Source organism: Nannobrachium achirus (genome assembly GCF_963921795.1).
Source record: "Nannobrachium achirus genome assembly, chromosome: 1".
Lineage (NCBI taxonomy): Eukaryota > Metazoa > Chordata > Actinopteri > Myctophiformes > Myctophidae > Nannobrachium > Nannobrachium achirus.
Genome location: NC_137810.1, coordinates 40,661,424 through 40,788,833, shown reverse-complemented (window position 1 = coordinate 40,788,833; position 127,410 = coordinate 40,661,424). Strand labels below are relative to the sequence as shown.

At 41.0% G+C, this 127,410-nt stretch overlaps 7 protein-coding genes across 7 annotated transcripts; all 7 read left to right on the top strand.

Moving 5' to 3' along the window:
• Nucleotides 1-7,942: 7,942 nt before the first annotated feature.
• Nucleotides 7,943-11,873, top strand: LOC308287893 (receptor-transporting protein 3-like; the record flags this gene model as incomplete). The annotated part of the gene is made up of 3 exons (XM_080729221.1): nucleotides 7,943-8,094; nucleotides 9,614-9,955; nucleotides 11,861-11,873. The coding sequence occupies 3 exons, from the start codon at nucleotides 7,943-7,945 to the stop codon at nucleotides 11,871-11,873; spliced, it is 507 nt and encodes a 168-aa protein (XP_080585347.1).
• Nucleotides 11,874-31,122: 19,249 nt separating this feature from the next.
• On the top strand, nucleotides 31,123-38,451 carry LOC308287884 (5-hydroxytryptamine receptor 3E-like; the record flags this gene model as incomplete). The annotated part of the gene is made up of 7 exons (XM_080729211.1): nucleotides 31,123-31,269; nucleotides 32,752-32,858; nucleotides 33,832-34,001; nucleotides 36,054-36,061; nucleotides 37,021-37,231; nucleotides 37,590-37,778; nucleotides 38,147-38,451. The coding sequence occupies 7 exons, from the start codon at nucleotides 31,123-31,125 to the stop codon at nucleotides 38,449-38,451; spliced, it is 1,137 nt and encodes a 378-aa protein (XP_080585337.1).
• Nucleotides 38,452-42,207: 3,756 nt separating this feature from the next.
• LOC308287875 (5-hydroxytryptamine receptor 3E-like) lies at nucleotides 42,208-48,531 on the top strand (the record flags this gene model as incomplete). Its single annotated transcript, XM_080729198.1, has 7 exons — nucleotides 42,208-42,264; nucleotides 43,288-43,394; nucleotides 44,296-44,465; nucleotides 44,838-44,968; nucleotides 45,810-46,020; nucleotides 46,922-47,110; nucleotides 48,242-48,531. 7 exons carry the CDS (start codon nucleotides 42,208-42,210, stop codon nucleotides 48,529-48,531), a joined length of 1,155 nt encoding a protein of 384 aa, XP_080585324.1.
• Nucleotides 48,532-53,385: 4,854 nt separating this feature from the next.
• On the top strand, nucleotides 53,386-61,066 carry LOC308287868 (5-hydroxytryptamine receptor 3E-like; the record flags this gene model as incomplete). The annotated part of the gene is made up of 7 exons (XM_080729187.1): nucleotides 53,386-53,532; nucleotides 56,643-56,749; nucleotides 58,146-58,315; nucleotides 58,703-58,710; nucleotides 59,579-59,789; nucleotides 60,215-60,403; nucleotides 60,804-61,066. 7 exons carry the CDS (start codon nucleotides 53,386-53,388, stop codon nucleotides 61,064-61,066), a joined length of 1,095 nt encoding a protein of 364 aa, XP_080585313.1.
• Nucleotides 61,067-65,220: 4,154 nt separating this feature from the next.
• On the top strand, nucleotides 65,221-74,690 carry LOC308287860 (5-hydroxytryptamine receptor 3C-like; the record flags this gene model as incomplete). The annotated part of the gene is made up of 9 exons (XM_080729173.1): nucleotides 65,221-65,367; nucleotides 66,684-66,790; nucleotides 67,735-67,961; nucleotides 68,778-68,938; nucleotides 69,431-69,641; nucleotides 69,762-69,950; nucleotides 70,184-70,446; nucleotides 72,386-72,449; nucleotides 74,518-74,690. The coding sequence occupies 9 exons, from the start codon at nucleotides 65,221-65,223 to the stop codon at nucleotides 74,688-74,690; spliced, it is 1,542 nt and encodes a 513-aa protein (XP_080585299.1).
• Nucleotides 74,691-82,876: 8,186 nt separating this feature from the next.
• LOC308287853 (5-hydroxytryptamine receptor 3A-like) lies at nucleotides 82,877-106,734 on the top strand (the record flags this gene model as incomplete). Its single annotated transcript, XM_080729159.1, has 13 exons — nucleotides 82,877-82,972; nucleotides 83,817-84,027; nucleotides 84,373-84,588; nucleotides 85,150-85,421; nucleotides 95,334-95,400; nucleotides 96,810-96,814; nucleotides 97,947-98,053; nucleotides 99,454-99,522; nucleotides 101,860-102,029; nucleotides 103,274-103,434; nucleotides 104,306-104,516; nucleotides 105,502-105,711; nucleotides 106,196-106,734. The coding sequence occupies 13 exons, from the start codon at nucleotides 82,877-82,879 to the stop codon at nucleotides 106,699-106,701; spliced, it is 2,301 nt and encodes a 766-aa protein (XP_080585285.1). The 3' UTR covers nucleotides 106,702-106,734.
• A 5,017-nt stretch (nucleotides 106,735-111,751) lies between these two features.
• Nucleotides 111,752-119,299, top strand: LOC308287842 (5-hydroxytryptamine receptor 3A-like; the record flags this gene model as incomplete). Its single annotated transcript, XM_080729150.1, has 9 exons — nucleotides 111,752-111,809; nucleotides 112,551-112,618; nucleotides 112,988-113,032; nucleotides 113,478-113,584; nucleotides 113,738-113,907; nucleotides 114,926-115,086; nucleotides 117,178-117,388; nucleotides 118,344-118,553; nucleotides 118,959-119,299. The coding sequence occupies 9 exons, from the start codon at nucleotides 111,752-111,754 to the stop codon at nucleotides 119,297-119,299; spliced, it is 1,371 nt and encodes a 456-aa protein (XP_080585276.1).
• Between the last annotated feature and the right edge of the window lie 8,111 nt (nucleotides 119,300-127,410).

Sequence of the window (127,410 nt, the reverse complement as noted above, 5' to 3'; positions counted from 1 at the left end):
CACTCACGCTCTGCCCAGTGTTGCCAGGTATGCTTATTATAGGTTATTGCTTATTTCTTGTAAATAAATATTGGTAGTTGTGGGTTGGGGTCTTGTTTCTAAAGTACAGTGGCTTTTTTGATAGCAAATCTACAAGCTCACAAGAGCTTGTAGATCAGCTATTTTCAATAGCCAACGTATAGGTTTAAAGTGCTCATGTGGCCTAATAGTTGCTCTTTTTTTTGGGCTCGTTTTCATAGAGGTTGCTTATTTCTCTCCCTAAATCTGGCAACAGTGACCCTGCCCTGAGGAGGTCCTGATGATTTGGTTATAATGAGATGCAGCAACTGCACAGTCAGTGCAATGGAAATAAGCTCTCTTTTTATGTTGTATCCTTTTGGCCAATATGTAGGCCTACAGTACAAACACATGGTTGTATAGTATATTGTCAATAAAGTTACAAGTAAAAGTGTAGTGAAACATTTGCTGTTCAAGGAGTAAAAAGAGAATTATAGAATGAAAAAACAAAAAACAAAAAAAAACAGTATCATGTCATTTAAAGAGGTCTCACTCATATAGAAGACCATTGAATAATGTGCATGTCAGTATAGCTTAGAAGTCCTAAAGGAAGACCTGAAACCTAATACAGTATGTGCATTCAATATAGTATGCAAATCAGTTCAGCACAGGCAACAGACCTAGGTTTTGTTTAGCAGTCTGACACTTTGCTTAAAAGAACAACAACAATGATCCATCATGCCTTCTCTCTCTTAAAAGGTTCAGCTGTTCAAAGTGCAGGAGAAGCTGGACTTCAGGCCAGGCCATAGTGGTGTTCCGCATGCGCCTGGCAGGCCACCAGGGCACCGCCAAGATGAGGTCTTTACGCCAAAGCTGCAAGCAGTGCAGCGAAGCCCCGATGGAGGAGGCCCGCTTCTCCTCCGTCGACATCAACATCATCCTGGATCACCTGATGGAGAAGATTGGGGTCAAGTTCTACGTTGAAATGCCGGCAAAGAAGGAGTACAACAAGAACTTTAAAAAACAGCTTGTCGGCGCCCACGAAGAGTCCCGCTGCGAGGCTTGTAAGCAGGGCGTGTGTACTTGGCGAAAGCGATTCTGAAGGTCATTATAAGACAAGATGCCATGGCTCTAAAGCTGGGTCCCAAACCTGTTCCACTGTGGGACCCACATGTGTGGCACTTCATCTGCTAAATGTTGGGCTAAATCTGAATTAGGACTTTTGCACTAGCACTTGATTTATTACTTTATACTGTACTTACTTTAACTATACATTAGTTTATTCTTATTCAGATCCCTATAGCTTCTGGTGGTCCACCAGTCTTCCTCCTGGACTCAAAAAAACACATTATAAAACAACATACAACATACAGTATACATATACTCTAGGAAAAACAACTGACACTCGTCAGTTGAAACGTTAAAGGTTACACTGTAAAAATCCCAGTCACGTTTGATCAAGAATATAGGAACAGAGGCAATCCGATTAGCCTAATGCAATTTTACCATAGTTGAGAGAAATCTTCAATGAGAAATGTAGAGCTTGATGTCAGGTACGACACCTACTGGTGGCCAACTGCTGCTGCTTGCAGCTCATACTGTAGAGAAGAATGTCTAATTGGAACTGAGGTAAAAATTCTGTCATAGCTTTACATCATTATGTGTGTTACATACAGTATCTTTTCAATGTGTCATTTACTTATGTTCTACGCACTGCACTTTTAGCTTGCACTTTATAAACCTGCTTACTATTTAAAAATGTCCTTACTATATATATATATATATATATATATATATATATATATACACCTGTATATATATTTTTTAAATATAAGAAAACTGGAGTATTTGTTTGTGACTTCTTTAGTGCTGTACAATTACTAGGAAGTTGATAGATATTATGTGCATGACTGACTTGCTGTTGTTCTTTTTCACATTCACTGTCTTACGTGCATAGTGTGATAAAACATAAATCCTTATTCAGCAGATCAACAGGTGGTGCATGCTTTTTCTTTTGCATTTAAACAGTGTAATTTATCCAGTATAAAGACTCCCTAATCGGGAGATAAGTGACCGTCAGGTCACATGTATAGTTGTATACCCACATAGACATATTGTGTGAGTCTCATGTGGTCTATAACATAAGACATCTATGATGTCAGACATCAGCCATATTTGGTAAAATATTTTGTTCAACTTAAACAACGAACCACAACTCGAATCACACTTGCAAATGAGTTCCGTCCTGCGCAACCTGTGTGTGTGTGTGTGTGTGTGTGTGTGTGTGTGTGTGTGTGTGTGTGTGTGTGTGTGTGTGTGTGTGTGTGTGTGTGTGTGTGTGTGTGTGTGTGTGTGTGTGTGTGTGTTACAGCCTCATCATTTCACAATCTCTCAACTAATGAGTCATGTTGCTTGTTTTGTCAGCTGGTCATGAACTGTAACTGAAACTTAAGTTTGAGGGTTTCTAAACAGCGTAAATTAACACCCTGCTTATTACAAGCGACTTCCTGTAATATCTCTTGTAAATATTGATAGTTGTGGGGGGTATATCATCTATTTTAAATAGCTGATGTATACTGTATTATTGTTCAAGTGTTTTAACTGATTTTGACACTATTTTAAAACCCATTAAAAGCTGGAAAGCATCTGTCATTTAAGATTTTAGCGTTGGCTATTAGAAAATAGCAGATATACAGTACAAGCTTGAAAGTGTGAGAACTACTGATTTAGAAGGCATTCGTATAATCAACCACAGGTCTTAATGGGTTAAGCATTTTTTCTTTTCTTCTTTTTTTGTTGTTGTTGCTGTCCTCCCCCCCTCCTCCTGTGTGTATGATCATACAGCCTGCATTTATTTGTTTCTATGCAAAATGTGGAACACTGCTTCTAGAGATAACCGACTCCACCAGATGAAGACAGCAGTGCATAGGGCGGTACGCACTGCTGGAGTCAGGTTATTCTAGAGAATGTTATCTTCTATCTTAAGTTTCATTTACTCCAAAACAGAAGCTGGTTGATATAAAAGGCTTCAGTGCAAACACTTGTACTCTGCATTCATCGGTTGAAGGGATTCATCTGTCTCACTGTCAGACATCAACGATGGCACTGGAGGAGTGGACCAGCATTTTTAATGCAAAGATCGAGGAATTGAATCGACCTGATGATTCTTGGAATTTGGAGTTTAGTAATACTATTGTGAAAGATAGTCTGAGCAATGGCTGGAAACAGTACATCAGACATGCAATGGCAAGGTTAGTCTTTGTTTTTGTTTATCAAAAGAATGTTACTGTGGAAATGTTCTTTGGGTACACATACTGTAGTGTGTGTGTGTGTGTGTGTGTGTGTGTGTGTGTGTGTGTGTGTGTGTGTGTGTGTGTGTGTGTGTGTGTGTGTGTGTGTGTGTGTGTGTGTGTGTGTGTGTCCATGCGTATTATGCTATTTATTTTATTTCCGTTTTAGGGTGAATTTGACACAGTTACTGTGTTTAATAATAATAATATTAATAGTAATATCTGCCTCATAGCACAATATTTTAAGTCATATTTTTTAGGTTTTCAGGAACAAAAAGACTATCTGCCTAAGTCTAAGTTAGACAATCATGAAAAGATAAATACAAATAAATAAATCCCTAAGTCATATTTATCTGCCTTTATTTATTTCTGCCTCTACTCTAACACTGCTGATTCACTCTGCCTTATTGCCTATGTCCGCATTCCCCATCAGAATGCTTTTTACATTCAAAAATAATTTCTGCCTGAGTCAAAACGTTTACTTAAAATGACATGAGTAATGTCAATTTGACAAAAACAATGAACTTTATGCAATTATGCTATGAGGCTAACAAATGTTCTATGTTATTCAGGTTCACGTGTTCCAAGTGCAGGAGAGGCTGGCCTTCCAACCGGGTGATGGTGCTCTTCCACATGCGCCTGGCGGCGGGGAAGGGAACCGTTAATGTCAGACGTTTTCGCCAGAAATGCAAGCGGTGCACGGCTGCTCCCCTGGAGGCCCCCAGGTTCCCCACAGAGAACATCGAGGTCCTCCTGGAGAAGCTGATGGAGAAGATCAGGGAGAAGTGCTACGGCGAATATGTGGGCGAAAGGAACAGGGCCTTTCATAACGCAGAAGTTGAAGGACCCCACGAGCCTGCCCACTGTGAAGCCTGCATGCAGGGCATCTGTAGTCTCGCGTAGCCAGACAACTATTCCACAATCTCTGAATGCTATATAGAGTCTGGAACAGCAGCTCCCTAACGGCGAGTAATGGAAACGGGCATTACCGTTCAAGAAAATATATTTTAAAATGTCATTTCTGCTAAGCAGCAAGCTAAACATGCTTATATGATTTTTATTTATATAATGATAAATGTGTGCGATGTGAGACTGAAACGGAAGTGACGAGGGGGCTTCACTTCCGCTTCATCTCGCACTCATCGTTTCTATTTCCCTTTACCAGACTGTATGCCGGGAGCATTTGACCAAATCGCGGAGGCAACAGTCTGGCCACGCGAGACTAGGGCATCTGTAACGTCACCAACGACTTGACCGCTATGTTTTCAGACTTTTCGATTTTCGAATGAATCTATTTTCAAGAAGCCATCTCAGTTTTGAGTCATTTAGAAATCTAAACCTATTTATAAATCCACTCTTGTGCTTGCCTTCTCAGAGTCATTTGTCATCCTGTATGCATACAGTAATTAATAGGCCTAGCTAGAGCTGTGCCTCAACATGTCCCTACTGTATGTTTGCACTTTGCAGCATGGCCTGCAATACCGCTGTTTGACCTACCCGGGACCACCAGGTCACCTAAGGCAATGGTTCTCAATTGTTTACAGAATGATCATGTACTGTACAAATGAACACTGAACACTGTATTCCAATCAGCGTTTAGCTGCAATCCATGTAGCATTAGCCAAGTGCAATTTTAACATAGTTGAGAGTGGTCTCCCTACTCTTCAATGAGACATGTAGAGCTTGGTGTCAGACCTAAGGGGAAGCGCTCACTATCCCGACTATCCGCTGTTCCGACATGGTCGGCAGGTTAGTTACTTAGCGTCGGCAGGTTAGTTACTTAGCGTAAGGCAGGTTAGTTACTTAGCGTAAGGCAGGTTAGTTACTTAGCGTCGGCAGGTTAGTTACTGAGGTAAGGTTTACTGAGGTTAGGTTTAGGGTTGGGGGTAGAGTTAGGGTTATAGTTTTAGTGTCGGAATACCGGACCGTCGGAACTCTGATGCGGACCCGGAGGGTTGAACCGGCCCAGCCCGGCAACGGACCAATTGGACCCTTTACTGGTCCAATTGGTTTCAATTGTACGCGGTCAGAGAGTTACTAATCTCTGTTTTACTCAATTATTTTTTATGTTAGATCCCCAGATTGGAGAGTTAAACATGTATATCCTAGTAACAGCTAACATGATCGTCTCTATGGATTACAAAGGGACCACAATGTAAACAAGCCACTGTGCTTTCTTGGGTTTATCAGTAGACCTTGTATCTGAACTGTACTGTTCTGTGCTTTTCCTGTGCAAACTGCTAATAATAAAGTATTCAATCAATCCATGGACCATAGCATACTGCATGCTGCATTGTTATTGTTGGAGGTGGTGTTCTTTATGCTATAAAGTTGTTCCAGCAGGTGGCAGTATTTCAATGCAACAAGTGGAACTGTGTCTGTGTTAAGGTTTCTTTTTCCCTGGGAGTCAAAACACTCAAGAGCGATTTTTTTTTCTCAGCAAGAAAGGGCATTAAAACACAAATCTTAATCTTTGTCATATAACCAATATAGCCTAATAGGTGTACAATAAATGTGTGGTCATGCAACACAGTCACAGAAACAATTGACATTTTACTTGATTATTTCTAATCAATGACAATATTATTGACGTTATCAGCAATATAATGTATGATGCAGACAGCAGAAAAAACGTAATGCTAACATGAAGCGAAACAGAAACACAGGCTTTTGCACACAGTTTGATGATGATATTAATTATACTGATGATGGTTTTGTGCCGAACAAACTGAGTTTTGGCAGGAAACAATGTCAACACACACACACACACACACACACACACACACACACACACACACACACACACACACACACACACACACACACACACACACACACACACGGTATATATGCCTATTAAATAAACACCAAATAGAAGACAATAATTGACTAGGCGTGCATAATTGAGGCACCATAGGTAGTTGTGAAGTTGTGTGTTGTGACAATAACTGATTGTCTTGGCCTTGACCTTTTACCACCAAATTGCATCAAACCTGTATGTCAGTTAGGCCTGTAGAGTTATAGATCTCAATCAAATATGAACTTTATTGGCCTTGTGATGTGACTTGCTGACACTACACTTAAGTGGTGGAAACAAACTCCACTACATCTCAAAGGCAAATATTGTACATTTACTACATGCCTAGTATTTGAAAATGTTGGTTGTAGTAGATTTTGATTATTATTATTACAATATAATGTACATGCATTACCCACTTTAGCCTTATATACTTTGGCTATTTGAAAATAGCCAATCAACGATATATTGTGAGCTTGTAGATCTGCTATTTGTATAAAATCTTTGTATACAGTACATACAGTATTGAACTTGTAACATAATGAGCACTTTCACTTTTTGTACTTTATGTACATTTTGATGCCAAATGATACTGTTGTACTTTTAAGTATAGCCTATATATATATATATATATATATATATATATATATATATAGGCCTACCATACTTTTAACAGCAGGGACTATTTCTACATTGTGGTATTTATACTTTTACTTAAGTAAACAATCTGAGTACTTTTCCCATCACTGCTAATGAGTCATGCTGCTTGTTTTGTCAGCTGAGCTGTGAGCTGTAAATCTGGCAGTAACACAAGTGCACCCATCCCATACACTCACTGAACGGAAACTGAAACTTAAATGGGCTTCTAGACAGTGTTGCCAAGTCTGCTTATTGTAAGCGGTAAATATTGGTAGTAGTGTGTGTGTGTGTGTGTGTGTGTGTGTGTGTGTGTGTGTGTGTGTGTGTGTGTGTGTGTGTGTGTGTGTGTGTGTGTGTGTGTGTGTGTGTGTGTGTGTTTTTAAATTATTACTGTATTTGTCATCTTAAAATATGTTGTGCCAGGTGAGCTTTAAGACTGTCTATTTTAAATAGCGTATGTATTTATGGTTAAAGTGGTTCTGATGCTGGGGACCACCCTGTGTGTCATGCAGCCTTCTTTTGGGATTGTTTTCATAGACCTCTTTGCTTGTTTCTCTAGCAAAATCTGTCAAACCACCCCCCCCCCTTTCCCCCCATCACTCACCTCCCCCTCTCTGCTGTACTGTGAAGTTGTTTAGGTGACATCTACTGACAATCTGACATAATGCTGTCCGTGTATATAATATAACAAGATCTTATGTACATATGCTGATCCTTTTTTGCTCTTTTTTGCCCTCTCTCTTTATTTTATTTTAAATCTTTTCATGGTTTTATTATTATTTAATACCTATATGCTGCTGCATTGTCTGAAGGAAGCCAAACTAAAATAAATGTTAATAGCCATTCCCAAAGCTGGGCATGATAACTATAAAGATAACTATCTATAGGCTATCTTTCACCATTGTACTTTTTTCACTGCCATCCACTTGACTTAGAAAAACTATTTGAAAACGATAATTTCTTAGAGTTATAGTTATAGTGCTCAGTGTGAATGGCCCTTATCTCTTATGTACCTGTTAATGTAACAATAAAGTACAACATTGAACCTTGTTCCTCTCGCAAGATGTGGCAACACTGCTTCTACAGAAGGTTCTATCTTAAGTTTCATTTCCTCCAATGCAGAAGCAGGTTGATATAAAAGGCTTCAGTGCAAACAAGTCACAGGAATACTCTGCATTCATCAGTTGAAGGGATTCATCTGTCTCTCTGTCAGACAACGATGGCACTGGAGGAGTGGACCAGTATTTTTATTGCAAAGATCGAGGAATTGAATCGACCTGATGATTCTTGGAATTTGAGGTTCAGCAAGTCTATTGAGAAAGATAGTCTGAGCAATGGCTGGAAACAGTACATCAAAAGTGCAAGGGCAAGGTTAGTCTGTTTTGATGTTGTTTATAAAAGGAATGTTGCATGTGGAAATGTTTCACAATGTTTCTTTGGGTACACATAGGGTGCATGTGTGTGCCCATGCATGGGCACATGTGTTTGTTCTGGCTTTAAGTTCTAATTTGCTTTTATTTTTGTTAAAAGAAAAACTTCACAAACAGCCACAGATTTCCATCCTTGATTTTCAGCATTAAGCAGGCTTAGTAATCTAAATGAGTTGAGTGTCTGTGTATGGCATGTAAATATGTTGAGACTGGATTATACAGAATAGTGTATAAAAGGGGATTTTTGCACTTAGACCTTTTGTCTTCTATGCTATTTTATTTATTTATTTTCATTGCCGCTTAGCTTGTTCCAGTGGATGGGAAATTTACATTTAAAAACCTCACTCATTGATTCACTCATATGCCCAAATTGCTTCTCAGGTCAAATATTTATATGCGATTAAAATGTTCATCTGCCTTTAAAGGGTGCGGTCTCACCAAACTTTATTTCTGCCTATGTGTGCAAATGCAATATGCTCCTTTCCCATTGAAAAGCATTGGCAGAATCCACCCCACATGGGTATGTGTGACTGGTCGGTGTGACTACACCCTACTGTAACTCTACTCTCCTCTCCCGACACTGTTGACTCACCCTGCCTTATTGCCTTACAGCATACATGGGCAACTGGCGGCCCGGGGGCCACATGCGGCCCCCACCTTCACTTCATGCGGCCCGCAGGTTAATACCGGAATACTGACATATTATTGATTTCAGCTGTTACAATTCCAAACATGACCTACTTTAATTCCGTCAGTCTATATTAGTAGCTTAATGACTAGTATACGGTAGTAGTATTAAAATGTATTTTTTTATGTCCAATGTATTTGTATTTAGGTTCATAAAGTTAACATGAGTTTATCACTAAATGCTACAATGTTCCAATTCAAAAATACCAAAAAATAATTCAGGATTCCAATTCAAAAGAAGCAAAAATAGCCGATCTACAAGCTCAAAACGCAGCGCGCTGCGATGCGTTTTGAGCTTGTAGATCTGCTATTTTTGCTTCTTTTGTATTAGATACTATAATGACAAAGTAGGACGTAGCGATATGCATTGTGGCCCTCTGGAGTGAAGGTGGAAATATAGTGGCCCTCGCCATCTTCAAAGTTGCCCACCCTAACCCTGCCTTACAGTATGTCCTCAGCCTGCTGCTTATAAAAACATATTTCTGCCTAGGTCAACAAGTTGACTTAAAATGACATATGCTGCATTCACACTGAGAGAAGCCAAGCTAATGATTGGCTTGGTAATTCAATGTAATCTCTATGCAAACCATCTTTTAAAATTTCCATGCTCGAAAAAAAGCTTGGAAATGTTAAAAGCTGGTTTGCATATAGAGATTACATTGAATTATCAAGCCAACCATTAGTTTGGCTTCTCTCAGTGTGAATGCAGCATTAGGTAGAAATTGACAGTGGCAGTTATGCTATGAGGCTAACGGATTGTCTATGTTATTCAGGTTCACGTGTTCCAAGTGCAAGAAAGGCTGGCCTTCCAACCGGGTGGCGGTGCTCTTCCACATGCGCCTGGCGGAGGGGAAGGGAACCGTTAAGGTCAGACCGTGTCGTCAGCAATGCAGGCGGTGCACTGAAGCCCCAATGGAGGCCCCCACGTTCACCTCAGAGAACATCGACATCCTCCTGGAGAAGCTGATGGAGAAGATCAGGCAGAAATGCTATGGCGAAGATGTGGGCGAAAGGCCCAGGTTCTTTCATAACTTTGAAGTTAAAGGACCCCACGAGGCTGCCCACTGTGAAGGCTGCAAGCTGGGCATGTGTGACAAGGACTTGGTCGGCATGATGTCAGGCTTGAATTTATGAATCTTTTTTCAAGAAGTCATCTCTCTTGTGTCATTCAGAAAATCTGACCCTATTTATAAATCCACTCGTGTGCTTGACTCCTCATTTGTCATACTGTATGCATATTTTTAGACCTAGATATACCATGTATATAAATATATAAAAATAAACTTGTATGAATATGATTAATATAGTTCTGTCTCTGCCTTGTAGTGGTGTAACTACATGTAGGTACATTTACTCAAGTTCTGCACTTACAGTAAACTACAATTTTGAGTGTTTTTTTTTTCTTTTTACTTTACTGGAGTATTTCAAGATGTTCTTTCTAGGAAAATATTTTACTTTTACTCCACTACAATTTCTGTATTTGAAAAATTCTGTTACTAGTTACTTTCTAGATTATGATTATTATAACAAAACGTTACGTTAACCCCTTCGGCCCTGTAAATACTTAAGCTATTTATAAAAAGTTTTCATAGGCTATTATATAAAATGTATAAAAATACTTTGAATAGTGGCCAGTGGCTATTTTCAAAGGACATACTTATGTAAACTTGTGACATTCTGCGTGACGAGTACTTTTGCTTTGGGTACTTCAATATTATACTTTGATATCAATACTTTGGTACTTTTACTCAAGTACATTTTGAATACTACACTTTTACTTGTTAGGGTGCCCTCACACCAAAATACCTATGAGAGTGGAATCCACGTTCCGCCAATGCATTTCAATGAGAAGGGAGCGTTTTTTGCAGATGTCCTCTGCTGGCATGAAACCGCTTCACTCTCATTGAAATGCATTGGCGGAACGCGGATTCCACTCTCGTAGGCATTTTGGTCTGAGGGCACCCTAACTGACTATTTCTACATATAGTTGATACTTTTACTCAAGTAAAACAATTGAGTACTACTACCACCACTGCCTCCTTGTCACGCCTTGCTTCGTGACATGAAGTCTTTTCTTTTGATAGAGCGGTGAGACCACAGTGGCAACACAGTGGATACAGATGTGCCATTTCAAACCTTCACACATCCTGCCATCCTGGCAAGATATATTTTCAGGGGATTTGCGGAACATTGAGCTTGTAGATCAGTTATTTTTGCTATTTGTATGACCTTCTCTGACTTCAAAGTTTAAATCTACGTATGGTGGATTCTGCTTTTCAATGGGAATAGAATGGTTTCTTGACAACTTTGTGCAAAAATACGCTCCATTCTCCATAAAAAAATTGAAAGGCAAAACAGAGAAAGAAACATACAAAAAAATACATTTGCAGGAAATGTTCAGGAAAAGAGCAGTACGTACTGAAGAGTTGAAACGGCACATCTGTATGTTGCATGAAATGAAAATTAGTCAAATGGGACCACAAGAGAAAGCAATTTGCATTTGCTGCAAAGTCGCAGTGTGTATTTCTAGCACACAAACATCAGCAACATGTTTCACACTCACTGCTGGTTGAACTATTTTGGTCCGAACTGTTTTCCATGAAGCAAAACAACACAATCAAATCAATCTAATCAAAGACGGGTCGAATTGCCAAGCATTATGAAGCTTGTAGATCTGCTATTTTTGTTGATTTTGAAATGTCCAAAATAAGGACACAGTGGGGTTAAAGTGTACAAACAAAAGTAACATGAAAACAAGAATAGCACAGTGAAAATAGTGAATAAATTATTCAAAACTAAAAACTAAAGTGATAAAATGTGTAATTCATATAAATGGTTTGCCGATTTCTCTAGCCTATGCTTTTCCAAATCCGAACAGCCTTGTGTGGAAAAACGCAATGAATTTCAGTTGGATTTTGGACTTCACAACATGGATGTTTGTCAGATGCCTTTGTTTAAAGGGAAACTAGGCAAGTATGTGTATACAAACACTCTCCCCCTCTCCCTCCCCTCTCTGACAGGCATCAAACATAGCTGTTTAGGATTTGATGGATTTGATTAATTGATTAGAGAGATCACTAACGAGTACAGAACGACTTTGACACTTGTATGGCCCAATCAATCAGTACACAACCCCTTTGATGTTCAAAGGGAGCAATTAAGAGCTCCCCCCCTCCTCTCACAGACTTTTGTCCCTGCAAGGGATGAATGTCAACATAAACAGTGGAACAAAACCAAAATACAGCCAGAGGGATGTATCTTTCTGTTCAGTTTGATATAAAAAGACCGGCGCAAACAAGTCACTGTTGTTGTATTTTGTTTGTTTGTTTGTATGTTTATTTTATTGAGGGGGGGAGGGGGGGTACATAGCGTGATAAAAATCATATATATATATTTAAAAAATGTAGCTTTTTATTATTATTATTATTTTCCAAGAAAAAGGGAAACAACGTTTTTGTTCCGGTGACATCATCGTGTCAGGTGACCTTCTGGTTCCCCCAGAAATAATTGGTTACACATATAGTGAACAGCGCCATCCAGCATCAAAATAAGGAACTTGTGAAACTCATCACATGGCGGCCTGGACCTTTGAAAATAACTTGTCAAACTCATCCGACGACATTAATGAGTTAAACTGTGTAGTCTTTGGAGAAATGACATTTCCAAGCACAGTTGTTGACAAGGGGTTGCAGGCCTGAAGGCTGAGTGGTGTGTGTGTGTGTGTGTGTGTGTGTGTGTGTGTGTGTGTGTGTGTGTGTGTGTGTGTGTGTGTGTGTGTGTGTGTGTGTGTGTGTGTGTGTGTGTGTACGCGCGCATGCGCACATAACATACACACGCGGTCAGTTTTGGAGCGTCTGGCACCGCTCGAAAAACAAGGAATTGAAAATTCGAGCTGATCATTCTTGGCATTTGGAGTTTAGTCATTCCATTCGGCTGATAGTCCAAGCCCTGGCTGGAAACAGTACATCAGACATGCAATGGCATATTAGTCTGCTTTTATTTTATTTGATCAAATTTCAAGTTTAGTCTGTTTGTTGTTGTCTATGTTCTTTAGGTACACATTGCGCAAGAGTTTGTGTTTGTTCTTGCTTTGAGCGGATTTGCGTTAAGCAAATGTCTTCACATTTGCGTGCTTGTTTGTTCCTACTTTGAGCATTAATTTGCGTTTATCCTTGTGATAAGCAAATGTCTTCACAAACAGCATTAGCGTCCTTGATTTTCAGACATAGTTTGAGGACTAGCATTAAGCATTAAGGCTGGTTTTAGAATTACAGTAAGGTTAAACTAATGTCAAAGATGGGTGCCACGATTCTCCCCCCAAAACATGATGATCAGGTATTATGATTATACTGGGAGGAAGATTTTGCCAAAAAAGTGTACAGCAAGAGTTAAAATTATGTTTTTATGTGGCCACACCCACCAGTTCATTAAGTATGTCTGGTTGTCAGGTTGGTGGTGACCAAGCAGAAGTTAGCCACACCCACAGTGTTGGGTGTATGGTAAAGGGGGAGAGGATAAGTTTATGACGTCATTAAATCAGTGTTTTTCGATCTGGCCTTTTGACTCGGAGGCTTTCAGCTTTTAGGAAGAAACAAAAAAATACTCAGGGAAGGCAAATTTGCACATTATAACCCCTTACCCCACCCGGTGGTCTATTCGAGTAATGTTAACTCCATAGATACAAAACAAAAGAAGTACAAAACTATGGCTTAAAACGGGAGCTGCACGTCGGGAGTCAGAACTTTCCGACTAAAAGTTTGGTGGTCGGAGAGAGTATCTTTCTCCGACCACCGAACTTTTCGTCTGAAAGGTCCGGTTCAACTACAAAATGACATCACTCGCAACTTCTGAAAAGCATTACCCCGGATTAGAGTTCGGAAAGCTGCACGTCGGAAAGTCAGAGCTCTCTGACGAAAAGTTTGGTGGTTAGAGACAGTATGGACAGGCCTTACATAATATTGTTTTGATAGTGAGGTGAGACAACAGAGGCAACACTTCACGATATGTTGCATCAAATGGAAATTAGCTCAGGCAAATGGGACCATAAGAGGAAAGCAATTAGCATTTTCTGCAAATCACAGGGTGTATTTCTAGCACACAAACGTCAGCATCACAGGTTGAACTATTGGTCCAAAAGGTTTTACACAATAAAATGTCAAACAAGATTAACCACTCCAACAGGTCCAATCGCCACGCATTGTGAGCTTGTAGATCTGCTATTGTAGTTGTTTTTATAACTCGGTTAAAGTGTACATTTCTATTATCTTGCTTATTATCCTTGCTTATTATAGTGATGTATTATCGCTTTGGATTAAAATCGTCTGCTAAATGCCTAAACTGTAAACTGTAAACTGTACATTGAAGAAAAACAGTTGAAAGCAAGTGAGTAGTGAAAACGGGCACGTACAGGACTAGTTTCACAAGTTTGCTAATGTATAAAATGTAAAAGAAAAACTATTGAAAATAGCAGATCTACAACTTAAAGGGATATTTCACTTTCAAAAAAACTTTTGGGAATTTTATCATCTAATCAGGCTTTTATGAACATCCTGAACAGTTTTTAATTTGCTTGATTCAATATTTAGATATTTGATGTAAATGTTATCCGGCCCTCCAGGCCCAGGGCCTCTCCCCACACACACCCATTGTAACTTCAAACTTCATTTTTAACATCAGAGATTCATTAAAAACACACATTATTTTTTTCTGGTGACTCATATTACCCTCCTAATACGTGAGCAGGCCGTGTTTTTTCGATAACTTTTTTTTAGGCAGGAACATTCACGTCAAGAATATAACAATTAATAACATAATGAACAGATAGACTCGGCAAGATATTGGCAAGGATATTTAACCATTTATTGCATAAATGGAATACAGTTAAACTTGGCGTTTGAAGGGCTCCGCGATCGGAGATGCTCCCTGAATTTTGTGCAGGCATTTCTGAGCATGCTAAGCAAAATCAGGGAACGCAGCAATACCCCCCATAGGGATAGAATAGCAAATAGCAATAACCGTGACATGTAACATAGTCAAATCACAGTATTGAGCTTAACAACATTGACATGAACTTAGACAAAATCACAGTATGAGCTTAACAACATGACATGAACTTAGACAAGATCACAGTACTTGCTTAACCACATTGACATGTAACTTAATCAGACAATCACAAGTATTTGAGCTTAGCCAGAGTGATCATGCAAAGGTGGAGGCTGGGGTGGAGGAGGAAGCAAGCAGCAAATGATTCCGAAGCTTCGGAACCAAGCATTGGTAGGGAAAGCAAGCTCTATTTAAAGGAGCCTTCCCTACTGATTGAGAGCTCTGATTGGAGTATGGCAGTCATGTGACATAATGACCAGCAGATATGTTAATGAGGTATGAGAACAGAGCTGACTGACAACTGACACTCAGACTGGCGGCGACTTGACTCCCATGCCCTGCATAAACTTACGCTATGCTTTATTTTAGGCAGGAACATTCACGTCAAGAATATAACAATTAATAACATAATGAACAGATAGACTCGGCAAGATATTGGCAAGGATATTTAACCATTTATTGCATAAAGTTTACAGTTAAACTTGGCGTTTGAAGGGCTCCGCGATCGGAGATGCTCCCTGAATTTTGTGCAGGCATTTCTGAGCATGCTAAGCAAAATCAGGGAACGCAGCAATACCCCCCAAAACTAATGAGCTTGCTCTCTGTCTTGGCAGGGCTCGGCCAACCAGAGAGCGCTTTAAAACCCCCCAAAACACGGAACCCGACGCCACATAAAACCTGTGTCAGTCAGACTCTGGTTATGTGTAGCAGCAGAGCGCCACTGCAGACTTCTACATGATTAAAAGTAAAAGACTGCAGAGTCTTGAACCATGAGAAGCCATCCTAAGCTTAGCAGTAACTATGTGTAGCAGCAGCTAGCTGCGATCTCTGCGTTGACAAATTTATTTATGCTAAAAGATACATGCTGCATCTTAAAAGAGAGACCATTCTATGATTAGTGAAATGAAATAGCTAAGAGAGGCAGCGAAGCGACGCCGCCGACCTTTGAAATAATTATTCCGTTAAGAAGCAGTTCTTAAATTAAGAAAAGGCCATCCTACCATTAGTGTATAAAGTGGGTCAGCTACGCTTGCTGTGCTGTGTGTGCGAGCGGTTCTAACGCAGAACCAAATTGTATTAAGCAGTTGGTCTTAAGCCATCCTACACTGCGAAGAAGAGTGAATCAGCTACGCTTGCCGAGTTGTGCCCCATCCCTTAAAGGGGGAGCGAGCTGTTTGAGGTTACCCACCATGCTACTGTAGGTAGACGTGACCCTGCAATTGGAAGTTGATATTAACAGCTGTGATAACCGTGCCAACCACCTTTGAGCAATTAACTAGCCGACCGTCTCCTCACTTAATGCCGCTCATGCTTTTGAGCAACAAGAATGACCTCCTTCCTGGCGAGTAACATTCATAGCTGCTGAGGATCAGCGTCCATAACTTCCGAGTTGGAGCCAGCCCGGTTGTATGCATAGAGAGATGTACAGGTGTGGAGCCATCCCCGATGCTGCAGGAAGCATCTCTGGTAGCCATCCTTCCAAGGTCCGATACAGCTTGCCTCGCCAGAGGACGCCAGGCAGATACCATGACATAGAGGATAGAAAGAAGTATTAGTTTGAGAACGTAGTCTGGATTGCCTTGATGCACCACCCGGCTGAATATTAATGAACTCATACAAGCATAAGGTGCTGCTGAAATATACTTAGAATCATCTTGAGACTTGTTGCAACGATCATCATTATTATAAGTATTATTATCATCCACAACCACGCAATCTATATAATACATCTGACTTATCAGCCATATAATTATGCCTTTAGATGAAGATGCAGTTTGATTAACGAATGACCTGCCTTTCATGGCTTCGGGAGGAGGTCCAGGTGAGTATCCTCGATCCAGAATCCTCGATCATCGCGACACATCGATGTCGCTCATGAAACAGGCAGGCAGCCACTCCCCTGTCTGCTGAATCTGTAGCGTGCAAGCAGGCGGGCCAGCAGGCGGGCAGGCGTGCAGCAGGTAGGCAGGCAGGCGTGCAGGCAGGCAGGAGTACAGGCAGGCAGGAGTACAGGCAGGCAGGCTCATGGTTGCAGCAGAAGTAGCGTTAGCTGAAGCTGTAGTAGCAATGCCCTCTGCAGTGCCAACCGACTCCTGACTGGCCTCATGGCATTATACAGTAGTGGACGAAACTATAAAGATAAACATGTTAGCAGAAAACACACAGAAGCTGCAGCACAACACTGCAATGACATGCTGTAGCAGCAGCCATGCAGCAGCTCCAGCACGAAGCTGAAAAGATAAACATGATGTTCGCAGCAGACATGTAGCAGCCTCAGCAAGAAGCTATATAGAAAAACACGATTTTGCGGAACATGAAGCAGCTTTAGCATGAAGCTGCAATGATAAAACCTGATGCCGTAGCAGTGGGCATGCCACAGCTCCGGCATGGAGCTGTAATGATAAACATGATGTTAGCATTAACTAGCAGTAGCATTAGCTGTAGTTATTAGCAGTTATGCTAGCAGGCAGCAGCAGGTTGAGTGGAGCTAGCAATAGCTGAAATTATAGGACACATGATAGTATCTGACTGAAGCAGCAGCAACAAGAGCCATTAGCACAATTATGTGAGCATTGTAGCATAGCAGCACAACTGATAAAGAAAGAAGCCTGGAAATGAAACATGATGTTAGCAACAGACATGTAGCAGCTTTAGCATGAGCATAAGTTGAGCATACAGCAAAATGGCAGAAGCCTGGAAATGAAACATGATGTTAGCAACAGACATGTAGCAGCTTTAGCATGAGCATAAGTTGAGCATACAGCAAAATGGCAGAAGCCTGGAAATGAAACATGATGTTAGCAACAGACATGTAGCAGCTTTAGCATGAGCATAAGTTGAGCATACAGCAAAATGGCAGAAGCCTGGAAATGAAACATGATGTTAGCAACAAACATGTAGCAGCTTTAGCATGAGCATAAGTTGAGCATACAGCAAAATGGCAGAAGCCTGGAAATGAAACATGATGTTAGCAACAGACATGTAGCAGCTTTAGCATGAGCATAAGTTGCATACAGCAAAATGGCAGAATCGAAGCAGCAGCCAGCCTATGCAGTAAATATATATATATATATATATATATATATATATATATATATATATATATATATATATATATATATATATATATATATATATATATATATATATATATATATATATATATTTTTTTTTTTTTTTTTTTTTTTTTTTTTTTTTCACCGTGTGCAAAATTACAGAACAAGTGTTTAACGCTGTTCCGAACAACGTTCAGCATGTACTGGCTGTGCATAGATACAATAATCAACTCAGTTTATCCATTTCACATGGCCACTTCAGTGTTACCATGCTAGCGTTTGTAGCATAAGACAATGGCACCCCTGAGTGTTACTAGCATTAGCCGCTAACATAAGCATTTAGCAGTGAACAAGCTTTTCACATGGCCATTCCAGTGTTCCCATGATAGCATTGTAGCATGAGCCCATGACAACCCCCGAGTTACTAACATTAGCCTCTAACATTAGCATTTAGCAGTGAACAAGCCTCTCCCCATGCTGGAATGTATCCTCTTACTCCATACAACTCAAAGGTTCCAAATGCGCTAACATTAGCATTTAGCAGTGAACAAGCCTCTCACCATGCTGGAATATTCCTCTTACTCAAGACAAATCAAGGGTTCCTGAGTAAATAGGGAGAGCTTCCTAGGATCTCCTTTTAGTAGAACTGTACCATCATGCAACTGTACTTTTCCCATGCAACCTTCTAACAAGTCTTCAACTCTCCCCACACTACACACACAGTAGCTGCTTGACCTCATGTGGCTCAAAAAGGGAATTAACCCACTCTGCACACAGACTAGGCTGATTCTAACAGGAAGCATGTTGGAAGGATGTTGAAAGCAAGCCAAATAAGCAACTTTACTTCAGAACAAGCCCGAACAAAACAACCCACAACTAGAAGTTATGGGGAAACAAGACCGAGTTGCTTATAATGGGCAGACCTGGCAACACTGCTAGACTGAGAACAGTGTGAATGTGTATGGTAGCAGTACATAGACTACACTACCCATGATGCATTGCCCATTTAACAACCTCCCTTATCAACTTTCCACCATTCCACCACATAGACATTAACTATGGTGTTTATAAGCCAAATAATCACCTGTGCAAGAACCTTCATTTCCATACTTAAGCAGGTGTGAGAGTGAGCGTGTTTGATCCTCGCTTGAATGCCGCAATCTCACCTACTTTACTCCAAGTAGTGGCAGTTAGTTGAATATGGACTAATTCAACTGTAGCACATGACAATCTCTCTCATGGTAACAAGTTCTTACACCCATGAAAGGCATATGTTAACCATTAAACATTTAAACCCCCTCCATAAAACTTCTAACATCTTGAAATGCTGTACCACTGAATTATCTAAGCATCAATATTTGATTCAAGACTCTTACCGAATATTAGCTGAACCACTCCTCAAGGACAGGTCCCCAACAAACACTCGGACTCAGGCTTCTGCATGGCCAAACAGGCCCAGACGCAGCCACCTCCCCTTATGCTCTGCCCTTAAAGGGGTAGTGCTACTCCTGTAAACACTTGACATGATTCCTGAATGAGCAAAGCATTAATCTTAATACACAAATATACTCAGTAGTTCCAACCTGCCTGCAGAGTAAAAGTAGAATTAGTATATGATTAGCAGCAATGTTGGGAAAAGAGGCATATATTAGAAGTGAGCAATAGCATCAGAATATCATCCATGCATGATATCAATAATAGCATAGGCTACACCTGTTTAAAGCAGGATGGGAATCCCTGCATGGAGCCATGCATCTGAAGGGAGTATGGCCACACCGGCCAACATGTTGGATTAGCTGCCGAACTAGCTGGTGTTTGCAGAGTGTAGCCCTGCGATTAAAGATTTAAGAAACCCAGTGTGGCATCTGCTGGAGACAAACAGCACTGGAAGCTGGGCAGGAACAACAGTTCACATACTGTTCTAGGCAGCACAAATCACAGCCAATGCCATCATGGTTCGGGGTGCACTGTAGAGCAAAGCATGCTGTTAGCTTATGTTGCTACAAACAATTTGAAGCTTCCACTACTACCACTGTTAGCATATGCTATACACTGTTGAAATGTTTTCTCTTCTGAGAAGCAAGCATGCTAGTAATACATTTTAGATGAGACCTTGTTCAAGTTATGAGTAGTAGTAAACACGTAAATGAGAACTAATGAAGTAGTGCATCATGATAGCTGTAGTTAACATTAGGCATAATACTGTTAGCAGTAGCATAGTGATAGCAACAGATATAAAAGCAGGCTAGCATTGCTATTGAAGCAGCACGGCAGTAAGCAGTATCTAAAGCAGAACCATATGGTATCACCAAGCTTTCGAGCAGAACCAGAGAGTAGAGCAGCCGCAGCAGCAAATGATTCCGAAGCTTCGGAACCAAGCATTGGTAGGGAAAGCAAGCTCTATTTAAAGGAGCCTTCCCTACTGATTGAGAGCTCTGATTGGAGTATGGCAGTCATGTGACATAATGACCAGCAGATATGTTAATGAGGTATGAGAACAGAGCTGACTGACAACTGACACTCAGACTGGCGGCGACTTGACTCCCATGCCCTGCATAAACTTACGCTATGCTTTATTTATTTCTTTTTAATAATTATTTTTTGTATTACATTTTTTCCATTTTCTCAAATAATTATAAGAAAATAATGAAAAAAGTTATCGACAAAACACGGCATAAGGTGTTTCCCTGTTGAAAGTGGAATATCCCTTTAAGCTCACAATGCGTTGCGATGGCTATTTTCAAATGCTCAAAATGTATAGGGCTGAAGTAGTTACTGTAGGCTATGTTTTGTAATAATAATACATATAAATACAATACAAAGTAGTGGAGTAAAAGTGTAATATTTGCATCTGAGATGTAGTGGAGTAGATAGAAGTAATAGTAGTGGGTATTGAAAATACTCAAAAGTTTACTTACAGTATTTGAGTAAATGTACTTTACATCAGTGGTTCCCAAACATTTTAGCCTGTGACCCAAAGTAGCAATTTGCCCAGGACCCAAAATCTACATGCTCACAACTTCTTAATTATTATTATTATATTTTATTTATGGAATTCTTAGAAGTGTTTGCTTGAAAATTGATCAAATTCTTTGCATTTCGAAAAACAAAATTATATATTTCAAAAGGTTTTCCTTCTTTTGAAATTTATCTTATTTTTTGTAGGAAAAGAAGATTTATCGAGTTGTGACCCATCAAAATTGGTCTGTAACCCACAAATGGGTCGCAACCATAGAGTATATATAAAATAGAGAGCGGACGAGCCCCGCCCCCACTATCATTTCAATGCAAGTGCTCAGTGGCGTTTTGAAGCAACGGCTACGTGCTAGCATGTAGCTAATCCAGGTGCATTCTGGGGGAAATTGGAACCAGCGTGGTTCCAAAATGACGTCACGCTGCTCTCCTCTCCTGTCTGGAGTGGAGGGGGCGGGGCCAAAATGCACGTTTAGGCTGCAGTTCCAACTTTGGCCACCATCGGGGTTGCTTCAAATCTAGCCCTGGGTTCTGGGGGCTTGGTCGCAACCCACTGTTGTGGTGAAATCCTGTGTCACACACCACTGTGGTTAGTTTTCACCACCTGCAGACATCGATAAATAATGTCATTATGTTGTATGCTCAGTGTTCTTCGGGCACTATACAGCTTTGTCTAAAAAAATTGGAAGATTGTGGAAAAGTAATTGTTTTCCGTAATTACAAAAAAATAAAATAAACGTCCACATATATACATTGCACATGCTGCAGTTTAAATATTCAAAACCTTTTTTGTTTTATTTTAGCTTTTTATGGCATACAGCTCATGAAAATCAAAAATCCATTGCTCAAAATATTACATGAGACACAAAACAATTATAGAGAAATGTCAAACTTCTGAAGTCAGAGTTGCTTTTAGTCCAGTGTGAAATCTCCGCAGTCATTGATGATTTGGGATGCTATGGCACCTGTTGCTTCCAATGCCTTTTTTTTTACAGAATTAATTAATTAAGTAATATGTATGTTAATATATTGAACATTAGAACTTCCAATGCCTTTTTACACGATATTCACATTTTTTCGAGAGAAAGCTGTATAGGCCAATCGATAAAAAAAATGTATGTGCATGTTTATTTATTCCACTTAAAAAAAAGGAGTAAACAAATCCTATTATGTACTCTACTGAACAGGCTTTGCCCACCTCGGGGGTGAGAGTTAGAGGGGCAGGTAGCAAGCATTGACATCTATTTGCTTATCTTTATCTTTCCCAGTGGGAATGACCCTAGTAGTTCACCCCAAAATGACTTTTTTCTATTGATTAGTCATGCCATGGAGACAAAAACGTAAATGTACCCCCATTGATTCTGGATAGGGAAATGCATTCGGGTCCCCATCCAGGGCCTTGTATTTGGGTCCCCATCCAGGCCCATGCATTTGTGTCCCCAGTCTTGCAACGAAAAATATTATTGAACTCAAGTCTCCATGGCGTGAGTAATCAAATAGAAAAAAAGTCATTTTGGGGGTGAACTACTCTTTTAAGAACAGGATGTTCCAGACCAGTGGTTCCAAAATGTTTAAGTATGTGAGAGATTAAACTTGAATTATGATTGTTTTTATGTATAATATTTGCCTAATATCTATCTATAAATGCGACAAATCTCTGTCTGTCTGCGTGCGTGTCTGTCTGTATGTAATCCGCGTATCTCGAGAACCGTTCGTCCCACCGGCTTCAGATTCGGCACGTACGTTCCCCGCCGCGGCGCGCAGTGCAGTGCTGGGCCTCGACCCGACCCGACGCACGTTTTTTCCGACGCGGCGCAAAACGTTCGGAATCTCCTTATGCAGAGCTGATTGTTGACATCAGGCTGTTCCGGAGGAACATTGTGACTCATTGTGACATCACTTCATAAAAGGCTCTGACATCACGTACACCACATGACCCCACACTCCTATGACAACACGGGCATATTTACATTGTTCCCGAGTTGGCCAGGGCGCTGACTAGACGCTCGGCCGCCCATCTCCATATATGGGCATAAATGGACGTATCGGCGCAAGCGCTGACTCATTGTGACATACAATGGACGCAATCTCCGTATTTGGGGTTCGCATTAAAGGGTGTGGCATTCATGGGGTCTGCTCCAAAAAATAAAAATAAAATAAAAAGAGACAAAGACAAACATAAGACAAGCAACAAAGCGTGGGACTGGGAGGATGACTTGAATGATGCAGATTTAAGCAGGCTGCGTATTCTGCTTAAAGAAGAAACAAACAAAGAGCGACAGATATCTCATATATGGGCATAAAATGGACGCAGATAAACATATATCTCCATATATGGCATATATGGGCATAAAATGGATGCAGAATCACAAAGATCTCCATATACGAGCATAAAGGGACACAGACAGACAGATATAGAGATCTCCATATATGGGCATAAAATGGACGCAAATAGACAGATATCTCCATATATGGGCATATATGGGCATAAAATGGACCCAGAACTATATCTGCAGTGATCTCCATATGGACATAAAATGGACGCCGACAGACAGACAGATATCCAGAGAAGCTAGTTATCTAAATGTAGGAAAAGAAAATGGGATTTTTACTCGTCGTGATCCTTAAAATTTGGTCTGTGGCCCACAAATGGGTCCTGACCCACTGTTTGGGAACGAGTGTTCCAGAACATATCGAGAGATGGTTGACCACATTGTGCCGTGGCAGGCGGTCAGAGAAAACATTCACCAACGTTACAGTTTGCGTGGCTCTGTATCTTTTTAAATAGTCAGTCACTCATATTTGATACTGTCTGTTTCTGGCGAAAATGCAGTTCATTCAGCGGCAGTGACATTAGCGATTTCTCACATCCAGTTGATTCTTCATATATCCACATGAGTCAAACCGCTGGGATCATTTGTTTATTTTTGGAACACAGTCCGATATTTAAAAAAAAAAAAGTCTATGGGAATTCAGAAACGGGGGGAAAAAACACAACCCATGTAGGATGTGTAAATTACATCAGACTCTATGATTAATACAAAAAAGAAATCCCACCTGCAGTGCGAAGTGAGCGGTGCTATCTCCATACATGGAGATCGGTGCTCATACACACAAAGCCAGACGGCAGACGCACGGATCAGATCCGTGCTGATACACGTAGGAGCGGTTAGCACCGCTCAATACTGTAATATAAATAAACTAGACCGGTGCCCGTTGGGCAGAATAGTCACCAGTGCGGGCCACAACCGTGAGCCACGGAGGGAGTAGAGAAGGGGGGAGACCTTTTGGCTGGTTGAAGACCAGTCGTGCCGCTGCATTTTGGATCAGTTGGAGAGGCTTAAGTGCACATGCCGGGAGGCCAGTGAGAAGAGAGTTACAATAGTCAAGTTCTGATATGACAGATGTCTGGACGAGGAGCTGGGCTGACTCCATTACCTTGCTTATTGTATTACAATACAATACAATAAGCGCAATACGTGACTATTGTAAATCACTCTGGATTAAGTGCGTCTGCTAAATGCCTAAATTGTAAATTGTCTTTTGTTGTTATAGCGAGGTGAGACTACAGAGGCAACACTTCACAATTTGTTGCATCAAATGGAAATGAGCCCAGACAACAAAAGGAAAGCAATTTGCATTTTCGGCAAATCACAGGGTGTATTTCTATCACGCAAACATCAGCATCACAGGTTGAACTATTGATCTGAAATGTTTTGCACTATCAAATGTCAAATGACAAGATTAACCACTACAACAGGTCAAATCGCCACGCATTGTCAGCTTGTAGATCTGCTATATAAATATTTTTGAAAAATAAGAGGGTTAAGTGTACTCGGAAGTAAACCAGTTGAAAGCAACACAGTAGTGAAAACAATATGCAGTATAAACTAAAGTGAAAATTTGGATTAGGAATCGGGAATTGCAGGCATTGCAGAGGACAACGTCCCCGCCACGGCAAACCCATGTTAATTGATTAATCTAAAAGTCTGGAATAAAAACATTACTTCAGTAGGCTAAAAGTACAAAACTATTTATGTCAAAATGTACTTAAAAGAGTACCCATAATGCGCAATGTCCCATTTCACAAGTCTGCAAATGTATAAAATGTAAAAGGAAAAGTATTGAAAATAGCAGATCTACAAGCTCACAATGCGTTGCGATGGCTATTTTCAAATGGTCAAAATGTATATAGGGCTGAAGTGGTTAATAAGGTGTAATATTTGCGTCTGAGATTATTGGAGTAGAAGTAATAGAAGTGAATATTGAAATCCTCCATGAAAGTACAAAATACCTCAAAAGTACAGTATTTGAGTAAATGTACTTGGTTACTTTACACCACTCGGTGGAGGTGAAATCCTCTGGTGTGTGAGTCACACACCACTGTGGTTAGTTTTCACCACCTGCAGACACACAGACTGACCACAGCCATCCACCACAACTGAACAGTGTTGGGCAAGTAAGTTACTTTCATTTTTCAACAGATTACATACTTATTACATTCCTTCTAAAGTAATACATCTTGTTACATATTACTGTCTGATCAAGAGCAATGAATTAGATATTATTATTATTATTATTATTATTTACTTTGACCAAAATGCTTAGAACAACTACATCCTAGATTGATTTATTTATGTATTTGTTTTAAAACAAACATCGATAATATCATTATGTATGCTCACAGTTGTTCTTCATGGGCACTATACTACTTTGTCTAATATATATATATATATATATATATATATAAATATATATATATATATATATATATATATATATATACAGTATATATATATATATATATATATATATATATATATATATATATATATACAGTATATATATATATACAATGAAAAATCTCAAAATATTACATGAGACGACTCAAAACAATTAGAGAAATGTCAACTTTCTGAAGTCAGAGTTGCTTAAAGGGCACAATGCGGTATCTGCTAGTATGCATCTTGAAAAAAAGAAGAAAAAAATCAGAGCACATCCAGTGACTTTGATTGGGGCAGGGCTGAGCATGGATCAGATTATAAATACCATCATTTATCTATTTCACTGCAGATTAGGTTATCATCCCTAACCTTTATGTTCAACAAATTCTTTCAATGGACTAAAATCTTGTTTTATTTGATGGCCTAATAATAATAAAAATAAAATAAACTGTCCCGGCCATATAGTCAGGGAGATGGCTCTGTATCGTTTTCGATAGTCAGTCAATCATATTTGATAATGTCTGTTTCTGGTGAAAATGCAATTCATTCAGTAACATTAGCGATTTCTCACCGTCATTTGATTCTTCATATCCATATGATTCAAACCGCTGGGATCATTTGTTTATTTTTGGAACATAGTTCTTATTTGACACGATATATAAAATCACACCCGTGTGAAGTGGAGCTGTGTGTGTGTGTGTGTGTGTGTGTGTGTGTGTGTGTGTGTGTGTGTGTGTGTGTGTGGATCATGTGTACCGATTTTTGTGACATTTGAAGAAAATATGTAGGAAAAGGAGCAAAAAGTGTGTTTTGGAGAAAATTCAAGATGGCGGAAAATCTATCCTGGCGCAAATGGGCGTGGTCTATATGGGGTTGGAGGAATCCAGGGAAAAAAGAATTTTAATTTTCCGATCCACGGTTCAAGAGTTACGGGGCAAAACGTAAAGTGGGCCGTTATAGCGCCACCATGAGGCCGAGTGATGTAATTATTTTTCGATTCATTCTTAAAATCATTATGAATCTCCTCTCCGAGGTTTGAAACTGTAGCTCCTATGGTTTACGAGAGAAAAATACTTGAAAGTGATTTCTTGCATTGTCCCATTATAAGTCAATGGGGACAATTAAGCGTCGTTTTTTGCCGATTACGTCGGCATGGTAAGGCGGATCGGAACGAAAGGTAATAGAACACCATTCCCGGCCGAGCCGCACATTTTGATGTATATATTGCGCGAGTGGCGTAAATGGTGCGGCACTAGTTACGCGCCGAAGTCAGGCTACATACACACACACACACACACAGACACACAGACACACACACAGACCCACACAGCCACGTATAGGGAGCCTGTGTTCCACACAGCTCCAAAAAAAAGTCTATGGGACTTCAGAAAGGGGGGGCTTAATCGGGTTGATTTTAAAAACTGCACAGTGCGAAGTGAGCGGTGCTATCTCCATACTTGGAGATCCGCATGCTCATGCAAGTAGGAGCAGTTAGCACCGTTCAATACTGTAATATATACATTTCAACTTTTACAGGATTGGATTGATATGAGTCTGTCTCCTTCTTGTCACACCCTGCTTCACAACACAATTACCGTATTTCTTTTGATAGAGTGGTGAGACCACAGAGAAAACCTCATATACTGTATGTCCAAAACGGTTATTTTTCATGATTTTAATTCAACAGTAGCAAAAGTAGCAGATCTACAAGCTCAATTTCCCCCGACAGCCACAATATGTTGTATGAAATGGAAATGAGCCCAGACAAGTGTGACCACAAGAGAAAGCAATTTGCATTAGCTGCAAATCACAGTCACATGGACACCAGGCAGTGACACATTTCACAGGTTGAACTACTTTGGTCTGAAAATTTATGTTGAGGTCATGAAAGGTCAGGAAGGACATGAAACAAAATAACAATACAATCAAATGCAAAAGGATATTAACCACTCAAGCCTACATTGTCATAGGGTGAAAATAGCCTCACAACATGTCACTACGCATCATTGTAGATCAGCAATTTTGAAGAGTAGGTAGGACCATGAAAATTAAATGTGAATAAAATACACAGTGGAAAGAAAAGTAGGAATAAAATCATGTACATACTGTAGTTCATACTGTACTGCATTTACTGATTTTCTATGAGCTTTTCAAAATCAGGACAGCTCTGACTGGAAAAGCCCAGTCAATGTTGGATTTTGGACATTGCAACAGTAGAAATGCTGGTAGGCCTATGCAGGCAAATTGAAAGAGTTGGAATATAACTAACTCTACCCTAACTATAACCAATAACACTTTAAAGTCACCAGTAAAATCCTACAAAACAACAGACAACCAAAGTAGGGAGGTTAAAATGGGTAGGTATTATTTGATCTCATCTTGGATTTTTGCCAGAAGCCTTTGCAAACTCTCTCCTAAAAATATTTACTATTCTGCACATTTGGCACTGAGTCAGCTCAAGCGACCTTCGCAACGCTCGGCCCGGCGACTCGCCCACTTTAGCTTGCTCGGCGGGGCCTCCCGTGGCTCAAGGTCACTTGAGACGGCGCGCCTCCATCATGGTTTTGTTAAAACAGCGAGAGAAGCACTTCCGCATTGGACTTGGCCTCTGCTCAGCTCCGGTAGGAAAAACGTCCTCCCCATCAGTGCCTATAGTTGGGCTTGGCGAAAGGGCCATTCTGTGTGGAGTTTGCATGTTCTCCCTGTGTCCCCTAGGGTAGGTACCCTCACAAAAACATGCAGTAACCCTGGTCTTTAAACTGCTTCCCCCTGGTCAGCCGGGGTTCCTGATGGGGGGAGGGGAAGGAACTGGTGGGAATGACATATTCCTTCCATGTGCCTGGGAAACTCCCCCTGTCAGGTGAAAAAAGCGGCTTGGTCTCCTCATGCATTGAAGGAAGCATGAACGCAGTTCGTTGCTCTCCTCAGGTTGGTAGTAGACACCTTTTAAAATGGAAACAAATCTGAAATTGAATCGTTGATTAAAATGAAAATTTCTGGGGAAATGTTAGCTTTAATTTACTTTACTTTATTTTTTTATTTGGACAGGACTACATTAATAAACATTCAGTATACATGAACGTGAATTCAATCAAATGAAAATGATCTCATGTTAACATGCCGGATTTAGCAAGAAACTCTTTTCCATCCGCAGTCCCCACCGCACATCAATAAAGATTGATTGTTTAATATGTAAAACACCTTTGCATTGGTTATAAATGAATCTGTGGTCTCTATTTAGAAACTGAAGAAACCACAAAACTGGAAGGTGATGGCTGAAGACAATAATTCTAAACTGAAGGTAAAGTATGTTTTCGTGGTGCATAGTTACCATACATGTCTCATGTGTGGTAAGAAAGAAAAAAAAAAGATTGAGCTCTTGATTGTGATATTCAACTGTTAATTATATAACCTTGTTAATGTCAATTTTAGCTTCTCCAGCCATCAGTCCAGCCCTTTGTGATTTTGAGCATCATTATCATCAGTGTCATGAAAGGTAAGGATGGTTGTCTTTTAATATTTGTATGGCTTTTTTTATCTTGCTCCAACCACCACACCAGCATCCACTTGTTGTCTCTAATGCTGTATGAACATTTTTAACATGTTCAATAGAATAGCATATCTACAAGAATCAAGACTCAAGGTGGATTTATTTGTCACTAACTTAGATCAGTGGTTCTTTACCTCTGGGTCAGGACCCAGTGGTGTCACCACATGATTTTATATATATATATTTTTTGTCACACCATCAGTAACGTCGGGTATATCAAAATAGTACAAAATAGTACAAAACAACAACAAAACGTTGCAATTTCAGGTACTTTTTTCTTTTTAGTATGTCTATGATGTCACTGAGCATCCTGAAAGTACCCAAGGACCCACCCACTTCAGACATCAGCAACATTATTAAAATCACATGAATATGGGAGGCACTCTCCATTCCGACATGTCGCCACTCCGACAGTGACTTCTTATTGTCGGAGTGGCAACACTTCCATAGAGGTTAAGGTTAGGGTTAGGGTAAGAGATAGGGTTAGTGTCGGAATGGAGACATGTCGGAAAGGAGACTCCCCAGTCAGAGTTCAGAGTTTGAATGAATGTAAAATTACGCACAGGATGTAATTCGAGTACAGATGCCCCCATACTTTATTTAATTGTCTCGACTCTCCACCAGCCGAAGGCATGGGGGAGAGTATGTTTTCCTCTCCGTCCGTCCGTGTGTGTGTGTGTGTGTGTGTGTGTATAACAGGCCGATTTGTGGTCTTACCTATAAAGCCGGCATCATAGTCGCCTGGGCAGTGGAAGGCTTTACACCGCGGTGTAGTCTTTTCGAGTCTTTTTGAGTCATGAAACTACAACGTTACATCATTCCTCGCGGTGGAGAGCTTTCCACCGTGAGTCCCAACACATCTCTCTGTTTTTACTATCAGACAGACAGGCTCTACACCCCGTTCACTGATTGGTCAATCTAGACTAGTCAGTCACGGTGAATAGGACTCCACCGTGGCGTACTATGATGGCCTGCACTTATTTTCTGTCTTGAGGTGGAAAGCTTTCCACCTCAAATTTGCGGTGGATAGCTCTCCACCGTACACTCTGATACAGGCTTAACTCCACCAATCAGTTTCAAACTTTGTAAGCGCACTCCCTAGAGGCTAAGGATAAACCTTTGCCCTGCATTTTTTCACATCAGCCTTTTATAGCGCCACCAGGAGGACAACTTATGTAAAACACATTATTTGCTATTACTCCATCAGATTTTCTCCAACAATCATGCAAATCGGTACACAGTATCTCTATAGTCATGTGATCAAGTCCGATCCGTCTGATATTTCATATTCCATCCTAATTGGCTAATATTGGCTTCCAAAGTTTGCAGGATTGCTCCGTTCTTGAACAAAATGCCTCAAATCATCAACGCAGCTTGCAAATACTGTGAAATTTGCCACACATATTCCCACTACGTTAAGGAACAAATGCTACCCTTTTCACATTGGCCTGTTATAGCGCCACCAGTAGGTAGACTTTAGTAAAACACATTTTTGGAACACAATGTCTCAAATCATGCATGCAGCTTCCGACTGCCTTAAAGGTCTAAGATTGGCGAAGAACAAATGCCACCCTTTTTATATTGGCCTATTATAGCACCACCAGGACGCCTGGCCTGGTGGAGACCTATGCTCGGAAGAGCACAGCTTCTAGTTAACTACTTTTTTTTCCTACTGGGCGGCCTTGGAATAAAACATTTTCGAAAAAGTTTGAGCACCACTGACATAGCAACATATGTTTTTCAGAAAACTGTTAGGATTAGAAGACATTTGTAGAATCGGCCTCAGGTGTTAATGGGTTTAAAGACTGTAAGGGAACAAATAAGCACAGCATGATCCTGACCCGAGTCTTGCCACAGTTCCTTGTGATGGAGCCATTATGTTGAACTGTACGAGTCCGGACCCCCCTGCTCTCCTGGAGGCACTGGGACCGGTCTTCAACCTGAGCGCCATACGACCTGTAATGAACATGTCGACACCCACCAATGTCCGCATAAGCTTCACCCTGTACAGCATTCTCAACGTGGTAGGTAACGTCCTCTTGTTAACATTCTGTTCTCCCCACATCATGACTATTACATTGTGGAGCCAGAGATCAGCAACGTGTTTTGACATGCAATGCCATGTTTATTTTTGTATTATATTGTATTTATTATTATTTTTAATTTTTGATAGTCAGTGTGCCAAATTGTTACGAGCCACCGGGTAGGGCTGTAGGGACGCAACAAAGGCAAGATGTTTCAAGCCAAACCTTTTGTTATAGTGAAATGAATTAAACATACAGCAACAGAATTAATGGTAAATGAGGTGCTATGTGCAAAAGGTGAACAGGGCCGAGCAGGAATCAACTCAGAGCAGGGGTAGACGTTAAGGGAAATGTACTACAGTGGATTTTGATGATCACTGGCTCTGACACGTACACGCGTACGTCCTCTGAGCATTTTCCTTTTTAATTTTTTTTACAAAAGGACCCCAATGCAAACAAGCCTTTCTGTGGTTTAAATCCTTTTAGTAGACCTTGTATCAGTGAACTGAACTGTCCTGTCCTGTACTTTTTCCTATGCAAAATTCCCATGATTACCACAATGGCCCCCACCATTGTAACCACTTGCCCAGGACAGTTTGTAATGTATCGATCCCCATAATAATGAAAAATAACTTTTTGATTTGCTAGCCTGTGCATTAAATGCATTCAACAGAGGTATCATCTCCTAAGTAGCCCATTGCATATAGTGACCGACCTCCCATGCACCGACCCACAGACCATTGGGGTTTATCAGCCTCGGATCAAGACTATCATAGTTTTATTTTATCGATTTTTATATATAAAAATGTGAAAACGCAGATCTACAAGATCAGTGTCACAAATACAATGTGTTGTGTGCTTGCAGATCTGCGTTTTCAAGCGAGACCATTGTATGACAGCGTAATTTTCACTGTAGTACCACAACAATGCGTTATCATACACTTCTGTTCATAATATTAACCTTTCTCGAAATTACTTCTCTGCAAATGCGAGTGGCACGCGTTCTGTGGGAGCGAGCGAGCTCTGCTGTGTGTGAACTGCAGCTGCTGTCCTGCAGGTCCTATGGGCGTGCAGAAGGCAAATTGGCTCCGTCTTTCATCACGTGACGCTATGTTTTAGAGACTATTTCACAGAAACCATTACAAAACAGGTCCTTATATATTTATAATAATTATGTATTTCTTAATTATCGTTATTTTTATTTTTATGAAAACACAAAAACAGGAAGAAAAAGCTCAGCTTCTGACTACATACTTCTCGTTCTATTTTGTGAGTATATCATCTTAAACGATGCAACAATTACTTGTGGCTGACCATTATTTGACATTACTTAATTTCTTTCCACTGTGACAACAGTGCAACAGTCCAAAACTCAACAATTATTCTGCATTGTCTATGACTTGCATTTTTAATCCAGCATCCATATAACCTACTGCAGGCCTGCTTTGTGTACAGCACAATAACACTGGTTTGTTGTTCTAGGAGTGGAAGAATGAGTTCTTCAGTTGGGATCCGGTCCAGTGTGGCACTGACAAGATAACTCTACCCAGAAGCAAGTTCTGGTTACCAGATATAGTGATCAACGAATTGTGGGTACTGTTACTGTAAATGTACTACATGCTAGTCTCTTAAAAAGTAAAGTTGTTCTGATACCGATATATCAGTAACGGAAAAGCCGGCCGATAATGCCCAAAAATGCTGGTATCAGTATCATCGAGTATGCCAGTCTATGCCAATCCGATACCATGTAATTGTGGGCTCGCTGAAAGGCGAGACCAGTATGTTATACCAAATCTATATAGGTCAAGTTTATTCTCCGCAAAAAAAAAATACAATAAAAAGAAAAATACCGATAGTACAAAGGCAAAGCCCTTGGACAATGAGGAGCAGCATTCTAGGTGACATCATTATGTTATTTCTCTGCAAAAAAATTACCGACAGTACAAAGGCAGGGCCTTTGGCCAATGAGGAGCAGCGTTCCTGCTCAGGTGATATCATCACCAACAAGTGCGACCTGATATAAATAACAACAACACGTTGGCTTGAGACCAGTATGTTATATCAATATGTTATCCTATACTTTACGCCCCCTCTGTTATACCAAATCTTTATAGGTCAAGTTTATTCTCCTCAAAGAAATGACCGACAGTACAAAGGCAGGCCTTTAGCCAATGAGGGAGCAGCTTTCTTGATCACCACCACTACGCTGAAAGCGTATGTTTTCCCAGGCCAGCATGTCCTCCCGAATATTATATACTCAGGTTATTCTCCTCAAAAAACTGTCCAACAGTACAAAGGCAGGGCCTTTAGCCGATGAGGAGCAGCGAGCCCACACTGTTTCGTAGGAACAGTATTTCTAGTTTATAGTATGATATTTCATTTGCAATGAACAATTATTTCCAGGTGATGTTGCAATGCTGTTTGATACTCTTACTGTACTATTTGCATTATTATTTTAGCTTTATTTTGTATTATTACAAATTATTATTATTTATTACGTATTACATCAGTCTTTTCACACCAGTGATTAATCTGCTATTCTGTTGTGTTTCCGCCCTGCAGTATTGAAGAAAACAAATCCCCGTCGGTCCCCTACGTGACCGCCTATCACGATGGCTCCATAGAAGATTGGATGCCCATGAGGGTAGTCAGCTCCTGCCACCTTGACATCTACACCTTCCCCTTTGACGTCCAGAACTGCACCCTCACCTTCAACTCCTTCATGTACCCTGGTGAGGTGCACTGCTCTTCTCCTTAGCACCCAAATGTTTTGATTGATTGAAGAATGTATTTGAAGTTTGCAATAGGAAAAAGTACTGTTTCATAACAGCACAAATCACTGGCTTAGTCTATTTACAAATCTCGAGTAGCAGCCGTCTGAAGGTGACTTCAGACCAATTTTGAAGGAGGCTAGGGATTTGCACTCCTTTAAGGCCTGCAGAAGCGCGTTCCACATGTTGGTGGTATAGCTGGAGAACGAATTAGAGCCTTTTTTAGTGTTAAATCTAGGTTGAACATGATTAGTGGAGCTGCCTGGTGTTGTGATAGTGGACATCCTTGACATTTAGGAAGTAGTTTGTCAGGTACATCTATTGAGGTATCTTTGAGGTGTAGTGTATCTTGTACACCAGGCTAATTGCAAGATGCTGTACTCTGTCAGCTACTTTGAGCCACCCCACGCTTACGGTATGTGGTGATAAACGGTAAGGTGGGCCCGAGGAGGAAGACCAAGCACAACCCTAATCAGTTTGTTCTGGGCTGTTTGAAGCTTTAACTTTAAGGCAATTGGGGTGTCGCGATACCATACGAGGATTCCGTAATCAATGAGGGGCCCAATAAGAGCATCAGTCTTTCGTGTTTTAATATTGATCAGCGGGGCAACCCTCTGCATTTTGTCACAAATCTGGCTTTGTACGTATGTATGCCCCACACTTGGCTCATTGGCCAAGCTTCATATGACACTTAATTAAACTAGATTAAACAAGATAATACTTTTCCTGAAGAAACAATGTGGGCTGCTTAAAGCATATTATATATATATATATATATATATATTAGTGCTGTCCGAGTTAACTAAATTAATCGCAATTAACTCACCGTTATGTTAATCGCGATTAATTATTTTAATCGCAATTAATCGAATATTTACAAACATTGGCTACAATATCGGCTATATTGGCTACAAGGTCCATCCCTGTTGATTTAACAAAAAATACAATGTATAATTAAAGCATAAAGGTGAACACAACAGTAATCATTTAGCAGATCCTTATACCCATCAGCTGCAGTCTGTTTAATGCAATACCATTATGATTTTTTCAGGTTTTTAATTGATTTTGAATGAAAGATTAACATACTTTAGCATAAATCCAGCAAATATTTCCACTCCCAAGTTAATAGGGCCACGAAAGACTTGAAAGATATCCCTCTAAGTTACATTGTGACCTGATAAAAGCTGATGACTTATTTGCGATTAATCGCACGATTAACTACATAAATCATGCGATTAATCGCGATTAAAATATTTAATCGTTGGACACCACTAATATATATATATATATATATATATATATATATATATATATGCCCATACATATACCTGTATATGTACATGGAGATCCCTGTCTGAACCAGGCACACAGATATGGGCTGTCTTCCTCCATATATTGGCATTCCCATATGAAGTCCTGTTAGATATGTGCTTGATTCTGTTAGAGTGGTTCCCATGACATCACAACATACAATCCCTTTTATGCCCATGGAGATCCCTATCTGAACCAGCCACACAGATATGGGACATCAGCATGACATGATCACACCTCACGCCTCATGTCATGGTGACATGTGACGCCTCATTAACTTTTAATGAGGCGTCACGCCTCGTCGCCTCAGCGTGACATGAGGCGCCACGCCTTGGCATGACTGACGCATGCACGCAAGCACAGGAGACGGGTTTTCATAGTAAATGCGACCTACTAATAATGGGGTCCCCACATGATGACAAGGAAAAAAATAAGTGGAATGGAAAGCATTGGTCAAATTGTCATGTGATACAAGAAAGAGGCAAACATTTTGAAAATATCTGATCAGGGTGGATAATTCAGGATGGTCCCCAATTCAAATGATTATTTTGGGGGGTCGCGGCCTGAGACGGTTGAGAATCAATGCTTTAAGGAGTTTGTTGATCTTTAATAATATATAGGATAAAAATGGTTCATTAGAATTTACCTCTCTCTTCTTGTTTCCTCGCCTAATATCTCCTTTGGTCCCTCTTCTCCTCTCAGAGAGTGAGGTGAGATTGGAACTTTGGATATCACTGGAGAAAATTATCCAGGGTTCCAGGGACGTCATGACAACCATGGGAGCGTGGGAGCTGATGGACATCACACACACTAAATATCTCCTGGTTTATTCTGGAGTTAACTTCGATCATCTTGCGTTCCATGTATGTTTAAATCCCTCTTTCGTTTTAGTATTATTTTTTTAGCCTTCCTTTTCTCTCCAATTTAGTCGTTATGCCAATTGATTCCTCCCTTTCGGGAACAGTTCGAATTCCTCCGTTCTACCCTGCCCGCCCAACACTCTGCTAATTGCAGTGACACATATCACCCTCCCAGCCCAGCTTCACCCCCTGAACACGAGCCAATTGTATTCTTATAGACGCGACAAAGCCGGATGAAGGACAATGGATTTAAAACACAATCTCTGCGGTGGTGGGCAAGGACTTTACTACTGCACCACGAGCACATTAAATCTTAAATCTGATGGCAGTTATTATGATTTGTAATAATAACACCCTGAACCCGGAAGCAGTGAACCCAGGAATGGTTTGTTCTTTGCTTTGTTCTTGCTAATCATGATTGACTTTCAGCCCCAGCCTCCTGGGATCGAATATCCGTGTCGCCACTACTATTCCGAAAACCACAGACACTGGTGAATGCTAACCTGGTGAATGCTTACCCTAACCATAACCCTAACCCTAAACTTACTGGGATTAATGGGACCTCGGACTCTCGAGATTTTTCGGAACGAGTTGCCGCACGGAACATTTGCGAGGGCAGCTTCAGCCAAGTTAGCGCTGTTGGAGTCATGTCCCGACAGGGACATAATCACAAACACAAACCTTGTTTTGGGTGAGCGTTTCGGCTCGACTGCTAATTAAAGCGACTACTGGCCTGTCACAGCTCGTCTTTTCCGGGGACTTGTCAGAATCTTGTTGTATAAAAATATAACACTTCTTGTCCCCTGCAGCTCAGGCTGAGGCGCAGGCCTACTCTCTTCGTGGTGAACCTCATCCTCCCCAGCTGTTTCCTCATCACAGTGGACCTCTTCAGCTTCCTGCTTCCTCCCCAGAGTGTGGACCGCTCCTCCTTCAAGATGACCCTCATCCTGGGCTACACCGTCTTCCTGCTCATCATGAACAACCTGCTGCCAACCACTGGAAGCACCATACCTCTCATAAGTTAGTAATACGAGCTGTCCAGACAAACTGTAAAGGCCTGAGGATTAGCTATGGCCTTCAGTGCGGCTTGTTTGTGAAGAACCATGGATTGTGTGCATGCGTGTGCGTGTGACTGTTTATTACCGCTATAGATGGCACAAGGTCTTCATGTAATCTCCACACACATGTGATTAGAGAAGGACATGGTTCCTAACATCGCTTTGTTAACAATGCTGTCTAGTCTGTGTTCTTTTTCTGTGAGTGTGTGTTCAGATTACAGTATAGCCCTTCAAATGTGGTGCATGAGAACAATGCTACAGTAGGTTGACTTCCAGATGCATTAAAGCGCATCACTCATCTTATATCTCTCTCTTCCCAGATGTGTTCTTCTGTCTCTGCCTGGCTCTGATGGTTGCCAGCCTGCTAGAGACCATCCTCATCACCAACCTCCTGTGTGACTCCAGCTGGAACTCCACTCCGGTCCCCCGGTGGGTCCAAGTGTTGGTCCTACGTATCCTGGGCCCTCTAGTAGGCCTTCCTCCAAAGCCCCAAGGAAAAACTAACTCAGGTATGGGAATAATATGGTATGAGTTATATATAATAATAAAATATAAGTTCTAGCACCCTAACCAATCAAGTCCACGTTTCTATATGCATGTGATTTTTTACGTTGCATTCTAATGGAATGGCCATGTTAACAAACTCTTCTCATAAATACACACAATGCATTTAGCATCCAATAAAAGGACAAATCAGGAATAGGAACTACATTTCACTGAGCATACATGAATTAGGAGTAGGCCTAATGTGCCAGAAGGGCCAGATAGTGTCGGTTCAGACATGTTTATACTCCCAGTTCAAAGCCAGTGATCTAATTCACCTCCCATGCCTGGCAGCTATTTTAATGCTAATGTCATGTTCATACCTGTTTATTAGAAGTGAAAGCCTGCCATCTGGTGGCAGTGGAGGACAAGGTTGATGAGAGAGCTCCAGAGGAGAGAGGTCCAGAGGTGGAGGATAAGACCCTGGAGGAGCTGAGGAGGCTGGGTAAAGACCTCCAGGCCATCCGCCTCCAGGTGGACCAGCAGCAGACAGGGAACCAGAGCTCTGAGGAGTGGCTCCAGGTGGGTTTCATCATGGACCGCCTGCTCTTCATCTTCTACATCATCTTCATAGCAGTCAGCTTCATCACCATCATTGGCATCTGGGCCAGCACATATGCAGCTGAAATTAGCATTTGATTTGATTTTAGGGGCTGATTTTAAAGTGTCACTAAAGCGGTGTATTTCGATTGGGTCTTTTGGCTTTCAGCTTTCAGGAAGAAACCAAAAATACACAGGGAAGACATATTTGCATATTATAAACACACCCGGGGGTCAGTAATGTTAACTCCATAAACACATACAAAACTGAAAAAGTAAAAACTATAGCACCACATCTTTAACCAGATTATTGTCTTTCAGTTTCAGTGTGTTTGTGTGTTAGTTAATGTTCGAGTTACTGTTTGTTCACTTCCCTCGTTTTGAGGAAAAACCTCTGAAAGGTGTACTTGTGAGAGTTCAGGTTTTGTCAATAAAGATTTTGAGTTTTCGCAAAGAACCTTTTGTGTTCTCTTCTCTGCATTTCTGGGTCCTTTAACCCATTCTTTGTTAGGGCATGGCCGTCTTAATGCAAGGGCTTTAGGTGCTTCAGCACGGGGCATCAAGCCTGGGGGGAGTGAAAGAATGCTCAACTTTCGCAGTGAAAGCGTCGAAATTTAGAAACAACGGCTGCTGAAGGTCCAGCTGGAGTGGTTACTGATTTCAATTAACTTTTCAACATCCGGAAAAGCAGAGTCAAAGTTGGATTTTGTACTTTGCAGCAGTAGAATTTCTGGTATGCAGGATAATTGAAAGAGTTGTAAAGTAACTAACTCAATACCCTCTCCCAACCATAACACTTAACTGTTTAAGATACCAAGAATGCACCAGTGACGTCACTGTGATATGATGATTATAGACAATGTTACATTGCGATGTGTCAGAGACCACCCCCCCCCCCCCCCCCCCCCCCAATGCTTTGGTTGTGTATAGTTGTTCTGTTATTATTACAACAACCAGGGCCAGATTTACCCATCAGGGTGCCCGGTGCTTGGACCGAGTTTGGTGCACTTGGTGCAACTTTGGTGTGAACGTGCCCTAACAGGCTGTTCCTACAATAGGGTATTGATACTTTTACTTAAAGGCCGGATGACACACAAAGAATTTTAACATTATGATACAGTACAGTAGGTCACGTGGTCTTTCTTCAAACGGTCTGAAAAGGAGGTGGGCCCGTATCAGTTAGTAGTGAATGTATACTTCGTCTGCCGTGCGGTGCCGCGCACACCGTGATGCGTTGTTGTTAGCTTGTAGCCCGGCTAGCGCCGCACCACACGGCTATTTTCGAGAGCTATTGTGTGTGTACACACACACACACACACACACACACACACACACACACACACACACACACACACACACACACACACACACACAGGCTACACACACAGAGTGTATGAGCCACGGACCTCAGTCCTCCGATGTGCTCCGGTGAGACAGCAGGACATAGCCTATGGCTGCTAAAACCCGGTGTATCACGTGTGTCCAGTGCTTGCTCCGGTCGGTCTGGTGCTCCGGTCAGGTTTAGGGGAAGAGACAGCAGGGTATGGCCGACAAAACCTTCTCACGGACGGGGAGAAGCGTGTTGACCCTCGTAACTAATCTCTGACACCTTTTTTGAAGAAGACTTGTACTTTTTTACCGGTATAACCATTGATTTTATAGCGAAGGCTATATAATTTTTACCCCTAGAACTGATAGTTTTAAAGTTGGTTTAGAAAGTCGGAAAGACACCTCGGACAGCTTTTGTTGGGGCAGTTTCAAAAGATAATGATATGGATGCTCGACTCCGCCCCTCCCCCCCATATTAGCCCAATCAAATTAATGTATTGCCGTTACTGTACAGAAAGTACTACTTTCAGTACAGTAACTACAATAAATTAATTTGATTGGGTAATTTAACATGGGGGTACATGACATCATTAAAAAAATTGGCTAATTTGATAGCCTTAATTAGCTGTTTTGGCCATGTCACCCGACCTTTAAGTAAAACATGTGAGTACTTCTTCCATCAGTGGTGAAATCCTCCCAGAGTGAGAATCACACACCACTGTGGTTATAGTTGTCTCCACCTGCAGACACACAGTCAGACTTACCAAAGCCATCCACCACAACTGACGCTCTCTTGTCCAAACACGTACAGGCAAAATAGCACAGAAATTGTAAAAACCACCTGATTTGCTGAAGGTTGGACTGCTTGGTTTATCTTGTCTGTCTGTGTCACTGCATGGTTTATTTGGGATTAAGCCTGATGATACAAGGTTAATTTGGGATTAGCGAGAGTTTTGTAAGTATTGGATTAGATTCTTCTTCTGCACGGTTTTATACACGTTTTAAAATTAAAAAAAATTATGAATATTAAGAAATTCAATCGTGAAAGTTTGTTTTACTTTGTTTATTTGGAAAGGGCAATGTAGAATAATGAACATTCAGTATATGAATGTGAATTCAATGAGATGAAAATTATCTCATGTTTGACATTCCGGATTTAGCTAAGCTCATTTCAATCCGCAGTGCCCACTGCACATCAATCAAGATTGATTGTTCATGTTAAATACCTTTGCGTTGGTTATAAATTAATCTGTGATCTCCAGCCATTTGGAAACTGAAGAAACCATACTCTCTGACAGCGGTGTTGAAAACACGAAGCTGGAAATCCCAGCGTGATGGCTGACAATAATTCTAAACTGAAGGTAAATTATGTTTCCAGGTAGGTTGCATACCATACATGTCTCACGAGAGGATTCATTGTAAAACAAATAATAATAATAATAATATTGAGCTTTGATTGTGATAAACACTTGGATTGATATTCAACATAGCTTTGCTAATGTCAATTTTAGCTGCTTCAGCCATCAGTCCAGACCTTTGTGATTTTGTGCATCATTACCATCAGTGTCATGAAAGGTACGAATGGTGGATGGTGGTGGTCTTTTAATATTTCTTTTAAAAAGCTCACACACTTGTAGATCTGCTATTTTCACAAATGTTATCTGTGGAACTGATGTCAAACTAAAGCAAATGCTTATCAAGGTGGGGGGTCCCCAGTTCAAATATGATTCGTTTGGGGGAACCACTGACAAGTACAAGTAGTAAAATGTTGTTGAACATGGACGTGTTTTTATTTTCTTCATATTCAGTGAGTCATATCAACATTAAGAAAAAAAAAAGAAAACAGATTTAGATGGTCCATATACTGTACATAGCATGCTTTATTTTCTTTGCTTGAAATATTTTCAGGATTAGACTAACACCCACCATATCTCCCAGTCACCCCCCTGAGTTGAATTAATGTCAAATTATGTCTGTAATTCGATCATGCCAGGGTGCCAGTGATCACCCTGCCCTGTGCATGTTGGCACCTGTGCCTAAGGTTGCCTATACCCATAACATAATATATTAGAGCAAGCTAATTAACCATGTTGTGAGCTTGTATATTGGATATATTCAATGTACATTACAACAAGCTAAACAGGGTTTAAGTGGTTAATCAGTTCATTTAACCAATTAAAAACAGGCGAGCATCTTTGTCATTTAAAGTTTTTTGCGTTGGCTTTTAAAAAATAGTAGCTAACTTTTTTTTAACTAAAATCTTTGGGTCCTCGACATGAACCAGTTTGAGCACCACTGACATAGCAACAAACATACATTTTTCAGAAAACTGTTAGGATTAGAAGACATTAGAAATAGGTGTTAATGGGTTTATAAAGATTGTAAGAGAACAAATAACCACAGAGTCTTCCCACAGTTCCAAGTGATGGAGCCGTTATATTGAACTGTACGAGTCCGGACCCCCCTGCTCTCCTAGAGGCTCTGAGAACGGTCTTTAACCTGAGCGCCATACGACCCGTCTTAAAGATGTCGACGCCCACCAATGTCAGCGTATTCTTGACCCTGTACGCCATCCTTGGCGTGGTACGTACCGTCCTCTTTTAGGATGAGTACCTTCTTTTTCAATTTTTTTTCAAGCATTTCAAGGTACATTACATTATCACTATGCATGGACAAACAGTTCACACAAAATCCCACAATAGCTTACAGAAGTGTTTCTTTGCAGGACATAGATTGTCCATTTGTGGTCATAAATGTACTCATGTACTCTAGTTTGCCTGCAGTATCTTCCTATGATCTGGCGGTCCTTTGGTTGCAAAACAACAAAAAAAGAAAAACGATCCGGGCCGCTTTTTAACCCCCTCACCAGACCTACGGGTTCACACAGACACTGTATGGGCATTCCCAGATATGGGCTTACTATTGATGACATCAGGGATCTCCATATATGGTCATAAAGGGACAAGAGCTGACTGACTGACTGACTGACTGACTGACTGACTGACTGACTGACTGACTGACATAAGGCGGAGGTTTTGATACTAACTGCTCACAAACAACATTTTAAAACAAAAATAATGAAATGAAGACCAAAACTAATTTATGTTGTTGGATACCCTCTAAACCTGAATCTGTGAACATTCTGTTCAAGTTAAGTTTATGCAGTCTGGACTTTCTAGTTTATTTCATCAGTCAATTGTCTGTGCTAGTTTGTCTTTCATTGTATTGTGATACATATTAAGCTGTCTATTAGTGACACACTGTGTCACCTTATATAAATAATTATATATTTCTTAATTATTATCTATGTTCTCAGGATGAAAAAGCTCAACTTCTGACTACATACCTCTGGCTCGAGTTTGTGAGTATATCATCTTAAACAATGCAAACAATTACCTGTGGCCGACCACTATTTGACATTAGGCCTACTTCATTTCTTTCACTGCAGTGTTCTACATTCTGACAACAGTGCAACAGTCCAAAACTCAGTAATGACAATACAAATATTCTGCATTGTCTATGACCTGCTTTATTAATCCAGCATCCATATAACCTACTACAGGCCTGCTTTGTGTACAGCACAATAACACTGGTTTGTTGTTCTAGCATTGGAAGAATGAGTTCTTCAGCTGGGATCCGGTCCAGTGTGGCACCGACAAGATATCTCTACCCAGAAACAAGTTCTGGTTACCAGATGTAGTGATCAATGAATTGTGAGTTATGTTACATGGACTATACCAGGGATCTTCAACAGGGGGTGGACCACATCTTTGAGTGATAGGAGGATATACTATATCCTGAGCTACTGAGAGCTCCAAGAAGCTCCATATGTATAGGCAATCATATGTATAGATTTATGTGTAGGGCATCTGAGTCAGTAAATTACATCATTGCTGATGTCATAGCTAACCCTATACGTAGTTCTTTCAGATTCTCCCCTAGTCTGTGGAACCGTTGGCGCACCTGTCTGAATGTTCAAAACTGAACATGGTGGAATTCTTTTTTATTGTATTTCCTTTTCAGTTTTTTTTATTTTTATTTTTTATGGTTTTGGGCTTTTATTAATATCATCATCACCTTTATTTATACTCGAAGTACAGTTGAGGGCAAGCCCTCATTTTCAATGTAGCCGAGATTTACAATACAGAACAATAAAAACACAATATTAAAACATTATAAATTAAACAGAGTAATTTAGAAAAGAACAGCAACTAATAAATCAAGTGAAACATGCACAATCATGATTAAAGGTAGTAAGGATCAATCCTTTGAACCTGCCAAGTGATAGCAGGGAGGGACAGTTTTAAGGATTGTTGAAGTAATATGGATCTCCCTTGGGTCTATAAAGAAAATGTGAAATAAAGATTGAACTGACTAAATATACTGTATACATTTTTAGTAGCTTTTTTGGTGAACCTTAGTAGCCTATGTCTATTCTGAGGAGAACTTTAGTCAAAGATAGCAGTTCTACAAGCTTACAACAGGGCATTGATAGCCTGGCATTGGCCAGTGAACCCGAGGAATGACTTTTAAAAGACTTAGTAATTCTAGAGCTGTATCAGTCCTTTCACACCAGTGATGAAGTTGCTGTTGTGTTTTGTTCCTGTCTTGCAGCATGGATGAGAACAACGTCCCCTCCGTCCCCTACTTGACGACTGATCACAATGGCTTCATAGAAGAGGCGCTGCCCATGAGGGTAGTCAGCTCCTGCAACCTTGACATCTACACCTTCCCCTTTGACGTCCAGAACTGCACCCTCACCTTCAACTCCTACATGTACCTTGGTGAGGTGCTCCGCTCTGCTCAAGGAGGGCTCCTCCTCAGTACCCAAATGTCACATTTATTTGACTTTCAGATACAAATTTGTTATGATGGTTCCCTCATGTATATTTTGAATACTGATAATAATTAATAATGGACGAAAACTTTGACTTTTCAGGATTCAAGTTCAAAAGCATCAAAAGTAGCAGATCTACAAGCTCAAAATGCTTGCGTGATGCTGTAGCACAATAAAGTAGGGCGTTACTTTGAGGGGAAAAAAAAACACAGAAAGATCAAATATGGTTATAGGAGGTTTCTGGCCGGCAAGAACAAATGTACCCTTTTCTTCTTATTTCCTCGCCTAATCTTTCCTTTGGTCCCTCTTCTCCTCTCAGAGAGTGAGGTGAGATTGGAACTTGGGAGATCACTGGAGAAAATTATCGAGCGTTCCAGGGACGTCATGACAACCGTGGGAGAGTGGGAGCTGATGGACATCGAATGCACTAAATATGTCCTGGTTTTTACCGTTGGTGGCATCAGTCAGCTTGCATTCCATGTATGTTTAATCTTAAATCTTTTTATTAATGCCCCCCCCTTCTCCTCTCCAATTTTGTCGTTATGCCAATTAATTCCTCCCCACGTGTGTTTCCTTTGTCCGGGATCATGAGGGAACATCAGGCTGAGGGAACTTGAGCACGCTTCGTCCTACTCCTCCCACCCAACCCCAGCCTGTAGGAATATGTGCATTGACAATTATAACACTCCCCGCCCGCCCAGCTTCCCTCCCCCAAACACTGGCCAATTGTGCTCGTATAGATGCTCGACAAAGATGGATGCACTGCAGTGGATACGAACGCACAATCTCTGCGGTGGTTGGCAGGCACTTTACCACTGCACCACCCGAGCACATTAAATCTTAAATCTTAAACATAATCTATGGAATAAACTCATTGCCGATATTATGATTTGTAGTAACCCTGAACTTGGAAGCAGGAATGGTTTGTTCTTCTTGCTAATCATTAAACTTTCAACCAGAACCTCCTGGGATCGAATATCCCTGATGCCACTACTTTTCTGAAAACCGTAGACACTTATTTTTCCGTCGATGAACTTTCCTTTTTGCCTGCGGCGGAGGCACACCGTCTGAAGCGGACTTGAACCACGAGAGGCACCGCGCGAGGGAGTCGCTGTGCCGAACGTTTGCGAAGGTTTGCGACAGCTCAGTACTGTTAGAGTTATGTACCGACAGGGACAGAATCGCAAATCATGTTTTGGGGAGAGCATTTCGGCACTGGCCAGACACTGGGGGTCTTTTCAGGGACTTGTCAGAATCTAGTTGTATAATATAACACTTCTTGTCCCTCTAGTTCAGGCTGAGGCGCAGGGCTACTCTCTACGTGGTGAACCTCATCCTCCCCAGCTGTTTCCTCATCACAGTGGACCTCTTCAGCTTCCTGCTTCCTCCCCAGAGCGTGGACCGCTCCGTCTTCAAGATGACCCTCATCCTGGGCTACACCGTCTTCCTGCTCATCATGAACGAACTGCTGCCAACCACCGGAAACACCATACCTCTCTTAAGTTAGTAATACGAGTTGTGCAAGCGTAAAGGCCGGAGAACTAGCTTCTAGCTACTACCTAAAATCACTTTGTTAACAACTAGAAGTTCCGGCGCAACTAGAAGTTCCGGCTCACACACACGCTCTCTCACACAGTTGCTCCAAGCCATTGTGTGTGTGTGTGTGTGTGTGTGTGTGTGTGTGTGTGTGTGTGTGTGTGTGTGTGTGTGTGTGTGTGTGTGTGTGTGTGTGTGTGTGTGTGTGTGGAGCTAAGAAACCTTTGTCCCCCTCTAGTGGCCATAATGCATGCAACAAGCAAACAAACATCCACCGGCCCTGTTTTGTTACTATGAAAAGCTCCACCGGCTGTCACGTCACGTCACGTCACGTCACACCACACATTTGCCCTACTCATATCTCTGGCACCGTTGCCCGGATCCATGCCAAACTTTGCACACACACTCCTTGGCTGCCTAACCACAACCTCCACCCCATTTCTCTCATGGCCCTCTACTAGCGCCACCATGCGCCCGATTCTTGCAAAACACATTTTTGGACACTGCTCCTACAGATTTTGCCCTAAAATCACGCAAAGTGGTAGACAGTACCTCTAAAGTCAGGTCATTAACATGGATCTGTCCCATTTCCCATATTCCTACTATTCCATCCATATTGGCTACCATTGCCTTCTAAAGTTTGTATATGCGACCTGACGGTCACTTATCTCCCGATTAGGGTGTCTTACTGGTAAGATAAGATATTGTCTAGTCTGTTATCACATAGATAAATCTTCTTCTGTGAGTGTGTGTTCGGAATATAACCCTTCAAATGTGGTGCATGAGAACAATGCTACAGTAGGTTGACTTCCAGATGCATTAAAGGCTTTAAAGCGCATCACTCATCTTATCTGTCTCTCTTCCCAGATGTGTTCTTCTGTCTCTGCCTGGCTCTGATGGTTGCCAGCCTGCTAGAGACCATCCTCATCACAAACCTCCTGTGTGACTCCAGTTGGAACTCCACTCCGGTCCCCCGGTGGGTCCAAGTGTTGGTCTTACGTATCCTGGGCACTCTAGTAGGCCTTCCTCCAAAGCCCAAAGGAAAAAGTAACTCAGGTATGGGAATAATGTAGGCTATACGGTATGTGCGTTGGCTCTCGCCAACGTGCCTGGCACTTTGGCTGACTGGTCAGCGCACATACCTGGCAAATCAGGGTCCCGGGTTCGCCTCCGCGGCCGTGACGCTACATTGGTGGCAGCGCTACATGTAGGAGTAATTAATCCTCGGCGTTGTAGACCTGGCCGGCTGGTAGTCGACGACTGTCCCCCCCTGAGTTGCGTTTGAACCCCCCGGTTTCAAAGTCGATCTTAGATCCTGGCCGGCGCGTGTGGTCGCGCTTCCAGGTAGAGGGGACGACTGTAGGCTATATGGTATGTGCGTTGGCTCTCGACAACGTGCCTGGCACTTTGGCTGACTGGTCAGCGCACATACCTGGCAAATCGGGGTCCCGGGTTCGCCTCCTGGCCGTGACGCTACAATAATATGGTATGAGTTAGTATATAATAATAACAACTCATATAATAGTTTTATTCCATACACATCTGAATATGTTGCATTCTCAATGGAATGGCGACGTTAGCAAACAAAAACACACAATGCATAGCATCCAATTAAAGGACATATCAGGAATAGCAAGTACATTTCACTGAGCATACATGAATTAGGAGTAGACCTAATGCAGTGGTTCTCATCATGTGGGTCAGGGGGGCCCCCAAATTATTTGGGGGGTCCCCAGATTATTAATTTAATGTGCAACACTGTTTTCTCACTCAACAGTAAATAGACCAGCATAAGGTTTAAGTGTATAGAGGGTATCTGCACATATCTAAAGTGACTTTTTAATACCTCTAAAATGACGCATTGGCCAAATTGTGAAATATTAGAGGCAAAATTTTTGAAAATAGCCGATCTACATGCTCACAACGTTGTGAGCATTTAGAACAAATGTGAGTATGTAGAACAAAATGTTATGCCTCAACTCGTGCTCGTAGGGTGGGGGGTCACCAGTTATTTTGGGGGTCACGGCCTGAGAATGTTGAGAACCACTGACTGACCTAATGTACCAGAAGGGCCAGATGGTGTCAGTTCAGACGTTTGTATACACCCACTTCACTCAAAGCCAGTGATCTATTTACCGCATATGCCCAGCTATTTTAGCACTAATGTCATGTTCTTATGATTCCTAGAAGGGAAGGCCGGCCCTCTGGTGGCAGCAGAGGGAGCTCCAGAGGAGAGGGGGTCAGAGGTGGAGGATAAGACCCTGGAGGAGCTGAGGAGGCTGGGTAAAGACCTCCAGGCCATCCGCCTCCAGGTGGACCAGCAGCTGACAGGGAACCAGAGCTCTGAGGAGTGGCTCCAGGTGGGTTTCATCATTGACCGCCTGCTCTTCATATTCTACATCATCTTCATATCAGTCAGCTTCATCACCATCACCGGCATCTGGGCTAGCGCATATACAGCTGATATGTCAAGATAATCGCTATTTGTTGCAAGGGCCCATTAGTGTAGACCAGGGGTCTTCAACGTTTTTCAGGCCAAGGCGATATAGGAGGGACCCCCATTAAAAAATGGATCCATGTTAAATGTGTGTTTTTAGACATGTAACAATTTAAACACTCAATACTTTGGAAACTTGACTATGGCTCGCTACTTGATCTGCACTTATTTCCCTCTATACCAGTACCACACACACACACACACACACACACACACACACACACACACACACACACACACACACACACACACACACCATAAAATACAATGACCTCACAGTTAGAGCAACATCATCCACTATGTGGTGACTGTTACAACGCAGTCAGTGGCCACCCAGGATGTTAGGCCCATATACAGGGGCATCAAGCCCATTCTTTGTGAGGGTGACGCTGACGCAACACCCTCCCTCACTCTCACAGATACGTGATTTCATACCCGCCACTATTGTTTTGCCTGTTTTTTTCTCACATATTCACCAACAACTCATTTTACCCATATATGAAAGCCCATTTAGATTGATTGAACGGCCATACAGCCAATCACAGCTATTCGGCCAACACACCAGTCCAAGCCATAGGTTGCATGTATTATTATAACTCTATGGCATATGCCATAGGAACAGCCACGACATGTGACTCTTCAGGACATTACATTTGTTCTCTTTTGAATTCACAGCAGACATTGGAAACAGCCTATTTACAGATTTACTTAGAAAAGGTGTTACTTAATGTCAAGAATGGATTACAAAGTCTGTCAAATTAGTGTCAACTGTGCATTGTGGCTTGTATGATTAATTCCAATAATAAATTACAACTTGTATTATGAGTCTGTCTCCTTCTTGTCACGCGTTGCTTCACAACATGAAGACTTTTCTTTTGATTGAGTAGTGAGACCACAGTGGCAACATTTCGTCTTTGTCGGGTGGAAACCTCATAAAACGGTTACTTTTCAGGATAATTCAAAAGTAAAAAAGTAGCAGATCTACAAGCTCAAAGCGTGTCACTTTTGTGTGACACTGTTATGTAGGCTAATTATGATCAATAGGGTGTTAATTTACGGGGAAAAAACACATTTAGAATATGGAGATATGTTTTTTGCCCCGACAGCGACGACATGTTAGCCTGCATGGCCCCGGTCCCTGAGCCAAGGCCATTAAAAAGAATAATAATTATGTTCAGGTGATTCAGGTCTGTGACACTTGCTAGACGCGGTTGAAAATCTGTGCGGCAGCGTTGTTTCAGCTCCATGAACAATTACAGTGCCGGACCAGATATTCCCAAACATAAACAGACATGGCAGCGCCCGCTGCGGTAACTTGCGATCGTATCGATCTCGCTATGTAACATCCGTAGCAGAGATATTTTGCCGAGTTTGATTTCTAGTTAGTAGCACTCCTATAATTGTTTGAAAACTTAAGATACAGGTACTATAGTTACTTTGTAGATTTTGATTATTATGTACAATACTGTACCATTTCAGACCTATAGGCCAATTTGAAAATTGCCGATCTACAAGCTCACAATGCAAGCGGCAAACTGTGAGCTTATATCTGCTATTTTCCAAAGGATTTGTATACATTTTAAAACTTGAGACAGTACTTTTACTTTTGGTACATTAAATACATTTTCTTGTCAATACTTTTACTTGAGTTGAATACCGACTTGTACTGGTAACAGGCTATTCCTACAATAAGGTATACCGGTATATACCGGTACTTTAAAAGGAGAGAGCCAAACCAAAACACATATAGGGTTAAATCTGCCTTTTATCAGATGTTGTTGTTTTTATATACATGCCCCTGTTCCGCATTCTCCCCACCCCTACACAGCTAAAACGGGGGAATTTGACTACTCAGTAATTTGTCTATTTCTGTCGCTCCAAACTTTCCATTTTTTAAATGGATTGTGTATTTATCATCTCATGAGACACAGGTGCAATGTTTGTCCCTCCCTAGCAGCCTGATGAGTAGTCTCTGCCCTATAGGGGGCAACAACACAGAGACTACGGGATCTGATAGTGTATAGGTGTTTTGATCTGGCTCTATCCTTTAAGTAAAACGTGAGTACTTCTTTCATCACTGGTGAAATCCTGCGAGTCACACACACTGTGGATATACTGTAGTTGTCTCCACCTGCAGACACACAGACTTACCACAGCCTTTCACCACAAACAAAGCAACGTTGTCCAAACACGTACAGGCAAAATAGAACAGAAATGTTAAATGCCACCTGATTTGCTGAAGGTTTTACCCGAGACACGCTTGGCTTATCGTATGCTCTCTGTGCCACTACATGGCTTATTTGGGATTAAGCCTGATGACACAAGATTAATTTGGGATTACTTTTGTAAGTATTGGGTTAGATTCTTCTTCTGCACAGTTGTATACACGTTTTTAAATGATGCAATCGTTTCTCTCTGAAGAATTTATGAATATGAAGAAATTGAATCGTTAAAAACATGCGATCTAGTTATTTTCTGGGGAAAGTTTGCTTTACTTTACTTTATTTGTTTATTTTGACAGGGCTGTAGACTACATTAATGAACATTCAGTGCATGAATGTGAATTCAATCAGATGAAAATGATCTCATGTTTGACATGCCGGATTTAGCTAGAACAGGGGTGGGCAACTTAAATGATGGAGAGGGCCTCTATATTTTCACACTTACTCCAGAGGGCCACAGTGCATATACAGTAAAAAATTGCAAAAATAGCAGATCTACAAGCTCAAAGCGCGTCCTACTTTAGCTATTTTTTAATTGGAATCCTGAAATTGTAACATTTTTATTTCATTTCAAATGCATGTATATGTTCTTATGTTAACTTTATGAACTTAAATACAAATACATTGGACATAAAAATAGTACTAAGCTACTAATATAGACGTTAAAGTGGGTCAAATTGCATGTTTGGAATTGTACCAGCTGAAATCAATAGGGTTATATCAGTATTCTGATATTAACCTGCAGGCCGCATTAAGTGAAGGAGGGGGCCGCATGTGACCCCCAGGCCACCAGTTGCCCATGTATGAAGCTCATTTCCATGCGCAGTCAGCAGGTATTTTACATAAACAATCAAGATTGATTGTTTATGTAAAATACCTTTACATTGGTTATAAGTGATCTCCAGCCATTTGGAAACTGAAGAAACCATTACACGACGTTGAAAACACAAAACTGGAAATCACAGTGTGATGGCTGAAGACAAGAATTCTAAACTAAAGGTAAATTATGTTTTCATGGTACATACCTGTACTGTAGTTACTGTATGTCTCAAGTTTGGGTTAATTGTAAGATGAAAAAACTAGGGCTGGGACTTTAACTGATTAATTGCGATTAATTAATTACAGAAAATTAACACGATTAAAAAATTAACGCATTTTAATCGCACTTAGTTTTTGCACCACAGAACCTTCAGTTTCGGGCATACGGATCATAGCGATGCACCAACCAAGAAGAGACAACAAACGCAAAGGGAGAAGTAGCCAATCAGAGCGCTTTGCTTGGCCCAGTGGATGCGAAATTTAGATTTAAAAAACTCACTCATTGATTCCCTCGTACAACAAAATATGTTTTACTTGAAAAAGAAATGCTTCTCAGGTCAAATATCGATGTGTGATTAAAATGTGATTAATTGCGATTAATTAATCACAGAGCCTGTAATAAATATAAAAATGTGTAATCTCATCCCAGCCCTAGAAAAAACAGATTGAGCTCTGATTGTGATAAACACTGATTGTGATATTGAACTGTTACAGTAATTATATTATTTAACCTTGCTAATGTACATTTTAGCTGCTCCAGCCATCTGTTCAGCCCTCTGTGATTTTGTGCATCATTACCATCGGTGTCATGAAAGGTAAGGACTGGTCTTTTAATAGCCTATTTATGCTTCATTGGTGTTGTTTATCTTGCTCCAACCCCCACCTCAGCACCCACCTGTGGGCTCTAATTCTTTTTTTTTTTTACTTTCAACATGTTCAGACATTATTTGTCACTAAGACAAGACAAGTACAAGCAGTGAAATGTTGATGGGACTCCTTGACAGTTAGTGTGTCATAATCAATCATGTCAAAGAAAAATATTTCTGATTTAGAAATATTTTCAGGATAAGACTACAGTATAACCCCCACCATATCTCCCAGATTCCCTCCCCAGTCAGAGTTCAGAGTCTGAATGAATGCAAAATGATGCGCAGGATGTAATTTGTGTACAGATTTGATTGATTGATTGATTTGACAGACTTGATTTAATTGACTGTTATTTTTAAATGTTATTTTATGTTTTTTTCTCTCACTTATACCCTGCCCTGCATGCCAATGTTGTATCACCCGTGCCTAAGGTTGCCCACCCGGCCACCCCATAACATAATATATTAAACCATGCTCACAATGTGTTCCAATTCACATGTTGTGAGCTTGTATATTAGCTATATTCAACATGCATTGTACAACAAAGCTATACAGGGTTTAAGTGGTTAATTAGTTCACTTGACCCATTAAAACTGGGAAAGCATCTGTGTCATTTAAACATTTTGTGTTGACTCTTTAAAGAATGGCAGATAATACAAGCTCCTAGAGCTTGTAGATCTTCTTTATTTTTATTTTTTTTAATCGTGAACATTTTTGCAAATATTTGAATCTTTCAAATGAATAACATTTGAAACATTTGAATATAACATTTTTCATCTAGAATCTTTGCTATTTGCCCCCCCGCCCCTAGAAAACGGTTAGTATTAGCCTCAGATCTTGGTTTAAAAGACTGTAAGAAAACAAATGACCATGCTGTAGCATGATCAATAACCAGTCTTCCCACAGTTCCATGTGATGGAGCCATTATGTTGAACTGTACGAGTCCGGACCACCCTGCTCTCCTGGAGGCTCTGAGACCGGTCTTCAACCTGAGCGCCGTACGACCTGTCATGAACATGTCGACGCCAACCAATATCAGCGTATCCTTCACACTGTACGGTATCCTCGGCGTGGTACGTACCGTCCTCTTGTAGGATCAGTGAACATTCTGTTCTCCACAACATAATTATTACAGTGTGGAGCCAGAGATTGTTTGCCATAATTATCAACTTTAACACCACATCAAATTTGATTTCCAACAGATTTTGATTGTCCATGTTCCCCTTTTTTATTATTATTTTCTTTCACATCAGGACATTTTGTCATCAAACCCCAACCTATGTATGACTGGGGACTCCCCTCCCCAGTCATACAAATGTGAGGGGGCCTAATTTAATTGACTACATTTAAATATATTATATTATATTTTATTTTATTTTAAACCAGAATTTCTTCTTTTATAAAAACTAAAAACAGGATGAAAAGGCTCAGCTTCTGACTACATACATCTGGCTCAATTTTGTGAGTATTTTATTTTAAACAATGCAAACAATTACTTGTGGCCGACCACTATTTGACATTACTTAATTTCTTTCCGTGACAACAGTCTAATAGTCCATAACTCAGTAATGACAATACAACCAGTAAGACTCCCTAATCGGGAGATAAGCGACCGTTGGTCGCTTATCTCCACAAATAGGCCAAAAGTTTGTTTTACCAATTATCAAGACATACGGGCAGTTGACAGTTTGCCATGGTTACTCATTGAAGTTGAATCTCCATATATGGAGATAACCTACGCATCACACTAAGTCTGACCTCACCAGCCCATATTTGGGCATGAGCAACTTATGTCTCCATATATGGAGATATGATGACATCACACAGTCCTCAGCCGATGATGTGGCGTGATGTCATACAATACACAAACAAGCCCTACAGTATAAAGGGGCAATTCTTGCCAGGAAAGAAGCATTTCTTCGACTCAGACCTTATCGCCAGGGTTGGCTTATAGCAGCTGTCGGTAGGACCATATATGGATTCTGTTAGTGTGGATCTCCTAACAGGGCATCATCTGGGATACAATCCCTTTTATGCCCATATATGGAGATCCCTAACAGAATCCCTTTCATGCCCATATATGGAGATCCCTAACAGAATCCCTTTTATGCCCATATATGGAGATCCCTAACAGCATCCCTTTTATGCCCATATATGGAGATCACTAACAGCTAACAGAATCCCTTTTATGCCCATATATGGAGATCCCTAACAGAATCCCTTTTATGCCCATATATGGAGATCCCTAACAGAATCCCTTTTATGCCCATATATGGAGATCCCTAACATAATCCCTTATATGCCCATATATGGAGATCCCTAACAGAATCCCTTTTATGCCCATATATGGAGATCCCTAACAGAATCCCTTTTATGCCCATATATTATGGAGAAATCCCTGCTCTGAGTATCTGACATCAGTGTGATGTCACCTGTTTATGCCCATATATGGAGATCCCTGCTCTGCGTATCTGGTTGCTATGGTAAACAGTTGGTTGCTAGGGTAAAAAAACATGGTTGCTATGGTAAACAGTTGGTTGATACGGTAAACAGTTGGTTGCTAGGGTAAAACCATGGTTGCTAAGGTGGTTGCTAACGTACACTAACAAACCAGCAACAACAGACTGTTGCCACAGCAACGTACACAAAGGTTTGTGTACACATGTGGTGTGATGTCATACTGATGCGGAGATATGAGCAGGGCAAAGGTGTGACGTGTGACGTGTGACGGACGGACGGACGGCCGGACGGACGGCCGGTGGAGGTTTTCATAGTAAACTGCTCCCTGACGGTCGCAATTATTCTGCATTGTCTATGACTTCATTACCGGTAAGACTCCCTAATCGGGAGATAAGCGACCGTTGGTCGCTTATCTCCACAAATAGGCCAAAAGTTTGTTTTACCAATTATCAAGACATACGGGCAGTTGACAGTTTGCCATGGTTACTCATTGAAGTTGAATCTCCATATATGGAGATAACCTACGCATCACACTAAGTCTGACCTCACCAGCCCATATTTGGGCATGAGCAACTTATGTCTCCATATATGGAGATATGATGACATCACACAGTCCTCAGCCGATGATGTGGCGTGATGTCATACAATACACAAACGAGCCCTACAGTATAAAGGGGCAATTCTTGCCAGGAAAGAAGCATTTCTTCGACTCAGACCTTATCGCCAGGGTTGGCTTATAGCAGCTGTCGGTAGGACCATATATGGATTCTGTTAGTGTGGATCTCCTAACAGGGCATCATCTGGGATACAATCCCTTTTATGCCCATATATGGAGATCCCTAACAGAATCCCTTTCATGCCCATATATGGAGATCCCTAACAGAATCCCTTTTATGCCCATATATGGAGATCCCTAACAGCATCCCTTTTATGCCCATATATGGAGATCACTAACAGCTAACAGAATCCCTTTTATGCCCATATATGGAGATCCCTAACAGAATCCCTTTTATGCCCATATATGGAGATCCCTAACAGAATCCCTTTTATGCCCATATATGGAGATCCCTAACAGAATCCCTTTTATGCCCATATATGGAGATCCCTAACAGAATCCCTTTTATGCCCATATATGGAGATCCCTAACAGAATCCCTTGTATGCCCATATATGGAGATCCCTAACAGAATCCCTTTTATGCCCATATATGGAGATCCCTAACAGAATCCCTTTTATGCCCATATATTATGGAGAAATCCCTGCTCTGAGTATCTGACATCAGTGTGATGTCACCTGTTTATGCCCATATATGGAGATCCCTGCTCTGCGTATCTGGTTGCTATGGTTAACAGTTGGTTGCTAGGGTAAAAAACATGGTTGCTATGGTAAACAGTTGGTTGCTAGGGTAAACAGTTGGTTGCTAGGGTAAAACCATGGTTGCTAAGGTGGTTGCTAACGTACACTAACAGACCAGCAACAACAGACTGTTGCCACAGCAACGTACACAAAGGTTTGTGTACACATGTGGTGTGATGTCATACTGATGCGGAGATATGAGCAGGGCAAAGGTGTGACGTGTGACGTGTGACGGACGGACGGACGGACGGCCGGTGGAGGTTTTCATAGTAAACTGCTCCCTGACGGTCGCAATTAACCCAGCATCCATACAACCTACTGCAGGCCTGCTTTGTGTACAGCACAATAACACTGGTTTGTTGTTCTAGGAGTGGAAGAATGAGTTCTTCAGCTGGGACCAGGTCCAGTGTGGCACCGACAGGATTACTCTACCCAGAAACAAGTTCTGGTTACCAGATGTAGTGATCAACCAATTGTGAGTTCTGTTACTGAACATGTACTACATGATTGTCTCTTAAAAAGTAGAGTTGTTCTGATACCGATACGTCAGTATCGGAAAAGCTGCCAATCATGCCCAAAAAATGCTGGTATCCGTATCAGCGAGTATGCCAGTCTATGCCAATCCGATACCATGTCATTTATAGTATTATATTTCATTTGCAATTAAAAGTTATTTTCAGTTTATTTTCTATTTGCATTATTATTTTACTTTGTATTATTATCATTTATTAGGTATGACATCATAGTTCAGTCAAAAATGGCAGTTCCGGTCGGATCACGGACATTTGGCCGTGGTGTATTTTTTAAAATGGTCGGGAAAATGTTTGACAGCTAGGGTAATTTTCAGTCTCATTCACTTACGATGACTCCGAAAAAATGACTCCCAAAAAAATCTGCTTTAATACTCGGGTGACTGGAAAAAAATCACTTCCACTCTGACTGCATTTATCAGTCAAATTGACAGGTAAATTCTCTCCCTTTTGGCCCAAGAGAGCAACACCTCCTCCCTGCTGCCAGCGGGGGTTCTATTGTCTTCCAAATGTGAATTAGCATCTCAATTGGGGAGCACAAAAGGTGTGAAATTCTCTCCTTGCTTCTGGGAGAGGGAGGAATGGGTGAGACCTGTCTTTATGACCAATAACTAACAGTCAGAGTGGTATAATGGTATATTATTTCATACTTAGGAAACGTTTCAGAAGGGGGAAAAAAAACAAGAACATATGTCTTGAATATTTACGAAAAGTCATGGAAGGGGACATTTCTGAGACCTTCACAGGGAGAGTTATTGCACTTTGCGATCTCAAAATCAGTCAAAATGACCTATTAGTCACGCGTGTGTTAAGTGGGATGTGAGGGGTCAAACTAGGGTTTTTTAATTATTCTGAATCCATTGCAAGCATTTGTTTTGCATGAAAAACATTCCTTGCGCTAAAAACGACGGTTTAGTGGTTTGAAAAAGGGATGAAAAGTGATGAGTCATCACTTTTCACACATTTGAGGGGGCCGTTTTAGCCCAAGGAATGTTTTTTGTGGAAAACAGATGCTTGCAATGGTTTCAGAATAATTAAAAAACCCTAATTTGACCCCTCACATCCCACTTAAAGCAGATTTTTTGGGAGTCATTTTTTCCTTTATAGTGTAGTGTATAGTAAGTGAATGAGACTGAAAATTACCCTAGCTGTCAAACATTTTCCCGACCATTTAAAAAAATACACCCCGGCCAAATTTGTTTAGTAACCCTTCTAGATGACAAATCCATAGAGAAACGGACCTTCGCTCTCGTGGTCACGGAACTGCCATAAATGACGCAGCCAACAGTCTTTTCACCCCTGTGATTAACCTGCTGTTCTGCTTGTGTTTCCGCCGTGCAGCATGGATGAGAATGATGCCCCGACCGTCCCTTACTTGACCGCCTACCACACCGGCTCCATAAGAGAGGCGCTGCCCATGAGGGTAGTCAGCTCCTGCAACCTTGACATCTACACCTTCCCCTTTGACGTCCAGAACTGCACTTTCACCTTCAACTCCTACATGTACCTTGGTGAGGTGCACTGCTCTGCTCAAGGAGGGCTCCTCCTCAGCAGCCAAATATCTTTTTATCTTTTTTTTTTTTTTTAGCGGTACTAACCGCTCCTACATCTGGCAGTGTCAAGTAATATAAGAAAGACCAAAAATATTTGGAAACAGCTGATCGGGGTGATGGGTCCCTAGTTCAAATTATGATCATTTTGGATGGTCCCCAGTTCAAATGATTATTTTGGGGGGTTTGCGGCTTGAAACGATTGAGAACCACTGCTTTAAGGAGTTTGTTGATGTTTCATAATGGGATATAAATGCTTTGGGAGTGTGTCTGGCAACAAGGTCCATCATACCTCTCTCTTCTTGTTTCCTCGCCTAATATCTACTTTGCTCCCTCTTCTCCTCTCAGAGAGTGAGGTGAGATTGAAACTTGGGAAATCACTGGAGGAAATGATCCGGCGTTCCAGGGAAGTGATGACAACCATGGGAGAGTGGGAGCTGATGAACATCACATACACTAAATATATCCTGGCCTTTCCTGGTTATTTTGGATCTGGCATCAGTGAGCTTGCATTCCATGTATGTTTAAATCTTCTTTCTTTCTTCTTTCTTTTTCTTCTTCTTCTTATTTCTTTTTATTCTTTTTTTAGTTTTTTGAGGGGGGGACTTTTTTTATCCCTTTTCTCTCCAATTTAGTCGCTATGCCAATTGATTCCTCCCTACAAACATTTGTGAGGAGCCCCCACCGGGAGGACATATACAGCCTTCATCCTACTCCGCCCACCCAACACTCCCTGCTGACAGGTGCCACCCCAGCCCGTAGGAATATATGCAGTGACAAATATCACCCTCTGAGCTCAGCTTCAACCTCCAAACACAGGCCAATTGTGGTCTTATAGACGTTCAACAAAGCTGGATGTTATGATTTGTAGTAATAATACCCTGAACCTGGGATCGAATATCTCTGCCGCAGAGATACTTTTCCGAAACCCGTATGGACAATTCTTTCTCCGTGGATAAGGTTAGTTTTTGTCTGCGGGGGAGGCACACTGTCTGAAGGGGACTTGAGCCAAAAGAGGCACCACGAGAGGCACCTCGCGAGCGAGTTGCCGTGCCACACATTTGCGAGGTCAGCTTTGGCCGAGTCAGCGCTGTTAGAGTTAGGGAATCCTAAACGGTGTTTCGGGTGGGCATTTCGGCACGACTGCCAATCAAAGTGACTACTGGCCAGGCAAGGCGTGTCTTTTTCTTATAATAGGAATATAACGCTTCTTGTCCCCTGCAGCTCAGGCTGAGGCGCAGGCCTACTCTCTACGTGGTGAACCTCATCCTCCCCAGCTGTTTCCTCATCACAGTGGACCTCTTCAGCTTCCTGCTTCCTCCCCAGAGTGTGGACCGCTCCTCCTTCAAGATGACCCTCATCCTGGGCTACACCGTCTTCCTGCTCATGATGAATGAACTGCTGCCAACCACCGGAAGCCACATACCTCTCATAAGTTAGTAATACGAGCTGTGCAGGTGTAAATGCCAGATGACTAAATGGCTTATAACTGGAATGTCATGTTTCTGAAGGACCATGGATTGTGTGTGTAAGTGAGTGCGACTGTACATGTGACTGTGTGTGTGTGTGTGTGTGTGTGTGTAAATGTACGTGCCAATGTGTGTGCATGTGATTTATACTGCTATAGATGGCACAAGGACCTCATGTAATTTCCTCCTGGAGAATGACTTCCACAAATCACACATGTGATTAGAGAAGGACATGCATGGTTCCTAAACTGCTTCATTAGCAAACGCGGTCTAGTCTGTTAACACAGACACTAGTTATTTTTCTGTGAATGTTCGTTCGGAATATAACCCTTCAAATGTGCTGCCATGTTGACTTTCTCTCCTTCTCTTCCGTTTATCTCTCTCTTCCCAGATGTGTTCTTCTGTCTCTGCCTGGTTCTGATGGTTGCCAGCCTGCTAGAGACCATCCTCATCACCAATCTTCTGTCTGACTCCAGTTGGAACTCCACTCCGGTCCCCCGGTGGGTCCAAGTGTTGGTCCTACGTATCCTGGGCCCTCTAGTAGGCCTTCCTCCGAAGCCCAAAGCAAAAATTAACTCAGGTATGGGAATAATATGGTATGAGTTATTATATAATAATAAAATAAAATATAAGTTTTATTCCACAAGATTCAATACTTTATTGCCATGTCAAAAGAGTTGATTGGAATTTGTTTCAGTGCAGCTCTTAAAACATACATAAAACATACATACACTTAAGTCCACATTTCTATATGCATCTGATTATTATGTTACATTCTCAATGGAACGGCAATGTTAACAAACTCTTCTCATATAAAAAACTAAATGCAAGTACATTTTGCTGAGCATCATTCACTGAATTAGGAGTAGGCCCAATGTACCTGAATTTGTATACACCCAGTTCACTCAAAACCAGTGATCTATTCACCTCCCATGCCCAGCTATTTTAACACTAATGTCATGCCGGCCCTCTGGTGTCAGTGGAGGGAGCTCCAGAGGAGAGGGGGTCAGAGGTGGAGGATAAGACCCTTGAGGAGCTGAGGAAGCTGGGTAAAGACCTCCAGGCCATCCGCCTCCAGGTGGACCAGCAGCAGACAGGGAACCAGAGCTCTGAGGAGTGGCTCCAGGTGGGTTTCATCATTGACCGCCTGATCTTCATCTTCTACATCGTCTTCATAGCAGTCAGCTTCATTACCATCATCTGCATCTGGGCCAGCACATACGCAGCTGATATGTCGATGTAGAGTCTGTAGACGGTGACATAAATGTTTGTTGAAATTGCTCAATATTTCATAGTTTTGTTTTACTTTACTTATGTGAAGGCTTTGTTGCCTGGAATTTTAGTTAACACTATTGGACACACAAAGTCCCATACAATTACTGTAGATTTGCCTAAATAGCCTAATTTGACCATTGTAGAATCTAGGAAAACAATTGAACACAAAATCAAATCCTTGAAAACAATTGATTCGTTTTTGATGATAGTGAGAGGAACTGGCTGACAATTGTTACTCATCCCCTCCTTTCTCTGTCTGGATGTTGATTGAGAGACTGATTCCACCTGGGCAACCCAGCTGAAGATGCTTGAGATTTAATCTGATGATGGGTTTTAAGTATTCTGGTATTTAAAGGACAGCCCATACTTTATGTCATGTTAACCAGATTGTTGTCTTTCAGTTTCGATGTGTTCTGTCATGTGTTGATGTTCGAGTTACTGTTTGTTTGTACACTTCCCTTGTTTTGAGAAAGAACACAACTAACATAGATCTGCTGTATTGTTTTTTTAGTGCAAAATTAATTTGACATTAATTGGTATTGTTGACAATAAAGTTGAACCTTAAACTTCTGTTTGCCTGTTTTCCTGTTTTCCCTCAGAGAGCGGTGTGTTTGTGAGTGTTCAGGTTTTATCAGTAAAGACTTCCAGTTTTCGCCTTCAACCTTATGTGTCTTCTTCTCTGCATGGGTCCTTCCTTTCATCCCCCAGCGTGAGCATGGGAAAATCTCGATAGTAGCCTGTATATAAACCAGAGGTTTTCAACCCTTTTCATATCAAGGTCCATTATTTAATCGGCATTTGAACCACAGACCACCATCTGATGAGATTTAGCCTCTCAGACCCAAGACTGTATTGATGTGGTAGCCTACCATAGGAGTGATAGAGGCACACCTTGATCAAATTAACAATTCTTTAATTAGGTTCGATTATGGAGATAAGAGGTTTCTGCCCGACAGCAACGATACGTTGCATGAAATGGAAATGAGCCCAGACAACTGGGACCACAAGAGAACGGAAATTTGCATTCGCTGCTGGATTTGCTGGATTTCAGTCACATGAACAGCAATGACACATTTTAAGAGTTAAATTAAATTATTTTGGTCTGAAATGTTGAAGTCTTTTCAGTGATGGAAGAAGTACTCACAGTATCAATCCTGCGACGTACATATTATTCTTATTCTACAAGTAGTCTCGTATTCAAAATGTACTGCAAAAGTATGTGCAAGACTTAAAGTACCAAAAGTAAAAGTACTCATTTTGTAGAATGTTCAATAATCAAAATTTACAAAGTAAATAAGTAAAGTCAAGTTTCGAATAATAGTGCAGTAAAAAGTACAATGTTTCCCTCTGAGATGTAGTGGAATAGAAGTAAAAATATTTAAATATTTAAATACTCCAATAAAGTAAAGGTATGACTCATTTACCCCTTATCCCTAAACTCCTTTGTAATGTTTTGCTATTTAGAAAAACTTTTGAGTCATCAGTAAGATCCTACAAAACAATAGACAGCCAAGGGAGGTTAAAAATGGGCGTTACAATATTTGATCCCATCTTTGATTTTTGTCAGAAGCCTTTGCAGACAGTAGAGTGGGATATCTCTCTGCCTGAGACCAGAATGGAGAAAGTTGCAATGTTCTAAAACAAACAATCATTATTGTGTATATGGTAATCAGATTTCATCCCTGGGGTGGTGAGGTGTGAGAGTCACACACCACTGTGGTTATAGTTTTGACCACCTACAGATACACAGACTGACCAAAGCCACCCACCACAAACAAAGCAATGTTGTCCAAACACGTACAGGTAAAATAGAACACAAATTTTAAAAGCCACCTGATTAGCCCAAGTCACGCTTGGCTTATGCAATCTATACTGTATGTATATCTGGGCCACTTCAAGGCTTATTTTAGTTCAGCAAGAGTTTGTCTGCATGCCAGACAGGTATTGGATTATATCCTTCTGTGCCGTTTGATACACGTTTTTAAAATCCTGCAATTGTTTTCTCACTGAAGAATAAGAATTGATTCATATGAAGAAACGGAATAGTTAAAAAACACTGAATGGACCTCCGGTCATTTTCTGGGGATTACGTAATAGCAGCTGTGACGATCATCCAAGATTGATATGCAAAATACCTTGCCGTTGGATATAAATTAATTGGCGGTGCTCTCCAGGCTTCTGGAAACTGAAGAAAGCTTTACACTCTGACAGCTTTGAAAGCACAAAACTGGAAATGGCTGTGATGGCTGACACAAATTCTAAAATGAAGGTAAATTATGTTGGTGCATACTGTAGACTGTAAGTTCATTGTAATAACTGGATTGAGGTGTGATAAAAACACTTAACCTTGCTAAATGAATGTACATTTTAGCAGCTCCAGCCATCAGTCCAGTCCTCAGTGATTTTGTGTATCGTTACCATCAGTCTCATGAAAGGTAAGGAGTTTAGAAAGCAGAAAATGTGTTGTCTTTTTAATATATTCATGCTTCATTCTTGTTGTTTGTTTGAGTTACCCCAGTGTCCACCTGTGGGCTCTGTTACTATATGATTCCCTTAACGGAATTTTACACAGAATTCCATTCCATTTAATATCTATTTGGCAAATTATTTATTTATTAGAAATATTTTCATGCTTACAGATAATAAAATAATTGAGACAGAGCCTTCACGTTACATTTTGCTCATATACATATACATATACATATACATATACATATACATATACATACAGTATACATATATTTATGCTCAATAAATATTTGTATTCAATCCAAGAGTTGCCTGACTGATATAATAATAATACATTAAAAACAATTCTACTCATGCAGCACTTTCAACCTATATTTTGGGTATGTAATTTATAGGCAAAATATTTCCATTAAATTAAATGTTATAAAATAGCTTATCTACATGTCGACAACATGCCCCAATGCACAGCATTGTGAACTTGTAACATTCAATGTAATTATGACACCTCATCAAAATCAAATATTCTCATCAGATTTTTACTGTCCATAAATATAACATGGACAATCATCGCAATGTAATGATCATTATATTCAGAGAATGCAATCTGTCCAGGACAGGCTTCAGACACGCCTCCTGTCAGGAGACCTGGCTCAGATCTGAACCCCACCTACCATATCTCCCAGACTCCCTCCCCAGTTTTTCAGAGTTTGAAAGAATGCGTGCAGGATGTAATTTACATACAGATGTGAGGGGCCTTTTTTACATTAAAAATATGTATGTGTGTGTGTGTGTGTGTGTGTGTGTGTGTGTGTGTGTGTGTGTGCGTGTGCGTGCGCGTGCGTGCGTGCGTGCGTGTGTATACCGGTATATATTATATATATGTTTTTTTTTGTTTTTCTTTCTCAAACCAAAATCCTCTCTCCAACACTGATGCCAGTGTGCCAGTGATCAGTGATCACCCTCCCCTGTGCCGATGTTGGCACCTGTGCCTGCCTAGAGCATGCCCGTGGTCATAACAAGGACATACCTATCAATAGATTCCAAAATAAATGCGAAATCTTCATTTGCGTGTATTTATATATCAAAAATAAGTCTCTAAAATGTAATTTTTGATTACTTTCTGTAAACGCAAACGTGACATAGGTAAGCCTTCATACATGATCTTGATTCTAAATTCCCATAAAACACGTTCTTCCACTCGCACGGCCGGTCGCACCTGATTTTAATTAAACACAATTGGGTTGCAACATTCTTTATCCAACTCAAGATGACGGCCAGACGGAGCATTACTCATTTTAAACTTAAACAGTACATTCAAATATGTATCTGAAAACATTGAGGTGAGAAATAAGCATTGTAGTAACATAAACATGCTTCATGCTGCCCCTCTAGGCTCTATCTCTCCCTCGGGCTGCGTGAGATGCATTCTAGATTCTACATACGTATTAGTATTCCCATAGCCCAAGGGAATGGGACCTTCTGATTGGTTCAGAAACATCCAGGCTTCCTTTTCAGAAACTTCAGAATAAAATGACCGAAAATGCCATTTCCCTGGCTCTTTAAGTAGTTCACTTAAAGACTGTATAAGAGAACAAATAAACACAGCATGATCCTGACCAGAGTCTTCCCACAGTTCCATGTGATGGAGCCATTATGTTGAACTGTACGAGTCCGGACCCCCCTGCTCTCCTGGAGGCTCTGGGACCGGTCTTCAACCTGAGCGCCATACGCCCCGTCTTGAACTCCAACACCCCCACCAACGTCACCACATACTTCACCCTGTACGGCATTCTCGGAGTGGTATGTGCTATGTTGTAGAATCAGTGAACATTCTGTTGTCCAGAACCCATTATGGTGTGGACCATTCACTCCAGACACCCAGACAAGGTCTGTAATATTTCTCTAAGTGGAGTCTGTTTTTCTAGATGTGTTCATCTGTGATGGTTTGTCTTTCATTTTGTGATACATACTGTAGGCCCCTCTGATGAATATGAAAAGTGTAAATAAAGAAATACTGCATACATGTATTTCTTCAAAATATATCTATATTATTTTACAGGATGAAAAAGCTCAGATTCTGACTACATACATCTGGCTACATTTCGTGAGTATCTTATCTTAAAAACTCATCCAGTGCCTATCCCGAACAAGTTCGGCATTTCTTCGGCAAAACATTTTTTTTCTTTTTTTTTTGTACTCACCCTGAGCTGCTTGGACCAACGTGGGTGGTCCTGGATCGTCCAGCGCTTTCCAACGAGCCATTTTAGATGGTCCGACGATTTATTCCATTGAAAATGGTTTAAAATAAAGTTTAGACCCCCCCCCCCCCCCCCCCCCCCCATGTTCACTGAATGTTCACTGTCGGCGACGCGACGTATTCCAGTGTGCCTATCCCGAACTAGTCCGGCTTTTTTAATAAAATGAATAAAATAATCCGAGGCCGCACCAAGCCTGGCTCTAAATTTAAAATCTAGGCCGCCGACCGAAGCCCTTTCCACCGGCCCGTAATCGGGCAACGCCGCCGCATCGCGCCGCCGAATCCAATACAAAGTCACATCTTTAGAGAGCATTTTCTCTGAACTGTGTTCTAATCTTAGCTTGAACATTTTATTTACGGCTTAAATCGCCGAATATCTATCTTCTAAATGAGCTATCAGCCTATAGCTATCTGTAGCCATTTCATCCGGGTCCTTCTCATCACAAGCACAAACATGTACACGTGGATCCCTGTCTGTTGCAGCGCTTGCCTATGGTGTAATGCCTGGCCACTCAACAGACTTTGACTTTGGCGCCCCCAAGTGGCATTAAAAGGGTTAAAGAAGACAAACAACGACTTACTTTTCACACTGGCACGTGCTACAGTCAAAAGTAAACAAATGAACATAAGGTATAAGTGTAGGGTATCTGCACATTTCTAAAGTGACTTTTAATATCAATTTGGCTTAAGAAAGAGGCAAATATTGTGAAAATGTTACGTAAGATGGCAAACATTGTGAAAATAGCTGATCTACAAAATCAGCCTGTATTTTCACAATATTGATTTTGTGGGGGTCGCCGGCATGAAAGGTTTGAGAACCACTGGTGTACAGCACAATAACACTGGTTTGTTTTTCTAGCATTGGGAGAATGAATTCTTCAGCTGGGACCCGGTCCAGTGTGGCACCGAAAGGATCAATCTACCCAGAGATAAGTTCTGGGTGCCCGATGTAGTGATTAACGAATTGTGAGTTCTGTTACACCACAATTGTGTCTCTAACAAAGTATGTGAAATAAAACAGGGTGGGTCAGTCAGTATGCAACAGTCGGTTGAGAGATGTCGTGATTTGCATTTGGATTCTTTTTTCGGCCACAGTTAAAGGACAAAGGATACTTAAAATAAACATAATAAAAGTTAACATTGGAAAGTAATACAAAAGCTGAAAAAGAAAATATAAAAGGACAAAAAGGACTTAAGGCACGGTCGGTCACACCCAAAAGAAATTATGAACATCGTCTTGATACTAATACTTTAACAGCACATACAAAAATAGGTAGACTTAAACTTTGGTGCAGTCACAACAAACTTTGATTCTACCTTTGAGGTGGATTCTTTTTTTATTTGTATACATAATTTGAGTCACAGAGGGTTTTTAGCCAATTATTTTTACCCCTTTTTCGCCCCAATTTAGTCGTTAAATCAATTGATTCCTCCCCACACACATTTCTGTGTTGTATCCTACTGACTCACCTGCCAGTGAGGAGCCCCCACCAGGAGGACGTAGAGCCTTTGTCCTACTCCTCCCACCCAACACTCCCTGCCGAAGGGTGCCACGCCTGCCCATAGGAATACATGCAATGACCAGTATCACCCTCCCCGTCCGGCTTCCCTCCCACAAACACGGACCAACTTCGTTGGCACAGACGCCTGACATAGCCGTTTGCACCACTGGGGATTTGAACCCACTACCTTCCGTGGTGGTGTGCAGGGACTTTACCACTGCGCCACCCGAACGCAGCTTTTGAGGAGGATTCTGCCAATGCGCTGACGTTGACGCGACGGTGGAGCCGGGGGGTCAGGAAGAGAAAGTACCATGGAAATGGAAAAAGTGATTATTGGTAAAACACGAGGAGTGACTTTAAAAGACACATGTATTAAACCTGCTGTTCTGCTTCGCTCCTGTCTTGCAGCATGGATAAAAACAGCGCTCCGTTTGTGCCCTACGTGATTGCCCACAGCACCGGCAAGCTGCACGACGCCAAGCCTGTCAAGGTGGTCAGCTCCTGCAACCTCAACATCTACACCTTCCCCTTTGACATCCAGAACTGCACTCTCACCTTCAACTCCTACATCCACCTTGGTGAGGTGCTCAAGGTGCTCAAGGTGCTCAAGGGCCCCTCGGCAATCCAAATGTCATGTGTGAAAAATCTAACATGTTTGAATTGATTGATCAATCAATTAATTAATTAATTCATTCATTCATTCATTCATTCATTCATTGCTTCGCTACTCTATAGTCAATATAACTAGATCTAGACCAATAATAACTTGAGAATTTATAAAATATGTGTAATAATAATAAATAAGTGTGATTATAATATTTGATCTTGGCATTCAGGTTCGGCTTATATATTTACTCCCTGCTCAGCACATTAGCAGTCAACCATTTGAGACAGGGAGATGTATATCTATAACAAACGCCCCAGGGGAAAACAGGGAAAGCAGAGCCTACTGGTGGTGCTGGGGTGGTGGTGGGAGAAAACAGAACACATACAACATCAGTGTCCACACTGACAATAAATACAACAAGCGGCAGTGCAAAGTGTCAGGTGAGCTTAAGTGGACCACCAGTTGATCAGCATCTCCCACATATACAATATGTGTAAACCTTTTGAGCGTATACTGCCTGAACTTGTCTCGCAAGCTACGCATCATTAACATTTTATGAGGATAGTTACAGTGGTTTATTAGATAGTCATTGAGAATGATAGGAAAGTGAGAGATTGGGCAAGTGACACGCAGCAAAGGTCAAGGGCCTCTGGAATCTATCCTACGATTTGCTGTTATCATGCTCTGGAAGTGTGTTTGTCTTTAGCCTTAGCTGCTGATATTGAGATGAAAGTTCGTTTTACTTTTCTATTCATATATCTCATCTCCTCTCCTCTCCTCTCCTCTCCTCTCCTCTCCTCTCCTCTCCTCTCATCTCATCTCATCTCATCTCATCTCCTCTCAGTGAAGGATGTGAGAATGTACCTTGGTAAACCAGTGGAACAGATTCTGCACACTTCCCAGAGGGCGATGGCCACCATGGGAGAGTGGGAGCTGATAGACATCTCATACCATAAATACATCCTGGTTGTTCCTGATGGCGGCATCGATGAGCTTGCATTCCATGTATGTTATGTTCTATGGAAAATGCTGATAGCAGAGATTATCATTAATATGATTGTGATTTGTAGTAGTATTGTTGACGCCAATGGTTTATCAGAATAAACTACCCCTTTTTCCTCCCAATTTGGCATAAGTCATTAAGCCAATTAATTCCTCCCACATGCATTTCTGTGTTGTCACTGCTGTTGTATCCTACAGACTCACCTGCCAGTGAGGAGCCCCCTCACAGGTGCCTCCCCAGTCAGTCTTTAGGAGTACATGCAATGACCAATATCAACCTCCCCACCCGGCTTCCCTCCCGGGCCAATTTTGTTAAAATAGATGCCCGACAAAGTGGTTGCACTGCGGTGTATTCAAACCCACAACCTCTGTGGTGGTGGGCAGGCCGGGACCATTGCACCACCCGAGCGCCGCCCTTTTGTCTATTTAAAAGAACAAACCCGCCAGCCCTGCAGTGACCCAAGGAATGGTTTGTTCTTATCTTGTCCCCTGCAGATCCGGGTGAAGCGCAGGGCTACTCTCTATGTGGTGAACCTCATCATTCCCAGCTGTTTCCTCATCACAGTGGACCTCTTCAGCTTCCTGCTTCCTCCCCAGAGCGTGGACCGCTCCTCCTTCAAGATGACCCTCATCCTGGGCTACACCGTCTTTCTGCTCATCATGAACGACCTGCTGCCGGTCACTGGAAACACCATACCTCTCTTAAGTCAGTACAAGCTGTCCAGGCGACCTGCATTAGAACAATGCCATGTTGACTTCCAGATTCAGTAAGAGTGCATCACTCACTCCATCTGCTCTCCTCTCCTGTTTATCCCTCTCTTCCCAGATGTGTTTTTGTCTCTCTGCATGGCTCTGATGGTTGCCAGCCTGCTAGAGACCATCCTCATCACCAACCTCCTGTGTGACTCCAGTTGGAACTCCACTCCGGTCCCCCGGTGGGTCCAGGTGTTTGTCCTACGCATCCTGGGCACTCTCGTATTCCTTCCTCCAAAGCCCAAAGGAAAAACTAACTCAGGTAGGGGAATAATATGGTGAGTTATATTCCTCTATAGCACCCCAAGCAAGGCCATAATTAGTGTGGTTGCTACAGGCATTGTATTCGGTCCGAGACATTTCTTCCCAGAAAAGTGTACCTGTGTTTTGTAAACCTTCTGACTTTTTTTTGTATACACTCAAAGCCAGCGATCAATTTAACTCCCATGCCCAGCTATGTTACATTAATGCCATGTTTCCCTCTAAAAAAAATAGCCTGCTCTCTAGTGACAGTGGTGGACATGTTTGATGAGAGAGCTCCAAAGGAAAGGGGGTCAGAGGTGGAGGATAAGACCCTGGAGGAGCTGAGGAGGCTGGGTAAAGACCTCCAGGCCATCCGCCTCCAGGTGGACCAGCAGCTGACAGGGAACCAGAGCTCTGAGGAGTGGCTCCAGGTGGGTTTCATCATTGACCGCCTGCTCTTCGTCTTCTACATCATCTTCATAACAGTCAGCTTCATTACCATCATCTGCATCTGGGCTAGCTCATATGCAGCCAATATGTAGATAACTACTGTTTGTTACACAGTAGACAGTAACATAAATGTCTGTTGAATTGGCTCCATGTGTCATATTTTGTGTTTGGCTTTATTTCTGTTGGCTGCTCGAGTAAACAATATTACAATATATTACACACATGGTCCCATGAAAAATTAGATTAGTATAAAGGTAATTTGATGTGGTGTCTTTGATATGGTGTTGTGTAGTAGCCTACCATTGTAGAATAATAATAATAAACAAGTCAATGCTAAATAAAAGTCCTTGGAAACAATTTAATAGTTTTTGGTGATATTGTAAGAAGAAAATACAAACATTCTTTGACAGACACTGGATTATGGAATACATGAACAACACTTTTTACTCAGGTAAACCAGTAAGTGAAATGTGACCTGACCTCTTATCACCATTATGTCAGCGGTAAATATATGTTGCATATTTATATATTCATCACTAGAATGATTCTAATGTTTTGTGGATAATTAGCCAGCTCTTACTGATAGCAGTAATAATAATAAAATGATAACTTACTGAATGAACAATTGAGCATCTCATTTTAATCATTGCCTTTCTTGTGACACACCATGAACGCCAGAATTAGTAAAAGATTTGAACTACGGAATGCTAAACAACAAAACATATTTTACCATGTAACAAATTTAAAAAAGTTAATTGAAAACAAATTGGGTCACACTATATGCAATAAGTTATCTATATATTTCTTAAAAGTATTGTTGTAAAGCATGTTTTTCTAACTGGTTTAAAACTAAATGATGCTGCCTATACTGCTGAATCCTTGTTAAAGTAAAATAGAGAAATGAATTGTTCATAAGCTAAAAATAAATGTATATACAGTATATCCACAAAGTAAGATACAGTATCCAATCACGAGGACCAAGAAAATACTTTTAAAATTGTATATATATATATATTTTTTGTGGATGTCTCCTTTTTAATATTCTGCAATCAACCCGAAAAGTCATGACATTTCTACGGTATGGTTGTTTACAGTGACGATGGATCACACAGGTAACATCATAATGGTTGCATTTTGTCTTTTCTATTCAAGATGGATGTGAAAGAAGTGAATTTGCAATTGGTCAAATATCTATTTATATAATTATGTTTGTCCGAGACTATATGTTTAGCACCCTGTCCGCCCGGTCGTCCACATGTCTGTCCATTTGTGAACGGCTAATCTCCGGCTCCCTGGATGCCATAGTAAAACCTCTGCCCCAAATCCTTCACATGGGCCTGTTATAGCACCACCAGGAGTCTGATTTTAGCAAAACAAGTTTTTGGACAGAATTCCTACAGATTTTCTCCAAACATCACGCAAGTCAGTACACAGTATCTCTGTAGCCATTAAAGATTTTTCATATTCCATCCTGATTCTGTGAAATTTTGCATGCACATTCCCACTAAGCCGAAGAAGAAATGAAAATGTTCGAATCAGCCTCACGGTTTGTGTTTTAACAGTGCAATTTGTGTTTTTACCTATACATATGTGCTCTCCCTAGAGACCAAGGAAAAAACTGTTTCTGCCTTTCATAGCACCACAAGGCAGAAGACTTACAGTATGTAAAACACATTTTTAATTACTCCTTTAGATTTTATCAAAAAAGCGTACGATTGCGGTGAAACTTTGCACTTGCGCACTATGTTGAGAAACAAATGTCACCCATATCATATATCATATCATAGCAACACCAAGAGGCAGATTTTTGCTAAACCTTTTTCATTTTCATTCTTGCATCACTGGCCCACAATAACCTACCTGACCTGGCGGAGATCTGTGCTCCGAGGAGCACATTATCTAATATTAGTATTTAGATTTATACCAATGCAATTCTTCAGGGCTGAACCATACCAATGAGTTGATACAGTGGTTGTTAATGTATACTCAATGTTAACGTTTTAGTGCCAGCAGCTGACAGTCAAGCATTCTCAGGTTCTGTTCCTCTTCATCTCACTGCTCACACTTGGTAAGTGAAGTTTCCAAGATTTCCTTTGTTTTTGCCGCACTATTTGGTTCAGCAACTCGTACTGATTGACGGATGAATTCAGAGAAATTGATTGAATACTTTATTGACGGTTTATTGTACAGAGGTTTAAAGGAACACAAAAAGCCCTAGTCCAGGGCTTGTTTCCTTTGTGGTCCTGTGTAGGGGAGAACAGGGCAAGATGAGTCACTTTTCACTTAAGTTGTCCTTGAAGCAAGAAAGAAATAGATGACAGTAAAATCAAAACTTCTAGACATATTTCAGGATTTTTCTATCATTTGAAATTATCAGTAAGCATCTATGACAAAGGGCCATGTGGTTTAAATTGCTCAAGTTGATCCAAGTCAAGGGGTAAGTTGACCCACATGATATTCTAAACTTTAACAGTTTAAACTTGAACTAATAATGTATTTACTTAATATCAAAAATAATGGAATAACACATTTCCCTTTTGCAAATAGTCTTATTTATTTTCTTATGGTTAAACAATATAAAACCAATTTAATAAAGTTTGTTATGCAGAATCTTTTAATATTTGAAATTATTAATATAATATTGAAAACTTAAATGATTTTTTACATCCAAATTAAATATCATTCAGCATAATTTGAGTAGCAAAGACCTAGACTATTCATATATATACAATATATGAATAGAGATTCATATTTGTATAATTGGTTAATTTTACAGCAGGACATTTGGTTCTCATCTTGCCCCACGGCCACCATTCTGACAAAAGGCTGATCTTGAGCTAAATGATTCACATGGTTGTATACACCAACATGCATGATATATAAGTTTAGACCTGCAGGGTACATTTGGGGTGGTTCAACTTACCCACAAGCTTTCTTCTTCTTCCCAAGACATAATCCACACTAGTTTCAAAAGATTTAAAAAGGTTTAAACAAATAATCACAGCTTTTCAACTATTAAAAACTATTTCCAACATTTTTCAAAAGTATTTCATAAATACAATGAAAAAACAGCAAGGCCGTGAAAAGAACTCGCCCTCCCTCTGAAAAATAATCTAATAATTAAATAAAGAAAGGTTTAAGAAGTAGTGAAAGCAAGCTCGCAATGCTGCGTGAAGGGACGCGTTGTGAGCTTGTAGATCTCCCGGGTAAACATCTAAGTTCTCTCTTGGATCTCGAGCTAAAAGGTTTGGGAACCACTGATATAGATCAGGTTGGGCAAGGAAGTCAATGACAAATACTTAGTGATCATTCTTATCACATAACTATAGCCTTACAATGATAAACTAGCATCAACACTTTCAAGTTAATATATCGACATACTGTTAAAAGGAACGGCCCTGGTGAATTAAATTATTTAGTATATCTACAGGGATTTTCCAAAAGTATTAGGGAGAGTTGGCTAAGTACACAGAAGTCCTCGCCTTTGATGGTACGCATGCTCCCAGTCTGTCAACTGTTGAAGGCAGCTGTTTTCTGCACTGTTTGCATCCAGATAAACTCCAGTGTCTCCTCAGCTGAGAATTCTATCCAACTATTATCACCACCTGCTCAGTGGCTTTGTGATTGTCTGCGCTTCATTGGGAGCATAGACGTTCGATAGTACGACGTTGCATGAGTCCGATGGTGAATGCTAACTTCTAAGCTGGTGAAATGCTAACCTGCTGACGCTGTTGAATGCTAACCTGGTGAATGTTAACCTGCCTAAACCTAAACCTAACCCTAACAAAAACCTCAGTAAAACTATGCCTAAACCTAACCCTAACCCGAACCCTAACCCTTAGTCGGACTAATGGGACGTCGAAATATCGAGATTTCACCCCCTTCATTATACCAAAGACTAAAATGGGAACCAATGCCTCTCAGCCCTGTCTACTTGGTATGCAGCACCAAGGGTTGGTAAGTCCCTGCATCATACTAGAACATCAACATTCAGCTCACTAAATTATGAGAAATCTGTGTAGTAATGTAAACTTCAAACACATTTGGTCCCAAAAGATCTTCTAGCAGCTCGCTCACTGGAGAGATTTGACACAACTGGTTATGCTAACAACATGTCCTGTCTCTTCCCTCCATAGCTCCATGCAATGCCATGATGTTGAACTGTTCTCGACCCGAACTCCCTGCTCTCCTAGAGGCTTTTGGTCCTGTTTTCAACCTGGACTCCATAAGACCTGTCGTGAACATGTCCACACCAACCAACATCAGCATTGGTTTCACTATTTACGGCATTCTTGGAGTGGTAAGCTGATTGTATTTTTGCCGCGTATATTGTGGCTCATGTATGGCCGTATGGTCTAGTCTAGTCCACTGTTTACCAAAGACTGGGTCACGATGCATGTGTGGGTCACGGACCAATCTTTATGGATCACGACTCATACCCAGGGGGCAAAGGAAGGTGTGCTGCATTTGCCCCGACATAAAAGGTTGTCCACCAGAAATATTATCTATGACCCAGTAGGATCACAACCTATATGGACAACCCGGTCAATTTGTACGGCAAAGTTCCAATATGGCCGCCTCAATATTAGCCCCTATTAGTTTTAATGGGGGGTGAATAGGGAAACATTTTAAACTGAGGGATATTTCCACAAAACTTCACAGGTTGATCAATGGTATACATATGAACATTTTTTGTATTGCAAGTTTCCATGAAATCCAATATGGCCGCCACAATATGGCTGCCATAATGTAAGGACCCAGAAAATAGGTTTTGCCTCTAACTTCTGAACCAGATGAGCTAGAAACGCAAACTTGGTGTCTATTTCATGGTGTCTGACCATGGGAGACTCAATGGAATAGCTAATTTTATTATTGGATGTGTCTGGACCTTTATTGTGCATATTTGCAAGATGGTGGACTCCCAAAATAGAGCTTTAACATAATTTCTACAATGATTGTTGACTGCTTTTGCAAATACAAGCAATATGAATCCATTTGCTAAGATTTATGGCACAGAAGGGACTTATACCTGTATTATTCTTGAGTTTGCATGTTGTCAAAATGGCTGTAAACGAGATATTATATTTCCTGTCCGATTCTACTGTATGTAGTTGTAGCAATGACTTCAGATAAAATCAGAGACCAAAACAATGTAGGCTATCTTAGAAATTATTTTTTTATTTAAAAAATTAATAAAAAAGAGAGAGATTATCTCAATGAAATGAATGCAACTGCCTTTTTGGGTCTTTCACACATAGACATGCACATGCTTTCCAACAACTTCAGCTTCAGGGAAATTATAATGAACACATGATTAAAACAGGCTGCATTATAATGCAAATAATTGCTAGTCACTATCACTGTCATGTGAACCTATCCTGCTGCATCTTGTCTCCAGTCCTTGGCAACGACACCCCAAGTAGCATGCAATTCCCTTCTTCGCACATGAACAGTTTTTCTGGCAGCCTTTGATACAGCTACATGATATTGCCTTGTCCATTGATATAGGCCAGGCTGGCTCTGTAGATGGACAGGGGACAGCCTTCCCATGGCGGCAGCATGATATAGGCATCTATATCATGCTGCCACCCACCTCCTAGACCTTCCAGAGCTGTGGGTGAGAACAGAGCAGGATGCATATCTTCCTATCCATCACATGGTCTCATCCCTTGGACTCGCACAGTGTCGTGCCCTGCCCTTTATTCACAGCCTGAGTGGCAGAGATACCACCAGCTATCCCTTTTTCACTGGAAAGAAGGCATGGTTCAAGACCAGCATGGGTCTAGATCTCCCTGCACTTCAGGAGTTTGGTGAAAATTCCTCTTATTCCCTCTCAGAGGATGTCAAGAATCAGGCTAGAGACCTCACGATAGCTGTATATGCATCAAAAGCTGACCATTCGGAGGACTTTGACCTGGCAAAGCTGAGAGTGTACAAGTTCCTAAATAACCGATCAACCCTGTTGAAGCTGCTGCCAACTACAGAAAATGCCTTTGGCCTGCACCTGAAAAGAGCTGCTCTTGCAGCCATAATAGATAAAACTGCACACATCGCGAAGCCAGACATCCCTTGCTTCACTGAATATGGATGGTCTCTCAGTGATGGGAAGGCAGTCCCCTGTCCATCTACAGAGCCAGCCTGGCCTATATCAATGGACAAGGCAATATCATGTAGCTGTACCAAAGGCTGCCAGAAAAACTGTTCATGTGCCATCCATCCATCCATCCATCCATCTTCAACCGCTTATCCGGAATCGGGTCGCGGGGGTAACGGTTCCAACTGAGACTTCCAGATTTCCTTATCCTGCGTAACTTCCTCCACTCCCTCTGGGAGTATACCGAGGCGTTCCCAGGCCAGTCTGGAGATATAATCCTTACATCTGGTCTTAGGTCTGCCACGGGGTCTCCTCCCAGTGGGACGTGCATCGAGGACCTTCCTAGGAAGGCGCTCGGGGGGCATCCGTACTAGATGCCCGAACCACCTAAGCTGACTCCTTTCCAAGTGAAGGAGCAGCGGTTCTACTCCAAGTCTCTCTCGGGTGATTGAACTTCATGTGCGAAGAAGGGAATTGCATGCTACTTGGGGTGTCGTTGCCAAGGACTGGAGACAAGATGCAGCAGGATAGGTACACATGACAGTGATAGTGACTAGCAATTATTTGCATTATAATGCAGCCTGTTTTAATCATGTGTTCATTATAATTTCCCTGAAGCTGAAGTTGTTGGAAAGCATGTGCATGTCTATGTGTGAAAGACCCAAAAAGGCAGTTGCATTCATTTCATTGAGATAATCTCTCTCTTTTTTTATTAATTTTTTAAATAAAAAAATAATTTCTAAGATACATTGTTTTGGTCTCTGATTTTATCTGAAGTCATTGCTACAACTACATACAGTAGAATCGGAAATATAATATCTCGTTTACAGCCATTTTGACAACATGCAAACTCAAGAATAATACAGGTATAAGTCCCTTCTGTGCCATAAATCTTAGCAAATGGATTCATATTGCTTGTATTTGCAAAAGCAGTCAACAATCATGGTAGAAATTATGTTAAAGCTCTATTTTGGGAATCCACCATCTTGCAAATATGCACAATAAAGGTCCAGACACACCCAATAATAAAATTAGCTATTCCATTGAGTCTCCCATGGTCAGACACCATGAAATAGACACCAAGTTTGCGTTTCTAGCTCATCTGGTTCAGAAGTTAGAGGCAAAACCTATTTTCTGGGTCCTTACATTATGGCGGCCATATTGTGGTGGCCATATTGGATTTCATGGAAACTTGCAATACAAAAACTTTTCATATGTATACCATTGATCAACCTGTGAAGTTTCGTGGAAATATCCCTCAGTTTAAAATTTTTCCCTATTCACCCCCCATTAAAACTAATAGGGGCTAATATTGAGGCGGCCATATTGGAACTTTGCCGTACAAATTGACCGGGTTGTCCATATAGGTTGTGATCCTACTGGGTCATAGATAATATTTCTGGTGGACAACCTTTTATGTCGGGGCAAATGCAGGTTTCCTAAAAAAAGGCTGGTTTGCCCCCTGGGTATCAAGGAAAAAAAATTCCCAACCCAAAAAGTAATTTTATTTTGAGAAAAAATTAAAGAAGATTGAGAATTTTATACATTTTCAAAAAAAGAAACAAAGACATCTAAGAAATAAAATATAATGATAATGAAGAAGTAGTGAAAATAGCCGATCTACCGTGACATGTTGTGAGCTTGTAGATCTGCTATTTTCTCTAGTTTGGGTCCCGGGCAAACGTCTAATTTCTCCTTTGGGTCTCCAGCTAAAAAGTTTGGGGACCACTGGACTCTAGTCTGTACAGAGATATTTATGCCCATACATGGAACACTATAGGTGTTCTGTGTCCAGGCCAGTCTGTGATGTCAGTACTATGACGTCAGAGCATGATGTCAGAGTATGACGTGATGTCAGCATGCCGCGAAACTGTGTAGTATCAGTGATGTCAGCATGGTCAGATGGACAGACATTCGATAAATTAATAGTTAGATGTTTATAATGGAGGGGTGGCTGAAATCAGGCCCAAATATGCAGTTACACATCATTGATATGTTATGTCATAGACGACTGATGTCACTGATAGCCATATGAAGTCAGAAATCCACATTAGAGCAATGCTCTTCCCTTGTGGTTCCTGAAACCTACATGAGAACCTGATGTGATGAATATTTGATTCTGATGTGATGTGATGAATATTTGATTCTATTTTTCCAGAATGAAAAGGCCCAAGTTCTGACAACATATATCTGGCAAGAGCAAGTGAGTACTCAATCAATAAAACATTTTGCCCAGTCAGATATATGTTGAGGCTGATGCAACATTTTTACAGACCAGGTGGACAATTATGATTTGACCTTTTCTCCCCATTTACGTCTATGTAATGGAGACGGGCAGCTAAAATCGACCACACATTAACGGATCTGCAATTGTTTTCTGTTTTAGATATTTAGAAATGAGTTTGTAAGCTGGGATGCAGATGAGTGTGGTGCTGAAGAAATTTCCCTGCCAAGAACAAAGCTTTGGATGCCAGATGTGGTGATCAATGAATTGTAAGTGTCATCTACTGTGTAGTTCAGTTATATCATTGGTTCTCAAAGGGACCATGGGTCCTTGAGGGAGTTCCAGGGGGTCCTCAGCTAAATCATTGTTGGGAACCAAAGGGACCCTTATGGGTCTGTAACTCAGAGAGTGTACAAATGGAACCAAAGTCCAAACCTAGGCCTAGATTTTACCTACAGTATTCTGTAAACTAACTGTACCATCTCCTAACAAATTCAAATGTCACCAGTGCACATGCAGGTTTAAAAAAAAATATATAATAATGTACAGAGCCTGCAACCTTAGGTCTACTCCGCACACACAGGCATCATGGGAAGCCTCATCGTCACCAATCATTAGGCCTATATGTCTGCCTACTGTATATGTCACTCCATGAAATAGAATGCTATCATGGTTAGATCAGCATCATCCACTATGGTGACTGGTACAGCAAGTGGCACAGTGGCCACCCATAGGAGTCCGTGGAACACAAACCATGTGCTCCTTGTGAGCCACAAGGACCCATGGTTGAATCCAAAGCCTGTAGACTGCATCCCCTCTTTCTTCCCTGTCTCTCTATAAACTAGCATAAATTGTATATTGTTATTGTGACCGCAGCCAGGTCAGTACAGCCCTAGTCTCTGTTTATGTGTGTGTGTGTGTGTGTGTGTGTGTGTGTGTGTGTGTGTGTGTGTGTGTGTGTGTGTGTGTGTGTGTGTGTGTGTGTGTGTGTGTGTGTGTACATTGCCAGATTTACACTGACAATTTTTTAATTGTATTGTTTCCCCACGACCTGCGGTCACTTCCCGCCCTTAAGGCGTTTTACTTATTATTATTAGTATGGTTGCTATAGGCAACACAGCTATTGTTATTTTACTTTATAGAGTAACTTTTAGCCAATGAGGAACCAGCAGTTGCCCCATTGACCTGAATGGGAAAATGCAAAAAACTGAAACCGCACTCAATTTCCCAGAATTGCATCTTTCTAGTTATTATTATTATTATCATTGCTGCGTTCGCCTTTCTTACAGCATGTCGAAGAACTCGGCTCCTTCTGTCCCATATGTGTATGTGTTCAACGATGGCACGGTGCATGATGCTCAGCCATTCAAGGTGGTCAGCTCTTGTAATCTCAACGTCTACACCTTCCCCTTCGACATCCAGAACTGCACTTTCACCTACAGCTCCCACGTTCACCCTAGTAAGTGCTAAATTGTCCTTAGATACTTTCCCACAAACCCTTTCATATACTTGACGTAATTGTTATGTTATGTTTAAATATTTGATTACCAATCACATTGGATTGTATCCAAGAGTATATACAGTAGCATGAGTGCTAATTTTCAACACCTGTCCACAGGTCTAACACAAGCCTCTATATATATATATATATAGTAGTTGTAAAGGTTAGGCGAGGGCCAAGGCTCCAAAAAGTTGACAAGTCCAGAGATTCAAAGTTTAGGGTTTTTATTTTACCCAAATGTCCTCCACCAACAGGTTCAGTGCAATACGAATAGTGTAGGCCTTTAAATAACGAAAGACGACTTTACAAAAATAAGGACATGAAAATACTTGACAGCAAAAGAAACTGAAGAAAAACTAACTAGGAACTTAAGAAACTACTTTAAACAGGCAACACCCACATGGGCCCTGGCAGCTCTCCCCTAGACGCTTTCCAGTCAATGCTCCAAGTCCAACTAACTGAATAACTGCCTCCCCAGCCTCCCTTTTATACTAGGCAAGACCATACCAAGAGAACAGTTCTTAATTGCAAACCCCTTAACTCAAACTACGGCTAACAACGGCCCATGAGTTGGATTACACAATTACCAGGTTTTACTAAACCCATCCCAAATACAATATGCCTTTTAGGCGTCATATCAAGAAAAGAACATAACATTAGACAAAGTAAGAGCTCTTAAACATAGAGAAACACCCCTCTCCTCTACAGTACTTGGTAACTTCCCCCACTCTATCAAGAGGAGCACCAGCACTGAAGAGAGGAACAGGTGAGGTGACCACCCCCATAATTAACCACCCAATGATTCAATCAACAGATCATGTTTAAAAGCATTGCAATGCCTACATTCAGGAATTCATTCAAATACAGTATATGAAACCCACAACACTCCCAACAGTCACTTCCAAGCTGGCCAGCGATAATGAATTAGAAGTAGTTAGTTGTGTGTGTATGTGTGCATTGTCTTAGTCTATAGGGCACGGGCTGCCCCGTGACATTTCCCCCCCCTTCTGATGACGCCCCCTGTGGCGTCCTGGAAAGAAGTCTTCTGTCCCCTTCTGACCGTTTCCTGGACTAAGAAGTTGACAGGCCACCCTACCAGGAACCACCTGGCGACTCTGGAGTTGGTGAACATGTCTTTCCACGCCACACCCGATTTGGCTCACCCCCTGGCACCAGCTCCGCAGCCGCTTCTGCTGCCGCCGCCGACCCGTCGCTGACACAGACAGGTTCTGCTTCCCCAGCTGTTGCCCTTGGCTGGGCCCTGGTTGCCTCAATGTCTGCTGGGGCTGGGTGATGTGTAGATTGACGAACATGTTGAGCTGAGGATTGAACACGTAGAGCTTTCGTTTGAGCCTCTCCTGACTCCTCTTGAACCACCTGAAGGCCTCAAACCACCTGGCACTGATGCAACTCGCCGCCTCTTGGAAAGTGGCTGTGTCCACCATGGGCTGGAAACTGTCCTTGACAGCTCCCCCTGTGGCACCCTCCTTCTCTGAGCGTGCAGCTTGCTTCTGCTGGTGATGTTGCTTTGGAGGCATTCTGGACTGTCCTTTTCTTGTTTCTTCTGACACCACGTGTAAAGGTTAGGCGAGGGCCAAGGCTCCAAAAAGTTGACAAGTCCAGAGATTCAAAGTTTAGGGTTTTTATTTTACCCAAATGTCCTCCACCAACAGGTTCAGTGCAATACGAATAGTGTAGGCCTTTAAATAACGAAAGACGACTTTACAAAAATAAGGACATGAAAATACTTGACAGCAAAAGAAACTGAAGAAAAACTAACTAGGAACTTAAGAAACTACTTTAAACAGGCAACACCCACATGGGCCCTGGCAGCTCTCCCCTAGACGCTTTCCAGTCAATGCTCCAAGTCCAACTAACTGAATAACTGCCTCCCCAGCCTCCCTTTTATACTAGGCAAGACCATACCAAGAGAACAGTTCTTAATTGCAAACCCCTTAACTCAAACTACGGCTAACAACGGCCCATGAGTTGGATTACACAATTACCAGGTTTTACTAAACCCATCCCAAATACAATATGCCTTTTAGGCGTCATATCAAGAAAAGAACATAACATTAGACAAAGTAAGAGCTCTTAAACATAGAGAAACACCCCTCTCCTCTACAGTACTTGGTAACTTCCCCCACTCTATCAAGAGGAGCACCAGCACTGAAGAGAGGAACAGGTGAGGTGACCACCCCCATAATTAACCACCCAATGATTCAATCAACAGATCATGTTTAAAAGCATTGCAATGCCTACATTCAGGAATTCATTCAAATACAGTATATGAAACCCACAACACTCCCAACAGTCACTTCCAAGCTGGCCAGCGATAATGAATTAGAAGTAGTTAGTTGTGTGTGTGTGTATGTGTGCATTGTCTTAGTCTATAGGGCACGGGCTGCCCCGTGACAGTAGTAATAATTAACATGATCTAAATCAGACCAAATACATTAACTTGTGCAACAAGCTAATCATTCCAATAACCAGTTCCAATAACCAGTCAGCTAAACCATTCATGTAAGCACAGTGGATTTGATTTCAACCAAAGTCTTGACATTGTTTAGAATATGGATTCAATCATATTATTTTCTTTCAGTATCTGCCATACAGTTGGAACTGGCCTGGCCAGTAGAGGAGATTCAGGAGTATTCTCTGACAGTGATGGCGACCATGGGGGAGTGGTACCTGGAGGACATTACCGTAGAGAAGCCACTCATAAGAGACACTTATGATGACAGTGACCCTTATGATGTGATCTACTTCTATGTATGTAGTTATCATCATGTCTATATAGTATTTTATGTTACTATTATTAAATAGTAGTATTAAAAGTAAGACTTTTTGCCTTTTCTGTTAAGCTCTGATCTCAATAGCCCTGGTCTCTACTTGGGCCATAGCCATATGAATACTGGGGAAACATTGTTTATGACTTTTGACTTTTGGTTCCTTAGAATGTTGAGGATTTAGCAATATTCTGTAACCTCATTCTACAGTTATTTTGTTGGAACAAAACAATATATAATCTGAAACTAGTAATAATATCAAATGTAGAGGCCATTATCTTTCGGTATATAAAATGTTTCTATGTTCCTATACAGTACGTTTCGGGTAAATTCACAAAATGTCTGAAGGAGTATCGTCTTAATGATGTCAAACATGGAGGCCATTATCTGTTGGTAGCTATACCATTTTTCTACATACAGTACCTACGTTTCCGGTACGTTCGCATCATTTCTGAAAGAGTATGCTCTTATTGATGGATGATATGAAGCCCTCTGCACAGGGGTCATCAACATGTCCATACTGGGACAAATGTGTCTGTGGCAAGACATGGCTGTGTCCGTGGCAAATTTAGATTTCTTTGGTTTTTTACATATACCATTATAATGTTGTGATTTTTATCTTAAGACCCAATTACTGAATGTCAGTCTCCAGGTTTTCTTCAGACTAGGTGAGACAATGATTTACAATGACATTATGGCATTAGGTTTCTAGTAGGACAGTGGTTCTCCAACTTTTTATGTTCCCCCATTTTCCCCCATAACCCCCATAACAATGTGCACAAACAGATTTCACAAATGTAACCAAATGGACCTGTATTTCCATGCAGATCAGGGTGAGGCGCAGTGCTACTCTCTATGTGGTGAACCTCATCCTCCCCAGCTGTTTCCTCATCACAGTGGACCTCTACAGCTTCCTGCTTCCTCCCCAGAGCGTGGACCGCTCCTCCTTCAAGATGACCCTCATCCTGGGCTACACCGTCTTCCTGCTCATGATGAATGAACTGCTGCCAACCACCGGCAACACCATACCTCTCATAAGTTAGTATTGTTATCCAACAAGCAATTTGAGGTGATTCAATTCATCTGTTCTGGAAAACAAAAGATGACTCTTTGATCTTTGTACATCTTGATACTGTCAGGGTCGCTTGTAACGTTGGCGATCCTGGAATTTATACTTGCTCTTCGCTTGCACATAATAGCCTCTACTTGACTCCGACGTACCTAACGTGAAAGAGAACAAGACAAACATTTGACAGAAATGTAGCTGTTTTAGTTATTTCCGGCAAATATATTTGCTGTAGAGGGGAAAAAAAGAGGTGGCCTAGTCAATGAAATAACAGGGTAGTAGTTAGTTAAGCCTCTCTTCTATCCTCTTCTTCCCAGATGTGTTCTTCTGTCTCTGCCTGCAGGCTCTGATGGTTGCCAGCCTGCTAGAGACCATCCTCATCACCAACCTCCTGTGTGACTCCAGTTGGAACTCCACTCCGGTCCCCCGGTGGATCCAGGTGTTTGCTTTACACATCCTGGGCACTCTTGTAGGCCTTCCTCCAAAGCCCAGAGAGCAAGGAGACACTGTCATCCCAAATCCTGCAGCACAAGGTACTGTATCATGCCAGACGTAATTCATATGGCTAATTTATACTGTGTCCCATACTGTACATGCAAAACCCTATCATACACATTATTTAGCCAATATATTTATATTGTTTTATGAGCTATGCTCATCATATTGATATTGAATGTTACAACTCATTTGTCTGTCTACTCAAAGTTACTCAGTGCTTGTGCTTGTATTTGTAACGTTAATGTTGCATGTGTTATATCAGTCATATAGTACAGTAATTCTTTGCTTAAGGCCACATTTCTATTTGCTTAAGGCCACATTTCCATCATGTCCTTTTAGTCATGCGTAAAGCAATAAAGGCCTTCGGTAAAGCTGCTCAGCATCTTTAAAACTGTGTTGACTGGTGACAAATCTCAAGAACTCATTCATAAAGCGTGTCAAAATCAGTTGCATCCATTATTTCCATCCAACCACCCTTTATAACACCAGTTGGTTGGTACTGTATATTACAGAAGATCTTTGTGCAAACCGACATAAACTGTCCATGCTCTTTATTCTGCCATAATCGTGTGTTATTCCGCTCTCTTCACAAATAGAAGCAAAAGCCTGCCCTCTGGTGGCAGTGAAGTACATGGTTGATGAAAGAGCTCCAGAGGAGAGGGGTTCAGAGGTGGAGGATAAGGCCCTGGAGGAGCTGAGGAGGCTGGGTAAAGACCTCCAGGCCATCCGCCTCCAGGTGGACCAGCAGCAGACAGGGAACCAGAGCTCTGAGGAGTGGCTCCAGGTGGGTTTCATCATTGACCGCCTGCTCTTCATCTTCTACATCATCTTCATATCAGTCAGCTTCATTACCATCATCTGCATCTGGGTGCAGTCATACAGAAAGTTCTAAGTTTATGTCTTGACATTGTTTCTGTGCTTTTTCTTAGCTATAATATAAGTGTTTATTACCCGGCTTGTTTGGATGCTTGATTTTGATTGGTCGAGCGCTGAAATCAGCGGTGAATTATAGGAGAATAATGACCGCTCCGCTCTATAATTCACTGCTGCCTAATCAACGGCTCAGAGCAGCTGCTGCATTCAGGTTGCACTGTGTGGATTTAGTGCCGTATCAACATGTCTACCATGCAAACAAACACACAGCGTCATTTACAACTAAACATTGCTCTTAAGAATGTCTTTAAAAACAGTTTAGGCGAGAAACAGACGACGCAGTAACAGAAAATGGATTCTATTTGACCAGCACTTCTTTGTTTTCCAAGGCGACCGTGTTACGCTGGGGGGGACGCACATTCAGCCGTCTGTAAACAAGTAAATACTTTGTTTTGTTTTTAGTTTTGAGTCAATTAATTTTAATTTTATTTAGCAGCCGGGTAATAAGCGGGATAACATCAACCCTTCAGGTTGATGCCACCTCCGCTTCGCGTCGGTGGCATATCAACCTGTCGGGCTCCTATCACTCGATAATGACTGCTAAGCGAGATGTTATCCTTTACATAATAACTGTAAAAGAGCACTAGTGCTAATAAGATACTTTGGTAAATAAAGGTAAAAAAAGATGGGGAGAATTATGTCAAATGAATGAAGCGCTTAATTAGAATAGCATCTGTATGCATTTTCACACTAGACACTCTGGACTCTCTAGACAAAGCCTTGCATCAATAGTGAACTGAAATAGCACTGCTGATGAGAAGTTCAGTTATATGTTTGCAACGTATCTTAATTTACTATTTGATTTGTGACTTTTCTATTAATTTGTCAAATAGACAAATGGCACAGGCCTACTTGATTTTGTTAACTACTGTAGCACTGAGCCAAAACAGTTTCCTTTTAGGCTTCCGTCATACAGTACATGGAAGCTCCGAAGATGATCCGAGGGTAAATCGGACATCCCAAAAGAATAAAGGTCAGAAACCTTTTACAGGTGGTACAACGTTTCGGCCACATTTGGCCTTCATCAGGTGACATCATTTGTGACCCATCCCCTTTGGCTGTGGGGCACAACATGTGACCATGGTGACTTGTTGTTGTTATAGGGCAGAGGTAAGTGTGAGGTGTACTGTAGTTACACAGACTCCATAGCATTCAGAGACAGTGGAATAGTAGTCTGGCCACCAGGGACGTGCTGGGCCCCTGATTCAGCCCGGGAAAAAGAGTTGGAGAGGCCCTCATTGCACGCTATAGAGAGAGATCTCTCTCTATAGCGCTGCTGCTACTCGAAGATTTGCCATTTCAGATCATGACAAGTGACAAGCCAGTGGGCCAATTACACAAGTTATATTTCGTCGTTGTCGGGTGGAAACCTTGTATGTCCAAAACCGTTTTTTTCTTTTTGTATTTATCATTTAAAAAATGATTTAAACTAGTGAAAACAGACGATCTACAAGCACACAACGCCTCGCACCGCGAGGCGTTGTGTGCTTGTAGATCTGCTGTTTTCACTACTTTTGTGGGCCGGCCTTGTATGATGAAGCAGGGCTTTGCTTTGTGAAAACATTTACAGACGTTGAAACTTGGAGATACGAGGTTTCTGCCCGACAGTGACGATTTACTTTATTGGCCGACTAGCCCCCAAAATGGAACGAAGGCCGACATTTTATTTTTAAGTTTTTCCTAATGGCCGGCCTGGACCGGCCGGGAATGAACCGGCCGTTCGGGAGTTGTCCCGCTTTTCCCAATGGCCAGCACGTGACGTCCCTGCTGGCCACCCAAGACTATCCTCATCACTTATCTTGTAAAGATTCTCCACATTAGGGGCTCCGTGTAGCTGTTACTGTCTTGTCTCTCCAACCTGATTATTAAGCCTTGTCACATGTGTCCTGTTCTACCCGGCCAATCCCAATGTTGATTGTACCGGTACTTTGAGTCCACCTGTGTCTAGTCAGTTCCCTGCGTAGCCAACCGTTTGTTTTAGGGAGTGGCTGTCTCATCCTCTGTTTCATTCACCACTGAATGCTATCAGGTTTGCCACCATGGTAGTTATGAGGATTGGAGAATAAAGTACTTTGTTTTCACGTTGTGGTCTTGATTCTGATTTAGTTGTCTTGTTTTTGTGCCAAGACAAGTCAAGAAAGTTCCTTATGATCAACCCCTGTTTTTCTATTTATGATGGAATTTAAGAAGACATATCACAACACTGGGAAGATAATGCTTGTATGTTGACGTGCTAATGTAACCTAACTAGTGATATTCCACAATAGTGCGTGTGTGTGTGTGTGTGTGTGTGTGTGTGTGTGTGTGTGTGTGTGTGTGTGTGTGTGTGTGTGTGTGTGTGTGTGTGTGTGTGTGTGTGTGTGTGTGTGTGTCAGCCATGCTATTAGAGACTACTTCATTGGTAATGGATGCAAATGCAGAGATAAACATCTGTAATAAAATACACGTTCACACATGCGCCCACTCAGGCACACACGCACAGACACACAGGTAATGCGTATGACACATTGGCCTAATCACATATCTCTGAGGCTCAGTGCCTCATACATGTATGTTTACATACAGTGCAGACTGGTTTAGACATTCATCATGAATATTGTTTTCTTTGCCATGTTGAACATACAGTAAAGACTATTTCAGAGAACAAAATACACAGAAGAAAAGAGATCTGGACTACAGTATATACTTTATACTTTACAATACAGGACCACACCACCAAGTGTTATCCATGGGTTAAAAATTGGGCAGGGATGATCCGGAAGGCTATTCTGTCACTCTCGGTTGGAGGAAGAAGAACCGTAAATAAATAGAATGTGATTCGACTTGACCTAATTTCTGACTACTTGCAGTCTACGAAACCAGCCATGTTGAATGTAAAATAAATAATAATAAAAAATGCACCAGTTAAGCATGCATGAAGACATCAAACTTTTAAAAATGTCAGAGGCACCTTTTACTGTCCAGGCACATAACGCTTTTGCAATGGTATGACATTGTCCATGTTAAGTAATGTCACGTCCCACATTGTCCTTTTTCCTTTCTTTTTCTTTTTAACCCTTTTTCCCCCAATTTAGTTGTTATGCCAATTGACACGATGGATGGATGAATTTAAATTCAGGTTGAGGTGCACATAAACTGAACCTCACCTCCAGTTGTTCAGTTCTTAGAACAGGGGTCTTCAACAGGGGGTGTACAAGTGCTATAACATGTGCCATCAGGAATTGCAGAGTGCTGTGGGTATTATTGTCAATCAAAACAAAACAAATGTTGTGTGATTATTTATTTTATTATCACTATCTTTGTTGTAGCTATACTAAATAAATGAATAACAATGAATTGAAACAAAATGCTATTGAAATGGAAATAAAACATATTGTTGCTATCGGGTGCAAACCAAATTCAAGAATAGCACAAAGAAATTGCAGATCTACAAGCTCAAAAGCTTGCTTGTAGAGCTACTTTTGTGTGACACTGACGTACGAAGAAGAAAACCCATACAAAGGTGGAGATACGAGCCAGACAGCAACGATTTCAAATATTGCCTACACTCTAAAAGTTTTAATATTTGTTGTACTTTTAACTAAGTTCACGAGGAACACATTTTCAAGGGATAGAATGTCCTAGCTGTCTTCTAGCAGCCAGCTGTTGTCTTCCTGAGCTGACTTTTTTTCTTCTCTCTCCCTCTGACTCCACATCCTCCCCAGTCAATTCAATTATATATATATTTTTTCAATTCAAAGGTACTTTATTGGCATGCGAAAACATACCTTTACATTGCCAAAGCAAGTGTCAACATATAATAAAAAACTATTAAAAAGGGTGAACAAATCTACAGTTGGAGGGGGGTACAGCATTGTGTAAACAGAGCTATGTCACAAATAGCTTTTTTTTTTTTACAAATAGCAGCAATCTTTTTCAGTCGCTTTGGAACAAATAGCAGTGTTATTATTTTCTCAATACAATTTATATGATATACTCTACAAAAAAAAATATTATATTTAAAATGCATTTAAAGGTAGCAGGACTGTTTTTGTGCAGTAGGTCTAGATGTCACTCAATGGTGTGTAGTCCTTAGGGGTGGTTGTATTTCATCCTCTAGCCTTATTTTAACCCATTCAGAACGGGTACAAATTATTGTGTATCATTATTTTATGCTTTAACTATTGATATACAAGCTCACAGCGCGGCACCGAGTGCCGCGCTGCGAGCTTGTAGATCTGCTATTTTTTTTAAATCGTGAAAATTAGAATTTTTACCCGATTCTATAAGTGTCTTTTGAAAAGATTTTTTCAAAGATTTTTTTAAAAACCTATGTTTCTATGTCAGCAATCTGGCTAGCCATCGTCAAAGAAAAGGTCCTTTTCACTTAACTGGAGTTCAGTTAGTCTTTTCTTCAGAGACTACTATGTCAGTGGTTCTCAAAAATACATATATTCAAAGATTTGCACACATTTTCACGACTTTTTTTCAAAAATAGCAGATCTACAACCTCGCAGCGCGGCACTCGGTGCCACGCTGTGAGCTTGTATATCTGCTATTTTTCACTGGTTAAAGCATTCAATAATTCTAGGCCTAAATGGGAACATAACAGTTCCTCCACCCTGTTTGCTTTAGACAGCATAGCGTGTCTGTCTGTAGGTGAGAGCTGGACAACAGCCAGAGGTGATGTACTGTATACGTAACAGTCAACTGTCAATGCCTTTACACCACAACCTGCTGTACTGTATACCTAACAGACAGTGTTGGAAAGTAACTAAGCACATTTACTTTAATTAAGTACTGCACTTTGAGGTATTTGTACTTTACTTGAGTGTTTCCAATTTGCAATACTTTTTATTCTACTCCATTACATCTCGGATCCAAATATTGCACTTTTACTCTTACATTTATTAGAAAACTTTAGTTACTAGTTGCTTTGTAGATTTAGATTATTATCACTAAACATACGTTAACCATTAACATTTTATTTACATTTCAGCCATTTGAAAATAGCATTGTGAGCTTGTAGATCTGCTATTTTGAAATGGGACATTATGCAAACTGAGTACTTTTACCTTTTGTTAATTTAAGTAGCCTACATGTTGATGCCTATTTTTACTCAAGTTGATTTTTGAGTGTTTCTATTCTGCAGTATTGATACTTTTACTTTTTCCACCACTGCTAACAGTCACCCTTTAGACCACAACCTGGTTCTGTATACCTAACAGTCACCTGTCTGTCCTACCAACCTCCTTCTGTGGCACACAAAACAAACACAATAAAAACAACATCCTTGTTTGATTATCTTCTGACAACATTCCCTGCTCTTAAAGAAGACATAAAAGTATGGAGCTGAACAGCGTGACACATTTGATCATGTGTCACACAATGACTAATAGCCAATAATGGCCAATAAACAATGGTTGTCATATCATGATATCAATACAGGTTTCAAAACAGTTTCTCCATGTCGTCTGGACCAGCAGGAGTCGATGAGGCAGTGGTCCTCAAACCTTTTCATGTCAAGGATACATTTGTCTATGGTTCTATTGCAGAGGTGGGCAATTCTTTTTTCCATGGGGCCACATGAACAACAATATTGCGGAGGGCCGGGCCAAGAGGGAGTGCTCCCCGCAAGATGTGCTCTCCGCAAACTAAACACACAGCTTTACCTCCGACTTCAGTAAATAAATACTTAGTGGTCCAATTATTGTTGAAACCCAACGATCCAATGATTACGCATGTGCTGATGTACGCATTGCGTCCATATGTACGTGAATAAAAAACGTCAAAATAAAAGCAATCCAGCTTTAGTCCATGCATGAGGGAGAATTTGAAAATGTTTTTATTTTGTAATTTGCCATTAACCCTACACGGGCCGGTCAGAGTGAACCAAAGGGCCGCATACGGCCCCCGGGCCGCACAATGCCCAGGTCTGTTCTATTGGTTCAATGTTTGTGCAGTATCTTGCATGTTGTTCTATATGTCCCAAGGTGGACCACAATGGAAACAAGCTACGGCTTTATCGTGTATAATCCACGTTGGCATTTTTCCTAATTAATGATTGTTGTGATTTTTTTCTTTCTTTTCTTTTTTTTTAACTGGCAATAAAGTGTTCTATCTATATATAAGGACCCCAAATGTATATATATATTTTGCAGCGGACCGCCATCTGAAACTATTTCTTGCCAGGGACTTCATAAAAGAAGATTATTCCAGATTAGCTATTTTCAGATTTTCAGAACAGCTGCACTATAAAATAGTGATCAAAGTGGTTAAACACATTCTGATGCTACTGTAAGCTAACTAAGTGGGACCATCCGGACCCCTAGGGGTTCCCGGAGCCCACTTTGAGAACCTGGGCTGTTAAATAACCTTTTTTATGTTTTACGTAGAGCACTGCATTTGCATGTTGTGCATGAAATGTGCAAACAACATTGCCTTGCCTCGTATGGTTTTGTGTTTGTCCTCATAGCCTACACAGACAGTCACGTCAGCCGCAGGTATTTGGTCTGTTTACATACAATTAACACCCAAGGCCTGAAGTGTTCCTAGAAGCTTGTTGTGCAATCCAAATACTATTGACATACATTCATTGAACTGGAAATTACCAAGTCAAAAAATGTGTTCGGCTGAAAACCATGCAGGGCCTTTGGAGAGTGTCTATGTTTCTATACCCCTTATGGGCCATTTCTTTATTTAGTTTACTTAATGCAGCACTATGTAACTATTTTAAAATTATTAATTAAACGTAATTTTGTCCAATCTGTATGGTAGAGTATGTTAATACCATATAACTTATACAATCAGCGTGGTTGTATTTTGTCTGCCTGCTCTTCTATTGAGACATTAGATTGTGTCAAAGGTCATGTCACACGGTCTAGACACAGGATCTTTTGACCTGAAGGTTAAGATTCAATTTATCGAAGCTGTGGGCGCTGGGGGCGTGTTCCTCCACCCGCGTCATCAGCACCCACACCCTAGGTGGGGTTGGCGATAGGGCCTTTCTGTGGTAAGTTTGCATGTTCTCCCCGTGTCTCCTTGGGCATAGGCCCTCACACAAAAACATGCAGTAGTACTGGTTTCTATACTACCTCCCCCTAGCCAGCCGGGTGCTCCCCAATGTCCCCTGGCACGGCAGGGGGAGAGCGGAAACCAGGACTACAGGTTAGGTAATCACCGGGTGAGAAAAATGGTTTGCAAAAAACGTGGGATAAAAAACATTTAAAGAAGATTCAATTTATCCCCTGAGCAAGCAGGCAGGCTCTAGTAGCTCAATGGTAAAAATGTCAGCAATAGGGCAGGAAACCGGGTTCAAATCCGGGGTAGAAGAGTAAAGTTACATACAGTAGTGTAGCTTTAACTGGATTCATGTATTTATCCATGTTTTCTTCACTAGCTGGGCTGAAATAAATACATTTCTTTTTACTAACAATGCACGACAGTTTTAATTTGAGAATAATTGTACATTTATTTAACCTGGTGAATGCTACTATTCCTAAACCTAACCCTATAACCTCTGTAAAACTATGCCTAAACCTAACCCTAACCCTTAGTCAGACTAATGGGACATCGAAATATTGAGATTTCCCCTTAATTAAGGCTAGTTTTAGAATTACAGTAAGGTTAGACTAATTAGACTTACATTATGAGTTACACAGGGAAGCATGAAGGTCCTAATCCAAATCAGTCTGCATGTAAATATGTTGAGATCGGATTAAATGCTGTATTAAGAGATATGTTTGCACTTTGCCTTTTATGCTATTTTAATTGTTTATTTTCAGTGACTTTTAGGGTGAATTTAACACTACAGGTTTTACAGTGTATATAACATTGTAATAATAATACTAGAGGATGATGAGGTACTGTGCGTATGCCTAGCGGCGACCCTGGGCGAAAATGTACAGATCTACAAGCAACAATGCGACGCATTGTGAGCTTGTAGATCGGCTATTGTCAAAAGATCTTTCATACATTTTGAACTTGTAAAATTGGAGATTTTGCAGAATAAGTACTTTTCCTTTTAATACTTTAAAGACGAACTCCACACAAATCATGTTTTTTGAGTTCTTAATGTTTTTTATCTGAAAATACTGTTGTTTCTTTGTGGCCACCCATTTCATACCAGCCCTAGCCACAAATTAATTCCTCACTACAACACCACTGGTCTGTTTTTTGTGTGTGTGTGTGTGTGTGTGTGTGTGTGTGTGTGTGTGTGTGTGTGTGTGTGTGTGTGTGTGTGTGTGTGTGCGTGTGCGTGTGCGTGTGCGTGTGTGTGTGTGTGTGTGTGTGTGTGTATGCGTGCGCGTGCGTGCATGTGTGTGTGTCATGCGCACGTGTGTCTAACCCACTCATTTGTCTTAAACTTGTCTGATGTGGTGTTTTATTTGATTGTTTTAAAACTGTAAAGTTGATAAACAACACTCAGTTACTGTATATCCTTTGTCTGCCATTAATCGCAATCTTAATTGTGCAAGATTTTAGCTAATTATTGGCATCAAAAGTCAATAAAGTCATTGTAATTGTTATGGTTCACATAAAAATGACACATCCACCAAAATATAAACAGTGCACAATAAAAACAATAAAAAAATAAAATAAAATAAAAATGTAACTAATTTAATTTAAAAGCTGGATGGAAAAAGAACAGTTAAAATGACTGTATGTACATTTACACATTTTACTTACTTACCAATTACTTTATTATATAATTCTGTCTGCAGTTTATTTTAGCAATTCAAACAGCTCTGTGACGTTTGTTTCCTTAGGGTTTAGCTAGCTGACTCTGTACTGACTAATGACAGGAGTAGATAGAGGTGGAGTTAACCACCTACAGTATCTCCACCCATTCCTTGGCTGCATGTGACAGGTGTGACAGCCACAGTGGGACTTTTTAGGGATTAACAACATTCAAATATGTTTATTTTCTTCAACTATTTTCATTTCATTTTAAATGTACGACAAGCTTAAAACAAAAGGAAAATAAAATAAAAATGACTGAGCCCTACTCGGGGACCAGAACGACAGCTGTTGTTGTCACAGGATGAGGTAAGTCTGCCATGGCTTACAGATCCATCTAAAACAATTAGAATATTGTGTAAAAGTAGATTTTCTTGAAAAGTTCATATATTTCTTTCATATATTAGGGTGATTTGGGGTGCTATGGTATCTGCAATGCTTTTTTTAGACAATATTCTAATAGATATGTATAGTTTTAACCCTAACCCTCATTACATGAAACGTTTTGTGTCTGTTACGGAGACAACTTGTCATACTGGTCTCTGACAAGCTGAAATGTTTCTTTAAAAAAATACTTTTCTAATACATTATAGATCCTTTATACTTGTACACGTATGTCTATCAATTGCCCATTTCCATGCATGTGACCAATGGTGTGTCCACCAGGGTGGGATTCTGCCTCCTCTTCTTTTTAATCTGTATATATGAATGATTTATCATTGATTTTAAATGCATGTGGCACAGGGTGTAGTTCTCAAACCTTTTCATGCCAATGACCCCCAAATCCAAATGTATATGTATTTGGCCGCAGATCACCCGCCTGAAAATGTTTTGTGTGCCAGGGATCCCCAGAAGAGAAGATTTGTGTTTTACAGGTTTTAATGGTAAATGGGTTGTTCATGAATGATGTATGCATGGTACAGGCTGTATAGGGTTGTTGACTCGTTAATTAATCCCCTTATATATGTGGATGATTTGGTCATCTTAAGTCCATATAGTGCTGATCTTCAACAGCTTCTGAGAATTAAAATAATATGGAGTATCCATATGGAGTAAGTATGGAGCTTTTATATGGATCTCCCCTGGGTCTGAATTAAAGATTGAATTTAATATATTTTTTCTTTCTCAGATGCCAGAGATGACGGATCTAAGGAAGCCTATTGAGCTCATATTCATCTGTGTCGTGCTGCTTAACGGTAAGAAACACTGCAAAGAATTTTAGACAATCTGCAGTTTTGTACCTGATACTGCAGTTTAATTGGCTTCTCAGTTTGTCTCCACTTTTTCTAATTTCACATATGCTATGCAGGTGAAATTACAAAATGGATACTGTATTTTTCACTAGTAAGAGACCACACGTGATTGATTGATTGATTGATTGATTGATTGATTGATTGATTGATTGATTGATTGATTGATTGATTGATTGAATACTTTATTAGCAGTTTGCAAAAAAAGCACAGGAAAATACAGTTCAACAAGGTTGAGGTTCTATGAATTGAGTACAAAGGACCCCAATGGAAACAAACCATAGTGATTTCTTGCGTTTAATCCTCTTAGCAGACCTTTATTGAACTGTACTTCCTGTGCCTTTGGTCTCCACTCCTGAACATGCGTTGTATACAACTTCATGTGGTACCCTCCTTAGCTCAACACAATGAAATTCCCCCAACATAAAAACTGAAAATCATTGTATAAAGAATGTATACTGTATAAATGTAATACAGACTGCAGTAACACCTGGGGCTTAGGCATACTGTAGGCCTACGCAGTCTCTTGTTTCTATGTATATCACCTGGGGTTATACTTTCCCACATTATGGTTTCAGACTGTGTCAGCTTGCCATAATGTGATACTTCTGTCTTTTGATGGAGTATGAGTGGAAGTTTATTTGAAATATAAACACACACACAGAAGAAAAATATCCACACTGTCTCAGTGCCATATACAGTACAGGGATGCTTAATGTGAATTCATGTCATGATACATATATGTCACAGTCTGTGGCTCCATATGGCCACATGGTGGCTCTGTGTGGCCATACTGTGCCTCTGGAACTTTTTGGTTCCTTGCTTTACACCTCTAAAGGTTTGTCATTTGTTTTGGACTTGCTTTATAGCCTACTATCTTGTGCTTCTGAGTAGTACTGTTTTTGACTTTGGTTTTTGCATTGTGCCTCATAAAGGTTTAGTTTTTGTTTTTGGAACCACCTTTGTACTTTGTACTTTGCCTTTGCTTTTGAGAAGTTGCTTTATGGACTTTATGATTTTTGCTACTGCTACGTCTGAAAGCCATTCGATTTTTACTACTGCTACGTTTGTAAGGCAAGCTACTACTTCAATAAAACCTTATTTTGAACCTATTCCTGCTTCTGGCTCTGCATTTGGGTTCGGTCTTCTGCAAACCATGACAATATAGAATTTACTTATTGTTTCCCCCTCACTTTCAGGTTCAGCATCAGCATTGAATTGTAGCAGTCCAACTCCCGAGTCTTTGTTTAAGGCCCTGGAGGAGAATCTATTTAATAAGAAACTAATACGTCCTGTAAAAAACTTCACAACACCATTAGATGTTTCCGTGTCTTTTACCGTGGTGGCAATTTTAGGAGTGGTGAGTACAATTTTTTTTCTTCTTTTTACTAATTATTTAACATAGTTTGATTCAATATATATATTTTCTCTCTACTTAACATTGTCTTTCATCATATAGGATGAAAAATCCCAGTCACTTACAACATTCCTATGGCAAATTCTCGTAAGTTCTCTTCTCTTAAGACCTTTTCTGCTCGGCTATTTTCAGCAAAAGCTTTCCCCAAATTAACAGAAAACAGAAAATAAACTAGTGTAGAGCCCTGAGGGACTCCACTTAACCATGGGGTGTACGTGGTTATGCATGCAGTCTGCTATTCCTCAGTAGACCTATTTACTAATACCAAATTGCTGGCACGCCAATTACTTTTGACTGAGCCCCAACAAAATTAATGTTTAAATTTCACTATTTTGTTTTTATTTTGTTTTGTGTTCATTATGTTTTAGTAGTGCTACTGTACAATTAGCAGATTCTGTCTTGAGAATTGCGAAGTGATATTTTATTGTTTCCTGTTTTCTGGGATGCTAACCTGGTGAATGCTATCCTGCCGACGCTGGTGAATGCTAACCTGGTGAATGCTAACCTGCCGGTGCTGGTGAATGCTAACCTGGTGAATGTTAAACTGGTTGGACCAACGGTGCTTAACCCAGTTGCTTTTTTGATACACTCGGACTTAAAGACCTGCAAAAAATACTCTCCCGCATTGAAGCAGCCTTGTGTACTTTACTGCTGTGTTTTATTTTGAACTAATGTCCATAGTGTTTCCTGTCTGTCTTGTCTTACTAGAGTCACGTGTGTCCTGTTTGTCCTTTGCAGCCAATCCCTGTGTTGATTAATTTTTACTTCCACCTAGTCCACCTGTGTCTAGTTAGTTCCCTTTGAACATAATACCTGTGTGTTTCTTTAGATTTTTGTCAGAGTTGTTTGTTTGTTTGTTTTTGTATGTACAGGAGAATAAAAAGTTTAGTGTTTCACTTCCATTTGGGTCGAGCTTAGAGAAACCCTGACACTGTTCACCCTCTTGACAAAGCACTGCATGTATGCATTATCAATGTTTTCATAAGGTTTATTGGACAGCTATCCTTGCTAGTTTCAAATATGTCCATTTCTAATGTTGTGCACACAGTTTAATCATTTCTGATTCTATATCTAGGAGTGGGACATTTACGGTTTGAACTGGGATGAGAGAGAATGTGGGGCGAGGAGAATCTCCATCCCTCGGGAGAACCTGTGGGTTCCAGACATCCGCATCGGCGAGTTGTAAGTTATTTCCACCAATTTATGTGTTCTGAAAAAGCCTGCACACCCCTATTTCTTAGAAATGCTATGTTGACTAAAGGCCTGTCCATAGTAGGCTATCTCCGAAACCTCAGAAATGTTCGGTGAGTTGCGACTTTCCGACATACAAATTTCTGAACTCTAATTCAGTGTAATGCTTTTCAGAAGTCGCGAGTGCCGTCATTTTGTAGTCAAACCGGACCTTTCTGCTGAAAAGTTCGGTTTCGGAGATGCCTTAATAGTGAATATGACTAATAGTCAACATAGCATTTTGTGACTGTAGGCTGAACTTGTAATGCTGGTCTTCAGATTTGTGCTGATAATTGTGTTAATTGCTTCAGTGGAACAGTGTTAATTTCGCCGACTAAAACTGATGAAAATTTTCGACTAGCATAGTATAAAAGCAGGCATTACGACACCATTAACAATATTTAGTCGACTAATACTGAAACATTTCAGATTATTAAATTATGACTAAAACTAAATGAAATGTAATTCAAAAGACTACAACTAAATTGATGTCAAAATTAACACTGCAGTGGAGGAACAGGTTTCTTTAGCAGCTTTTGTCCGTCGGTTATTAAGTTTGATATATCAATTCACTGAATTGGATGCAACTTATATTGGTGGGGACGTGAATGTCAGAATTGGAATTATGGACGATTTTTTCCCTGGAGAGTTGCAATTGATGATTATGTTTATAAAGAATGTGTGTAATGGTATAGGATCGACAAACTATATGATAATTAATAATCAGTGTCACCAAAGGGTAAAGCTGTGGTTAATTATATTGTAGCGCTTTTTTATTGTTTAGAAAACTGTTTGGAATTAAGGGGCACGGTGGCACGGTCAGTAGCGCTGTCACCTCACAGCTAGAAGGTCCTGGGTTTGATTCCAGCTGGGCGTGTTCCCTCATCTGCGTCATCAGTGCCCTATCTGCCCATACCCTAGCCCTAGGTGGGGTTGGCAAAAGTTTCTTTCTGTGTGGGGTTTGCATGTTCTCCCTGTGTCTCCTAGGGTAGGTACCCTCACATAAATAGCATGCAGTAATCCTGGTCTCTTTACTGCCTCCCCTGGCCAGCCGGAGCGCCTGATGGAGGGGAAAGGAACTGGTTGGAATAACGGGTTCCTTCCACAAGCTACGTCCAACCAGGGAAACTCCCCCCTGTCAGGTGAAAATAATCGGCTTGCACTCTGTTGCTCTCCCAAGGTTGGCAGAGGGAGTGTAGCACCCAGGATTACATTAGACAATTGGCACTGGGTGAAAAAAGGGTTACAGACATTGTGGGATTTTTTGGAATGTAAGGTATTGCTCACCTCACAAATGGTGGAGGATAGAGATAACTGTCGTCTTCCGGATCACTCAATCTTGTGGCTTATAGTTTAGGGCCGGCCATGAAATGCCCCATCAGCAAGAAGTGCCCGTTACGCCTGGAGAAACTAAAAAGCGGGTGAGTCGAGATGTACCAGCCACTGCTATGTTAAAACTAATTGAGAGATTACAGAATCTAAACAAAAATCAAGAGGAGAGTTGGATAACTGGTACATGGAGTTCTGTGTTTAATACAATCTGAATTGAATTATAAATCCGTATTTTGAAAATCTAAACAGAATATTCCCTCCTGGAATAGTAACGTAGGCTATTTATCATATCAAATCAAACTTTATTTATAGAGCACATTTAAAACAACCGAAATTGACCAAAGTGCTGTACAGAGCAGGAGCAAACAATAAAAGCATGAGCACATGTAAACAAGTGTCAACATGAGCACAACACACACATACAGTATATGCATAATAAAAGCAAACATTAGATGACCTCAGATGAGATTAAAAGCTAGATAAAATAGGTGAGTTTTAACCTGAGATTTAAAAACGCTTATAGACGGAGCAGACCTAATGGAGGAAAATGTATAGTCAGATATGTGCAGCGCTGAACATCTTTAAATCCTGAGTTAAAGGTAGGGTAAGAAATAATAACAAATGGGTCTATGTTCTGATAGTGCTAGTTACTATAGAGTGTTTGCTCCATGTTTGGTCGAGTGGGGGCGGACCTTATGCGCACCAAGGCCCTCCCCACTTGAACATGATTGGAGGAAGGCACCTACATGAAAACTGTAACATGAAAACTGTAACAAAATGAAATCACTTACCCTGAAAGCAGTTTAAAGCTACTTATGAGCAAAAATAATATAGTTTGGACAAAAAATCAGGTGCAGATATCAAAGAGGACAGATTATACAACTGGAACAATTACATACACCGAACCTACAACAATTTTGGAATGAGATAAAGAATCTGGCTCCTAAACACTGAAAATAGATTCCTATGCAAGTGTGGAGTGAAGTATAAAGTATACTTAAAGTATATTAAGGGAATGGGAGGGAGCCTTTTCTGGTTTCTTTTAAGAAGAAAGTATGGATAAGTTTTCTTTTGACCACATGTTTGACAGAAAATCACACTCGTGTGAACTGAGCAGTGGAAGCTGCGTGAGTGTGTGTGTGTGTGTGTGTGTGTGTGTGTGTGTGTGTGTGTGTGTGTGCGTGCGTGCGTGTGTATGTGTATGTGTGTGTGTGTGTGAATGTGAGTGTGAGTGTGCCTGGCCTGAGGCTGAAGAACAGCGCCCCTCCCTTAACATGTGTGGTCAGAAAAGGTACTGCAGACTTGAGGCTACATACAGACAGACACGCATACAGACAGACAGACAGACAGACAGACAGACAGACAGACAGACCCACACACACGGCCACGTATAGGAGCGTTGTGACCACCGCTCAAAAAAACAAGTGCCATTGAGTATAGTCTGCTAAGGTTAAAAAGGCTTTTGGTGTAGATGAATTACCAAAAGAAGTGTTGAAAGCTCCAAATGTGTGAACTTGTGTTTTGAGCAGGGTATTAATAAAAGGTTCAGTTAAATGAATGTGTCCTAAATCGGACAATTCAATTCTTCCTATATAAATATGCGCAAATTCCAGCATTAATTTGATATATGGGGTGGGATTCCTGTGAAATTAGATTGAAGGCCAGCATGGTGAGTCTCTGGAACAGGTTGGTGGGTTTGCAACCCAACAGGGTGGCTAGACTAATGTTTTATTGGGATCTGTCTGATTAAGGCGAATGGGTCTCCAAAATCTTTGATTTATTGCAGGAATGTGGTCTGGAAAAACATTACAGAATCTGTGCAAAAGCTTGGGAAGTAAACATTTATTATGTGTCTACTATTATTATATATTGAAACGGGAAGATATAGGGGCTTTTTTTTGTATTACGAGTTGCTGGCTGAGTTTACACTGGAATGTTTGTTTTTGTTTTTGATTTAATTGAAGTGTCTGATAATCCCATGTGGGATGGGTTAAGAAATTGTCATTCATTCATTCATTCATTCATTCATTGTTTGTATTTATTCTCCCAAAGGATTTGCTGATTGATGAGCTCTATAATAGTGTGGCAAAAAATATATATATATAATACTGCATGTCGCAGAAGTGACATCAAATTTCACATCATCGGGTGAACATTCCATGTGCTCGATGACTCAGAGACATTCATAAAAAACATATTAGGTTTTTCTTGCTGTAACCCGCAGTTCAGAAAAATTAAGTTTCCTTTACATTTTTCATGAATGCTGTTTTTTACAAACACAAAAGACTTTATCATGGTCCTTCAAACAAGTATTAAAAGGCATTAACTGAAAAGTCTACTACAGTGAGCCATGGCAGTTTTCTCTCTCTCTCTCTCTCTTCTGTTCCATTCCATACTTTCTTTTCCTGTCCTGTCCTGGTATACAGTATGGATGAAGACAATTCTCCCTCCACTCCATATGTGTACCTGGACAACAAGGGCCATGTCTATGATGATAAGCCCCTCAGAGTGGCCAGTTCCTGTCGCCTGGAGATCTACGCCTTCCCCTTCGACATTCAAAACTGCACCATGACCTTTGGTGCCTACCTTCACTTTGGTAAGACAAAAAAATCTGAAAGACAGGATAAGTGACAAAAGTACATAGCCTATACAAGTCTTTGTTGAGACTGTGTTGAATTTGAATGAAAAAAATATATACCTACAAGTAGCAATAGAAGGTCTGAAGGGTGCCAACGTGCCGTCCAAGTAAAAAGTAATAATAATAATTAGAAAAAGTTCTCATCAGAGCACTGGTCTCCGCTAGGTCAGGTAGGTTATTGTGGGCCATCAATGTTTGAATTCGCCAAAAATGTTATGGTTCCGCCTTGATCACTTGACTATAGAGATAATGTGTACCAATTTGTGTGATGTATGGAGAAAATGTGTAGGAGTATTAAAAATTGTAATATAATAATATCAATATATTTTTGCAAAAAACGCAATAATAGGGCAATGTTAAAACGCTGCGGTGGCATTTGTTCCTCAGCGTAGTGCGAATATGCATGCAAAGTTTCACTGCGTTTATGATTTGTTGCATTTTGTTACAAACGGCCCACTCTGGCAAACTTTAGATCTTAGCCCATCAGCGTGGAATATCAAAAATCTTTATCAAGAAAAATGCAGGGCAAAGGTTTTTCCTTGGCCTCTAGGGCCAAGGAAATAGAACCCAAAACACATAGAACCCAAAACACGAATCAGCCTGTTATAGTGCCACCATGAGGTTGATTTGAACATTTTTAAGTAGCATTTCCTCCTCTGCCTAGTGAGAATATACGTGCAAAGTTTCACGGCATGCTGTGTTCATGATTTGAGGCATTCTGTTCAAAACGGAGCACTCCTGCACATTTTTGGAAGTCATTCTTAGCCAATCAGGATGGAATATGAAAAATCTGAATGACTCATTTCAAAATCTGTAGGAGCTGGAGCACTGTCAAAAAATCGGCCTCCTGGTCATGTGAAAGATTTGGGGCAGAGGTTCTGCTATGGCTTCCGGGGAGTGTGTGTGGACAGTTCCATTGCATACAGAGATTAGCACACAGACGGACACATGGACAGACACACAGACAGAGTGCAAAACATCGGCCTGGCAATAATGGCAATTTTTAATTTAAAACACCTTTCAAGTCACCCAAGGATACTTTACAGTCAGAGTAAAATACATTATTATTGTCTCCATGACAACTGACTGTGTTTAGCCCACTAATAACACTTAACAAATACAACAGTGTGCCTGTGCACTGCATGCTTGGCCCCCCTAATAAATCTAGAACGAACAACACTGTTTTTTAAATGTCATTACAGCTTCTGACGTAAGGGTGGTTATGGGCATCTCGGCCCAAGAGATCCTGGAGGAATCCAAAGCTGAGATGAGGACCAGTGGAGAATGGGAGCTCACAGATGTTAGAGCAGAGCCAAGCCTGCTGGTTTTGGCTGATGGGAGCTACCAGGAGGTGGTATACCATGTAAGGAACCTTATGAGCCGGGACATTTGGCATAATGAGTGCTTTTACTATCATTACTTTAAGTACAGTTTGATGCCAATACTTTTGTAGCTTTTACTAAGTAGATTTTGAACACCGAACTTGCACTAATAGCAACTACTACTATAGGGTATTGATACTTTTACTTCCCATTTAGACCTGAGGCCAATACTAAAAAGTAAAAACGCTTTCTAAAAGTTTTGTGAAAACCTTCAAATAATATGTTAAAGTTACAAAACATATATGTTACTATATTCTTCTGACTACACATACAGTATGTCATGTCATATAGGGAATAGGGGAAGAGGATCAACGTCACGTGATTTCCTTGTTGTGTGTCTTAAAGAATATGATTTTGGCAGAATCGTGGAAAATACATTCGAAGCTTTTAAGTCAAATCTTAACACAGAACTTGTATTAATAGTAACAATTTCTACAATAGTGTATTGAAAAACGGACGCTAAAATAAAAATTATATTTTATAAAAAAGATTAAGCTTCATATATGTGTTTCTATTCAAAAATGACCACAAAAAGCGTATAATATTGATAAAATAATCATTTTGGCCATTGTCAGGCCGACTTTGTTTACATCCCTTATCAATCCATATAAAAGAATAGAAGGATGTAAAGGAGGGATTATCATTATTTTACGCTTTTTGAATAGAAATACATATGAAGCTTAATCTTTTTTATAAAATACTTTCAAAACATTATTTTTATTTTTAGCGTCCGTTTTTCAAGAAAAGTTGACTAATGGCTCCTTTAAGTAAAAAAATGTGAGCGCTTCTTCCATTGCTGTCAGGTTTAACCGATAATAAGATAACAATTTGCCCGTTTCCCTTACTCAACAGATAGTTTTGAAACGAGACCCTATCCTCTACATGGTGAACCTCATCGTCCCCAGCTGCTTCCTGACTGCATTGGACCTCTTCAGCTTCCTGCTTCCTCCCCAGCACGTGGACCGCTCCTCCTTCAAGATGACCCTCATTCTGGGCTACACCGTCTTCCTGCTCATCATGAACGACCTGCTGCCCAGCACTGGCGATGATACGCCTCTCATCAGTGAGTGACTCGTAATATGTTACAGTATGATTGGAAAACAAGTCAGCTTGAAAAAGGAGTTCTATTTTTTTCTTCGAGTTCATTCACTCGTTTTTGTTAATACATTTAGCGTAGGAATATAATGACGTAGCCAGTTCGGGGGAGTGGTCTGGAGGTTGCGCGCGCTCACACGGTCGGGATCTGCGTGTCCCGCCCCGCCAGTACTTAGCTATTCCTGCCCGCAGGTAGTTATTCTTACTGCAAGCTGCTGCCCCGCCACCACCCCAGCTCCACCGTAGGTTCTGTGTCAGACCCCGCGGGGGGTCTCGGGTCATTGCCTGCAGAGATATGTTAAGCCCACGATGTACATGGCCATACATGTACTTCACCGTACATGGTACACGTGCGATCGGCCATACATGTACTCGCCGTACATGGTACACTTGCGATCGTGGGCCTGCAGGAAATGACCCGAATACAGAATCCATCGCCAAAGCTATGCTCCTGCTTAGGTTACTATAGATGCTGTTCTTATTCCTAGGCTGTTAGTATGCTGCTGCTTTAGTATAGTATCACAGTTATGTATGTCATGCCTTGCCGCTCTCCTGCTGCTGTTATTATGCCTATGCCTAGTGTATTGTGCTGCTGCTTTCATATCCTGCTGCTGTTTATGCTATGTTGTTGCTGCGCTCTATCTGCCATTCTTGTCAATAAAGTATAATTTAACCTAAAGAACGCTCCCGTGAATTGTCTTTAACAATTGGTTATCACAGCTCGTTCAAATACACCGTGCAATATCAACGTGATTCAAGTCTATGTTCCCTGGGTTCTACCCCCCCCCCCCCCCCCCCCCCCAACCCTAACCCTAATCCTCAGGTAAGTGTGGAACATATTGAACCCGGGGAACATAGAACCCATGGAACATAGAACCTGTGGAACATAGGGATGACCCCATCGCTTACAGCTCCAACCTTCTGTTTTTCCCTTCTCTGTTCCCACTGTATAGATGTTTTCTTCTCCATCAGCCTGGCTCTGATGGTGGCCAGCCTGCTGGAGACCATCTTCATCACCAACATCCAGTACAGCTCCACCCACCTCCCCGCCGTCCCTCGCTGGCTCAGCATCGTGGTGCTGCGGTACCTGGCCCGCGTCGTCTGCCTCCCTGCTACACCACGGAACAACAGGGTCACCGTCATGATTAACCCAAACGCTCAAGGTAACAATCGAGCAGGTCAATAAGCTGTAGTTAAAAAAAAAAAAAAAAAAAAAAAAAACGTTTTGATCCGCTGATCAGGGTGATCTGGCATTAGTGTGAGAGAAGATTTTCTTATATATATATATATATATATATGTGGCGGAGAGAATCGCAGCCCCAGCCTGAAGCCTCAAAAGTCTAGTATCTGCTCTCGTTCCATAGGGATATCCCTTTGGAGTAATGGTTAAGATATTGGACTTTCACGCGGGAGACCCGGGTTCGAAGCCGGGTGGGGAGGTTTGGGTCACCTCTGTTACATATATATATATTGTTCATTGAGCATGCAGTGGAGCATGCAGAGCCTTTGAAGTAGTGGAAACACAGTGCTACCAACATTATTGTCCATATTGTACTTGACTTTTGTAAAAAGATTTAGTATTTTATCGTGATACACTGTTGGCTGTGGCTAATAAACAATAAACCTTGCTTTCGCGTTTCTACTCAGTGACAGTGAACAGCAAGGATGTCCAGCATGTTCCAGCCAACGGAGAACCTCGGATCTTCATCACAGCAGTGTCTCAGAAGACCCTCAACACTACAGGGTCTCCACTGAAAGCCCACCCAGCAGACCCACTGAAACCCCACCCAGCAGACCCACTGAAACCCCACCCAGCAGACCCACTGAAACCCCACCCAGCAGACCCACTGAAACCCCACCCAGGGGACCCACTGAAACCCCACCCAGGGGAACCACTGAAACCCCACCCAGAAGACCCACTGACTCTGTCTCCTGCCCTGGAGCAGCTGCTGAGGCTGGGGAGGGACCTCCATGCCATCCGTGTGCAGATGGACAAACACTTCAAGACAGGCCAGAGCTCCCAGGAGTGGCACAAGATAGGGCAGGTCATCGACCGGCTGCTGTTTGGTCTCTACATCATCTTCATCCTCGTCAGCTTCATCACCATCATCATCCTATGGTCCTTGCAAGGCACCCATTCTCACAACGACTAAAATGGTGCTATAGTGAGCGTAGCGCATTATGGAGGTGACAATATAGGCTTGACTGTTCTTTTAAATTCCAGGGTCCCCGAGCTGACAATGGCCCTCAGAGAACCGATCAGACCAGGCCTAAAACATGGTCCAACACTGCCGCCATATTGACCAAAAGTTGTTACTTTTGAATGAGAATAGAATGACACAAACTGGGGGTTTTAAATGGAAAATAAAATACAGACAGTCTCAAACCACTTCACACTAATGTGATGACACTTTAGTGGGCATCACACAGGCATGCAATTTATTACTATTAGTATTTCAAAAGAAAAGCACAAAAGAACATTAGCATCTGAAGTCAATTGGCATCTGGTTGTTTGTTATAATATGTATATTGGGCCTGCTCTGTCATTCATTCAAATAACTGTTTGTAATAACTTTATTATGACCATTAAATAACATTCTGCATTCATAACAAATGCTCTAACAACTCCACAGTATCCCATCATTTCTCGTCTGTTTCTCTGCCTGTCCTACCCAAAGCCCTGAAAGCCGAGCCCTTGGTTTGCAAGAGGTTTACAAAGGAATAGTGTAGTGTGACGTAATTTACACATCCTATCTGGTTTGCGGTTTTCTTCCCCCATTCTGAATTCCCATAAACATTTTTCATATTGCGTCATATAAGAACCGTGTTTCAATTATAAACAAATTATCTCAGCGGTTTGACTTCATATGGATATGAAGAATCAACTGATGGTGAGAAAACGCTAATGTTACTGTCGCCGAAACATCGCTAGAAACAGACTTTATCACTTATGAGTGACTGACTATCATAAACCATACAGAGCCACCTCCCCGACAATATCACAAAGACTGTTTGTTTATTTTTGGACCACAATGCTTATATGAGACGATTTAAGATGACCCAATGTTATTCTCCATAGAGAATTACTTCCGTGGAACCGTGGGATGAGCGAGTCACGTCATGAATTCACTGTTCTATTGTATTAGTGGTGTACAGCCATATTGGACCAAAAAAACTAAAAACAAATCTGTCTGGAGCCGCAAAAAATTAAAAGCCTTATATAAGCCTTATAATGAAGGCAATGCTGTAAGTGTCTATATTAGCTATATTAGCCTATCAAAATGACTAAGTAGGCTACAAACATCTGTGAACGGTTTTCCACGCTTTATTATCTCCCTTATCAGGCTCCCGGTTTGCAACAAAACTAGCAGAAGTGGTGGAGTTTGGAGACGCAATCCACTTCTTAAATCTATCTATGTGCTCCTCTAGTTTCTCCAGAAGTAATGCAATCACACTTTTTCTCTCACTCCCAATTGGGTACTCGGCTGCAAATGTATAGCACTAGAAGGTCGGCCGGCTACGCCGGCCTCCCCTCTAGGTTGTCGCGTTGCGTCTATAGGAGTAGATATTCGTCGAAAACAAACCCCTGAGGTACAGGGTGGCCACGATCTGATGTATTGTTTTATACTATTTTTGCGGCGGTGTGGTGTGTGTAATGGCCAAATATTTTTTTTTTGAGAAAAAAAAGTTTTTTGAGAAAAAAAAAAGTGTTTTGAGAAGAAAAAAAAAATTGAGAAAAAAATTTTTTTTTGAGAAAAAAAAATTTGGAAAAAAAAAAGTTTTGAAAAAAATAAAAAATAAAACGTATTGGTGATGCGATGACGTGGTGTATACGGATGTTACTGCGATTGAGGTGAAAGAGAAAAGTGGAAAGTTGTGAGCTAACTATTAGCTATTTTTGTGTGTGTGTGTGTGTGTGTGTGTGTGTGTGTGTGTGTGTGTGTGTGAGTGACACAGCCCTCCCTCTCTGTTGTAAATGTAATTCGATACACTGCCCCGCTCCTCTCCCCTTCCCTCTCTCTCTCTCTCTCTCTCTCTCTCTCTCTCAGTGCCTGTGTGAGTATAGGCTTCAAACATGTCCGTTTTGTGAAGGCTTCATGTCCGTTGCTTGGAGGCTTCATGTCCGTTGCTTGAAGTGGGCTGCGGCTTTAAGCCAATTGTAAATACTAGAAGCTGGGCCGCCCTTCGGGCGGCCCAGCGTCTAGTCGCCGACCTGGCCAACTCGGGAACGATGTAAATAGGGAATGAATGCCCCGCCCTTTAATGCAAACCCCATTATACCTGTTGTCATAGGACCCGTTTTGACCATCTGTTTGCCTGTGTCCATTTATGCCCATATATGGAGATATCTGTATCTGTCTGTCTGTCGGCGTCCATTTTATGTCCATATATGGAGATCACTGCAGATATAGTTCTGGGTCCATTTTATGCCATAGGAGATATCTGTCTATTTGCGTCCATTTTATGCCCATATATGGAGATCTCTGTATCTGTCTGTCTGTGTCCCTTTATGCCCGTATATGGAGATATCTGTTTATCTGCGTCCATTTTATGCCCATATATGAGATCTCTGTCGCTTTTTGTTTGTTTCTTCTTTAAGCAGAATACACAGCCTGCTTAAATCTGCATCATTCAAGTCATCCTCCCAGTCCCACGCTTTGTCGCTTGTCTTATGTTTGTCTTTGTCTCTTTTATTTTATTTTTTGGAGCGGACCCCATGAATGCCCCACCCTTTAATGCAAACCCCAATATACCTGTTGTCATAGGACCCGTTTTGACCATCTGTTAGCCTTTGTCCCCACCCTTTAATGCAAACCCCAATATACCTGTTGTCATAGGACCCGTTTTGACCATCTGTTAGCCTTCTGTTAGCCGTAGTCCCCACCCTTTAATGCAAACCCCAATATACCTGTTGTCATAGGACCCGTTTTGACCATCTGTTTGCCATTGTCCCCTTATGCCCATATATGGATATCTCTGCACACACAGTACCGGTTGCGGAAAACTCTGATGTCAGACATCAGCTCCGCATTCGGGGATTAATTTTATGCCCATATCTGGAGAACGCGCGTGCCGGTGGGAAGAACGGTTCTCGAGATTCACATACTACAACAAAAAATCTCTGTGAATGTGTATGTATACACATTCACAGAGATTTTTTGTTGACTCCTGGCGTACGTGATGTCAGAGCCTTTTATGAAGTGATGTCACAATGAGTCAGCGATTGTGCCGATTTCCTCAGGAACAGCCTGATGTTAACAATCAGCTCCGCGTAAGGAGATTCCGAACGTTTCGCGCCGCTTCGGGAAAACCGCATGCCGAGTCGGGCCGAGGCCCGGCACTGCACTCCGCGCCGCAGCGGGGAACGCACGTGCCGAATCTGAAGCCGGTGGGACGAACGGTTCTCGAGATACGAGGATTACAAACAAACAAACAGACAGACAGACAGAGATTTGTCGCATTTATAGATAGATAAGATGCAATCCCCGGAAATGTCTTTCCACATTACTCGTTTTGTTATTTGACAACTTCTCATTACAAAGCAAGCATGCAGGCAATCCTTCCGCATTGGCAATGAAAGCAAATGATTTGGTCCAAGAACTGTTGAATCCTCTGTTCTCCTCAGCTATCTTTTTCTTTTTGACTTTGGGATCCATGGCCCATCACACACCCGCCGGTTTGTTTGCAACAGCCACCTGCCTGGCACCACGCAGAGCTGAAAGAAATGTGTCGCAGGCTATAACGCAAATCTTCGTCGACAGAAATGTTGAAATGTAATAATTATTCTACACATTTTCATAGCATTGGAAAACGTTAAGAATGTTTGTCCTACAGAAACCATATTAAAACAAAAAATATATCCCCCCCCCCATCTATTTCCATTTTCATACATTTTTTAAAAAGCTCCAGGGAGCCACTAAGGCGGCGCTAAAGAGCCACATGCGGCTCTAGAGCCGCGGGTTGCTGACCCCCGGCCTATACCAGTAAGACGCCTAAGGGCGAAAAGCGACCTCGGCCTAAAGGTCCATTATATCTTCCCTTTAATAATTGTTTGATATAATTGTTATCGTTGATTAGTCATCTTTACAACGAGGTACAGCTTGTAAGCATCGGGCATTCGTGAATATTGTTCTTACATTCAAGCAATTCTCTGTTTATTATAGTTTCTTTCTAACCATGTTGGACATACTGTGCAGTTTTGCAAATATGTTTATTGTATTTTATAGCCTATAGGCTATACTTAAATAAGCTTGGGCATTACAGTACAATAAAATTAACTCAACTCAGATGTTTCGAACACGTATTTAGCTAAATTATGCTAATATTATTTCTGGGGCAATTCTTCTTCAGTGTCACCTGCCATGCCCTTTGTGGACACTCACTAAAACGTGCTACAGTGACATGCAAACTACAGTCCCTGTCACTCACCAACAACCACAAAGCTAACATTGGGTCTCATGTTTGTCCACACCCAAAGTCACCAGGTAAGTGTCTGTTGACACTAAGGCTACAGTAGCCGTCAGGCCTGAAGTCATTCCAAAATGCTGTTAAGCAATATTACACGAGAGGGATTACCGTGAAACAGCTGCCGGAATGAGAAAAACCCTAAAAACATGTCAAATTCATTTCATTGTAATTAAGATATTTTATATGCCATATTTTGCCACAATAGTATGTCCCTGAACTTACCATGAAAACTGCTAGTGTAGCCGCTTAGCACAGTGCAGGGACAGGACCCGGCACAGCTGATGATTACGTTTGATTTAATAGACCAGTGCCGGTTATCGTCTGAAAGGGTATAGATAGCTAGCTCAACCAATCAGATTGCTTTGTCGGAACTACCTGTTACCTGCTACTACCTAGAAACTAATATGGCACATTAATCCCATGGATACATGCATGTAAATTAGATTGTGGGAAATGCCCCGAAGTCACAAATGATTTAATGAATATAACAAGTTGCTTTTTCACATGGGCGTGATGAGGTGAGGTGCAGTGTAACCTCACCTTTTATGTGTTTGTTCTACAGTCAGTAGTCTTTTTAGAGAATACATCTACCCACACTGACACAAAAAAAGCTGACGCAACAGACAGAACTTTTACTTATTTTTGCTTTTTGTTGTTGTTTTTCCCCCCAAAGAAGGCGACAAATATATTCCTAAAGAAAATCATGGAATGAAAATTGCTATGCAGAGACTCAAGATGAAGGATCTAAAGACACCTGCTGAGTTCGTCTTCTTCTGTGTTGTGTTGCTTCACGGTAAGAAACACCGGAATGAATGCTACATAATCGTTTGTTACCTGGTTGATGAAATGGCTTCTCAGTTTACACTACACATGTTGGACCTGGCAATGCTTTCAGTCAGACACCTCTGATGTTACACAGTATACTTCTGAAATGTATGCAAATGACAATAGGATTCGTCGTGTAATCATTGATATACAAACACTGTTGGATAAGCAGTGTGTGAGTTGTGCCACAAAGTAGCTAGGATAGCAGACATCAAACCTAGTATCTGGCTAAATGACAATCTAAATCAGTATTTCCAAAATTATTATTATTATTTTGTTGAAGGGGATGAGGGTTCGCAAAATGACCTAAATGCTTTGCCCTTGTTAACCTGCCATGCCCCTCTCCATCCCCTGATGGGATCTCATTACTCCGACTATGTGGTGTAACCTAAGGTTAGCACCATCCGTGCCTCGATCTGTTTGTCACTTCTGAAAACATACCTCTACACCAAATGTTTTTCCCTAATTGTTTTATGATGGTACAATTTTAACTGTTTTTGTATTTGCTTTGTTGTATGTTGCTTTTAACTTTGCTCCAGGCAGCACTTTGGAACTTTGTTTTGAAAGGTGCTACAGTGCTAAACAAATAGCCTACATTTCATCCTTATCATCATTATCATTATTGGAATGCATTAATGTGAATTCATTAGTATGTGAATTCATGTTGGAAACATGAAACTCACTCAGCATTGTTTCCCCATAAATCCAGGTTTGGCAGCAGCATTGAATTGTAGCAGTCCAACTCCTAAATCCTTGTTTAAGGCCCTGGAGGAGAGTGTATTAAGTAGTAGTAATAAACTCATACGTCCTGTAAATAACTTCACAACACCAACAGATGTAAGCGTTCATTTTACCATAGTGGGAATTCTAGGAGTGGTGAGTACATGGCTATTTTCATTTTCATGTCTGTCTGTCTGTCTGTCTGTCTGTCTGTCTGTCTGTCTGTCTGTCTGTCTGTCTGTCTGTCTGTCTGTCTGTCTGTCTGTCTGTCTGTATGTCATATTATATACATTATATGTATTGTATGTTTGCTCAGCCAGCACAACTTCCCATTATTTTATTGGATTTAGTTTTGAGTCAGTATTATGCATTTTCCCCCTGTAATAAATGTTGAATACTGAACATGTTTCTGAACATTCTCTCTAGAATGAAAAAGCCCAAACACTTACAACGTTCATATGGCAGATCCTTGTAAGTGTTCACTTCTCAACAGCAAAACATGAATTCAATACATTATATTTCCATTCCATTCTTTCATCTTCTACCCTGGATTTGAACACGGCTTCTTACAAGTGCTGACATTTTTACCATTGAGCTGATAGAGCTGGCATGCTAGCTTGCTCGGGGGAAAAAGTTAATCTTGACCATTAGGTCAATATTTGTGTCAGATCTTGTGTTTAGCCTATAGGCGAGACAGGACCTATTTGACGCAATCTAATGTCTCAATAGAAGAGCAGAGAGACTAAATACAATCCCCCCAATTGTAATGAGTTATATTGTATTAACATACACTAATATGCAGATTGGACAAAATTAAAATGTATTGATTAAAAGGAAGATACATGGTGATGCTTTAATATTAATAATATTGGAGTTGAAACTAATTTCTGATTGTGGTTTCTGATTCTACATCTAGGAGTGGGACATTGAGGGTTTGAGCTGGGATGAGAGAGAATGTGGGACAAGGAGAGTCACCGTCCCTCGGGAGAACCTGTGGGTTCCAGACATCCGCATCGCCGAGTTGTAAGTTCTCCCATTTTATGGGTTTTATTATTCATAATAAAACAGATATACCGGTATGTACTATTTATTTTTTATTTGTTGAACTTATGCGTACGTTAAACTAATATTACCATTCTATTCCGTTCCATGCTTTCCTGCTTCGTCCTGGTGCAGTATGGATGAGGACATCTCTCCCAACACTCCCTTTGTGTACCTGGACAATAAGGGTCATGTGTACGATGATAGGCCAGTCAGAGCGGTCACTTCCTGTCACATGGAAATCTTCAGGTTCCCCTTCGACACTCAAAACTGCACCCTGACCTTTGGATCCTACCTTCACTATGGTGAGAGAGAGAGAGAGAGAGAGAGAGAGAGAGAGAGAGAGAGAGAGAGAGAGAGAGGCAGACAGACAGACAGACAGACAGACAGACAGAGAGACAGATGCATGGGACAAGACAAGACAGATTGTCAAATGTATCGTTTCGTCTCTGTCGCCTCTATACCAAAACTGTTAATTTCAGGATTCAAATTTTACAAAATTGCAAAAGTTACAGATCTACAAGCTCGAAGCGCATCCCCCGCCAGCTCGTTGCCCCCACTTTGAAAACCTGTGTTCGATGGCATAGGATTTAGATGGCATAGAATTTAGATGGAATAGAATTTAAATGGCATAGAAGAATTTTGATGGCATAGAATTTTGATGGCATAGAATCTATGCCATCTAAATCAAAAGGATGTCTGCCTATTACAGAACACACACACACACACACACACACACACACACACACACACACACACACACACACACACACACACACACACACACACACACACACACAATACCAGTAAGACTCCCTAATCGGGAGATAAGCAACCGTCAGATTGCAGTGTGATTTTAGAGCAAAATCTGTAGGAGCAGTGTCCAAAAATGTGTGTGAAAACATCGTCCTGATGGTGGCGCTATATGGGACAGATCCATGGTGATGACATGAGTGTAGAGATACTGTGTCCTGATTTGCGTGATTTTAGGGCAAAATCTGTAGGAGCAGTGTCCAAAAATGTGTTTTGCAAGAATCGGCCTCATGGTGGCGCTAGAAGAGGGGCATGTGAGGTTGTGGTTTGGCAGGCAAGGAGTATGTGTGCAAAATTTGGCATGGATCGGGGCAACGGTTGCGGAGATATGAACAGGGCAAAAGTGTGATGTGTGACGTGTGACGTGTGACAGACTGACGGACTGACAGCCGGTGGAGGTTTTGATAGTAACTGCAACCTGACGGTCGCAACATAGTAACTGCAACCTGACGGTCGCAACAACAACACTCACACTACCTTTTGATCTACTTGTAAAACTGATCGTTGCAGCTTCTGACGTGAGGCTGGTTATGGGCAGCACAGCCCAGGAGATCTATGCCGAGTCCAGAGAAGAGATTCGGACGAGGGGAGAATGGGACCTCAGAGAAATCCTAGCACAACCATCCACGCTGACTGTCACCGAGGGGAGCTTCTCAGAGCTGGAATTCCATGTAAGAACACTTCCATTAAGACCTGTGGTCGATTCTACAAACACCCTCTAAATCCAGTTTTCTTAAAATAATAAAATAAAATCATGTTGCTGTATCAGTGGTTCTCAAACATTTTTATTTCAAGGACCCCCAAAACAACGTATTTGGCTGCCGACCCCAATCTAAAAATAGGCTATTATGTTCCAGGGGACCTCCAGAAGCAAAGAGTTAAAAATTGTCGCTTTAAAAGTTGTGGGACATGTGGGACGTTTTGGTGCAGCAATGCAAAAGTGGGGTCTCACTAGCCCGACTAATACCACTGCATGGAATTTTTTCTTTGCAATGGCATATTCGTCTGGCTATACACAGCCGCTAGGGTCTCACAGACAGTGCCCAATGCAAATGTAGGGATCCACTACACACTGTGGTACAACCCCACTGTTCACTCAGATCAGCTAACACATGGAAGCTAACAGAACCCTTGCTAAAAAAGCCCAGGACAACGATAGACTAGACTCTTTGCCCTCCTGGCCCCCAAACTGTTGAATAAACTCCCTGTTGCACTTAAAACTGCAGACTCGCTCCCTCGCTTCCGCCGTGGTCTGAAGACCTCTTCAGACACTTACAGTAGCACTTCCCTACCCACAGTGACCACACTGTGCAGTATATGTAATATTCTGAATATTTCCATGCATTTGATGTATTGATGCTTACCTTGCTTATTGTACATCGCTCTGGATTAAGAGCGTCTGCTATTGTTATTTTTTTTCTTCTTTTTTTAACCACTTGATTCCTATTCTGAGGAGGACTGTATTCAAATATAACATAATCACTTAATAATAAGGTTTGGTGTAGAGGGAAAAAGAGTAGACCATGTACAGTAAGTACAGAGCGAGTTAATGTGAAGTTTACGGTTTAAGTTGTTAAATGCCTGAAAATACACATTAATACAACACTGATGTAGTGCTGTCAAACAAGTCTATGAAGCTTTATAAAATCTATGAAAAAGTTTAATCTGAAACACAATTGTATTGATTGTGGGGGTCCCAGCTTCATCTCTCTCTCAGATAAGGGGTCCTTGAGCTGAAAAAAGAAAAAAAAAACATTGAAGACCCCTGTTTTAATGGATGGGTGTCATGGCTTTCCACATTTTGGTGTCTGAGTAGTAGAATGAGAATTACCCCATGTTTGTTCTAAATATATGGGTGGAGTCACATAACTCTTCTTCAGCAATCATTTCTGTCTGCTGCCGTCGTCATAATTGCACCATCATTATAGGAGGTTCTAAAGTCAACAAATGACAAATTAACTACAATAGCCTATGCTTTATAATTATATCTTAGCAGGGGATTTTCATACTTTGCGTGACGTGCTTAATTTCCTTGTGTTTACATTCTATTGAACTTGATCCTTTAACCTAACAGCAAACTGCAGGGTTCCCATCGTCATGAAATTCCAGGAAATATTTTTGAAAGTTTTGGAAATTCATTGGTAAAAATGTGTGGGAACCCTGAAACTACTTTTGTAGGTAAACATATGCAAATATACAAATATGCCTTAATACATTATAACTGTCCTCTATAATTACAATGTAAAATTAAAAACACCTTAAATATTTTATTTCTTCTAGAAATAGCTAATATTTCACTCAATAGGGGAAATGCCTGTCGCAAGTTGATGATGTCATATAAATGTAATTTGTGATCTATCCCTATGGAATTTATGGAATGAATGTGCAAATAAAAACAAACATAATACTTCCTATGGTTAATATGAGCATCAAATCAATATTTCAAATATTGATTGAAGTATTTGTGGTTTATTTTGCACATGCATGCCATAAATTAGACCACACATAACATTTATGACATCATCAACTTGCGACAGGCATTTCCCCTATTGACTGAAAGATTAGCTATTTCTAGAAGAAATAAAATATTTGAGATGTTTTTAATTTTACATTGTAGTTATAGAGGACAATTATAATGTATTAAGGCATATTTGTTGTATTAGTCAGGGATCACTTTAATTAAATTAACTCGCAGCACCGCTCACTTCACAATAGGTGTGATTTCTTTTTCACGGAGACTTGGGTGATTTCTCTCACTTTAGATGGTTTTAAGGAGAAATCCTATCCTCTACGTGGTGAACCTCCTGGCCCCCAGCAGTTTCCTCATCACAGTGGACCTCTTCAGCTTCCTGCTTCCTCCTGAGAATGTGGACCGCTCCTCCTTCAAGATGACCCTCATCCTGGGCTACACCGTCTTCCTGCTCATCATGAACGACCTGCTGCCAACCACCGGAACAGCCACACCTCTCATCAGTGAGTGACTTGTGTGATTACAGATTATTATAACTTATAACGTGTAATTATAACTTATATAATAAGGTTTAGATTAGCTTGTGATCAAAACGAGGCTGGAAGAGCTAATTTGTTCTACCATTATTTTGCTTCCAAGATCCCACACCCACACTTTATGAACAATAAGGCCATCACTTTCAATAGCAAATGACACTGATCATCCCCTGTATCGCTACTTCGACCTCATGCCATCTGGTCGAAGATAAAGAACCTTGACGTGGAAAAAGATTTCTTTAGAAGGATTTGTTTTTGTCCTGGTTTTCTGTGTACAGGACCTTATGTATTGCTTTTTGCATGTGAGATTTAAAAAAGATATATAAATCTTTTCTGATTGCAGCTGAAGTACTTGTTCTTGTCATGTCATGTCATGTCATGTCATGTCATGTCATGTCATGTCATGTCATGTCATGTCATGTCATGTCATGTCTGTCTATCAGTCCGTCCTGGTTCACACAACACCACAACACAACACTGACCACTTTCTTAACACACTGAGGAAAGCTTGACACCAAAACGCTATTAATTGAAAAGTACTTTTTTAACTCGCAGTCTTGACTGAGAGGGCTAGTTGGTCTTCCCCCCACCCTACTCCTTTCTCAGTAGACTTTCTCTGCGTTTATTCCTACTAACAACAATTTAACATGTTTAAGGCAGATTCTGCTGTTAGCAGAATACGTCTTGAAAGATTATAACAGATAATCTTTGTTATATGTATAAATATCATCTTCCAAACAGTCACTAGGGGGAGAAATTAGCTTTGAAGTTGAGCAGTGTCCCATTTCAAACACTACTTATGGCTCTTCAAGAGGGCACTACAAAAGTAATGGTAGAGCCAAGGCCCAAGGGAGATCATTGGAATTGTCTCTTTATCTCCCAAACCTCAGTTGTTGTTCCCTCTTCTGTCCTCCACCTGCAGACGTGTTCTTCTCCATCAGCCTGGCCATGATGGTGGTCAGCCTGATAGAGACCGTCTTCATCACCAACATCAAGTGCAGCTCCCGCCATCACTCAGCCGTGCCTCGCTGGCTCAGGACGGTGGTGCTCAAATACCTGGCCTACGTCGTCTGTCTCCCTCCTAAACCGCCCAGCAACAGAGTCACGGTCACGATCAACCCAGAGGCGCATGGTAATGATGGAGCAAACAGTGATGTCAGTTACTGACGGAGAGACCAGTCAATGATGGGAAGTAGCTAGCTACAAGTAGCTTAGCTATGTAGCTTAACTACATTTCTAAGTAACGTGACAGTAGCCTGCTAACTTCCATTGTAGTTGAGCCATATTTAATCAAGAGTACCTAGTATTGTAGCTACATTTTCCAAGTAGCTTGCCCATCACTGAGACCAATAATGTATGTTTTGTAATAATAATCAAAATCTTCAAAGTAACTAGTAACTAAAGTTTTCAAAGACATGAAATTCAATGTCTCTGAATCAAGGGAGTTGCATGTGTTATTTAATAATACCGTTTTCATTGTTTAGCTTGCCGCAAGCTGCTTTAAATTATGTGTAATTTTTTTCTTGTTCAAACTCAGTGACAGTGAACAGCAAGGATGTCCAGCATGGTCCAGCCAACGGAGAACCTCGGATCTTCATCACAACAGTGTCTCAGAAGACCCATGACACTCCAGGGTCTCCACTGAAACCCACTCCAGCAGACCAACTGACTTTGTCTCCTGCCATGGAGGAGCTGCGGAGGCTGTCCAGGGACCTCCACGCCATCCGCATGCAGATGGACAGACACCTGCAGGACGGTCGGAACAAAGACGAGTGGCACAAGATAGGGCTGGTCCTGGACCGGCTGCTGTTTGGATTCTATATTGTCTTCCTGTCTGCCAGCTTCATCACCATAGGATTTTTCTGGATCAAGCAATAGTGTGTGTGTGTGTGTGTGTGTGTGTGTGTGTGTGTGTGTGTGTGTGTGTGTGTGTGTGTGTGTGTGTGTGTAATGAAACACAAACGCATCAAAAGTAGCAGATCCCCAAGCTCGAAATGGGACGCAGGCGCATTTTGAACTTTGGATCTGCTAAATTTGAATCCTGAAAAGTAACAGTTTTGGACACCCGACAGAGACGATCTATTCATTGCTCATATCACTATATAAAACTGCATATATACATAATAAGTTGAATAACTTTTAACTTGTCTACAGCATATTTGTATTTCTTCTCTGTTTGCTGTACCTTGTTTTGTGTCTTCCTGCTATACTGTATTTGTTAGCATGTTGCGCTCTAGGTTTATTAAAGGCTAAATAAATGCAATTCAATGTTCTGTTTCTACAACTGATTTGTCTGTGATTGATCGTCAATCTTGCCCAGAACAAATAGCCTACAGTGTAGGCTATGAATTAGATGAAGGTCTGACCCTGGCCAAAGCATTGGACTGTCCTGACTGCAAAAGTAGTGTGCAAGATATTAAACTCTCTCTGACACACCTGGAAAAGAAGGGCCTGGATTTGCACGATTCTTTGATTATTCGGTTTTGTATGAAGTACAACATAGATTGTTTGCAGTGGTGTGACTGTGAGAACAAAATACTGGAGGTATGCATGTTTATAAGATTATATTGAGATGATGCTTTGTCTTGAAAAAAGTGTTATACTCCTCTGGGGGATAGCGGTCTAATGATCTATTCACACTGTAAACCCTGGTGAATTATTAAAGGCCTATCTCCTAGAAAGGAAAACGTTCACAAACAAGTGAATAAGTGTTTCTATAGCTCCTTTATACTACCAAATGCCGCTGCGAGGGAGAGTTAAGATTAATAGGCTGTATTGCATTTTGAGAAAAAGTGCTTAGAAAATGGATTTCGTTCCCACGCCTGGGCACTACTCATTCAATGCATTTTTGCATAGACAATACCATTGTGGACTTTGGGTTAAAAGTTCTCCGCACCAAACTTGCACGACTTTTGTCACCAGCCAGAATTGTATATAAAAGTGAATAACAAAAAACGAAAATCTTGTGCTGCTGTTTTTGCTTGTAAAATCTACTATATTGATATTGGCAACTCAAAATCTTTCTAAAATATCATATATACATCTACCTAACATCTGAAACTAGTATTGGTGCCGTATACACATTCGTGAATTTAGATCATGAAATGTAGCAATTTGTTGACAAATAGCTTCAACGTAACTGATTGGCCCCCAGCACAATTAAACATACACATAGAACATTTTTTTCCTCATTCATGAAAAATCGCACAACCTGCTGTGTAATGAAAAGGTAAAAAAGGACACACCTTGGCCAAAAATGGCTGAAAATCAATGAAATTTCGACCACACATCCTAAATTGGTATAATGCCACAAACTGAGAAGACTAAAATAATTGCACTAAAAGTTCTGAATTATTACAACATATGATATAAAACATTTATTTAAGTACCACAATGTGCACAGCATCTGTCATTTGTACATCAATTCCCCCAGAATATGAAAATACAGACCAAAACAGCAACGCATACAAATGCATCACAGAAAATACATGTTTTGCTACCTTTGTTGGCAGCGTACATGTAAGTACACGTAAGGCTGTGTCATGACAAATTATGTAATAATTTTAGCTTTTTTCCATTTAGCAAATTTGCCAAATGCTTTGGTGCGTATGTTACTCATCCCTATCACTTTCATCAGTCATCATCCCATAGAGCTTTCTTCTGCTGCCTTTGAAACATTCTCCGACATAAAATGTCCTAATCTACTCAGCAGTGAGAGAACATTAAGTCCAAGACACAATGACTTAGGTGTCTGCTTCCGTAATTTAGATGCAAAATACAGAATGTTTTGACAAATGGGTAAAACTTTTTAGGTTCACATTGTCAGGAATATCATCATAACAGGATAGTGTTGGTTGTTGTGTTGCACATATAATCCAGGCACAACAGATTTAGCATCAGACACATTTAACTCTGTGGGAGGCCACGGGCATGCCATACTGGAATAGTCACTTAGAAGCCTCTTCAAAAGCAATCCTGCACTATATATCCTTATGTGCTCTGTAGTTTTCTGTCTAGATGTTGCACCAGCCAGGTGTTCACTGTCACACGCTTACCTCAGTGGACTCTGTTGTCGTTGATATGCATGATGGATGAGGTAACCTGTCTAACAGTTTATCTGCTGATAATGTTAAAACAAAAAAACAGTTCAGACATTGAGCTGGGTAGGCAGTGGAAAACAAGCTGGAGGAAAGTCACTGGTCAATTCCTCTTCAGTTCATCCTGCCTGCAACATAACATTATAGGGAAAGAAGATGAGTACAAGTGTGTTATTTTATTTAATGAGTGGTGCTAACCACTCTTACGTCTGGCTTTTATGTGTACAGTAAAAGTCTGTATGAGTGTCCGCATGAGCATGGAACTCCATGTATGGAGAACGCAACTCCATGAATGGAGAACAGAACTCCATGAATGGGATAACATCACGGACTGGCTCTGTGTGTACAGTAGGTCCCCATGTACGTATGAGTGTCTGCATGAGCACAAGACTAATAGAAGTCATAGAAAGTATGCAGAGACCAACATCACACAGCTGATGTCACGGACAGACTGGCCCATACAAGGAGCTATGCACGTGTGTCGTGTTTGATACCATGTGTAGTGAGCACTGCTCACTTTACACCGGTGTGATTTCTTTTCACAATTACAAATTACAAATTTTGTTTAAACATACTCTCATCGCCTAAGAGAATAAATCATTAAAAATGTTTTAAATAATTATTATTATTATTTTTATATTTTGTGTTCAAGAACAGTCAAAGACACACATGGTATTCCAGTTACCTGTAGTGTGAGGCATCAAGGTCCTCATGCCTCTTCACTGTTGATAAACATCCTCCGTAGCCGGTTCATGACCTCTTGATCAACTATAAGCCTTTAACGGATGACTCATAGAAGATCTTGTAGGCTGTCAGCAAAGGGTGGTTCAATTCTGAACACACACACACACACACACACACACACACACACACACACACACACACACACACACACACACACACACACACACACACACATTTTAATGATGTATTTATGTCCACATAAGAGAAACATACAGGACACAAATACTATTGGTGCAGCAAGAATACATTCACAAAATCATGGAAAACGTTTTCATGATACAATGGGCATGTCACTCAGTATATGTAGCCTAGACGTAACAGTGTCTCTGCCATATGTGGCGGCTGTCAATTATGGCAGACTGTGAGACACAGCACAATACTTTGACAGCCTGTTTGCCTCCTTTTTGGGCATACTGTACTAAGTTGATGAAACCCTCTAACGGCCAGCCTGTGAGTATGTCCTAGGCTGCCAGATATAAAGACAAATAGTCTGCACCTGTAGCCCAGCTGAGATGGTATTTAGCAGTGGTTGGTATGTAATGACCATGGTCATACTCATATAAGGCTTCCTAGTCAGGCTAAGGTCAAAGGTGCTGCTATCTCTAATATAGACACTTCCCTGGACTCTTCCATCAACTACAACAACATCTGGTGTATTAGCTGTCAAAGATGTAAATTTGTCTGGGTTATCACAGACATGGAACATGGATGAAATGTCACAGGAATGTTTGTACACAAACACACACGCTACAAGAGTTACATAGGCCTGTCACAATTACATAATCATTCGATGCAATTATTTAAGATAATCACATTCATTTTTGCATAATCTTCATAATCATTTACAAAATATTTTCACACAATCAAATATGAAAAAATAAGATAAATAGCAGATCTACAATAATCTTACAAGGCTAAGTTGTAAGGTGGTAGATCAGATATTTTTAGACCACATAAATACAATTATCAATAGAGGTCTTAGTATCTAAAGACAGGCAAAGGGCTTTATTGGCATGAGAGCAATAAAATCAAAACTAAATAATGTATGTACAGTTGAGGGGAATAGAAATGATGGCAAAGTGTGTTTTTTCTCTTTTCTCTACCTCTTTCTCTCTCCCTCCCTCCCCCTCCCTCATTCTCTCTCTCTCCCTCACACTACTGTAACACAAAACTATATTTAACAGCCCAAAATTGGCACGCGTGTTTGTTTACAATATGGAGAATAATGTCAGTCTCGCATGTTAAAATGTGTGCATGTGTGTGTGTGTGCGTGTGCGTGTGCGTGTGCGTGTGCGTGTGTGTGTGTGTGTCGCTGCTTACCTCGTTTGACGGTCGTCTGTGCTTGCTTGTGTAACTTGACCAGCAGAAGGTTTCTTTCGGGGGTCACAGATGTGTTGACTTTCGGGGGTTATGTTGTCGAGGGGGCTGACTGTGACCAGCGTCTCTGTCTCTGTCACGTTCTTCCACCGTCTGTGTATGCGTTTCTCAGCCGCAAAATCCATATCAACGCAATGCAGAGCCAAAGCCACCGTTAACGCTGGTTATGTAAACTATCGCGCCGTGTCCGTGTATAATTCTTTTGTGCTCTTTTGAAGGATATTTTCTTTGTTTAGCTTTCTTTTCTCCCTCTTCCTCAGCTCTGCAGGGCGCCGCCATGTTTGTTGTTATGAGACCATGGTAACCATACGCGGCTCCTATTGGGCCATGTGACAAAAAACGCACCACCCCCTTGAAAATACTACTACGCGAGTTAAAATATCACCACGCAGCATAAGAAAATAGTGCCGGCACCGAAACACCGATTACTAATACATGTGCAAATGACACGTGGAGAACTTTTGGTTTCTTACTTACTAGCAATAGATCTTTTTTTTAATGTATAGTATATATTCTGCCCCTGGTATGGGAACGAACCAAGACAATGAGTTCTATGCAATATAGTCTATAAGTTAATCTTCCCAGTTGCACGTTAGTTCAAGATTCCCTGAAATTCTGCAGGTCCAGTTAATTCACTAATCATGCATTGACTGGAATACACCCACTTGGAACCTCCAAGAATGTAATCACAATCCTGATTTTCAAAACACATCCCCATTACTGCAGCTAACCTGCTATCAGAATAATCAGTACACTAGTGAGGATTTTTTTTTTTTTTTTATCATTTGCTGTAACATGAATTGCCCAGTTTGGGACATAATAAAATAAACTTGAACTTGAACTTGATCTTTGTGAAAATCAATGTAAACTGACAAACCTACCCTAACGCCCAGTGCATTTACAAAGGCATTTTTAGTTACCCAGGCATTCCTTTGCATAGAAAATCTTTGCATCATCAAACTACAGGTATAGACTGGGGTTTGAACAGGGAACCTTTCTGTTGAAAGCCAGATCATTAAAGTAAAACGTTTGAGCAGCTAAACTATAAAAAGAAAGAAAAATATAGCTGCAAGCAGCGATAAAGTGGTCAAGCCAGAAAAAGTAGGAAAAAAAGAAAAAGCAGTTGAAAAAAGCAGTAAAAGCAAGAAGAGTGGGAAAATAAATCAAAGAAAAAATATAAGCAGTGTTCTTCCGAGACGGGTCTCCGGCAGGTCAGGTAGGTTTCTTTGAAAATGGTGCCACACGTTCTTTGGCCTTTCATGGCAAGCGGACGCTGCATGCGGGATTTGAGGCATTTTGTTCCAAAAATGTGTTTTGCAAAAGTTGACCCGCTGGTGGCGCTATAACAGGCCAATTTGCGAAGGGTGGGTGGCATCTGTTCCTTGGCCTAGTGGGAATGTGTGTGCAAGATTTCACAAACATAGCAGGCTGCATTCATGATTTGAGGCATTTTGATCAAAAAGGAGCAAACTTTGGATTCCAATGTTAGCCAATTAGATAGAATGATATCGGACAAATCCGTCATGATTACATCACTGTAGAGATACTGTGTACTGATTTGTGTGATTTATGGATAAAATCTGAAGGAGTAATATCGAAGTGTTTTACATACTGTCAGTCGGCCTTCTGGTGGCAGATGTGAAAAATGCAGGGCACAGGTTTTTCCTTGGCCTCTGGGAAGTGTGCATACAAAGTTTTACACTAATCGGTGGAGTTATAGGTAAAAACACAAATTGGCCTCTACACAACATGTATGCAGAAGACTGTATATGCAACAGACATAAAATACTGTGATACTATTCACCTGCACAGTTTATGATATCATTGTAATCCTTTGACATCAAAACATAGGTGTAGACATCACATAGTTTCTATTATCATGCTTTGTTCATGAGTTATGATGCAAAATACCGTATTTGGTAATATTAGGGGTGCTCCATATCAGACAATGTTCAGGGACCCAAACTGTACAGGTTAACCAAATGTCATGTTTTTATGCTTACGCTGATATCAACCGCAGGTGGGATTTGATCCACCAACCTTCTGCATGCAAGGCATTTGCTTTAACCACTACACTAGACAGCCACAGGTTTTATGTCAATCACGTTTGTTAAAAAAAAAAAAAAAAAAAAAGGGTGTCTTCAAACGAAACAAGGCATGACTTATGCCTGTTTAAAGTTTGAATTTTCAAACGCTTCATATAGCGCCCCCCTTTGGCCAATTGGAATAAGATTGGTTTCAGTGATATTTGGACTAACCCTCTACATCTTTGCCAAATGCCATGAATGTGTGACTTTGCATGTATGATTTAGAGGCAGAAGAATCATTTGCATAAAACGGCAATATTCATTGAATTATTTAAAAAATTATGTTTCACCATGGTTGGAAAAAAAAACTTTTGTTTACAGTTGAGTGAGAAAACAATGTTGCACAATAAGTTAATCATCTGGGGACCCCACAAAATAATTTGGGGACCCCCCTGGGTTGAGAACCACCGTCCTACATGAACACGCATTAAAACAGAGACGTGTACATCTCCATGTATGTACTGTACTTGTTCCTAGCAAATCCAGACATTTCACGTATTGCTGTTACACAGCAATTGGTGACCCATCCGATTCTGTGACCCACCGCATAGCCGAACTGCAGTTATGTCATGGCAGCCGTGGCGGGCAGGAATTCTATAGGCAACCAATCGTGGTGCAACACCGCGAGCACCGCGAGACCAAACTCGCCGAAGCAAATTTTTAAAATAAATGTTCAGGCGTGGTTTTTCATTCATGTTCAAGTATGATGTTGGGGAGTCAGAAATGAAGCATATTTTATTTAACCAGGGTGCTCTAACCGAGTCAATTCGTCTTGAAGTAAACACACTCACAGCTAACTTCTGTACAAAAGTTAACATAGAACAAATAAATAATCCAATATTCTTACCTCTGTCTTGGTTTTGCTTTCCAAGAGCTATAATGTGACCTCGTTTGATAGCGGGGAACATAGCTCTCCACGCCGCTCTCCATGCCGCTATGGGAGCTACTGGAGGCCGTGGCCGAGGGACGGTGGACAAACGGGGAACCCTGCATACTGCCCGAGCTAGCCATGGAGCTAGCGAGCATACTGTTATGCGGTAGCACGCTGCTGCTGGAACCGGCTGTTAAGAGCCCACTGAGTTCACGGTCGACAGCAGCACTGTTGCTACTGGTGGCCGTGGACGAGGGACGGGGGACAAACGGGGAACGCACACTGCCCGAGCTAGCCATGGAGCTAGTTAGCATACTGCCACGTGGTAGCACGCTGCTGCTGCTGGAACCGGCTGTTAAGAGCCCACTGCAGAGTTCACAGTCGACAGCTGCACTGTTGGGTGATATATTACTCATGCAATTAATTACCGCGGGTGTTTGCATAATGTTTCTAATGAGCGACATCGCACCGGCCAGGCCCGAGACGTCCCCGAGACCGTTCCCCTCCATGTTGTCTTCTTCGGTCTTCTTCAGGAAGTGACTGCCGGGCCCGCGCTAGAGATGGGACGTTCGCGAACGAATCGAGTCTTTTGAATGGCTCTTTGAAATGAACGATAGAAAGGATTCGGTTCACAGTAGGGAGCCGTTCCTTTCTAATGAACAGTGGTGTGTTTTTTGATTGATTGAAGAATTTAATAGAAGTTTGCAATAGAAAAAGTACAGTTTCATGACAGTACAAATCACTGGTACAAGGTCAACTAAAAGGAGATCCTATAAAGCCGAGGCTTATTCACAGGAACCACACTTTAAGTAT